The sequence below is a fragment of the Danio aesculapii genome, chromosome 19 (assembly GCF_903798145.1).
Source record: "Danio aesculapii chromosome 19, fDanAes4.1, whole genome shotgun sequence".
Lineage (NCBI taxonomy): Eukaryota > Metazoa > Chordata > Actinopteri > Cypriniformes > Danionidae > Danio > Danio aesculapii.
The window spans coordinates 9,698,049-9,842,227 of record NC_079453.1 but is presented as its reverse complement, the minus strand read 5'-3'; the positions used below and the strand labels follow the sequence as shown (position 1 = coordinate 9,842,227).

The window sequence follows — 144,179 nt, the reverse complement described above, 5'->3', positions numbered from 1 at the left end:
TGGATACTGTCTGCTGGACAGGACACTGCTGTTAATTCAACCATCAAGAGCAATAAAGAAGTGGCACCGCTGATGCAAGCTCTGACTCAGTGTGGACTTCTGGGAAAAAGTGTGAAGGCGAGGATTTTCTCATGGATGTCTGCTCCAGGATGGAGTAACACATATTCTTTCTTATGTCTTTATGATTATTAATAAAGTTGAATGTTTAAGGGCTTAGATTATAGGATGACCTTAGTGTCATCCCTCTTCAGAGTAAAACTGGAATGATACTGTATGTGTGTCGTTGCTTTTTTGTATGGCAAATGCTTTGTTTCCTCACGATCTACCAAGTCAGGTTATAAGGTCATGGAGACCTCTTAAGTGAGAGGTGTCTAAATCTTTTGCAGAGAGGGCTACGTTTGATAAAATAAAGATGCCAGAGGTAAATAGTTCCTTCTGACATTTTTTTAACCACAAAAGTTACATGAAAGTACACTATGTTATAAAGCAATGTTCATTGTTACAATTACCTTTATTTTTCAAATGGCAGTATAACCAAATATAAGCCACTCAGCCAGACGTTGAGCTCTAAAGACACAATTCTGCCTTTCATTCATATCTGGAGAGTCAGATAAACATACGAACATACTGTATAGAATACTTTATTTCCATGAGTTTGATAACTATCTTTGACTCTTGAACATTTTAAACAGGAGTTGTAAGTAATGCAAAGTGGTGTGTTATCATTAAACTTTAAAACAAGTGAATTTTGCCCTTGTCTTTTACAAGACCTTTCAGGAAGCCAAAGCTTGCGTAACAAGAACAGGAAGATTATACTTTACAAATCCCACATTGTAAAAAAAAAAAACTTTTTAAGCTGAAACGAATTAACCTTTTGAGTTCATTGAACGTATATTATGTTAAACTGGTTTAAAACAGCTTATGTAACTTTTAAAATTAAGTTAGAACATGATTAGCTTAGTTTAATAAGTTACAATGAAATAAAAACATATGTTGTCATGACTAATTGATAATTTTTTTACAGTGCAGAACTAAGAAATTCACTTGCCACCACAAGAAATAAACCCCTATGTAAATATACTAAACTATGAACTATATCAACAGTTATAACCAAATTTTATTCAAGAGTTTAATGAAATAAGTTTGCTTTAGTGCATTGCATTAGTGTGCTTTAGGCTTTTTACTGTTAAGGAACACATGACATTAATGAAAAGGGTCATACTAAGATCTAGATTTTAGTAAAGAGACCAAGTCTGGCTTGAGGACAGTGGTTGAGATGCGAAAAAAATGTCACGCAAGTGAGAGTCACTCATCTTTGATCTTAATCAGTTCTTGTTTAAGTTCATGACTAATCAATATAACAGCATTTTTTTATGACGCTGTTTGACAATATTTAATATTTTTACAGTACTGTGACGGTTGGGTTTAGGGTTGGGGTGGCGGTAGGCATTAAAAAATACAATTTATTGGGTAATTTAATAGATAGCATAAATAATACTCAGTATAACTACTGTTTTTACATTACTGTGACAGTTGGGTTTAGGGTTGGGGTATACAATAATAAAATACAATAAATGGGAAATTTTAGAATTAACATAAATAATTATCATTAACTTCCATCCGCAACCATATATGCTTTGCGGCTACAGGTAGATGCATGATGCTCTTTTTTATATTGATTTTTCATTTGTTTAAAAGGCCCAATGTTTTCAGATATTTACTTTAATTTTGATTTATTTCAGGAACTGAGGCCTTTTCTGGTGGTCTTTTTCAACTGGTGGTGGTGCTTCTTTACCGTGTGCTGTGAGACACTGACTGCTTGATAGTGTGATTTGAGTGCACTGTGGTGTGAGCGTGTGCTGGGGTAAAGTCAGTCTACTTGTTGATTTTGGTTATTTTTGTTATCATTTTCCTTATTATTGTTTTATTTAATGATATGAAGTGGGAGTTTTAGATGTGTTTTTAAAAACATTTACATCCTTACATTTTTATTGAAAGAAATATTTTTGTACTTTTGTAATTACCTATGTCTCTGTGCCTTTTTGAGGGAAATGAACAACCCTGGCTCATTCTGAAAACGTACCTCCACGAATGTTTCTGGACACCGCGAAATACGTCCTGGCGGCACGATTTTCTGCAGTTCTTGTTTTCACGAATCCGCCAGAGGTCGCCGTGTATGCTTTTCTATATCTCAAATTTCCCTCGCGAGTGCCATTCGCACCTGATGTTCTCGCGTAAACCCACCACAGGCCGCTGTCGACTCACTTTTGGACAGACTTTCTGACTGACTGAGTGAACAATCGGCTGACCCACCCTCCCCATTCCCTAAACCCAACCAATTTTATCGATTGACCCGCCCACCGACTTCCCTAAACCAAACTAATACGTTTCAAAAGCAATCCAAAAAAATAAAAGCCCTCGTCTGACTTTTTTTTTTTTTACCACATCCTCACCCTGCTATTCACTTGTTTGTTTTATATATTGGATTCTGTTTTTGTCTTACCTGCTTTCTGGAACCACTCTTCACCAGACTCGAACCCCCATCTTTGTGGTCAACTCCTCTCTGCATCTCAAATCTGCCAACGGACGTGGCACACTAACGGGACAAACTGGTTGTAGCCGGAATGCCGTCCATAAGGAGGTTAGCGGTCAGCTGGTAAGCGCGAAAAGGAACGGCATCACACCGCCCCGTAGTGTTCATTTAAAGAAATGAAATGCAGCCATACGTACCTCTGCCTACGTAATTCGCTGTCTCCAGAAACGTCCACAGGGCTACGTTTTCACAATGAGCCTGTGTTGGAAATGAACCTATGTGCCTTTTCTAATTGAGTTATTTCCCTTCCCCTAACCCCTACCTTTCATTTTGCGCATTCACGTGAAGGGGTAGAGGTGTCTTAATTATCTTTAGCTTGAAGGCATTGGGCTAAGGGGAAGGGCTTGATAGCCCTTGAAATGGTGATTTTCCAGGACCACACTCGAAACCAAGGAGTAAGAAATCTCCCAGAATATACCATCTATAACAGCAGCATGGCTGCACACGGAGATTTCTTTTTTTTTTTTTGTCATTATTAAGAATTTTTACAACAAACAAGCATATTATTACATTCATACTGGCGTTCGTGTTTTACCGTCATGGTTAAAAAAAAAAAACGATAATATAAAACCGCTTAATTTCGCTATCTATAATCCCTAATAATAACTCCTGTATAGTAGTCCAACAACATTCTGACACTTGATGACACCTGAATACCCTGTCAGAAAAGTCTACAAAAATAGAATTGGGATTGGGCCTAAATTGACACTGGGTCACACCTCACAATGAATTTTTAACAGATCAGATGCAAACAGATCAGCCACATACTGTATGAAACTAACAATGCTTGACATAATAATAGTTTAATATTTGTTTAATTTCTTGCTGATAAACTGTTATAAAACCCAAAGTTCAGCACAATTAAAAATTAACTTGATAAAATGCATCTTGCACCAAACAAATATAATGAAAAAATAAAACAGACAAATAAATCTGAGTAATTTAATAATACAATTATAATACCAAAAATAAGATATGTGTACAACTAGAGAAAACCGTTAATCATAATGCATAACATGTCAATTTAACAGATTCAGTTTATGATTTGTATTGTTTCTGGACTTCTAATAGTGTGATGACCATCAGTAAGTCAGTAGTTCTGAAAGCATCTCCAGCTCTTTCATTTCTCTAGAGACATCTAGAAAAGACATCAAATTAGATTACCTGATAGAAGTAATTGACATCACAAATGACTTTGCATTTAAACTCTTGCTTCTGTGTTGTAGCAGAATTGTTTCTTACCCTTCCATGTGCTTTTGCTGGTTTGGTTCAGTGACCGTTTTATTTCTATCTTTAATCTTGATTTGAGATAAGCCATTGTGGTCACCTGCGCAAAGAAACATGGAGCTTTTAATTGATTTTCATCTTTGCAAAACTGAAGGCATGTCTAAATGATTTGGGTTCTGTACCTTAAAGTTGTTCAACTTTTTAAGCACCTCCGTTTTTGCTTTATTGCTCATGTCTTCTTTTTTCTGATCAACTGTGGTTAATAACAGTTCTTGCTTTTTCTTCATGGATCCTACTCCTGTTATAGATGCAGCTTCTAAAATAAGCAACACCCTGTTTTACCCTTCTAATGGAGGCATCAGAATTATGAAATAAATAAATTCTTAATGTGCTTGTTTTATGAATGGAATATATGTTCTAATATTTTCCATCTCCTCTGTTATATGTTGGTAAGGACATATAAAAAAATAAAAATAAGGAAACAATCTGTTCTTAAATTCCAGTGTAATTAGAGGACATTACCTCGTTAGAAAAGTAGAGATTATTACATTTTTGTGATATTTGCATTATTTATTAGTTTGTTCATTTGAAAAAAGGCTGCAAATATTGCAAAAAAAAATGCTGTTTATATATATTTTCAATCATCGGATTTACAAATATACAGGGTGGGCCATTTATATAGATACACCTTAATAAAATGGGAATGGTTGGTGATATTAACGTCCTGTTCGTGGCACATTAATATATGTGAGGGGGCAAACTTTTCAAGATGGGTGGAGACCATGGTGGCCATTTTGAAGTCGGCCATCTTGGATCCAACTATTGTTTTTCCGATAGGAAGAGGGTCATTTGACACATCAAACTTATTGAGAATTTCACACAAAAAAAAAACAATGGCGTGCTCGGTTTTCACCTAACTTTATACTTTCGTGAGTTATTTACAGGTTTCTGACCACTTATAAAATGTGTTCAATGTGCTGCCCATTGTGTTGGATTGTCAATGCAACCCTCTTCTCCCACTCTTCACACACTGATAGCAACACTGCAGGAGAAATGCCAGCACAGGCTTCCAGTATTCGTAGTTTCAGGTGCTGCACATCTTGTATCTTCACACCATAGACAACAAAGATAGTGGGACCATTCTTCCTCAAAGGAAACCTCAAGGCCACTGGATATTTGAAATTGTTACATGATGATGTGCTTCCCTCTTTTTGCACTGAAGCTGACATGCTCCCTGAGTTTTTCCAGCAAGATGGTGCACCACCACATTATGGGTGTCAGGTCCGAGCATTCCTAGATGAACAGTTTCTAGAAAAGTGGATTGGTCGTTGTGGGCCAGTTGAATGGACCCCAAGGTCTTCCGATCTGACCCCCTTAGACTTTTATCTTTGGGGTCATTTGAAGGCAATTGTCTATAGTGTGAACATACAAGATGTGCAGCACCTGAAACTATGGATACTGGAAGCCTGTGCTGGCATTTCTCCTGCGGTGTTGCTATCAGTGTGTGAAGAGTGGGAGAAGAGGGTTGCATTGACAATCCAACACAATGGCCAGCACATTGAACACATTTTATAAGTGGTCAGAAACTTGTAAATAACTCATGAAAGAAAAAAGTTACATTAATACTTGTGAAATTCCCAATAAGTTTGATGTGTCAAATGACCCTCTTCCTATTGAAAAAACAAAAGTTGGATCCAAGATGGCCGACTTCAAAATGGCCACCATGGTCACCAAGCATCTTGAAAAGTTTGCCCCCTCTCACATATACTAATTTGCCACAAACAGGACGTTAATATCACCAACCATTCCCATTTTATTAAGGTGTATCCATATAAATGGCCCACCCTGTAGACTTCATATAAAGTAGAGATTATTACAGTATTTTTAATACTATATATGTATTTTATTATTAGTTTTTATTCAGCTAAAATACACCTGTATGCAGATGATAATATAATATATACAGCGGCACACTACTTAAACCAAGCATTTACAGAACGCTTTTCAAGTATTGCAGTGTACGTTGACAATTACATCTTTGAGTGGTGTACAAATAGAAAGAGTTAGCTCTTAGAAATATCTAGGTATTTGGATTGACGAGAGATTAGCCTTTGATATACACATTGACAAGTTATTGAAAAAGCTTAGGCCAAAATTAGGTTTCTTATACCTGTCAAAAAATTGTTTTCCTTATAAGGCCTGTAAGAAATTATTAGAGAGTACATTTTTGCCTATAATTGATTATGGTGATCACCTATATATGCATGCAGCCGCTACTCTACATAGAAAACTAGATTCTGTTTATCATGCAGCAATGCGCTTTGTTACAGGTGCAGACTCGTGGACACATCACTGTATTTTGTACGATTCCTTAGATTGGTTATCTCTTTATCAAAGGAGAAAATTACATTTGTACTTTATTTACTTTAAAGGCTCTCTTTGGTAAACTACCATCCTATCTTTCTAACTTGCTAACATTTCACATAAATAGCCAACGCACAAGATCTGATTCCTGTATTCGTTTAACAGTCTCAAGGAAATAGTCAGAACTTGGCAAACGTGCTTTCTTCCTTTTATGCTCCTAGGGCTTGGAATGACCTGCAAAACCAGCTTAATCCTGATACACTTCTGACTCTGAATACTTTTAAAAATCTTCTGTACTACGTCTTAACGGATATTTGTAACTGTTTTTTATGATCGGACCTTTTATGAATGGTGCTTTTGTAATTTTGTGGTAATGTTTTTTGTGATTTGTATGCAAAACTCTATGTGCTGCCTGCCGTCTTGACAAGGTCTCACTGGAAGAAGAGACAGTACTGTCTCAATGTGATCTCCTGGCTAAATAAAGGAAATAATAATAATAATAATAATAATAATAATAATAATAATAATAATAATAAATATATGTTCAAATATGTTAGCTACAGTTTTCCTTATGTTGTGTTTTGGACTTTTGGCTAACCTTCATAGCATCTTGACATTTCATTCATAATAGTTGTTTGAATTGATGAGTAGATGTCCTTCTTCGTGTCAACAATGTTAAGTGATGCCTTCAGTTTGGTTTCCTTACAAAATATAAAAAGTCAGAAATAAAAATTTTGAGAAAAGTAAGTATCATTATGAAATTAAATGTCTTAATTTAGATGAAAAGTTGTGTGTGTGTGTGTGTGTGTGTGTGTGTGTGTGTGTGTGTGTGTGTGTGTGTGTGTGTGTGTGTGTGTGTGTGTGTGTGTGTGTGTGTGTGTGTGGTAATCATAAGAAATAATGATTTACACTGACTTCAACACATACAGAGGATTAAGGAACAGTGACCCCAACTCACCTGGATTTGGATGTAGTTCTTAATTGGTTGTAATATCAGATGCTTGAGGTAAGCAGAGTCACTCTGAATGATAGTGAATTTATCAATCTGCTCCTGCACTGATCTACCTGTTTTTCCACTAACACTAGAATCAGATTATAACAAATTTATGTTTATTTTTACAAACTCTTGCAAAATTTAAATCCTTGATATATGATCTGATACATGAATTACGCAAGGAAAATAGTGACGAGAATGACCAAGCACAAAAGCAAGTACAAGCAAATTCATACAGTATACTGGACTGTGCACTATAGGCTCGGAAATGAATAAAAGTTTACTGAAATTAACAAAAATGTCTCATAAATTCAAGATAAAGAGGCAAACTGCCCTATAACTGTAAACAATTTGATCTTGTAGTCTAGAAACTATGACAGCTACCTTTTAATGTTTTTTGAGTGTCTGCATCAATATGTCTTAAGGTTGCCAATAAGCGAATGTGATTCAAAACAAAAATGTGAAAAAATTTCTAAACTTGCATTCATCACTTCCTTGAATGAAGTTTTTGTGACAATCTCACACTTCTCATCATATATTCTGACTAGCCTTATTATCTTCAGACTAAATGCACTCTAGCATTTGAAACCTCTCAATACTGTACTTTTCTTTTCCAAAACAGAAACAATTCTATTTAATTAAAATAAATTAAAAACAACTTACGGAAATATCTGTCTGAAATCATCATCAATGCATTCTTGCAAATGTTTGGCTAGTTCCTTGTTCAGATCTAGAATTTTATTCCAATTTTTCGACCAATAGCACCCATGGTTCTTGCACAAAGCACTGAGGATTTTATGGAACCCTCTTCCATCCATTTTCTGGAAAAATAAATAAATAAATAAATAAATAAATACACACACACTGTTTAAAAACAAGAAATGTATAGTTATGCAAAACTAAATTTGAATCACACTCACCGGTGCTATCAGTTCCTTTGTGGAAGCGACACATTTCTGCACTGATTGTTCCACTCCCCTTGAAAGACCCTGCTCCAGAACATTATAAATGCTGTCAAAATATCTGTCCAGTTCATTTAGAGATTTCCTTAGGTTCTTCTTATATTCAATGCGGACTTTGCCTTTCAATTCATCCTTAAAAAATATATACAACAACAAACAACAGCAGTGAAATACAGAGTGATGCCTGTTGGCAGCATTCTGAAGACACAATAATTTAGAAATCATTCAAATTCTGATAGGGATACCGTTTTCTTGGTTGTATTTATCTGGCCACTTTGTATCAAGAGCAAAGTTCCCTTTGCTTTATTTACAAAATCTTGTGCCAGCTCTCTGTTAATGCTCTTGTTAAGACTCCTTAGATCATCCTGAAGCTGTAAGATTTCTAGAGATAAACAAGAATCTGAATTATTTGGTTATTGGTTTATCTTGCTTATAATTAATAACATCAGATTCATTAAAAACAAACTTGCTAGAAGATTGTTTATTAATTTATTTATTTATTGTCATGAATAAAGATTTAAAACAAAAAAGCAACATACAAACAAATAGACAGAGTAGTTTACCTGTTTCGGTAGGTTGCAGATTGAATTTGCAGTCAAAGAATGCATTGGAACGTACAGTAAAAACTTGAAAGTGATGGTCAGTACTGAATATTTTCTGAAATAGAATATATATATATATATATATACATAATTATAATTATTAATTAATATAATATGAAAGATTAAATGTTTGAGTTTAAGAAGTAATGGTAGCAAAGAAAAAATGCAGTAAATTTACCTTGATTTCAGACTTTTCAAATTTTTCTTTCACCTTCGCCTTGGCATGCTCATTTCTGTGTAGTATGCATGCATTTCTTTTATCCTAGAAAATGTATAGGATCAATATATATATATTTGAAGTCAGAATTATTAGCCCCTCCTTTGATATTTTTTTCTTTTTTATATATATATTTCCCAAATGATGATTAACAGAGCAAGGACATTTTCACAGTATGTCTGATAATATTTTTTTTCTTCTGGAGAAAGTCTTATTTCTTTTATTTCGGCTAGAATAAAAGCAGTTTTTATTTTTTTAAAAGCCATTTTAAGGTCAAAATTATTAGCCCCTTTAAGTTAATTTTGTTTTCGACAGTCTACAGAACAAACCATTATTATACAATAACTTGCCTAATTACCCTAACCTGCCTAGTTATCATAATTAAGCCAGTTAAGCCTTAAAATGTCACTTTAAGCTGTATAGAAGTGTCTTGAAAAATATCTAGTCAAATATTATTTACTGTCATCATGGCAAAGATAAAATAAATCAGTTATTAGAAATGAGTTATTAAAACTATTATGTTTAGAAATGTGTTGAAAAAAATCTCTCCTTTTAAAAGAAATTGGGGGGGAAAATAAACATAGGGTCTAATAATTGAGGGGGGGTAATAATTCTGACTTCAACTACATATAAACAGTTAAAGTCAGAATTATTAGCCCCTTTTAAGCTAATTTTTTTTCGATAGTCTACAGAACAAACCATCGTTATACAATAACTTGCCTAATTACCCTAACCTGCCTAGTTAACCTAATTAACCTAGTTAAGCTTTTAAATGTCACTTTAAGCTGTATAGAAGTGTCTTAGTATCTAGTAAAATATCTAGTAAAATATTATTTACTGTCATCATGGCAAAGATCAAATAAATCAGTTATTAGAAATGAGTTTAAGAAATTTATGTTTAGACATGTGTTGAAAAAATCTCTCCGTTAAACAGAAATTGGGGAAAAAAATAATCGGGGAGGGGGGGGGGGGCGGTGGGATTGGGCGAATAATTCAGGGAGGCTAATAATTCTAACATCAACTGTATATACTGTATATATATATATATATATATATATATATATATATATATATATATATATATATATATATATATATATATATATATATATATATATATATATATAGTTGAACAATAATATGGGTCTATTGAAAAATCTGATTCAGTGCATGATAGATTTTATACATTCTCATTTACCATCAATAAGTTATCAAATTACAGCTACTGCAATATGAGCTCTCTGACACAAAATCAGAAAATTTACTCAGAAACAGCAATACAAACTTACAGGGGAAACTGACTGAAGTCGTGCAGATCTAAAAAAAAATAATAATAAATAAAAAAGTGAGTTATTGTTGCTGATTTGAACTTCTTATTTGTTTGACATAGTTACACTACAGTCAGACTTAGAATTAACCCACTTTCCAGCTATTCACATCCCAAACATAATACTCAGAAAATACCTAATATAGGCTGCTGGATTGATGATATCTGTCTTTGTACAGATAAATTTAATATTTTTGCATTTTCCACCTGGTCCCAGTTCTTCAATGCAGTGCTTTAATATCCCCCAGGGATCTCTGTCAGTGATTGCTCGATTGATGTCACTTACAATCCACACAGAAGAGCATTCTCTTAGTTTCTGTAGGATTTTAAATTTAACAGCGAGTTAGAAGACGTTAATAAATGTGTGTTGTTACATATGCTACAGTGGATATCTGGTTAAAGGATTCATGTGAAATTACAGATATCCAAAGGTCATTTCGAGTCTTGTTGCAGTCTCCAGTCCCAGGAAGATCCACAAGCACAATGTGTTCCAGGAGTTCATGGCAGTCTGGAATCTTGATGGTCACACTCTTCACAAGTGGCCAGTACCAGCCACCAGGACTAGACTCACTGTGTTGAATGTAACTTGCAACAGCATTGGTAAATTCACAGAGCTGTTGAGAAAATAAATTGATTTGCTAAGCAACAAATTGAAATGCATTCTACATTTAACATGTTAGACATTAGCATCCCCTTACATCAGTGTTTGAGATTGTTACTGGATTGATGGACAGAAAGTTTTCAATCTTAGCGAATTTGTCATCTTTCTTGAGCTCTTCTAATGTTTTCTTATCTGCATCAGTTCCATACAGTGCAGTGATTTTTTCTTCAGCAGTTTCAATTATTTCCTCATTTTTGTCCTCACCATCAGCAGTTATATCTCTGAATAGATCTTTAAGCTCCTTTTCCCACTCCTAGAGAGGCATTCAAAGCATGTTATAAAGTTATACTGACAAGTTGTTTTAGAGCATTCTTTTTTCATTCCTTCTTGTAATTCTCATTAAAGTCGAAGTAAGATTTAATAAAAAAAATCATGAAACCTCTTTAGAGATTAGCTCAATCTCAGCTTTGTAATCAGAATCCTCCAGATTGGCTTCAACCTGAGTAGTAACTGCTGTACAGGCACCATAACAACCAGATGGCAGTAGGTCCTTCCCCAAGACTGAATTTAGTAAAGAACTCTTTCCTTCTCCTGATTTTCCAAAAACCCCAATGGTTGCCTTCTTTCTCCTGCCTTTATCCATTTGATCTGGGGTTTTAGTGACTCTTCGCAAAATTTGTTTTACACACTCAATGATATAAGAATCTGATCAACAAGAAGAGTTGAAAGTTCTGTGATTAATAACAAGACACGAATTAAAGAATGTACAGTAACTGCACATTTCCATACTGACCAATCCAGTGCATAAAGCAGTGCAAATAGGTTCCAAAATGCAAAACTAATGATTGGTGTGTGTACTAGTCCATCTCTAACTAAGAAGTCTTTATTTTATATCTTTATTTCAATAGAAGTTTTACAGCATAGATTGTAATAAAGCAGTTTTACATACACAATTAAAAAGTCAAGTACTATTCTCTATGAACAATCAATGTGACAAAGCCTAGAGACAAAAAGACCTCAAAATAAAATTCCTCCACAGTTTATCAAAGGTCTCTGTCAGAGGAAGCCAATAGTTGATGGCAACTAGCATCATATGACCTCCAACACTTCATATTGTAGAGAGAATGCAAGATAGAACAAAACATCAAAGCACTGCCACAATGGAACATATATTTGCAGTTAGCAGCAATGTACAAATCTGTGTAATATACATAAATGATAAGGAAAGATGAGTTTTGTATGTTCTGAGATGTGGGTTGCATTCTGGTATCCAGTTTCCTCAACACTGAAAAAGGGCAACTGGTGTGTCTTTCATTCAAAATACATTTTTATATTGGATTAAGTGAAGAATTAAGCTTGGTTTTAACCTGTTTTATTTGATTTGTCTTAAAGCAAAAATCAAACCCCTTGGGAAAATTTTTAAAAGTAGTAATTTTACTTCAAACCAGCCTTTTGCAAGTCATGTGACTACATGGAAAAAAGTACTGCTATTCAATTCTAATGTAATTTCGTTTACCATCTTGCATGACGTTTATAGCCACACTGAAAGCACCATTAAATAGTTTACCTAAGATCTTCAAAATAAACAAACCAGCATTAGTGTAGCCTAAAATTACATGTATTTATTGTAGTTTAGTCCAAGTTACAACTCGACTTCAATTTAATAGTATTTTTTTGTTAGTTTTTTTGTTTACAAACTAGATATTTTAGTTGATCCAAAGTTATTCAATTATTTATTCAGGGTCTATAAAACAATATTATATCTTTGAGTGAATGTATTTTTTTTCCTGGGGCAGAACAAATATTTTGCTTAAGATTAAATTGAGTCAAAATTATAATTTGATGCAAATGTATTATTTTGGTGTAACAAATTATAGTATTTTTATTAGGTTGGTCCAAAGCAGAACTGTACTTTGTTGTTGAAAATGATTAGTGCTCATTATTTTAAACAATATCTTTACATTATGTGAATGTATTTTTTCTTGACCACAATAAATATTTTTGATTTAGGATGAATTGATTTTTAATGTTTGAACCAAAGTTAAATTATACTTTAAGAAAAAACTAAAAATGTATTTGTAACAAATAATCAAATTATTTATCTGTAAAAATTGAGTCATTTTTTTTTTTTAAGTTGGTTCAAGGTAAAGGTGTAACGGATCACAAATCTCATGGTTCGGATCACAAATCTCATGGTTCGGATCACGTTATGCTGATCAACCAAAAACGGAAGGAGACAAATGTAATTTGCTTTCCATTTATTACAAAAACAGCACTGCAAGAAAGTTTCGGTTTTAACAAACAGAACCTGTAATCTTATAGTCAGCTGAATAAAAATAAATTGTAAAATATTCAGTACTGTGAAAACCTCACTGTTACTACTACTGTTGCTGATAATGCTAAATGTAGAAATCTAACATTATAATTTGTGCAGTTCATAATTATTTTTTTGTGTCATTTTCAATAAATTATTCATTCACTCATAAAACTTCATGTTTCATTGCTAGATGGTTCATTTTTGAAGATTTTTTCTGTGGCATATTTTTGATGGCTGGTTGTGACCAATTGGTTAAATAATGTAATTGCTGGCTACAACTTTCAATTTTGAGCGTAAAGTTAAATGCATATGGTATATATGTTATATGCATGTGATTTTAATATTTACCATAAAGTTCAGTGGTTTTATCTAAATCATAAACTGTTATCCCAGTACTTCTCTGCTATTTGACTGTTTGTAAACAAGATTTTTTCATTTTTCATACACAGATTTGAACGCAGTGATTGAAAGGATTAACATATGCAAATCACCTCATTTATAGTTTATTTCACGGGGGTGTTGAGATCCTGTTCTTTAATGATTAATTGTGCAGCTTACACTAAATGCATTAACGCAGGTTAATTAAGTTGTGACTGAAAACACCTTTAACCTAAGAAACCCACCACCACATCCTGAATAACCCACCTCAACTTCTTTTGTCATCATTGTATTTTACAGGAAAGCCTAAATGCTTTCATACATTTGATTTGAATGACACGAGAGGCGATCTCTCTGCAATCATTACACCTTTAGGATTAATCTAAAAAAAAAAAAAGTATTAATCCGCGGGTCACGTACGTGTGTTATGATCCGTGGGTTGTGATCCATACAAATCATGGATCAGCCGTGATCCGTTACACCCCTAGTTCAAGGTATACATTTTTTGTGCATAATCAAAATATATACTCTGTGAATCATTTCATTTTAAATTAAGTAAGAATGCTTTTCTGTGATGGGAATGGACATTAGTCCAGGGTGTTTTTTGGGGGTAGGTATGCTGGGATCAGTTTCAGCACCCCTGCAACACTGCACGTGATTTGAAATCAGGTGTATTGATATGATATTACACTTTTAAACTGATGTGTCTTAGTTCTGCAGAATTTTTATTGCCACCCAAGTAATTAATTACATGTGGAGAGATTTTACTTGCCTGTTTTCATTGATGACTCCATACTCAAATCAGGTAATTCATCATCATGTTTTCTTTTAGTACCTATCAGAGAATTCATTCCAATCATTATTTTTCTTTAACCACAGTACTGTACAATGATCTTTAATTTCATACCTCGACTAGTTATAGTGGGATGGATGTAGAGTCCTGAGGGGAAAGAACATATTCTTATTAAATATGATTTGTTTCTAACTGTTTTTGGTTCTGACTTTAACAAAAACCAATTGTCTCACCATCAGAGGAAGATGTTGATTGTGATGATACAGGAAGCAGTGGAGGTGGATTTTTCATCCTTTGAAATCCTTCCATCTCTTCTTTTGGTTCTTCAGAAATGGCTGATCTATAAATTTAAGCAATAAGAATTGATATAAAGGAAGTCGTCTCTTTAATTTGGGTGTTAAAGATAGTTACACTGAAGACATTTCTCTGCTCAAGCTCACCACTTTTGCCACTCAACAAGACAGAGGAACTATAAGTCACTTTGGAATAACAGCTTTTCCCCTCTATAACTGTATATTTAAAGGGGTCATGATTTGTGAAATCAACTTTTACTTCAGCTTTTGGGAGGTCATCGTACTAAAAGAATATGCCATAGATTACAGAAAACATTCTTGTTACTGAAATAAAAGCTTTTATTGACACCAGGCTCAGAATATGGCAGATCTTGGATTGTATCTATAATGGAATCTGTCGTTTAAACATTCCTCCACCATGACCACCCCAGTTGAGTTAGTAACAAATTGATTGTTCCACAATTACCCACTCTAGTGGTGTGTGTGTATGTGATTGTTGCAACAGTGCAGTAAAGACGTGTTCTTCTTGAAGAGAATGAAATGTTGACATGGTCAATCTCGCTGTGTGTCAATCTTACTGCATGTGAGCTTTCTTCATTTAAAAACAAATTCAAATCCAAAAGATCCTTTTTTTTAGACTGAAGATTGATTGTATGTGTAGATCATTCAAAAGAGACACTTTGGAGGCACATTTGATCTCCAAAGACACAGGTCGGTGATCTTTGAGTTCACTTATCTTTGAATTCATGATTTTACAACTTCCAACCAGACCACATACATTCATCTGGAATGAAGTAATCCAGTCTGGACACCGGACAGTTTTTTATGTAAAATGTAAAATCCTGCTTTACAGGATTCTTTCTTCTCCAGACATCAGCCAGCTGAAGAGATTCCATGAAATTCTCCACAGATAAGAGCAGTTTATTGTGTGTTCTGTTTTTTGTCATCTTGCCTGTATTCCATTTTTTGTCGATAAAAGGATTGAGATATGTGTTGAAATCTCCAACAATTACCAGCAGCCCGGTGGTCATTGACTGCAGGTATCTTGAAAGATTATCAAGCGTTTTTGTGTCTGTCTGATGGATATAAACACTAACCAGAGTGTACAGCTGACCCGCCAGTTTACATTTCAACACAACATAAGCTCCACTGTTATTTTTTTATCACTTATATATTCAAAATCTAGACTCTTCCTCACTAGAATGGCAGTTAGATTTACATTTACATTTACATTTAGTCATTTAGCAGACGCTTTTATCCAAAGCGACTTACAAATGAGGACAAGGAAGCAATTCACACAACTATAAGAGCAGCAGTGAACAAGTGCTATAGACAAGTTTCAGGTGTGTAAAGTCTAAGAAGCAAAGCTTTAGTAAAAAATGTTTTTTTTTTTTTTTTTTTTTTTTATGAGAGAGAGAGAGAGAGAGAGAGAGAGAGGGCACAGTTAGTGGTATAGCCAGAGAGGCAGTTGCAGATTAGGAAGGAAAGTGGAGACTAAACAGTTGCGTTTTTAGTCGTTTCTTGAAGACAGCAAGTGACTCTGCTGTTCTGATTTAGTTAGGGAGTTCATTCCACCAACTGGGCAGATTGAATGTGAGAGTTCGGGAAAGTGATTTCTTTCCTCTTTGGGATGGAACAACGAGGCGACGTTCATTCACAGAACGCAAGTTTCTGGAGGGCACATAAATCTGCAGAAGTGAGAGCAGATATGAAGGAGCCAAGCTAGAGGTCACTTTGTAAGCAAACATCAGAGCTTTGAATTTGATGCGGGCAGCAACTGGCAGCCAGTGCAAATGGGTGAGTAGCGGAGTGACATGTGCTCTTTTGGGTTCATCAAAGACCACTCGTGCTGCTGCGTTCTGAAGCAGCTGAAGAGGTTTGATAGAACTAGCTGGTAGCCCGGCTAGCAGAGAGTTGCAATAGTCCAGTTTGGAGAGAACAAGAGCTTGAACAATGAGTTGAGCTGTATGTTCAGATAGAAAGGGTCGGACCTTTCTGATGTTGTAGAGTGCGAATCTGCAAGATCGAGCAGTTCTAGAAATGTGGTCAGAGAAGTTCAGTTGGTCATCGATTGTTACTCCAAGGCTTTTTACCATTTTGGATGCAGTGATGGTTGCTCCGTCCATCTGGATTGAAAAGTTATGGTGAAGAGTCGGGTTGGCAGAAACTTCAAGCATTTCCGTTTTCGTGAGGTTAAGCTGGAGATGATGATCTTTCATCCAGTGTGAAATGTCTGACAGGCAGGCTGAAATGCGAGCTGGAACCGAGGGATCGTCAGGGTGAAAAGAGAGGTATAGCTGGGTGTCATCAGCATAGCAGTGGTAGGAAAAACCATGTTTCTGGATGACTGTTCCTAAAGATGCCGTGTAGATAGAGAAGAGAAGTGGCCCAAGAACAGAGATATCTGCTTTGTTTAAGTCCAATAACATTCCAAGTGATGAAGTTCAATGTCTGTGAAGCCATGAACACATCAGACAGATCTACTTTCACAGACTAATTGCCTTGTTAGATTAATTTGTTCACTGCCAAAACAGAGTAATGGGGAATTTTAATCTTGACTGTAGCAAAAGTTCTGTCTGACTCTTGTTAACCAGTCATTAATTTGTCTTTCCTACAGCTGCCCCACCCTGCTTAAACAGGGTCATGTAAATATTACCAGCTTATGCATACATTTCAGTAAACAAAGTGTTACATTTTTGACAATCAATGTCATCCAAAAGCATGAAGATAATTACAAATAAATGACAAATGTCAAGATTTTATGATGCATCTCATTATAATTTAAAAACATGCCATTCATTCATTCATTCATTCATTCTCTTTTTGGTTTCGTCTCTTTATTAATCAGGGGTCATCACAGTGGAATGAACTGCCAACTTATCCAGCAAATGTTTTATGCAGCGGATGCCCTTCCAGCTGCAACCCATCACTGGGAAACATCCATACACACTCATTCCCACACATACACTAAGGACAATTTAGCTTACACAATTCACCTTCAGTATAGCGCATGTCTTTAAACTTGTGGGGGGAAACCGGAGCACCAGGAGGAAACCCACGCAAACACGAGGCGAACTTGCAAACTCCACACAGAAATGCTAACTGACTCAGCCAAGGCTCAAACCAGCGACCTTCTACCTAATGCGCCACTGTGACGCCCCCTATGCCAATCAAATAAATGAAAAAATAGTACATTTTAACACTTTCACTGAAAGATATAATAGCTAACAATTAAAAACCTGAAACACTACAACAGAGTAAAATAAAAACCTTTCATTACAGTTAGTATAATCCTTTTTAAAGGATTTAAAAACAATATAACCTTGAATTTTTTTACTTACCTACAATCAAATGACCTGTCAAATGCTTCTTTGAGAAACAGAAATATGTGTGGATTGTTTTGATATACGTTTTAGAATTTTAGCTTTAACTTTAAGCACTGTTGTAATGTTATAGAAAATAACCTTAAATCACTGTCTGAGAAACCGGAGACTGCCTTATATTCAGCTGTTGGGCAGAGTAAAATTTCTCTCTGACTCATTAGGTGTGGCATTTTCTTGTTACAGAAAGGGAAAGAGAAAAAGAATAATTTATTTTGTTAGAATTTGAGTTAAATTTTTGAGAATAAAGTTATAAAAAACTTGGATTTTGCTTAGATTGAAAACTAAAATACAAATGTGACCTTTAATTGATATATTTCTCAAAGACTTTTTTAATCTTCTTTTTATCTCAGTTTTCAAGTCATTATGCCAGTAAATATAGATTTGCGATTAAATTAATTCATTTATTTTTCTTTGGCTTAAGGGTGCTTTCACACTAGCACTTTTGGTCCACACCTGGGTTAGTTTGACGTCATGATACGGTACGTTTAGCTTGTGTTAATGTGTCTTCTGAACTCGGGTGTGCACCCACGAACCGTACCGTAGAGGTGGTCTGGGGTACGATTCATGCGAACTCTGGTACGGTTCACTTCTGGTATGAATGTAATCGTACCAAATAACCATAGGCGGAGGGTGAACAAACTCCAGGGTAAGGCTAAGATATGCGCTGCCCTTTAATGCATTTAAAAAGATTTGCGACGACCAAGAAGAGGTTTCAACAAAACCACCGTCTATCAGCAAACGCCTTATATTCAACATGCACATTAAATTATTTTATTAGATTCATTCAATTATTATAGTCACTTTCGATATGCAGCCAAGTGCCAGAAAATTTTAAATGAGTGGACCTAAATAGGGTAGACCTCAGTGCCTACTCTTAAACTAAGTGTATAATAGCTAGTTTCTTATATTTATGATCTCTGGTAATATAGTAATTTATTTAACAAGTGACATTTTTGAGTATCCAACTCTTTTGCAAAAATAAATAAGTTACAAAAATGTGTCAAGAATCCGAAATCATTCACTTTGCCACGAGGCCAAAACTGAACTTGTAATTCAGCAATGAATATATAAAAATAAGCATTTTTAAACTGTATTTAGGATACTGAATTTATTTTTCTTTATTAAGCTAGAAACAACAAAAAGACAATGAAAATATGACAACATTAACTAGGTGTTTATTTGCGTTATCACGTGCTGTGGTAAACTTATTGGCAATTAAATTAGAGGCAACTATTGCAGAGTAAAGGTGATACAGTAGCTATTAGCTAGCGTGAGTAATTGTTTGTTTTAATTAGATTCATATTATTCAAAATACAAATTAAAACATAATAAAAAATCTTGACTTCCCATCACCCCTGTAGAAAACAAAGCAGAATTAAAATGCAAATCAAGATTGCTACACTAGGCTAGAATACTACGTTACAACGAAACTACCAAAATAAGGCATTTATTACTGAAAGCTAATTAAACCAGAATAATATATTATTATACCTCTCTCCTAATACTCATTTGTCATTTTATTTCTTACGTCCTTGACCAGCAAATCAGAAAAGTCCGCTGGCCAGCACTTTCTGTTTCGTTTTCAGAGCTGCTGCCAAATCCAGTCAAAAACAGAGCTCATCAGTGCTAAGTGAGGAGTTGGACAGTTCTATTTTTGTGCAAAGGGGGACTTTGAATTTGATTGACAAACGTACAATAACTAAAGTGTTCTGTTAATCATCAACATTAAATTACAATTATATTCCGCCTTTCACCCGTTACATGTTTTCAGTTTTTTTGCTGCTATCTCCGTGGTCTCTGGGCAGGGGGAGGCTAAGCCTTCCCCAGCCTTACACACGCAAATAACCTAAGCAAATAACGAAGTGAACCGCCAACTGTACAACAAACTGGCGTTTTCATAACGTTCATTCGTGTGTGTGTGTGTGCGTGCGTGTATGTGTGTGTTACGTATTGTTCCTTTGTGACAAGCGGGACTGAGCCAGGGCAAACACAGTGATGTCTGCATGTCTCCTCCAAAAACAGCTTCTGCAGACACTGTTTGATGTTCATAATGTTTTTGCGGCAGATGGACGCGAGTCGCTTTCTGTATGTCCAAAACTAAAGGATTCAGTAAAAGCAAATCGGCCGCGATGTGCGGAAGTCTTTCCATTTTGGCGCTCTGCTTTCGTAGCCGTCACCTAGCAACAGCCGTAAACAAAACAGCAGCTCGGTGACGCAAGCGCATCGGGGTTCAGAAGGAAAAAAGACTGTGTAAACACAAACCAACCGAGAAGGTGGCAAGGGGGGACAATCGAAATTGGGTACGGTCCAGGCAATTGAACCAAGTGTGAAAGCACCCTTAGTCCCTTTATTCATCAGGGGTCGCCACAGTGGAATGAACTGCCAAATTATTGTGGGAAATGCCCATACATACACACACACACAAACACACACACATAGACTCACACACACTCACAGACTTTGCCCAATTTAGTTCATCCAATTCACCTATAGCTTTTGTGTTTGGACTGTGGGGAAAACTGGAGCACCCTGATGAAACCAACGCGAACACGAGGAGAACATGCAAACTCCATACATGCCAACTGGCCCAGACGGTACTTGAACCAGGGACCTTCTTGCTGTGAGGTGACTGCTAACCACTGAGCCACTTAAATTATCATAAACTTGTGTAAATCATAAAGTCTTATAATCATAAAATCTTATAATTTGGTGAAGCTTTGATGACTGACACATGTTCGTTACTTAAATTTTTCATCTGTTTGAGAAACATTGTTCATAGAACAGGTTTGTTGACTCACATAGTGTACAAGTGTTTCAGACAGGTGTTTCTTCTGTTTCTTTTCTCTTGTGTCTTACCTTTTTAGCTTTATGTTACCACTTAAGGTATGTTTGCATGAATGAAAATCACGCTGAACCTCATTCCAGTTTCAAAAAAGACAATCAACATAGTACATTCCAAAAAGCTGTGATGAATTAAATCGATGTTCACAACAAGTACACAAAGTGAGTGTAACTCATAATGTAAGACAAAGTGAAGACTCTAAATATAAACATCAGTGTCTTTCTAAGCACAATACATGCTGATGACTATTACTTTTTTATTGTCCATAGTTTCAAAGGCAGCAAGCACTTGTTATTTTTTAAAAAGTAGATCACAATTGCCTTATTTGCCTTACATGTCATGTAATTTATCCCCACTCATACACTTACTCATTATCTTAGTGCCTGATTTTTTAGGGGTTGCCACAACAGAATGAACTGACAATTACTCTGGCATATATTTTACGCAGTGGATGTCCTTCTAGCTGCAACCCAGTGCTAAGAAATGCACACTTTTATTCACACCCATACACATATTCACATTTAATACACACATACACTACAGACAATTTAGTTTATTCAATTCACCTATAGCGCATGTGTTTAGACTGGGGTATATCAAGAAATGTATTAATAGTACCATCTCCCCTACATGTGACTGGTGTAAGTCTGCTGAAGGCTCCCTGACCCACCTTTTTTGGATGTTTCCAAAACTTTATGATTTCTGGTGTGACATATTTAAATGCTTTTCCGATATGTATGGGTTTACCTTTACACCCGAAATTGCTATATTTGGGTACTCTAGTTCTCTGCTGGATTATAATGTGTCCATACAAAGCACCATAATTTATGGAATGATTATTGCTAAGAGTGCCATTCTAAAACTGTGGAAATCAGATTCTGTTCCTCAATTTAAGACATGGTTAACTTATCTTACTCAAATAATGCACATGGAAAGAGTCCGTTATGGAATTATTGATAATCTTGCTAAGTTTTACAATATATGGCAACCATTTCTTGATCACCTGGACCAATATAATGCGGATTCTGATGCTTAAAATGCTTACTACCCCTATTGTCTCTTTGTATTTTCATTGAAACCATTTATATGCCCTAATAGTTTTTTTAATAACAACTTTTTCTTTTCTTTAATTATTTTTCCATTATCTATTTTTCTCTATTTTAATTATTATAACCATTATTTTCTTTGTATTATAATGCTTATTCCTTGCATTTTTATTATTGTTGTGTTATTTGGTAATTATTGGAAAATGTAAAACTAATAAAAACACTTGTTAAAAAAATTAAGAAATGTATTAATAGTAGTATTAAAATTCAGTCTTAATGTTAAAGACATTTTTAATAACGGCTTTTTAATATTTTGAATACTCCAAGAAAAAGCCTTTCGTGCTCTATCAAATGCTTGTTGGATAAATCAAACTGCTATGGGCTTGTTTGGATTTTTTTTATTAGGCTAAACAGAGCAAAATGCAATTTGACATACATTATCAATTTCAGAAATGATGTTACTGTAACTACACTGTAGAGTACATTGTGTTTTTATTTGCTTTCATTTTGGCATAATTTCATATTAATAAAGCTTATGAGATTTTATCTTTAGGTTTCAGTTTAGGGAAAGTAAAAGTGAAAGCAAAAGGCTTCGTGGAAATGTAGTTCTAAAGGCTTCATGTATGTTATCATTCAAAGAACTTTGGTTACATTTCTAAAGGAATTTATCATTTAAATGATGACGTATTTCAATTTGCTGTGTATCTGTTTAAATTTTGTGGCATCGTTTTAAGTTTATTGTTTAAAAAATATGTTTAAATGAAGCTTAATTGTGAGGCTGTTTTGTTCTATAAAAATAGTTTGCATGTTGTTTGCATTTCTTTGTTAAAGATTTGCATCAGTTTGTATAAACAACACTTCTGGTTGTCAGAGCCCTTTATTATCTAATCAACTCAAATTGTTCCAAATATAAGCTTTTGATTATTAATATTTGTTTGCTAAATACAGTTTCCAATTATTGTAGTTATTGATCCATTCACTGAAATAAATAACCATACTTTAGCATTGAAAATAAATAAATAAATAAATAAATAAATAAATAAATAAATAAATAAATAAATAAATAAATAAATAAATAAATAAAGTATCGTGCAAATTCTTTGGTTTTTTTTTTTTGTTTGTTGGTTTGTTTGTTTGTTTGTTTGTTTGTTTTATTTATTGCATCGTAATTATGAAAATAATAATATTACTTTTGAAAGTGGTTATGGTTTGTTGTTGTTTTTTTCTTTTCTTTCAGTTCTGATGGTTACAAATTACAGCTTAGGAAAAAAAACAGTCAATAGCAGTAGGCCATTTAATTTCAATAGCAAATTCTTTTCTTTTTTTTTTTTTTTTAAATGTATGTGTATAAATACCAGACACGAGTAGTTAGGACTAGTAGGGCTGTAGTTCAGAACATGCAGCTACAATTAAGGGAAAGACCGTTTTTATCCTTTTACAAGAAGGATAAGCAATCAAAATAATATTTAAAAGCAAACAGTTCAGTCAATATATGGCATCTGGGTATTTTTGTTGATTTGGGTCCTGGGACTCAATATTCTCTTTTTTCATGAGTATTAATTCTGTAAATCAATAAGAAAATATGCACATAAATAAAGTCATGTGATTTTGTCTCAACAAAAAAAGTGATTGGATAGCTAGACTAAACAGTGAACCAAAAACATCTCTCACCATTTCAAATGTGTCCACCAAAAATAAAACTGCTTGTAAACAATGTCGTGTACAGTACTGTCACACATTACAAGTACAAGTTTGCAAGAAAACAAATGGACACATTTTTTTTTTTAAATTGTTTATTTTAAATGAGAATCATAACATTGAATTCAATAAAACACTGGACATGATAAATATATTTAAAAGCCTATTTACAACATGATGTTTGTTTTAATATTTCGCAAGTAATGCCTGAAATCATGACAAGTCATTAAGAAATGAACAGAAGGAAACATGTCACAGAAATAAATGTTTAATGTGTAACTGGATCTACATAACCAATGACTGATTCAAAAACTCAATCAAAAATGTCCCAATTTATTTCTGGGTCTTCGTCAATGGGTGTTGGAGAAATCATATCTGGGATCCCAACCACAGGACCTGCAGGACAAAATAATAATAGTAAAAAAAATTAAATATATATTTGTGCTTATTTATGTATGTATGATCTAAAAATTTAACATTGCATGATATTTTTTAGGGGTCTTAAAATCAAAACAGATAAAAATCCCTGTATGACGGGTCCTCATCTATGAAAAGATCCCATTAGAAAAGAATCCTGTTAGAGCATTTGCAAGATCTGCATCACCCACCTCCTTCTTGTCTTGGTCTCTTCCGAGTGAGTCGATCAGCTGTGTAACTCAGATATTTTTTAATTTCCTTTTCACATTCCAGCCTGATTACGCTTCGTTTGAATGCAGCATCTGAAAGAGGCACCGAAACAGTAGAGATAGTTTGTATATTATTAAGGTCAAATCGGTCTTGATTCTTTAAATATATATTTTATGTATTAATGTTAATGCAGTGGTGAGTTAGTTTACCTCTGATCACATCTGCTAAAAGAAGCTGAGAGAAGGCCTTTTTTTCTCCTCTGCCCTGCCAGTTGAACTCCTTTGCCAGATCATCTGTTAGGACACTTTGCATTATGTTCTTAACAACATCTTTTGGCCCAAAGCCTCCAAGTTCTGATAGATGTTTTGCCTGTGAAGAGAATAATTTTTTTGTAAATTGGATTCAAATAAATCAATCACAGCATTAAAAATGGTCAAATAATTTGTTTAATGACCATTAAATGGTACAGTTACAGTGATATGCAAGTACTATTTTTCTTTAAGCTTTTCCACGCTGAAAAAGCTATCGTGTCTTTCATTCAAAGTACATTTTATGTTGGATAAAGTGAAAAGAAAATGTCTGATTTTAACCTGTTTTATTCATTTTGTCTTAAAGCAAAAAATGAACCCTCTATGAAATATTTAAGGCATTACTTTTTCTCAAAGTAGTAGTTTACTTTATACCAGCAGCTTTCATGACCACATGAAAAAAAAGCCATTCAGTTTTTATGTATTTTTAAAGTGAATTTGATTACCATCTTGCATGACATTGACATCCATACTGAAAGCACCAGCAGATAGTTTACCACATAAAAATGACTAGCAATAGCATAGCTTAACGTTATTTATTTATACAACAGTCCTGTCTGGTTTTCAAATCTGATTGGCTGATAGCCGTGCCATATTCTGCAATAACCGCACTGTACAGCCTCTTCACTCTTGTGTATTACTCCGCCCACATAAAGTGACAAGCAGAGGAATAAGCTCACTATAGTTTGACAAAAAGCAGCTGTTGGGCAACATAATGCACTTTTGAGGCTTTTTGTAGTCGAGAATGTAATTGTTTAGATTACAACTATAGTTCATTTATGAAGATAGTGCCTATGTTTAAATATTTATAATTTCGGAGCACGTCAGTGGCCAACAGCCTGACATAATGAACAGAGCAAAGAAATGGAGTAGAGTCTGTCTGCGAACTACAAGATGGGCATAACATGAAGGAGCATAACTTGTAACAAGTTAACTTGCGTAACTTGAAGCTATGGAGACCCACATGTCAAAACTATGTTGTCGACAAGATGGCGTTTTGTATCAGTTATGAATGTCTACACCTCTTATCCAACCATTATCATTATTAACGTCTACACCTACCCCGAACCTATACCAAACCATCATAGTTATTAATGTCTACACCTACCCCAATCCTAAACCCAACCCTCACAGTTATTACAGCTATACCTACTCCATAACTAAACCCAACCATCATAGTTATTAACGTCTACACCTTCCCCAACTCCAAATGCTTTCATACTTGACACGCTCACCATTGTACTGTTATTTGCAACCACAGGGGTCAATGCCAAGTAAGCTAACTGTTATGACAAAACAGATGAAGAGGTCAGCGAGTTGCATGCTGGATTTGCTTAATGAATGAATATAATAACATATCAAATAATAGGTTGGGGATAAATTTGGAGAAAACTCGTGAAAACATTTGGTGAAAATGTTCTCTGGTAAGTATTTCCGCCATCTTGCCAACAACATCTCGTTTTGCATCACGCATGGTTCAACTGGATCTCAAAAACTGCAAGTCATGCTTGTATAAGTCACTACAAGATACGCCCCTTCATGTTACACCCCCGTCTTTCAATCCACAGACAGACACACTTGAAGTATTTGACGGTTGAAGTTCCGACACAAGATGGTGACAGAGACCACATAATAAGTCTTTAGAGGAGAAACTTTTTCTCAGTGTACATTTCAAAGTATGATCTCTCTCTTTTGTATTTTGTAGTGCTGTATTTATACCATAATTATCTGGTAGTGTTTACTTTGCTTTGGCTTTTTCTGTGTTAATTATTGTGATTTGCCAATTGCAGCAGAGAAATACTTGGAAATCTCTGTAGACTGATGGCATTTCATGCTGTTCAGCCTTATAATCTTAAAATGTGAGCAAAAATCAACTGTTTCGTCATCACTTTAGACTTAACACTAAAGAATCATTCAAATACCGGTTTCAAAGAGACATTTTTAAATTAGCAATATACAAAATGATTTTGAGACTCTCCGTATTTGATTTACTTTTTATATACACGACAATGCCCTTGAACTGTTGTATAAACGCAATATCACACTTGCAGCAGTGCAATTTGGCTCAATCTATGGGCTCAATATACAGCCATATCGCACTGCTACTTGTGTGATATTACTCATGTATTCTAGTTTAGTCCAATGTACAATTTTACTTGGATTTTTATTTTGAGTTCAAAGTAATTCAATTAATTCATGGTCTATAAAACATAATTTTACCTTTAAGTAATTTTTTTTTCCTTGGGCAGAATAAATATTCTAATTAATATTAAATTACATGTTTCAACCTAGACAAAACTATAATTTGAGGGAAATGTATCAATTTAACTGTAGCAAATTACAATATTTTTTCTAGGTTGGCCCAAGCTAAATATACTTTAATCAAAGCATTAAAGGTATGGCGTTGACTCACATATTTTTTGCGTGTTGTTGCATTGCTGAGCTCTCTTTCAATCCTGGCCACATCATCAAAGGTTTTTAGTGGTAATTGTAGGTTTGTAGTTTTGTTCATCTCTTTAGGAGGCACATTGGTGCTGCTGCTGGGGGCTTCAGAAACTCCATTGTTTTTCATTAGTTTCTTTAACATGGTAGAGTTTCGCAGAACCGTGCTCTTAATGTCTCTTAGCATTTTGAGGATTTCATCTTTGTCTGTAGTACAAAATGTATTTTTATTTATAAAAAAGAAACAACTTAATAAGGTGATTATGACAAAAAAAAGTGTCCCACCATCAGTAGATGTAGATGTAGATGTTACTGGAGCAAGTGTTTGAAGCGGATTATTTGACATTCCTTGAAAGTTTTCAAGTCTTTGTCTCTTTATTCCAGGAAATCCAGTGGCTAATAGATATGATCTTTATTTGGATATAAACGATGCATTAAACAAAACAGTACAAATGTACTCAAAGGTTATTTTTTGTCAGCTTTGGCTGATTTCCTGTTACTCACCGTTCCTTCTGTTCCTTTACTTCTTTTTGCCCCTCTTTTGCCTTATCAAATGTGACTGCAATAACATCAATATTGTACTGATAATTTGATATTAAACAAAGACTAAAATAAACAGTTTAAAAATGTAACCGTTACCATATTCTCTGTGAAAGCTAACGTTTAGTTTCTCCCATGGTTTCCCTCCTGTTTCAGGCTTATGTCTGTTCTGAACGGCTTCAATACACTTCTCTGTGGATTTAAATGGAGGCCAGTAACATAGCTTTTTATCCAGGCTCAACCAGTTTGATGACACCACCATCACCTCATCTGAGTCTTGCAGAGTCACAACTGCATACATGGTCTGCCTGATAAAAAAATAATAATAAATAAACATTTATTCTCAATTTCCTCATTGTTCCTAGAACATGCTTTAAAAAACGAAGTGATCGAGCATTTGCAGTTGCTGATCCTAAACTCTGGACAACTCAATCCCTTTATTCATCAGGGGTCGCCACAGCAGAATGAACCGCCAACTTATACAGCATATGTATTACACAGCGAATGCCTTTCCAGCTGCAACCCAGTACTGTGAAACACCCATACACTACAGTACATTCCCACACACACTTATACACTACGTCCAATTTAGTTTATTCAATTCACCTATAGCGCTTGTGTTTGGACTGTGGGGGAAACCGGAGCACCTGGAAGAAACCCACGCCAATACGAGGAGAACATGCAAACTCCACAAAGAAATGCCAACCAGCCCAGCTGGGACTCAAACCAGCGACCTTCTTGCTGTGAGGCGACAGTGCTAACCACTGAGCCACCATGTTGCCTATTGAACAACATTTTACATGGCATTTACTGCCATACTATGGAAAGCAGCAGCAGATAATTCACCTCAGGTTTTGAAAATAATATAACTAGCAGACGGTTTGAATATAAAATTTAGAACCGTGACTCTGTGACTGTGACTTTGCTAGAATGTCATCGTGCCGCGTGTTGTAAGCACACCGTGTAAGTATCTTTGCAAGTAAAATGTGGAACAAGAAATGCAAATTGCATTTGTGCAAACGATGATCTGATTTCTCTTCATGACCCTCACCTTTCATCACCCAACACTAAAATGTCTTCATCCTCATGTATTTCAAAATCATGCTCCTCACACACTCTACTCTCTGCATTGATTTTGATTATTTTTGACCAACTGGGCTCCGATTCTTCCGCTGTGTTGTTCATTTCACTCTCATTTCTTGTAAACTTTAATTGTTCACGTCTAACATTTCCGCTGAATAATTCTGTGACGTGGAATACTTCATTGGCTTTGTTTCTCACAGCAGCCATTACTTTCTCAAGATCCTCAGGTTGGACGCAAAGTATCACGCATTCTTTGAAAACTCGAATTTCATGCTGTCTGAAATCTCCAGCTATTGCAGAGGCAAAGCATTTCAGAGCCAGTGTAATGAGAACCGGGGTCAAGGGGCAGCCCTGATCCAGCAGTTTATCTCTTTCACTTGAAACATTTGTAAATCCAGCATCTCCTTCCGGTGCATCTCTCAACAGGTTTTTCACAATGAGGAAATCCTGATATAAAGCTGGATTTGATCGTTTTTGTTTTTCTATCTCATCCTTTATACAAGACAACTTCATCTCAGTGCAGAAGGTTTTAGGACTGATCATGACAGCAGCTGAGTTTTCTGGTACCTGACCCTTTGATTGAGACTCCAAGAAATCATCCAGACGTTTTGCCAGAATAGTTGCAATGATGAGGTAGTCAATGTTAAAAAAGTGATGACTGTCGTCATGTGGGCTTTTCACAGTTTTGTTAAACTGTTTCTCAGAGCAGTTAAATTCACCCCTGCGGATTCTGTTATAGAGTGTCTTTATGTATGGAATCAGATCCTGAATTTTCTCTCTATAGAAAGAAACTGGGATGTCGTCTGGTCTTGGTGTGTCTGAAACTTGAAGAGATTGAACAGCTGACACAATGTCAACCTCACTGACTACATGTGAGTTTTCTTCCCCCTGTGATGGACCTCTTTCATCAGTCAATATATCACTTTTATGATTTAATAGTTGGAAGAACGATTGTACAAGGCATTGTTTCATTAAAGGAATTGTGGAGATGTTATTGATCTCCAGAGATACAGACTGATGGTCAGGCCTCTCAGAGTTTCTTATTTCACAACTTCTCACTCGCCACATACATTCATCAGGTATGAAGAAGTAATCCAGTCTGGACACCGGACAATCTTTTATGTAGAATGTAAAATCCTGCTTTATGGGGTTCTTTCTTCTCCAGACATCAGCCAGCTGAAGAGATTTCATGAACTTCTCCACAAACAAGAGCAGATTTTTCTGATTCCTTTTATTTGCTATCTTGCTTGTGTTACTCTTTTTGTCGATAAACGGATTGAGAATTGTGTTGAAATCGCCACCAATTACCAGCAGCCCTGTGGTCATTTTCTGCAGGTATCCTGAAAGATTATCAAGGGTTTTTGCATCGGTGTGATGGTTATAAACACTCACCAGAGTGTACAGCTGACCTGCCAGCTTACATTTCAACACAACATAAGCTCCCCTGTTATCTTTGTCATCACTTATATATTCAAAATCTAGACTCTTCCTCACTAGAATGGCAGTTCCTCTGCTGGAGGAGGTGTACTTTGTGTAGAAAACAACCCAATCTTTTTTATAGTCTTCTATTTGTTCATCTTCTACTCCAATGTGAGTCTCTTGCAAGAAAACAATATCAGCACTTTGAAGTTCTTGAAATTTCTGATCTCTGTTTTGTTTAAGTCCATTAACATTCCAGGTGATGAAGTTTATGGTCTGTGAAGCCATTGACGGATCAAAGATCCTCAGCTTTATGAGTTCACTGTCAAAACAAAGAGCGATAGAGAGTAGGACGTTTTTGTCTTGCGTTCTTTTGTGATATCCTGACAGCAATAGAAGCATTTTATCTTTGACATATATCTGTATTAATTGTATTCAAAATTTGCTTTCATCTTAGTTTTTTTAAAGTTTTCTGTAAATATAAGTTGCCACACCCTGCTTAACCAGGTCTTTTACAAAACAGCTTATATAATGCATTCTTATTAATAGTACAGTGTTACCTCCTGAAAATCAAGTGTCTTTAAATTATAGCCATAATATATTAGATAAAACATGAATAGATTCTTATGCACTTGTTTCCATTATTTGATTTAGTAAAGAGTTTCACATTTCTCAGTATCCCAAAAATAACACATCGTTGACTTTTTTACATACATTATAGTGTAGGAAAAATATTATTATCAAAAACTATAAACTGAAATTAACAGAGAAATAAAACATTGTTTGTGGCATGATTAAGTTGAATGCTTGTTGCATTGTAGATTGTTTTAGAAAAACTAAGCAAAAAATAAGACAGAACATATTTTTGACATATATTTTGTAATTGTTGTTCACTTCTAAGCATCATAATAATTTAAAAATAAAGTTACCTTTTATCTCTCTGGATAATGTCTGGAGGACAGAACACTCCTGCCGATACAACTGTCAAGAGCAATAAAGCAGTAAGATTGCTGACGTTAGCTCTCCATTGGGTGTGGACTTCTGGGAAAGAGAGAAACATACTAAGGGGAAAGAGAAAGTGTCTCTCCTGCTTTCTCCTAAATTACTTCTGGAAATATTAAGCAATATCATTATTATGTACGCAGTGTATGATTTACTTGTGTTTTATTTTATTTTAATTATTCAACACCGATATATCTGATAGTGCTTATTTCTCTAATTATGCCTAATACTGGTAAGCATTTTTTTTCTTTAGCAATGGTATGTCATGAGTTTTTCACTTCCAAAGAGAATATGTAACATTAAGAAAGTTCTAAGCTCAAATTTAAATGAAAACAACGCATGAAGTGACTTGTTCTTTGTCGATCTGTTTACCCCGTAGGCCAAATGGAAATAATCCAGCTTGAATTGCTTGAATGTCTGCATTCTAATCTAGACAATCAAAAAGTATTACTCAGGGGACTTGCTAAACATAAAGCTCTACTGGGGTGCAGGACCCCTTTATTCTTATCATTTTTTCCCCTTTAATTTGTGTAAGCCATTGGTACAGTATTTCTAACTGACATATTCTTAATGATCTACAGTTAAAGTCAAAAGCCTTCCTCTCATTTTTTTTTCTATTTTAAATATTTCCCAAATGATGTTTAGCAGAGCAAGGAATTTTTCACAGTATTTTCTATAATTTTTTTTCTTCTGGAGGAAGTCATTTGTTTTATTTCGGCTAGACTAAAAGCAGTTTTGATTGTTTAAAAACTATTTTAAGGTCAATATTATTAGCCCCGTTAAGCAATATTTGATTTTCGATTGTCTACAGAACAAACCACTGGTATACAATGACCTGCCTTATTAATCTAATTAACCTAGTTAAGCCTTTAAATTTCACTTTAAGCTGAATACAAGTATCTTAAAAAATATCTAGTAAAAAATTATGTACTTTCATCATGGCAAAGATAATCAGTTAGCCTATTAGAAATGAGTTATTAAAACTATTATGTTTAGTGTTGAAAAAAAATCTTATTTCTGTTAAACAGATATTGGGAGAAAAATATGCAGGGGGTAATAATTCATGAGGGCTAATAATTCTGACTTTAACTGTACTTCTTTTTAATGAGCATATCTGTAGCATAGGATAGAAATCATGTAACTCAAAGATTTTACTGGGACACAGAATTTTTACTCTGTAAAAAATTTTAGGCAAGTGCTGCCCTGCTGCCAAAGATTTAGATCTGTATTTGTTCAGTCAGCTGCTTTTCAGCTTTTCACTCATCACAGCACATGTGCTGCTGATGATGTGACAATAAAAGTGATTTGATAAAATATATTGCTGAGATAAGTCATAAAGAACACAGCCTTTGATCAAAAAATATATCAACACTAAGAGTACAGGATATATGGGAGTAAGTAATGGTTCCCCTTAAGTGGGAACTCCGACATGTGTCTAGCACAGACTACAGTGGTCCCTCATTATTCACGGGAGATACGTTTTTAAAATAATCCGCGATATTGGTGACTCAAGCCTACAGTCCAGATATGAAAATGCTAATGTCTTTTTAAATGTGAACGTTTCAATTACTAACATAACCCCCATTCCCCAAAGAGGGAACAGAGACGTGTGTCTGTGTGTTTTGAAAGGACGCAAGCCAACCAATCACTCTGAAGAGAAAATGGGCCAATGAATGCCAGTAAGTTGGCAGAGCTTGGCTTCGCAGGTATATAGCCGGTACACGTGGAGTGAGCGCTATCTTTTTTGCTTCAGACCCTCACATGAGACTGAAGAGACTTCCGCTAAGCTGCGACAGTCAAACTGGGTGTCCTTTCCCATCCCTAGGCGTTTCGCTGATGGCCTCTGCAGAGTCCTCTCCCTTCGGGGACTGGCACGCTTTCCCAACGTATTGTCGTATTGAGAAAATTTCTAGACCACAATTAGCTAGGTAAAAGCACATTTACAACCCCCAATCCAAATTATTCCAAATTATTCCCATAAAATTGGAATCAAAGGGTCTAGGGGATGATAGAAGGTTGCACCTTTGGTGATGCTTGTGCGCTCACGCTATGCTTGGCAAACTTCACACCAGGGGCGTTTTCCATACTCTCCCAAAAGTGTCTTTCCAGACATACGTCAGTGTTCCCACTGAAGGGGTATGTCTCGGTTACTAATGTAACCCTTGTTCCTCGAAAAGGGAATGGAGACGTGTGTCTCCGATTCCATAGCAGCTGAGTCTCCAGATGATAGCTGAGTGTTTGGCTCCTCAGCGGCTAAAAGATAACGTTCGCTTCACGTGTGTCGGCTATATACTCTACTAATGATTAATTGCCGGCACCTGCGGAGCCGAGCTCTGCCAACTCACTGGCATTCATTGGCCCGTTTTCTCACTCTTCAGAGTGATTGGTCGGCTAGCGTCCTCCCAAAAGTGTCTTTCCAGACTCATGTCTCTGGGTTATATTAGTAACCAAATTAGCATTTTCATATCTGGACTGTAGGTTTGAAGCACATGAATCACATGCAGAGATTATTTATTTGTTTGGTATATGTGCACCTGTTTGCAGGGTCAGATAAACATAATGGTTAAGTGGGACTAAAGTCCCAGGGTGCACAGAATGAGGAGGTCCTTGATTGGCTGTACAATGGCACCAGGAAATGTCTCCTGGTGTTATGCTTTACATGTTGATAATGTCAAGAGTTTCGTTTGGCTAGCTGGTCATAAAAATAGTGACTGTAGCTGAATCTCATTTTGATTAGCCCCATCTTAGACCCCTAATAACATGACCAGATGCCTCTCTTTTTTTTCAGGACAGTCCTGTATGTTTGTTGTATTTTAAAGATGACAACCATCTTATCAAAAGGTAGGCTAACCAAATAGTTGTTTATCTGCCTAGTGGCAATTGCACGCACTAACACACACACACACACACACACACACACACACACACACACACAAAACACCATGCAAAAAAGTATCAACATAAATTTATTTTCATAAATTGTAATAAAACTAATGTATACTGTATTACAAATAACAAGTGCAAAATCTACTATATAACACATTTATTACATATAGCAGTTGGTCAGATTTATCACTGTAAATTATACATTGGGTCATTCATTTCTGCTTGCAAAAATGGTGACAGAATAATTAACACAATTGTACTTAGAGATTTTATGGTTAAATTAGAATATTTATTCTACTGCAGGATTATTGCATTACCCTTTGCATCAACAATTTTATCACATATTTGTTCTGCTTTCATTACAGACCCATCATTAATTACAGACACATCATAGTTAACAAACATTAAATAAAAAAAATTTTAACAGGTTATTGACATTTAGCAAACTGTAAGATGCTAAAAAAATTGGAGAAATGTGCTATCTTGTGTGTCTCAGAATAAAAACTACGGCAGTCACACTCTGACAGGAGTTCTAATCTCTACAAACCCAGCATTTGGGTGTGGCATTCTGATATCAACTTAAAAAACACTATGTTAATAGAAATAGTTTATATTTGACTAAATATTGAACTAAACGACTAAAATATGTACAGTATTGTATGTACACAGTACAGTACAGATTTCAGTATTAAAAAATAATAACAGTAAATAAAGCACACATGAAGTAAAAGCTAGATGGCATGTGTTCATTGGTCTTTGTGTTTGCTATAAACACATTTAAATTAGCATTCAAACACCATCAAATCTGCCTGTTTTCTCTTGCAAATTATGTAAAGATTGCTTGGTCTGGATAGGTTTCTCTCTTGAGCCAGACAAGACTTTTCCACCAGAGAAAGCAATATTTTTACTAAGTTTTGGAAACAAGCTATACATTTTACAAGAAAACTTGTATTTTAGCTGGAGGCAATATCTTGAAGGATTTCTAATACTCCAAAAAGTTGGAATCTAAAGTTTTGAATCAGTAAAATTTTGTACAATGCCATTCAAAAGCACCATTATTTATTTTATTTTATTTTTTACTTTTATTCATCACAATAAATTGTGCAAGAGTGAAAGTAAATACAGTTTTTTATATTTAAAAAATGGCAATTTAAAGCTATTATTTAAAAATTTCCTACTATCATACAATCTTAAAAGGTATCACAGTTTCCATAATACTATGAAGCAATAACATTTAATTTTTCATCATGGTTTCCCTCCTGTTTCAGGCTTAAGATTTCTATGAACAAATGACCATTTAAATCACCTAAATTTCTCAATAATAATAATAATAATAATAATAATAATAATAATTCTTTAACGAATTTGAGATAATATTAATCTAATCAACTTTTTAAATTTACTTATGTAGTGATTATTTTTCCATTGTCTAGACTATTGCTGTTCAACATTCCTGGAGCTGTACTAATTGCAGATTTTGCACAGCTTTTAAATAAAACAAACATTATTACAGACTCCAGGACCTGAAATGGAAGGACCGGACAAAAACGTAAAACGTGAGGGCTATTACATTAGTAAAATTGGTGTGTCCTTAGGTTCATTTCATCTTTGGTTTAATACTTACTCATATTTAATTTAAAGGTAATTTTGAATTAATATTCCATTTTGGCACATCTTCAAAAAAAAAAAAAACTTCTTAAGATCCTTGGTTTAGTTCCCTCAAGTTAAAGAGTAATGAATAGAACCTTTTGTTTTGCATTCTGAGTTCATACTGAGTAAATACCTATATGAATTATATAATTACTGCCCTTTAAAAATATTTTTACCTCTTGAAAATCTTTTAAACCGTCAAGATTAGCTTTAAAATTGCAGATGTTAGGTTTAAGTAAGCATTATGGGTGTGTATTTGTGGAGGAAGAGGAAGACAAACAAAAGGAAAGAGATTGATCAAATAGAATGGTTTTAAGCAATGTACACACTATAAATGTTTCAGTTTGTGTAGAAACACTGGATGGCTGGCATCATGGTAACTGCACTACAAAAAAAAAACATGTAAAAAAGTTTTTCTTGCGTGGAGGTTTTGTCTTGTTTGTAGTCAAAATATCTAAAAAGTCTTAAATCAAGAAGCATTTTCTGGACACTTTCTTTTCTTGTTTTTAGAGTTTTTGCTTAAAATCACCAAAATAATCAGCAGTCAGTTTATTTTGCTTGTGTTGGCTTATTTTTTCTCCACAAAACATGATAGCTGTGCAAATGGATATTAAAAATTATAATAATAAAAATAACAAATTTATATATATTATTCATTTACGTTTATAATAATGTGGGACACTGCTTATGGGTCAAAGCTCTTGGTTTGGTGATTATGACGTACTATTGAGACCAGTGGTTTTACCGAGTACCGGTGTTGGGCAGTAGCGCTACATTTCTCAGTAGTGTGGCGGTAGCTTCGCTACTTTCTAAATCAAAAAGCTTTTCAGTAGCGAAGCTATTTTATTAGTCAAGTAGCGCAGTAGCATCCACACAAACTACATTTACCGATCGCGGATCAATAAGTGACGGCACCGACATTCCACGGAGCTGTGAGGCCGGTGTCTAGCCGATGAAAGTAAATCCATATGATGGCGAGAAGGACAGCAGCTGGATATTATTGGCTGTTTTACGGTGTTCGACAACAAAGTTTTGATGCCTTACTGCCACATCTGGTTGGCGACTTCACCAGCCGAAACTTGCTTGATGGAAAGATGACTGAGGGAGTGTTTTGTTTTGCATATTATTTACAGTAAATAACTAAACTGAACTATTATGCCTCATATGTTTCATTGACAGTTTTAATGATCAATAAGATATGATTGACTTGGATTTAAGTTGTTTCGATTTTAAAAATGAAAATTGTAAAAATAGCTTAGAGCTAAGCTACTTTTGCCATGTAGCTTTTTGCTTAGCTTGCTACATTTCCCAGGGGGTAGCTTTTAGTGTAGTTTAGCTACATTTTAAGTAGAGTAGCTAGCTTAGCTCACTACATTTTCTTTTTTTTTTTTTTGTTCTTGTTTAAACAATGAAGCATTGTGAATTTATTTTTTCATTAACCCTGAACTCATATTTAGTTAAGGATAGTAAGTTTAATTAAGTTTAAGTATCGATTTACAGTTATCATCAGTTTATTTAGGTAATAATATGAAGAAAAAAAAAAGAAACCGTTTAATCAGGCTACTAAGATAAATAAAAAACTCACCTTCACGTCACCTACAACTTCACTGAGCAATGATCACTGAGTCGCTGCACAGTAAGTAAATAAAGTAAGTAATTTTTTCACTTCATCCCCTTAAAAGATTTCTGTTGTACAGTGGTCCCTCACTATAATGCAGTTCAAATTTCGAGGCCTTGCAGCTTCGCAGTTTTTAGTACAATTTGACATGCTTTTTTAAAATTTTACAGCGCATTTTGTTCTGCGTCCTGATTGGCTGTGGGCCATTGTCAATCAATCTCCTCCGCGTCTCCTGTACAGTACAGAATGTTCAGCTTGCCAAATTAACATAAATCTTTGATCTATAGCATTGTGAGTTTTAACAAGAATACAAAAAGGGTTGTAACTGTAAGGGTTGCAAGACCATCGTAAAGGGGGTCGCACACCGGATGCGCCACACCATGCATTTTGGAATTGTAAACATAGGTTTGTATTAGGATACACACACTGGCACCGCAAGTCGGCGCTGTCTGCAGTGCCCAGCTACAACTCAGGACAATGTTCATATTTCTGCCACACCACAAAGCGCCATCTGAATAATTTCACTTTAAATAACATGCGAATGTGCACCTCCAATGTGTGTTACTTCCAACTGTGAAGTGCGCTGTGCATCAGGTGTGCGACCACCTTAAGGAAGGAGTCTGCTTTAGTTTTGTGACTGCAGGAAAAAGAACATTATGCTGGATGTCAAAAAATCTAAAAAAAAAAAAAGCTTTCCTGTTGTTTGACACCACCATCACCTCATCTGAGTCTTGCAGAGTCACAACTGCATACATGGTCTGCCTGATAAAAAAGATAATAAATACACATTTAGATTTGAACGTTGTGAAAGAATAATTTCTACTTCTACTCTACTCTATACCAGTGGTTGTAAAAGTGGGGGTTGCATAACTGTAAAGAGGGTTCTGTTTTGAGGGATCAATGTTCACTGTCAAAACAAAGAGTGATGGAGAGTTTTTGTCTTGCATTCTGTGAAAATTTCAAGTGATGAAGATAATGGTCTGTGAAGCCATTGACAGATCAGCTTTCACAAATCAAATATCCTCAGCTTAATTCCCTCTGTTGCTATAGACAGGAGTCAGATGGATGTTAGTATCAAACAGATGGGTTTATTACACATGCTGTACAAATGGATAAATGCAGTGATGGTCAATGAAAGTCTTTGGATTGCCAGAGTAATGGAGCAGGGTGATAATAACAGGGGATGCCAGGTACACAGGGAAGAGACAAAGGAAATTGTGATTGCTGGAGCATCAGAGCAAGATAAGAGCAAGTCAGGTAAGTATATGAAAATTGGATGAGAGTCCTGTCTGTAGTGGAGACCAGACAAAGTGTGAGTGAAAACAGAGTGCTTTTAAACACTGAGTGCTGACTAGGTGATTAGGATCAGTGATTAGGAGAGCCTAGAGTACCCATGACAGAACCCCCCTCTCTACAGATCACTCCTGAGGGGCATAAAATCTGCCATCATAGAGGTCTGCCTTGGTTGCATGTTGATGAACACTGGATATGCATGGAGTGTCTCTCCGTGAGGAGATTGGGATTGAGAATGTCAATCCCAAGATCTCTCCTCGGGTCCATATCCCTCCCAGTTGAAAAGGAATACCTAGTCTGCCCCCACAACGTCTGGAATTCAGGATTTCCTTTACAAAGTATGTGGTTCCATCCTTCATGTCAAGGATTCTGGGGTTCTGTCAACAGGACCAGGTTAGGGAAAAACAAAAACAACAGGTGAGTGGAGTGAGTGTGTTAGTGTGAAGGGAGTCTGAGTTCATCCGTTACAGGGTTGACTTGACGGATGATGGGGAAGGGATCAATAAATCTGGGACTTCTTGCATGGTAGTCTGAGACGAATGTCCCTGGTGGAGAGCCTTACTTTCTGTTATGGATGGTAAGTTGGAGTGGGAGCTCTCTGGACATTCGCCTGAATAGTGTGACGCCTTACTGCACACTGAAGGTGTTGGTGAGCTGAGTCCCAGACCCTCTTACTCTTCCGGAACCAATGATGGACAGATGGAACTTTTAAAGGTTCCCCAGAGCAGGGGAACAGAGGTTGGTGGTACTCGAGTATGCACAGGAAAGGAGTTAGTTCTGTGGAAGGTTGATGGAGGAAGTTTGTGCATACTCAATTTTTGCTCTTTGAATGGTAACCAGAAGACCGGCTGATTGTCACACCTAGGAGCGAGAAGAAAGCTCTCCAGACTCAGGAGATGAACTGGGGACCTTGATCGGAGGCAATATCTTCAGAAATGCTGTCATTCTAAAACACATGGTTGAACATGAGATTTCTGCTGTTTCCATGTCTGTGGGTAAACCTTTCAGCGGTACGAGACAACAGGTTTTGAAGATTACAGGAAAAAAATACAGAAGTTTCCATCAGATGGTAAATCTGTGAAAAAAATCAACTCCTAGGTGTGATCAGAGATGCTGAGGAATAGCAAGAGGAAGGAGCTTGCCAGGTGGAAGATGACAAGGAGCTTTGGGCATTGCACATTCCCAACATCTTCTCATGTACCTTCTGATGTCGGTGGCCATTCCAGGCTGCCAGAAGCAATCTTTTAACAGCAAGAGGGTTTGATTGAGTTTTTCTTTGACTATGGTTTTTATCAAGTTATCTTGTTCAGTGTTCCGTAATCATTGCAAGACCTCAAACCTCTGTCCTTCTTTCCTACAAAGAAAAAACTTGAAGCAGCAGGGGATGTAGATGGTCGTATGTAGCCTTGTTGTAGAGCCTGATGTACTTCTCCATGACCTTCTTTTCGAGCATGGAAAAAGGAATACAGTTTTCCTCTGGACACTGGTTGATCAGGAAGGTGGTTGATGGTGCAGTCCCATGGTGTGTGGGGAGAAAATTGTGAGGCTCATTTTGAGCAGAAAACATCACTGAGATGGGAGTATTTGGAAGGAATGTTGATGAAACAATTCTCAAGGGGATTTTCTATGGATGTGGAGTCGTTGTAGCAGGAGATAAAGATTCAGGAAGATATGGGAAACGTTCAGGAAAAAAAATATTCACCCCTCTTCAGAACTTTTCCAGTGGCCCAGTCGATGGAAGGACTATAAGAAATGAGCCATGGGCACCCTAGTACGATCCCAGTGATGGAATCCTCCTGAACTAACAGCTTGATGTTCTCCACATGAAAAAGTCAAATCCATAATTGGACGGGCCCAATGCAGTGGCGAACATGATTGCCACTAATGGACTGGATCTAATAGGGCATAAGTTTGTTGAGATGATGTTGCCAGCTGACCCAGAGTCAAGGAGATTGTAAACTTAAACACAGCAAATAGCAGTATTGAGTTCAACAATAATGGTTAACAAATGTAAATATACAGGAGCAGTAGAAACCACACTCACCACAGGTCGTCGAGGACGGATGGGACATATCTTGATTACGTGTCCATTCTCTCCACAATATATGCATAAATTCTAGGTCAACCGATGGCTACATTCAGCAGAGGATAGTCAAGGGGTATCCACCTGCATGGGTTCATGTTGGTGTTCTGCAGGGCTGTAATACTCTGGTTGTCAGAGAGGGAGAGACGGAGGATGAAACTCTATGCAGCCGTGAACTCCGTTTGCTACCTGGAAGGACAGTTGGATGAAGTTTGAGTTCAATGGTGTCATCGAATGCAAAGCGGTGTAGACGTAACTGGGATTCCAGGTAGGGATGTGCGATAACACGATATTTGATCCAGCCACTTCAACATAACATTGGCTCTGATTGCGTTTTTACAGATATCCTACTGACAGACTTTTTGGCTGAAAGATATAACCTGTTAATTTCAGTGTTGTATTTTGACATTTCGCAAGGGCTTCAGCTGGTACCGGCCTCAGTTTTGCGACTTGACGTTTATGTGGCATCTACGTATCGATGTCTGGATGACAGCAAGAGCGAGATGGATGAGGTGTGACCTCGGCTTCTTGTATAAAACAACGCCATATTAGTGGAGAGTGAAAAAGTGTTCTATCCAGGTTGACTGGAACGCGAAAGTTGCACATATACCCTAATATATAACATGTAAAACACTACTTACTACTCACTACTGTCAATAACAAACCGATGGCGCATATGAACTGGCGATGAGCGGAAGTGTTCTACCCAGGGATCCAGTTTGGTCACGTGACGTTCGACATATACCCTACTAGAGGTCTGCATTCCCGCTGCTGTACTGCGGGAGCCGTGGGGGAATAAATGTCTGAATAAAGAGCAACTCTCGGTAACTCTGGTGTAATTTGAAAGGGAGCAGGCCCGCTGTATCGCTCCCGAGCGAGCGAGCACGCGCGTATCCACGTGGATGCTGTTTGTTTGTTCGTGTGTGTGCGTGCGTGTGTGTGTGTGAGAAGGAGAGAGAGCGTCCTGTGCAGAGGAATACAAACAAGACAAACAGGTGACCGCGAACCTAAGGTCGCATATACGGTATTCAGTTTCTGAATGGTTTAGGCACAAGCCAACAGTTTGGAGACGCTGTCTGAGCCTAACGTCTTATTTTTTTAAATTATGCACAGTAATACGGGATACTAAGTTAAAATAGGGAGGTTTGACGGTATCAAAATTTGGAGACCGCCCAAGCCTAGTGTTTAGACGAGGTAAAAACAAGCTGTAAGTTGAACTAACATAAAACCTTAACCTTTGGTTCAAAAATTCTGTTGTTAAGCTTCATATCAAATGTATTGATTTAATCAGTATGCATTCACTTGTAAGTACTGTTTTTGTCATTTTTCTTTGGAACAATATATACTTTGATTGTGTACACTCTTATAGGACACACACACATTTCTTTTAGTCAGCAAACATGAAAAGAGTAGGCCATATCACACATTTAATAACCGCAAATCAAAAGTTTTTTTATTCATTGATTATTCAGTGCTTACATGAATTCATATCAAGCTGTCTGTGTTTTAACTGCCATTGAAGTATTAACTGCATTGTTTTAATAATTCATTTATTTTTGTGTGTAATTATTTAATGCAACGTCAAAATATTGAACAATTTGAGACAACTTTAAATGGTTTTAATACAAAATAAATGATCACACCTTTCTGCTTCTCAATGTGTATTAGCTAGATTAAAGTGTACACATTATCACAATAAGTCATACAAACTACAAGCATGTCTCAGTACATATGCAGTGACATACAGCACAATTCATTCCAGTACTCTACGTTAGCAGGTTTAAGCTCTATTTCATAAAAAAAAAAAAAATGTATTCCATAAAAAGTATTTTTTCACACCTATATTAAGTCACGTGTGACTAGACAGAAAAGTTTTAATTCAACAGTAACTGGAGATGCTTGAAATGCTCTCTTGCCGTTGCTTTAAAATGTTGACTTTAGTCAGGTTTGTGTGAGGCATTCAGACAGTCTGAATCTCAGACAGGTTTCAATCTCTGTTGAGACATCTAGAAAAGGCAGATACATCAGATGACTTCAAAATCATTTGTAGCTATTTGTATGCAACATTTACTGTACAGGTATATTGGATAGATTCTAAAACATGCAATATGGACATGTGTACACCATTTATGATGAATATATATATATATATATATATATATATATATATATATATATATATATATATATATATATATATATATATATATATATATATATATATATATATATATATAAGCAAAAACAAGATTCAGAATAATCACACTCGAGTACTTGTTCTAAAAATGACTCTAAAATATGTTCTCTTACCCATCAGGGAAGCTTTGCTGCTTTGTGAAAATGAGCGCTTCACTGATCTGCTCAACTCAGATTTAAGGGTGTTGGATATTTTGTGCTTTGAAAGAAACAACAGAAAATACATATACTGTATTTAGTCATGGTATATAGAAAAAATTTGTATTGTTTATAAATATTTTCGGAAAAGAAGCAAATATTCATAGAATATTGAAAATACAATTACCATCACAGACTTGAACTCATTCAGAAATTGCGTTTTTGCAACTTTGAACATGTTGTCTTTTAACAATTCAATGGTTTCTATTATTGTGGTCTCTCTCCTTCCCATGGCCCCTTTTCCTTTCTTCTCTGCAGCTTCTGTGAAGACAACATTCAGTGTTTATTCACATTCTGAACATAAATGCAACACAAACAGAGGATGTCTCAAAGTCTGAATAAAATGGTAATTTATTATAAAAGACTCTGTGATGTTTTAAAGCCAGCAGATGTTGGTCTTTTGTTGTACAACCACATGGTGAACAACAGTTTAATAATCAGACAGTATTATGTGTAGTTCTACATGTTGTCTTACTTTTATAGCCAGCAGTCATTTGATCCCGAATTGTTGTTTGGATCGATGAGTAGACTGTCTTCTTTCTATGAACAACATCTCTTTTGAGGAATGTCTTCACTTTGGTTTCCTTTTCATAAAGTTAAAACAAATGAATTATTATTACTATTACTATTCTTATTATTGTTTTAAAGTATTTTCGTTACTATTATTTAGGGTGACCATACTTCAGTTTACAAAAAAAGAGGAAGGAGAGAGTTGGAATTTACTACTAATGTATTTTACTACGCAAAGTAATAACATTACTTTTAATTTTAAAAGTAACATTAAGACAAGATATTTGCATTTTAGACTTGAGAATGTTTTTTTGTTTGTTTTTTAAGGCAGAGAAAGAGACTGGGTATGAAGGCATTATGTTTCTTTCACTCCAAGTTACTTGTAGATACTATAGATCAGAGGATCTCAAACTTTTTTCACCAAGTACCACCTAAGAAAAAAATTGCATCTCCAAGTACAACTATAATGAGCAGTATTGAAAAAAATACAGTAGTAGGACCGGTAAAGAAGCTACAGCTCTGTACAGTTTAAAAATGTGGCAGATTAATTCCTATTATTAAGAACATTTATTATTATCAGCCACTTTAAACATTATAAACACGTTGAACATTAACACTGTACTGTGCTTATATGTAAAACAAACAAACAAACAAAATAAAACGTCAACGTTTAAATTAAAATGTGCTTTTAAAAGTTAAAAATGGTAGGCTGCTGTTCTTAAAATGTACTTAAATGTAAAGTGTTAACATATAGTAGCCTATTAATCAAAACCTGGAGATGTTGCTTGGACCTCATAAATATAGACTATATGTCATCACATTGATATAGAAATCATGAATAATGACATATATATTTATATGAATAATAAATAAATATATATATATATATATATATATATATATATATATATATATATATATATATATATATATATATATATATATATATTGATTCCTCCGTGTACCGCTAGTGGTACAGGTACCACAGCTTGAGAACCACTTCTGTAGATGATAAATTGATGAATTGAAATAAAAATGAAGCAACTCACCTCTGTTTTCATGAAGTTCTGAATGTGGTACAGCATAGAAGATGGAGGGTAGACAGTGCCATCTTGAATGATACTGAATTTATCAATCTGTTCTTGCACTGACCTTCCTATTCTGTTATTACTATCAACACTGTAATAAATAAAATGAATAATGGGTAAACACTTGTTGTAATACACTGTTCAGAACATATTAATTCTTCTTTAAAATGCTTTTGAGAAACATTGTTTTACCATTAGTTTATTTATTTATATGTTGAATTTTTTTTCTATTGCAGTATGTGATAAATATCACCTACAACAGACACATTAGTAAACACATCTATACCACCAGCTAATGTAGATATGATTATACTTTATTGTTTTTAATGTTTTATCACGGCATATTAGTGCCACTTTAAAAATCCGAACTGTGTTCTGATGCGCCAAAAGACAAAGAATTTCCTTATTGCTAAATCCTAACCTAAAGTAGGATTTAACCAAATCTTCCACACCCCTTTTGCTATGAATTATTTTTATCAAAATATTGAAAAATCAATCTCGTATTACTACAACTTTATTCTTGTAATATTTCAAATTTGGGCAATGCAGTGGCGCAGTAGGTAGTGCGTTCGCGTGGGTTTCCTCCTGGTGCTCCAGTTTCCCCCACACTCCAAAGACGTGTGGTACAGGTGAATTGGGAAGGCTAAATTGTCCGTAGTGTATGAGTGTGAGTGGGCAGGAAGGGAATCCGCTGCGTAAAATGTGTGCTGGATAAGTTGGTGGTTCATTCTGCTGTGGCGACCCCGGATAAATAAAGGGACTAAGCCGAAAAGAAATTGAATGAATGTATTTCAACTTTTTTTTTTAATAATATGACTTTAATCTCCCATCATTATGACTTTATTCTCATCACATTGCAACTTTATTACCGTAATTTTGACTTTTTCGCTAACTATTATGACTTTAATCTCATAATCTTTTTTAACTAATACGCCACCATATTGTTTAATTATCACTGTAAAACAATATTAATTTTAAAAACTCTGAATGTAAATGACAGCAAAACTTACGGAAATATCAAGTTGAACTCCTCATCGATGTTGTCGTAGATGTGTTTGGCCAAGCACTTGTTTAGATCTACAGGTGCATCTTTGTTTTTTGGCCAGTAATATCCTTTGTTCTTGCACAATGCTTGAAGGGTTTTATCAGATGGTTTCACCTGATTTACAAAACAAAACAAAGCATTATATTTAGAAAAGCCTGAAAGAAAAAAAGCATTGTCTTTCATTTGGGGTGTAACCATTCACTCAACTGACAATTCGATTTGTATCTCGATGCTAAACTCACAATACAATATTTATCACAATATTGTTTGCTATAAAATATTAGATTAGTATTTTATTGTTATTTCTCAGACATATGGTAGAAAAAAACAATAATAATATTATAATATTATTATGCTTTTAAAAAAGCTTATAGTGACATTTAAAGGCTTAAGTAGGTTAATTAGGTTAACTAGGCAGGTTAGGGTAATTAGGCAAGTTATTGTATTAAGACGGTTTGTTCTGTAGACTAACGAAAAAAATATATCTTAAAGGGGCTAATAATATTGACCTTAAAATTATGTTTAAAATATTAAAAACTGCTTTTATTCTAGTCGAAATAAAACAAATAAGACTTTCTCCAGAAGAAAAAAATATTATCAGACATACTGTGAAAATCCCCTTGCTCTGTTAAACATCATTTGGGAAATATTTAAAAAAGAAAAATAAAATTCAAATGGGATTTAATAATTCTGTTTGCAACAGTATGTTGGACATACTGTATATGCTTGTGCTGTCATGGACTACATATAAATTGTTATTTTTATATCCCCTCTTCAGTTATATTTAACGTTATATATAGTCTAGAGTGTGCTGGCACTGACACTGTAAATGTTTATTCTCACACAGAACACTCATGCTGTGTCATTATGCATAGTATTTGAAGACGGAATTGACATTCTTGGGTGACTTATACCTTGTATCAGACTCTTGGATAAAGCAAGCTCAATATCGCAAATCATATTGCTTACATCAGCGATTAGCAGAAGCGTATTTTATTTTGCGATTCCCAATATTAAGATGCATCATTACACCCCTATCTTTCATATATTTTCACATTTTTACACACAACAGAATCACACTTACAGATGCAATCACAGGCTTTGTGGTACTGAGACACTGTTCCACTGATTTCTCCACTCCTTTTGAGAAACATTGCTCTATAATCTCATAAAGTGAATCAAATCGACTGTTCAGTTCCTTCAGTGCTTTTTCAAGGCTCTCATAGTAATCTTTACGAACTGTGGCTTTAATCTTTGCCTAAAACATAAAGAAACATAGCAGTGAATTACTGAATGAACGTTAACACTTTATGTCGATGGTCCATTTGATTATTAGTAGACTGTCTGCTTAATATCTGCTGATACTGCTCCTTCAACAGACATTTAACTGACTATAAGAAACTTTGCAAGTACATGTCAACTTACACTAACTCTAACCCTAACCCCAACCTAACAATCTAAAGAGAATTAGTTGGCATGTAACTTAATTCAACAAACAGACCATCAAAATAAAGTGTGACCGAATGAATTTACAAGCTGATTTTAGTAGACATCTATAAATGATCAATCAGCAGTTCTGTACCATTTCTTCATTTGTGTCTAGTTTGATGCTTTGGATGAAGAACAAAACTCCCTTTGCTTGATTGATATAATCTCTGGTCAGTTCCCTCTTAATGATCTTGTTGGTGTTCTTGAGAAGGTCCTGCAGCATTGGGATTTCTACAGATAATTGGAAGAATATTTGCATTTCAATTATTTAAATGAAAAGAGAATAAACATACATATAAATAAAACGTTTGTTGCTGTTTGTCGCTTAATATTTTACCAGTTTCATTTTGATCCATATGAAGATCTGCATCAAAGTATGCCTTAGAGCTGACAGTGAAAACATCAGCAGTGAATCTTCTGATATCTTTTGATTTCTGAGTGCGAACAACAATAAGGGTAAGAATAAGAGTTACAATAACAAAAATAATTTTCAATTTCACATTTATACCATGGTTTCAAACTTTCTTTTCACAGAATCCTTTGCAACGTTGTTCCTATGATGTATGCACACTTTTTTCATATTCTGAAAAATAAAAAATAATATTAATACATTAACAGTGTAATAATGTCACAATCACCAGCTATCTAGTCCATACAGATGGCTGGAGAACTATAAATCAGCCACCAGAAGAACTACAAATCCTGTTATGCACCACACACTCACACCTGCTCCTGTTTCACCTTGATCACACAGAATCTTTATGAACTGATTACTTGGACTTTAAAAGGGGCACAGACACACACACCAGTGGCTGAGTCTTGTTGGTTCTTGAGGGACGCTAATGCATTTAACACACACATTAAGGGTCTTTAATATAAAATAATTGTCACTGTGAAATTAGCCCATAGGTCAATTTGGTCATTTTTACATTTCTAAAGAGCAATCTGTTTCTAGTAAGTCATTTCTATTCAAGTTTCTGTTATGTAGCCCTTAAACCCAGAAATAGAGAACGGACACATCATACAAAATTAACGCTTTCACTGTGAAGACCAATTTCCCTTAGAACAGTATGAAATCCAATAGAATGGCCACTGCAAAGGACATACTGGTATATAGGTGGCTGCAAGAGACTCTTGAAAAACCATACCAAAGCAAAGGAGCAGTTGTGCATTATCAAGGTAACCAAAAAAAAGTAAAATATTTCAACTTTTTCAGTGGTTTATGCAAGTAAACTAAGCTGTTTTTGTTTTGTAAGATTCACATTTTCATTGATTCTGCTAGAGGTTTGCATAATTTCAAGCAGCACTGTAAAAAGTTGAGTTGACCTAAAGCTCTAACTGTCTGAGGTGGCTGAGCACGATGTCCCTGAGCTACACTTGATCACTCGTTATCATGGCTGCTCAAGAAAAAGCCAGTTCTCAAGAGAATCTGAAATTTTAAAAACTGCATTTAAACAATACAGAAAACATACAATTCATATTTGCTTGTAAATGTACCAGACCTTGTCTGAAGAAAATTGGTCTCCAGAGGGCTGTGCAGACCTATAATAAAAATAAAATACATGAATAAATGTGATTTATTAATGCAGAAATGCAGAATATTAACAAAGATTTCTATATTCTTACATTAGATATTCTTTTATATTAATGTCATCAGTCCTGGTACAAATGAATTTTATGGTTTTGCATTGTCCTCCTGGTCCCAGGTCTTGCATGCAGTGCTCCATTATGCTCCACGGCTCTCTGCTACTGATTGCTCGATTGATGCCATTTACAATCCACACAGAAGAGCACTCTCTCACTTTCTGTGGAATTAGAAAAATAAAGACTGAATAAAACACCTGTGGTGTTGCTCTACACTACAACACTTATGTTGAACTGCACCCCAGCCTCAATGAATGTAAGTGCGGCTCAAATGTGACCTCAACAGAACAGTAACAACCTCCAAAATAAGACAGTTATATCAGATTCAGAGTTATAAAATCCACATGAGGTGGTTTTTAATATGGAAACAATACAAATATTTCAAATATGATGCTCCACACAAGGTGACGCTAAGACTCTAGAACAGTGTTTCTCAACTGGTGGGTCATGACCCAAAAGTGGGTCGCGGAGTGTGTGGTCAAAAAAACAACAAAAGTATAATTTTTAACTTATTTTGTTTATACTGGACTTTTATTTTGAAATGCACGCGCGACAGCCATATCGTTTGACATGTGAAATTTCATTTAATTGGAGCAACAAATATGTCAAAGCGCAAGTTCGACCACGAATATCTAAAGTATCTCAAGATCTCAAGTATCTCAAGACTCAAGAGCTGAGGGCATCACAAAAGTGCATATATATATATTCATTTTATTAAATGACAGCAATAAAATAATGTTTATTTGTAAGTCTTGGTGATTTTCTTATCATTTATCTGTCACTACTTGTGTATATTAACAAATAAATACAAATTAATTATAATTCCTAAAATTAATTCCTAAAAATTTTCGTCGAGGCTTGATGACCATGTAAAAATGTGGGTCCCATGGCCAAACCAGTTGAGAACCACTGCTCTAGAATACACAAGACATGTCACTCGTATATTTTTGAATGGGGAAAAGTGTATCTGTCAATATAGTAAATTAAGCCCTGCCTACTAGTATAGAAGCCAATCATCGATCGCTATATGGTGAAAATAGCCCGCCTCCTAGTAAAGGAGCCAATCACTGATCGCTATAGACTGACAATACTCTGGGGAGGGGCTTGGACCAGACGTGAGTTTCTGCAGATTTTGTGTGATTTGAACATTTAGAAATGAAACTAAAGGGACAGTTGCTGTTTAATTTTATTGGTGATTCCTAATATGAAATTCAATCATAAGCTTGGCAAGCAATTTTGGAGAGGTGTATCAAAGATGGCCACCGAGTGAAATGACTTGGCTTAAAGGGACTTTGGCTGAAGCAGTCACAGTGGAATGCTACGTTCACACCAAACATGGAGCATCATGTCACAGATTCTAGTTTAATTGCTGGATGTTTTTCACCTCAAGTAAATTTTCCACTCAAATGAAACAATAGAATTTGAGCGGTAGACACAACTGATGTGAATTCTCTGCATTCACAGCAAATGAAACAGATGAAAAGTTATAATAGTTTGAAATGACATGGTAATTAAATCATGAAATAATCTTCATATTTAAGATATTTGGTAGTGCAGCATTTACTGATTTCCACAGATCATCTCGTATCTTGTTGCAGTCTCCAGTGCCAGGAATATCAAAAACACAATGTGTTCCAGAAGCTCTTGATGATCTGGAATCTTGATGGTCACACTCTTCACAAGGGGCCAGTACCAGCCACCAGGACTATACTCACTTTGCTGAATGTGACATTTAACATCACGGAGAAAGTCAAAGACCTGTTGTAAGAAATTAAAAATGTTTTATTATTTTTCTATTCAGATAAAAGTTCAGAAATTCATCACATACTATTTCAGAATTTATAGTATATTAATAGTATAATCTTATTTTACTACACTTTGTGATATTTTAGCCTATTTTGTAAAGAATGAAAATAAATTGGTTTAAAAAAACTTTATTTTGATGGTCCCCCTATAGTCTGCTGACCATAAGTTGCTTTACAAGTTCATATCTGCTTACTGTTAATCTGGATAATATTTGTAGATTAACATTTGAATGTTCTTGGGCAATCATTAAAACATTCATTCATTCATTAAATCACTCATTCATTCATTTTCTTCCACGGCCAGCAGTCTCAGGACGGAACCCCAGAATTCAGAAGACACCAGAAACTTCCTCCAGCTCCTCCATGATAATCCTAAACCATTCCCAGTTAAGTAGCCTTCCTGGAAAAGTTTATGCCAGGCTACTGGAGAGGAAGATCCGGCCAATGTTTGAACCTTGGATCTAGGAGGAACAATGTGGATCCAGTCCGTGGAACACTGGACCAGCTTTATGCCCTCACTAGGGTGCTAGAAATTTCATGGGGAGTTTGGGGTTGGAGGTAATCTGATAAGGGCTGTTTGGGCCCTGCATAAACAGGAGTTTAGTTCGAATTGCTTTCAGTAAGTCAGATGCATTCCTGCATGATGGACTCTGGCAGGGTTGCCCTTTGTCACTGGTTCTGTTCATAATTTTTATGGAAAGAATTTCAATGCGCAGCCTAGGGCCAGAAGGGGTCTGGTTCGGGGACCACAGGAATTAATAATTACAACATCCAATATGTAAACATCTTTTTAATGTTTGGTCAGTAAAGCCTGGTTTATACTCGACGCGTCTGCTAGTTTGCTTGAGTGCGCGCTGCAAATGTGACGATATCGTGGTGTTCGCGGAGGTTCGCTTTGGGTGTGTGCGACATGATTTCGGCTGGCGGAGCGCACGTTTTTTTTTTTTTAGACTAGAACAGTTCGCCCGGCGCCGCGTTTGATTTGAATTGAATATGAAACACTTTGAAGAGATTTTGTCTGAGACAGGTACGACTGTACACACATCTTTATGATCCGTCCATGCGTGATCGTATGTATAATCAGATGATCAATAATTCTTGGCAAGAAACTGCAACAGAATTGGGAAAGGGAAGAAAATTTTTGTAAAAAGTTTAGAAAAACTTAAAGGATAAGTTTGTTAAAACCAAAAAGAGAGTTCATGGCAACAGTGGAGACCCGGGTGGTTTTAATATACAATTACAGAATGTTTTCCACCATTTATAGGTTTTACACTGATGTATATAATACAACTTTAAATTTAAAACAATTTAAGATTTTCAAAACAAAAATGACGTCACAAATTAATTCTTTGATAACTGGAAAAGAATCTAAAGGTTTACAATATACTGATAGCCTGTTTTTCTGGGCTTTATTGGTGATAACGGTCTGGAATGTTGGACCATTATTGCCTTTTTAGCATATCAGTAAAGGAGAAACTAGCCAGACAGTAATGTGTGAATTGTTGAGTGGGTTAATTTAAAAAAAAAAGTCTTTAGTTTTTAGATTTTTAGTAAGTGTACTTTTTTTTTTTTTTTGCTTTTATTATTGCCGTAATAAAAATACATTTTTGTAGAGCAACCCATGTTCTGTTGTCATTAATATTTTAATAAAATATATGTAAAACTGTCCGAGATATGAACAAAAGCAGCATCAAAGTTTAAAAAAATATTGAATGGTTATAAAAATCTTTATAATCATTAAAATAATTTATAACAATATTGAACAATATTAATGATATGACGTAGTTCAGGAAACTTTCTGCTTCTCTGTTTGTCCGTCTGATTTTAAGGTCAGTTTTTTTTGACCGCCCCCTGTTATTTTAAATAATATCACAACGGCGAACGTGGCAAGTATGAAAGCCTCGTGTATAAGAAGCCAACATCAACAGACAACATTGCTACTAGTCAGTAATTGTTTAGCAGAGAGTAAGTAGTCAGTTCATACTGACTGACAATGGTGCAAGTATTAAATTTAAGACAAAGAAACAACACCTCCACAGTTGTCCTTGTTTTATGTGATGTTGGCTTATACTAGTCATTCAACAGTAATAGTCGTTTCTTAGATTTTCACTTGATAGGTATAATGTGACAACAGATTAGCAGATCAATCTTCTGTAAAATAACTACGTATTGATAATTTATTTAAATGCAACATAGAACATAGTAGTGCATTGTTGAAAATACATGTGCGAAAGGGTTGAAGTAAGTAACTTTATTTACAGATAAAGTTCCTTAGATTTTTTGTTGTGTTGCTACTTGTAGGCATGTGAATGTGTGCTAAAGGTCTGTTGATAAACTGGGTTACACTACATGATTTAAACATCAGCAGATCACTGTGCTGTTCAGACTACATGACTTGATTTTGTGTCTTTAAATCACTGTGGTCTTTAAACTAAGTAATTGATCCACAAGAGGTGGGTCACACATTATATGATCTGACAACTCTTTCACTCTACAACTCTGTCCCTCCAAACTACAGTGAAATATTGAGAGCTAAGCCATCAGAAAGAGCTGAGCAATATTGACTCCTTGTTTGATGATGACATCACTGACACACAGTGTTTGAAATCGTGGTCAATCAGCTGATCTGTCAGCACATTAACCGCTCATATATCTGCACAGGTTATTGGATAGATGGGTTTAATATGCTCTCATTTCCATGTAAACGCAGGGGGAAATGCACAATGGTCATTCAGCTCATGACTTCCTCTCTTATTGGCTGCATCTTGTCACTACATCTGACCTTATATGGGGTCGAGGCAGCCGACTAGTCTGGATTATTTAGCATGCTAGAAATTGGATTTTCATCTACAGGGTGTCAGTGATGAATCGACAAGCCTCTTTGATGGATCATTCAGTAGTTCACACATTAAGACCGCTGAGCGCCAAACACCCGCTGATTTTCCCTTGATCCCTGCCTGATCTGTTGGTGAGCTTGTTAACTTGCAAATCAGATTCAAATCGGTCATAAAATCAAGTAGTGTGAACTAGGCATTAACTACAACATACAGACTAGGTTGCTGTTGGAAGTGGTCTTAGTGAGGCCAGCAGGGGTCACTCAACCTGTGATCTGAGCCCTGATGCCCCAGTATAGTCAAGGGGGCTCAGTTTGTGAGCACCATCATTCAGATGAGATATTAAACCGAGGTCCAGACTCTGTGGTCAATAAAAATCCCATAGCGCTTCTAAAAAACAGTAGGGATGTAACCCCAGTGTCCTAGCCAAATTCCCTTCCCTTGCCTGATGGCCTTTGAACATTCACAAAACAAATCAGATGAGAGTAAGCATATGTAAAGTGTTTAAAGTATATTATGGTTGGCAGGGGGACCCTCAAGAGTAAAAAAGAATTAAAGAACTTCCTCTGAAAGAAAAACGGTAACACTTCATAATAACTACACACTATGAACCATTTATTAAGCATTAGCAAATAGTGAATTCATTATATGTTAAGCATTAACTCTACATTAATAAATGTTAGTAAGCAGTGTAAAACTGCAGCTACAAATGCTGTGTTTTTGACTTAAAACCACATTTATAATGTGCTTAATACTTGTACTTTCCTACTTTGTTAATGATTTTCATTACTAAATTAAGTATTGCATTATTAACAGACCATTTATTTAAGAATAGTTGGTGTTTTTTAAGATCATTTAGAATGAGTAAGTAAATGATTAATAAACTATTAAAATTTATAAATCTTATTATTCAGGCATATACTAATAGTTAATTTGTATGTTAATAAATGCTTTATTAACTCAACTTCATTCAGTTTTGTGACCTAATCTAAAGTGAGGACTATTCATGCTTTATAAATCCCTTATAAATGACAATTAACAGCTCAGTTATATTCCAAACAGGAAAAACGAACATAAACGACATTATTCATTCCTATTCATTTGAAGATACACATATAAACTGTATCAAATAAAAAATAAATCTCTGCAACCTTACGTGAAATAAAATTACTGTACAGTTTAAACATTGCATCTTGTTATATTGGTAAATTATTATATTGTTGTTGTTTTATCCAATTTTATGTCGTATTTTGACACTCCTGTTATTCAGCAATGTTTAAACTTTACAGTAATTTTACTTTTTAGATAAGTTTGCAATGATATTGTTCAGTTGATACTGAGCCTTTAGTTGTCATTTATAAGGGATTTATGAAGCATAAATAGTCCAAACTTTAGATTAGGTCACAAAACTGAATGAAGTTGAGTTAATAAAGCATTTATTAACTTACAAATTAACTATTGGTATATGCCTGAATAATAGGATATATAAACGTTGATTTAATTGGTTTATTAATCATTTACTAACTCATTCTGAATGATCTTAAAAACCCTCGACTACTCTTAAATACAAATGGTTTGTTAATAATGCAATACTTTATTTAGTAATGAAAAGTAAATCATTAACAAAGTATGAAAGTACAATTATTAAGCACATTATGAAGGTGGTTGTAAGTCAAAAATACATCATTTGTAGCTGCAGTTATACACTGCTTACTAATGCTTATTAATGTAGAGTTAATGCTTAACAGATAAGGAATTCACTAGATGCTAATGCTTGATAAACGATTCATATTGTGTAGTTATTATAAAGTGTTACCAGAAAAGCTCCTACAAATACACAGCCACAAAGTAATGTGTCCAGAACAGTCCACACCTTTTCAGTGCAAAAAAAAATTCCATGAACAAAACCAGGAAATAAAAGTTATCGTGACCAACGTCCAACACACAATTTCAGTTTTCCCGGAACATGGTGTCAATAAATGGCGCAAAAAAAAGTGCATCACATTTCTAAACGGTCTTTGACTATTTTGTGCCATATAATCTTATAAGTCAGTCATGGATGATAAAAACATGTAGCTACAAACATAAATCGAATGAAAAATCACTATTGTTCACTTCACTATTATGTGCCAAGTGATCATTTTACTTCTGTCTCCCGCTACACTGATCTATTCGTGCACTTTCATCTTCTCAAGATCTCGTTTGATCAGGCTTTGGATCTTTAAATCTTTATCAGAATTACTTGTGGTTTTAAAAGATCTAATTTTCATGACTGATTCTTTGCCAATTTGAAAATCCAAATATCTAGGTTGGCCACCGTGCCATAATTTATTTTCGCTGCTCCCTGCGTGCGAAACAATCACCACCCAATGAGAGGGATTGTAAACGTAAGAAAGCTGATTGGCTAAAAATGCTGTTGAGGGCCAATAGTTAAATGTGACTTTTGCGTTAGCTTGTGCATGGTGACTACCGTCATGTTCACGCAGCCTTCGATTGCACTCATTCACATTCTCTCTCTCCCTTACACCACACACAAGTTAATGCCGGATCCAATAAAATAAATACCGGAACACAAAACAGGAATATCTCACATATTCCAACACAGAATCCGGCAAGATCCGGCTACAATTAAGCACTGACTTTAATGCCTAATAGGAAAAATATTTGCTAATGTAAATAAATAAATATATCTGTAAATATATATATTAGTCCTTACTTCAGTGTGAAATGGTTTTTTTCCCAGTAGACAAAAAGTTATGAATTTCAGCATGTTTGTCATCGTTCCTAAGCTCCTCCAGTGATTTCTTCTCTGCATCAGCCCCATACACTGCAATAATCCTTTCATTATCTGTTTCAGTCCTTTCATCAGTGGAAGCAATCTCATTCTCCCATTCCTGCAACAAAACAACACAAATAAAATACTTTATTACCTTCCTTTATTTCACAGACAGACAGACAGACAGACAGACAGACAGACAGACAGACAGATAGACAGATAGATAGATAGATAGATAGATAGATAGATAGATAGATAGATAGATAGATAGATAGATAGATAGATAGATAGATAGATAGATAGATAGATGTTAAAGATGAACCTCTGTGGAGATGAGCTCAATCTCAGCTTTGTATTCAGAGTCTTCCAGATTTGCTTCCACTTGAGTAATAACTGCTGTACAGGCACCAAGACTACCAGATGGCAGCAGACCCTCTAATCCCAACACTGCATTTAATAAAGAGCTTTTTCCTTCTCCTGTTTTTCCAAAAACACCTATGGTTTCCTTTCTTCTTTTGTCTTTATCCATCTCATTCATTTTTGCAATGCCATCTCTATATCATGATAGAGATAAAAGTAACTGAACACTACAATTGAACATACAGAAAAATTTACATTATGATTTATACTGAGTACTTACAAAATGGTGTTTTTTAAGTCATTTGTTGTTTGGTCTGTGCTGTTAATGTTTTGAAGTCTAACATTAACTTCATTCATGATCTTTTTTGCCATATTCAATATTTCCATATCTGTTAAATAAAAGTATAAGACATTATTTTGAGATTAATATATTAATACTTAATTCATACATTGATAACAAATGTAAGTATAAAAACATACAAAAATTACTTGCCTGAATATGATTTAGCACTGTTATGTAAATCCCTCGATTCACGTTTTCTTTTAGTGCCTGAATCAGAGAATTAAAACACATCAACTTTGTACTTAATATAACATGATCATTTTATTTGAAGTTATTTTTTGTTTGACCACCCAGTAGATGTTTTTAATCAAACCGTTTAAAGAAAATGAAATGTCCTAATGAATTTGGTTTGTTTGTTTTTTTCAATCGTTTTATTTTCTGATATTTACAGGTACATGAAACCCACGTGTAACTGTTTTTCATTCACTAAAACAATTCTCTTTTGCAAGGCCATCAATCAAGATGTTTTTCATATAATTAGAATTAATTCCTTTCAACAATATATTGTCAATATATATATATATATATATATATATATATAGCAGTACTGTGTGTGTGTGTGTGTGTGTGTGTGTGTGTGTGTGTGTGTGTGTGTGTGTGTGTGTGCGTGCGTGCGTGCGTGCGTGCGTGTGTGTGTGTGGTAAATTGAATAAATTGATTTGGCCTACCACTGGCACCCCGTATAATTCCTGACTGTGATGGCCCAGGAGACTGTGGACATGTTTCTGTTACTTGATTCACTGCTGTGGCTGCTCTGTAAACATAAAATAATAATATTGCTAATAATTGACAACAAATGCTTCCATTGGGTATGAATAGGGAACAACCTTATAGTTGTAACACACTTGGTTTAAAAGTTTCAACATGCAACAGTCAGTTGTTCACTTTTTACCATATCAGATAAAATAAATACCTGACCACAACGGATCATTTATATAACTACAGTACAGCATCATTTGTATTCTCAGCTTTTATCTGCTATTATGTTAATCACAAATGTATCATTTAGCAGTTTAGATAGTTGTTCAATGCTTAGCTAACTTAGAGAAGAACTGATTTTAAATCCCAGTTGAGCAGTTCGGGCACAAAACAAAATGCAAGCATTATATCAACAAAAAGAATATATTACTTACTGTTTTATCTGCTCATTGATTTCTTTTTGTTTATTATAGGCCTCCTCATAAGTGCCTGCAGTAAGAGAAGAAAATATTTTATTATTGAGAACTTATTGAGAGTAAAAGTTGACTGTCTTTTGGGCCTCAATATACATGAAATAGTATACCATATTCTCCATGAAACAGGACAGCTAATTTCTCCCAAGATTTCTGTCCTGTTTGAGGTGCTAATCAGTTCCGAACAGCTTCCATGAATTTCTCTGATGATTTGTATGGAGGCCAGTAACATAGTTTTTTGTCTTTGCTCAACTAGTTTGATGCTGTCACCATCACCTCTTCTGATTCTTCTATGGTTACAACTGCATACTTGGCCATCCTGCATTAATTACGTAATTCATTAATTAGGAGAATTAACAAAAGCTGTAGAACACTTGCCATATGCACACACACACACACACACACATAGGGCCAGATTTACTAACTGCTTGCACCAACACAAACCATCTTTTAGACATTAAAACAGCACTGTTGGTATAAAAGAAGAATAGGAATAGGAATAGTAATAAAAAGGCATAGACACAGCATTTTTTTGCACCCTTATTGAATATAAAGATCTAGTTTTACAAATGATGGGTGTGCGTGTCATTATTCAATGCCTGAAAAGAATGCCTAAAATATAAGTGTTGTGCATGAAATGGCTGCAATTGATAATACTGGTGGAGGCACAACAGACAACAGAGTGCGAGTAGTAAATTTATTTGTAATGCCAGGGGAACATTGGAACATATTGTTTCCCAAGCCATGTTATATTTAATGTCCTTCAGGAATTAAATCAAAACTTGGAAGAGTCAATAGGGTGAGTCACGTAATACCAGGTCTAGACCAACTTTTAATTTTTGTACTACTGTAGTTTTAACAGATCTTAGTAGATCACCTGCATTTTATAAGCATCTGCTCTGCTTATTTGCCTCTATGCTCAATTACAATGAGTTTATTGCATTGGTTGATATGTAAATAAGATTTTTGTTGCTTAGCTTAAATATTTTCAGTAAATAATAAATGCCCATCAGTGCTGTTTTGGAATTGTGCTCTCGTGCAAATTTGCCCTGTTTAGTCAATTTGGCCCATAATGTGAATACATTTTATGTACATTTGATAATCTACAAGTGGTTATTAAAAGTGTAACGCCACTCTGTTTGGTGTAAATTTTCACAGACCATAAGAATTAAGTAGATAAAAAATACATTTGTCCAGTAGGGAAACACACGAACAAACATACATTACAATGTACAGTAGTCACAAGGATCACTGCAACTAAGAATCACTTAAAGTGCCCAACGTTTCATTGTGTGTTTTATGTTTCTTATAATAAAATCTGCAAATTTTATTAATCATCTTCAAGATCCTCACCTTCCATTACTTTCAATTGATTTAGATTTTCCCTCATCTTCGTTTGACCCATTGTCACTGTCTTCACACTCTGTATTGCTATACACAGCACAGTTTTTTTCCATGTCCTCACTCAGTCCATCATAATCCTCACTTGCAGACTCATTACCCTCAATTCTTTGTCCACCGAGTAATGTTATAATATCATATTCTTCACTGGTGCTGTTATCCATAGCATTTATCTTATCTAGATCTTCAGATGGAACGCAAAGGATCACACTTGGTTTGAAAACATGCACTGCATAATTTTTTTAATTCTTGCACAACTTTAAGGCGCAGCTTTTTAGCTTTAAAGCTGTGAGTACTGGCTTCAATGGGCAGCCCTGACACTCCAAATTTTCTGCATCTCTGAGGAGATTTTCCACAATGAGAAAGTCTTCATAAAAAATTTTATGTGAGTCCTCAATTTCATCCTTAAGACAACAGAGCATTGCTTCAGTGCAGATTGTTTTAGGAGTGATCATAACAATTGCTGAGTCTTTAATCGTCCCCTTTGTCTGAGACTTCAAGAAATCATCAAGACGTCTTGCCAGAATAGTTGCAATGATGAGGTAGTCAGCATTATAAAAGTGAGGAATATCATCCTGTGAATCTTGAAAGTATATGTCAAAGCAGTTAAATCCCCTGTGGATTCCGCCATAGAGCATCTTTATGTATGGAATTATATCCTGGATGTTGTCTTTATAGAAGGAAACTGGGATGTCGTCTGGTCTTACAGTGTCTGACATTTGAAGAGACTGAACCGCTGACACAATGTCAACATCACTGACTGCAGGTGAGCTTTCTTCACACTGAGATGAACCAGTTTCATCAGCCAAAAGAAATTTTTTGCGGTTAAATAGTTTGAAGAGTGACTGTGTTTGATCTATCAGAAGAGGCACTGTGGACACACAGTTGATCTCTAAAGACACAGGTTGGTGATCTTTGAGCTCTCCTAACCTTGAATTCATGATTTCACAGCTTCCTACACGCCACATACATTCATCTGGAATGAAGAAGTAATCCAGTCTGGACACTGGACGATTTCTTATGTAGAATGTAAGGTCCTGCTTTATGGGGTTCTTTCTTCTCCAGACATCAGCTAGCTGAAGAGATTCCATGAATTTCCTCACAAATAAGAGCATTTTTTTCTGATTTCTTTTATTTGCCATTTTGCTTATGTTGCATTTTTTGTCGATAAACGAATTGAGAATTGTGTTGAAATCTCCACCAATCACCAGCAGCCCCATGGTCATTGTCTGCAGGTATCTTGAAAGATTATCAAGGGTTTTTGCATCGGTGTGATGGTTATAAACACTCACCAGAGTGTACAGCTGACCTGCCAGCTTACATTTCAACACAACATAAGCTCCCCTGTTATCTTTGTCATCACTTATATATTCAAAATCTAGACTCTTCTTAACTAGAATGGCAGTTCCTCTGCTTGAGGAGGTGTACTTTGTGTAGAAAACAACCCAATCTTTTTTATAGACTTCTATTTGTACATCTTTTACTCCAATGTGAGTCTCTTGCAAGAAAACAATATCAGCACTTTGTAGTTCTTGAAATTTCTGATCTCTGTTTTGTTTAAGTCCATTAACGTTCCAAGTGATGAAGTTTATGGTCTGTGAAGCCATCGACAGATCTGCTTTGATGGATCAAAGATCCTCAGCTTTATACTGTAAGTTCACTGTCAAAACAAAGAGCGATGAAGAGTAGAACGTTTTTGTCTTGCTTTTTATTTTTGTAATATCCTGACAACAATAGAAACATTTTGTGTTTGATGTTTATCTGTTTTAATTGTTTTCAAGATTTCAAGATCTTAGCATTTTGAAGTTCTTTGCAAATGTTAATTGCCACACCTTGCTTAACCAGGACTTCTACAAAACAGCTTATATGATGCATTCATATTAATTGTACAGTGTTACCTCTTGAGAAACAAGTGTCTTTAAATTATATCCATATTATATTAGATAAAACATGAATAGATTCTTATGCACTTGTTTCACATTTCCCCGTGTCCCACGAATAACACATCGTTGACCTTTTTAACATATGTACATTATAGTGTGGGAAATTAACAGAGGAATAAAATGTTAAAAATGTTTAAGTTGAATGCTTGTTGCATTGTAGATTATTTTATAAAAAGCAAAAATAAGGCAGAATATATTTTTGACATATATTTTGTAATTGTAGTTCACTTCTAAGCATCATAATAATTGAAAAGAAAAGTTACCTTTTATTTCTCTGGATAATGTGTGGAGCACAGGACACTCGCTGATACAACTGTCAATAGAGATAAAGCAGTAAGATTGCTGACTTTAGCTCTGAGTCACTATTGGGTGTGGACTTCTGAGAAAGAGAAAGTTTCTCTCCTGCTTTCAACTAAATTACTACTGTAAATATCAAGTAATATCATTAATATGTACTCAAAGTATCGTTTACTTGTGTTTTATTTTATTTTAATTATTTAATATCAGTATAACTGGTGCTTATTTTTCTAATTACGTCTAAATTATGGAAAGCATTTTTTTTTTCTTTAGCAATGGTATGTCCTGAGTTTTACTCTTATAAGAAAGTTCTAAGGTCAGATTTAAATGAAAACAACACATGAATGTAATTGTTGCCAAATGTAAATGATCCAGGTTGAATTGCTTGAATGTCTCAAAACGCATTACTCAGAAGTCTTGCTAGACATAAAGCTCTACTGGGGCACAGGATCCCCTTACTCTTATCACTTCTCTTTCTTTTCCCTTTAATTTGAGCAACCTTGTCCAGGGAGTGGCCTCCACCCCTGCCTTCGTCTTCAGCAGTCCAAGATTCCAATTCAAGATTCGGATGGGGCCTCTGCCAAAGAAGTCCTATGTTTTGTTAAATAATACTTTTGTTCTATAATTCTCGTCGAATAAATGTAATTCAATATCATGTTTATCACTCTGGTCCTTCTGATAGAAATCTTGTAACTCAAAGATGTTACTGGCGCACAGCAGAATTTTTACTCGGGGAAGTGCTTAATGTCTGTTATCATTCAATCAACTGCTGTTGAGTTATATTGCTGATATAAGTGATAAAGAACAATATATCAACACAAAGAGTACATGATATATGTGAGTAATGGTTTACATTGAAAAAGACATTAGCACTTTCTTAACTGAACTGTAGGCTTGAGGCACATGAGTCACATGCAGTGGTTATTTATTTGTTGGGTATATGTGCATCTATATGGACCAGATAAACATAAGGGTTAAGTGGGACTGAAGTCCCAGGGTCCACAGAATGAGGAGGTCCTTGATTGGCTGTACAATGGCACCAGGAAATGTCTCCTTGTGTTATGCTTTCACATGTCGATAATGTCAAGAGTTTTGTTGGTGATAGAAATAGTGACTGTAGCTCAATTTCAAATTTGATTAGCCCATCTTAGACCCCTAATAGCCTGAGTCGCGTGACCATATATCTTTTTTTCAGGACAGTCTTCTATATAGGCTGTATTATAACGATGACAACCACCTTATCAAAAGGTAGGCTAACCAAATATTTGTTTATGTGCCTAAAGGCAATTGCAAACACACACATACACACAAAGCACCATGCAAATAATCAATTAATTAACATAAATCTAACATTAACACATTTATTTCATATAGCATTTGGGTCAGATTTATTTTTGTAAATTATAAATTGGGTCGTTCATTTTGCTCACAAAAATGGAGCCAGAATAAATAACACAATTGGCATTTTATGGTTAAACTAGAATTTTATTTATACTGCAGGATTATTGCATTAGCCTTTGCATCAACAATTTAATAACAAATTTGTTTTGCTTTCATTTAATTACAACCTAATCATAGATAACAACCCAAAATAAACTTAAAAAAATTAAATAAACAGATTTTTTTAAATTTAGCAAATTGTATTAAGCTAAATAATTGAAGAAATGTGTTATCTTGTACATCTTAGAATAAAAACACACTACTGCAGTCACGCTCTGACAAGAGTGTTTATCTGTATAAACCCAGCCTTTGGGTGTGGCATTTTAATATCAACTGAAAAAAACAACACTATGCTAAACAGAAATAGAAGTTTATATTTGACTAAATATTGCACTAAATTATATACATCATTGTGTGATTATCTTGCATTTTAGTCAGTTAAAAATAGATTTCAGTATTTTAAAAACATAATAACAGTAAGTAAAGCGCACATGAAGTAAAAGCAAAATGGCATGTGTTCATTGTTCTTTGTGTTTGCTATGAAAAACTCTTGCAAATGATGTAAAGATTGCTTGGTCTAGGTAGGTTTCTCTCTTGATCCAGACAAGATGACTTTTCCACCAGTGAAAGCAAAATATTATTACAGAAAACTTGTATTTAAGCTGGAGGCAATGTCTTGAAGGATTTCTAATACACAAAAAAGTTGGAATCTAACGTTTTGAATCAGTAAAATTTAGTTCAATGCCATTCAAAAGCACCAATATTATTTTTTTTTTTTGTTCTTACTTTTATTCATCACAATAAATTGTGCAAAAGTAACAGCTTTTTTATTTTTAAAAAATGGCAAATTAAAGCTATTATTTTAAAATTTATTTCTATCCTAAAATCTTAAACGGTATCACAGTTTCCATGATACTATGAACCAATAACATTTATTTTTTCCTCATGGCTTTCTGCCTGAGCAGCTACTGTGATGGTCATGGAAGAGTGGAGAACATGAGACTGATTCCTGTGACGCTCCAGAGACAGATGAGTCTTCGCTGAGGCCAGCTTCCAGCATCCGCCACTGAGACTGCAGCTCTGCACAAGACGTTTGGCCAGCGGAGAAATTAAAATGATTGTGCCCAACTGAGCCTGGTTTCTCTCAAGGTTTTTTTTCTTCACTTCCGCTATTAGTGAAGTTTTTTTTCCCTCTCCGCTGTCGCCACTGGCTTGCATGGTTCAGGATCTATAGATCTGCGCATCGTTGGATTTGCTCTTCAATATTTGGACTCTCAGTAGTGATTATTAAACCACACTGAACTGAGCTAAACTGAACTGAACTTAAACACTACAAACTGAACTACACTGTTCCTATTTACTGTGACCTTTTATGTGAAGCTGCTTTGACACAATCTACATTGTATAAGCGCTATACAAATAAAGGTGAATTAATGAATTAATTAACCTAAATTTACCAAAAATAATAAGAATAAGAATAATTCTTTAATGAATTTGAGATAATCTTAATCTAATCTTTTTAAATGTCCTTATGTAGTGATTATTTCTCCATCGTCTAGACTATTGCTGTCAACATTCCTGGAGCTGTACTAATTGCAGATTGCAGCTTTTAAATAAAACAAACATTATTACAGACTCCAGGACCTGGGTGTATCAAACAAAACTGTAGAAATGTTTTTTAATGGGGGGCTATTATGTTAGCAAAATTTGGTGAGTCTTTAGGTTTGTTTCATGTTTGGTTTAATGCTGTTCATATTCAATTTAGAGGTCATTTTGAATTATTATCCCAATTTGGCATACCTTCAGAAGAAATTGACTTCTAAAATCCCTCTCAAGCTAAAGAGTGATGGATAGAAACGTTTGTTTCGCATTCTGAGTTATTACTGGGTAAATAACTACATGAATTTTAAATTATTACCCTTTAAAAATATTTTTACCACTTGAAAATCTTTTTAAATCGTTAAGATTATCTGTAAAATTGCAGATGTTATAGGTGTAAGCATTGAGGGGTGTTAATGGAAAAGAGGAAGACAAACAAAAAGGAAAGAGATTGACCAAATAGAATGGTTTTAAGACATGTTTTTCGTTAAAACAAACAAAATAATTAGCAGCCAGATTATTTAGCTTGTGTTGGGTTGTTTTTTTTTTCTCTCTCCACAATAACCTGATAGCTGTGCAAATGGATATTGAAAAAAATCATAATGATAAAAAGAACAAATTCATATATAGTTTTTATTTACGTTTGTAATAATGTGGGACGGCGATGCAGTGGCGCAGCAGGTAGTGCTGTTGCCTCACAGCAAGAAGGTTGCTGGTTCAAGCTGGCGTTGTCAGTTGGCGTTTCTGTGTGGAGTTTGCATGTTTGCGTTCGTGTGGGTTTCCTCCGGGTGCTTCGGTTTCCCCCACAGTCCAAAGACGTGGAACAGGTGAATTGGGTAGGCTAAATTGTCCATAGTGTATGTGTGTGAATGAGTGTATATGGATGTTTCCCAGAGATGAGTTGCAGCTGTAAGGGCATCCACTGCATAAAACATGTGCTGGATAAGTTGGTGGCTCATTCCGCTGTGGCGACCCTGAATTAATAAAGGGACTAAGCCGAAAAGAAAGCACCTCATAGACAGGACGGAGCAAAAAAACAAGCGGAGGTAATGTTAAGCGACTCACGCCCATCACCGTTTGATTGACAGAGACAACATGACTAAAGTGCGCAATAGATAGCAGCTGAGTGGCGTAGCTCGTAAAGAGCATGGCAACATGTTTTGACACGATCGATCATGAAGCCAGTTTTGAATCCAGCATGTTTTCCCCCACTACATATCAGATTTTGCCTACTCTTCATCTCGAGGAAGACAAGTAGGAATCAATAAGTGTGTGCATTATGGAGGACTCAGATTCATAGAACTGAAATGGAATGGAACAGATTCATAGAACTGGTGTTATATCCAAATCATATGCATTGGTTATATCCAAATCATATGCAAGCAGTTGTGTAGTCCTTGCTATACGCACGTATACTCAGTATGCCTACTTTTTTCCACGAGCTGTTTGGGTATTACGACTTCTGAGGATCTTACCCTCGATATACTCGCTTGTTTGGGTGATTAGACTTCCCAAATTTTTGTGTATTGAGTATTTGAGTTTTTCAAAGATCACAACAAATCAGCTGAATTATTAAACAGCATGGGCGTCGCTTTAGCCCTCCTATATTTCCATTCAGCCTCCCTAACACTTTTGCGATTACCTGTACACTACTAAATGATCGCCTCAGTCCCCTTTAAATTTGATATAAAAACAGCGGCAGAATCCCGCTCCTGAACTCGTTTTTTAGTTAGTCAGCAAACCAAGCTGTGCAGTGTGTGTGTGTGTGTGTGTGGTATATATATATATATATATATATATATATATATATATATATATATATATATATATATATATATATATATATACTGTATATATATATATATATATATATATATATATATATATATATATATATATATATATATATATATATATATATATATCAAATGAATCAAAGATACATTGACGTTTGCATTTCTTTGCCTACTTTTAAAATTTGGATTGGGTGGGTAATAGTAAACCACCTATTTTTTTAGTACTACACCACTGATTATAAGTTGGTAGAAGTTATACATTAAAAAATACCCTTAAAGATATATTTTAGTAGTGCTTCATTGAACCTGAACAAGTAAATTAAAATCCATTAATTTTCACTAGTTGTATTAGTATTTTTGTGCTTTAAATGCTTTAAAAATAAGTTAAATCTTTGTAGACTACAGATATATGTACTGTATATCATTTATTTTACATTTATTCATAGACATACCAGGTAATATAAGAAGATTTAGTAAAAACTGTGTTCATTCTGGAACATTTACATATAACAATAATATAAATTTATATTCAGAGCAGCATTAAAGTAAAATAATTCCATTATTGAGAAAAAAAAACTTAATAAGTGAAAAGGTTGCAAACGTATGCTTTCGTTAATAATCTTCATTATAACTTATTCTTAATAACTTGAATCATTTTCAAACTCAGAAAGCAGTGCAGTATTGAAAGAGAAACTTTTGGACACAAGCCCAATACCAATAATAGTCTTAAATCAGATCGTGCAATGTTAATATTTTTATTTGTAAATTTTCCAGAGAAGTCTCCAATTCATTCAAAGGTAAACCGAAACTAAAAATACACTGTGTTGCCGATAGGGGGAAGTGAAGGGATGTCATTGTGAAAAGGGTCTATTGGCAGCGTATACTGTAGCTGTTAAGCTTAAATAGTCTAAGCATGTTTTTTATTCATATTAAAACAAATTACAAACTAGCCACCTTTTAATTTTATTTCATTTCTGTATTTTATTATTCAAACAAAAAATGCAATTGCTATTGTGTAATTGTATTGTATTGCAATATGGAACAATTAAGTGTTGATGTTAAATCAAAAGTAGTTCACAAATACTTGATAATGAAATGATTTAATGACAGTAATTTTCTATGGTTTCAACTGAATTAGTTATAAAATAACTGTACAAAAGGATTAAAAATGAAATGATAAAAAACATATAACAATAATTGTACCCAGCTTAAATGTAACAATAAAGTTACCTGAGAGAGAGCGAGAGAGAGACAGGGAGTGGGAGAGAGAGAGCAGGAAAAGTGCAGAGCAAGAAACGAGACAGAGTTTAACATCTGTGTTGTATCTTTCTTGACCATGTGACCAAAGCCCAAATACTGAGACATTCAAACTTACCAATGTACATGTGACCACATCGCAAAACCCCAAAAGTCCACACACCAGGCCCTGATCTAATCAGTATCTGCCTTTAGAGTCAGTATGGACTTTCTTTGGTGAAGAAGACATGTTTTGCCATATAAACAAATGCATATGATAATTTAGACTCTTACATAACCAATGTTGTGGACAGTACTGTCACACATTACAAGTACTTGGTTTGCAAGAAAACAAATTGACTCTGTTACTGTATTTGAGTGTAATTTTGGTTTGTTTTAAATGAAAATCATAACATTGAATTGAATAAAACACTGAACATGACAAATATATTTAAAAGCCTATTTACAACATGTTATTGTTTGTTCTTATATTTCGGAGGTAATGCCAAAATCATAATAATTCATTAAGTAATGTCAAAATAACACATGTCTCATAAATGGATGTTTAATGTGTAACTGGATCTTCATAACCAATAACTGACTCAAAAACTCAATCAAAAATGTCCCAATTAATTTCGTCGTCGTCAATGGGTGTGGGAGAAATCATATCTAGAATCTCAATCACAGGACCTGCAAGACAAAATAATAATAAAAAATTATATATCAAGTATATACAAATAAGTATATATTTGTATTTAGGTATGTTCATTTATTCATTTTCCTTCAGCTTAGTCTCTATTTCAGAGATCGCCACAGCGGAATGAACCACCAACTATTCCAGCATATGTTTCTCACAGCGGAGGCCCTTCCAGCTGCAACACAGTACTGGGAAACACCCATACACACTCATTCACAGACAATTTAGTTTATTCAATTCACCTATAGCGCATGCCTTTGGATTGTGGGGGAAACCGGAGCACCTGGAGGAAACCCACACAGACACGGGGAGAACATGCAAATTCCACACAGAAACACCTACTGGTCCAGCCGGGACTCAAACCAGCGACCTTCTTGCTTTGAGGCGACAGTGCTAACCACTGAGCCTCCCATTTTTTTTTGTGGTTTTGAAATCCACAAATTAAAACCCTGTATGTTAGGTCAATGTCTATATGTGAAAAGATGAGAGCATTTATAAGATCTGCAACACCCACCTTCTTCTTGTCTTGGTCTCTTCCGAGCAGCTAGATGAGCTTTGTAACTAAGATACTTTTTAATTTCCGTTTCACATTCCAGCCTGATTACGCTTCGTTTGAATGCAGCATCTGAAAGAGGAAACAAAACAGTGGAGATTTGAGTTTGTATATTATTAAGGTCAAATCAGCCTCGGAGTACTTTAAATATATATTTTATGTATTAATGTTAATGCAGCGATGAGTTAGTTTACCTCTGATCACATCTGCTAAAAGATGCTGAGAGAAGGCCTTTTTATCTCCTCTGCCCTGCCAGTTGAACTCCTTTGCCAGATCATCTGTTAGGACACTTTGCATTATGTTCTTAACAACATCTTTTGGCCCAAAGCCTCCAAGTTCTGACAGATATTTTACCTGTGAAGAGAATGTTTTATTTTTGTTGTTGTTGTTGTGAATCGCAGCATTGAAAATGCTCAAATGAGTTGCATAATGACTATTAAACTGTATATTTTCTTTAAACTTTTCTAGGCAATACAATAATTTCCAAAATTATTTGGGGAATCGTGTGGACTCACATATTTTTTGCGCGTTGTTGCATTACTGAGCTCTATTTCAATCCTGGCCACATCGTCAAAGGTTTTTAATGGTAATTTTAGGTTTGTAGTTTTGTTCATCTCTTTAGGAGGCACATTGGTGCTGCTGCTGGGGGCTTCAGAAACTGCATTGTCTTTCATTAGTTTATTTAACATGGTAGAGTTTTGCTGAACTGTGCTCTTGATGTCTCTCAGCATTTCGAGGATTTCAGCTTTGTCTGTAGTACAAAATGTTTTTTGCTGTATTTATATATTAAAAAGAAACCACATGTTGAAGAGATAATGACAAAAGACCTTTGGCTCACCATCAGTTGACATTCTAGATATAGGTGTAGATGTCACTGGAGCAAGTGTTTGAAGCTGATTATTTGAAATTCCTTGAAAGTTTTCAAGTCTTTGCCTCTTTATTCCAGAGAATCCGGTGGCTAATAGATATGATCTTTATTTGAATAAAAACAATACATTGAACAAAATAGTACAAATGCATTGTTTATTGATTTATTTTTTTAGTTTTGGGTGATTTGTTGTTACTCACCGTTCCTTCTGTTCTTTTATTTCTTTTTCCCCCTTTTTTGCCATATCAAATGTGACTGCAATAACATGAATATTGTACTGAGCAGTTGACAGAAAAAAATTATTAAAACAAACAGGGCTTTTAAAAATGTAACCATTACCATATTCTCTGTGAAAGTTAACGTTTAGTTTCTCCCATGGTTTCCCTCCTGTTTCAGGCTCATGTTTTTTCTGAACGGCTTCAGTACACTTCTCTGTGGATTTGAATGGAGGCCAGTAACATAGCTTTTTATCGAGGCTCAACCAGTTTGATGACACCACCATCACCTCATCTGAGTCTTGCAGAGTCACAACTGCATACATGGTCTGCCTGATAAAAAAATAATAATAAATAAACATTTAGATTTGAACGTTGTGAAAGAATCATTTCCACTTCTACCCTAGACCAGTGGTTCCAAAAATGTGGGTTGCATGACAGTAAAGGGGATTCAGCTTTGACGGATCAAAGATCAAACTTCACTGTCAAAACAAAGAGCAGTGAAGAGTAGGAAGTTTTTGTCTTGCATTCTGAGGATGACTTTTGTGATATCCTAACCGCAATAGAAGCATTTTATGTTTGACATATGTTTGTATTAACTGTATTCAAGATTTACACTTTATCTTAGCTTTATTAAGTTTTCTGTAAATATAAATTACCACATGCGTGGGTATGGTAAGCTTGAAAGAATCTGGGACCCGGCTTCTTGCAGGGTAGTCTAAGTCCAATGAGCCATACATTCTGTCCTGTTTGGTAAGTTGGAGTAGGGGCTCTCTGGACATTTGCCTGGATGGTATGACTCCTTACTGCACACTCTTACTCTCCCTGAACCAGTGATGGACAGATGGAACGTCCAAAGGTTCCCCAGACCAGGGTAATAGAGGTGGTTGGTAGCTGAGTATGCCCAGAAAAGGAGTGAGCTCTGTGGAAAGTTGATGGAAGAAGTTTGTGTGTACTCAGCCTACGCAAGGAATTGAATCCAGGTGTTCTGGTAGTCATGGCAGAAGGTACAGAGATGTCGGCCTATCTCCTGGATTTTTCTCTGTGTTTGTTCGTTGGGGGATAGTAACCAGTTTGCTCTGGGGATAGTAACCAGAAGATTGGCTGATTGTCACACCTAGGAGCGAGAAGAAAGCTCTCCAGACTTGGGAGATGAACTGGCGACCTCAATCGGAGTCAATATCTTCAGGAATGGCGTGGTTTCAAAACACATGGTTGAACAAGATTTTTGTTGTTTCCATGGCTGTGGGTAATCCTTTCAGTGATATGAGACTAAAGGCTTTGAAGAGCCACAAAGATACAGGAGTTTCCATCAGATGGTGGCAAATCTGTGACAAAATCAACTCCTAGGTGTGACTAGAAATGGCAAGAGGAAAAGAGCTTACCAGGTGGAAGATGACAAGGAGCTTTGGACATTGCACATTCCCGACATCCTCTCACGTACCTTCTGCTGTCAGTGGCCATTCCAGGCTGCCAGAAGCGATCTTTTAGCAGTTAGACTGTTTGATTGGTGAGTTTATCTTTGACTGTGTAAAATGTAGGTAAGGTTGGGTGGACACCTCGGCGGAGCTGGCTTGAAGTTACTGATATTTCTGATCTCTTCCTCCAGGGCCTTCTGGATCGGGCTGATCATTATCTTAGCTGGGAAAATAGGTTCAGCATCTTCAGGAGTATGGATTCTAGAGAGAGTGTCAGCTTTTGTGTTTTTTTTGGAGCCTGGATGATTGGAAATAGTGAAGTCAAACCTGGTGAAGAATGGAACCCACCTAGCCTGCCTCGGGTTGAGACGTTTGGCTTGTTGAGACGATGATTCGTATATTTAAGAAAGGATGTTTTGCATCTTCCAACCAGTGTCTCCATTCTTTCAGTGCTGCTTTGATTGCCAGTAACTCACGATTTCCTATGTCGTAGTCGAGGAGAGTTTCTGGGAGTATAAGGCATATGGAGGAGTCGTGGTGGGGTCCCCAGCTGCTAGAAAAGTAGAGCTCCCACTCCAGAATTGGAGGCATCTACCTTCAGAATAAAAGGGCTCTCAGAGACTTGGGCTTATCTTTTAGGAGATCTGTCAACAAAGAGGTGATGAAACTGTAATAGAGAATGAAATTTCCAAAAGTTGATAAAACCTAGGAATCATTGGAGCAGTAGAAACCACACTCATCACAGGTTGTGGAGGATGGATGGGACATGTATTGAAATAAAGAGAATAACTTTAATCAGAATATTTTCCTTGTCGTAAATGATATAATTTCTCACCCACCGATGTATCTTCTACTTTGTTTGGAAAAAGGACTCAGAGATTGGATGACGTTTCTATTTTGGGTCCAAATAGATTCTGCCCATTGTAACTTTCAACCTGTAAACAGAGTAATAATAAATGCCGTTTTAAATGCCGCTGTCAGAGGGGAATCTGTGCTGCTGCATCTCCAGGGCTAGCAATCATTGTAAAAGGAATCTGTTGCAATCCTCCACCGAACCAGAGTAGGGCACCGAGTTGACCATGGGACTGGCGAAGTGGATGGGGGATGGAGAAGAAGTGACGGATGTGGAATTGGATACTGGTGGTGGTGGTGTTGTTGATGGTGATGTGAGTCCACGCCGGAGGACTGATTAGGAATGGTCATCGGGTGTGTTGATTAGGGGGAAATCCATTACACCCTCTCAAGATAAGAGTGATGGGTAGAAACTTTTTGTTTTGCATTCCGAGTCAACTTTAAAGAAGAAATATTTTTTAAAAAAACACCTTTTATCACTTGAAAATCATTTAAAGCATCAAGGATCGTAGTAACGTTGAAGATGTTAGCTGTACTGTAAGTAAAAATTGGGTGTGTATTTCTGGAAATGAGAAAAATGACAAAAGAAAGATTAATCAAACATGATGTTTTAAGTAACACACACTGTAAAGGTTTTAGTTTGTGTAGAAACACTGGGTGGTTGGCATCATGGTAACTGCACTGCAAAAAAAAAAAAAAAGTTCTAACTTAGATGTTTTATGAGCACAACAGTTAGGGCAGAAACCACAGATGCATCAATACCTGCTATGGGGAGAAGGATGTGGTGAAGAGACAGACAGTGAACAGTTTCCTGTTATTTTGTTTTGTTCTGTTTAGGGCTTAATTTCTTTTCATCTTAAATTGTGACATATTTCAATAAAGTTCCATTAGTTAAGTTAGGTATAAAGCAAATTCAGGAGGTTATCATTGCAGATTAAAGCCTAACAGGCTTATCGACTGGGATAGTGTGAATTTTGTCACCAAATGACCTAACTATTACATTTATGTTATAAAAGTGTTGTATTGTATAAAAGTTTTATTGTATATTATTATATGTGTACAGTGTATTGATGTACACCCAAAGCACTTTTCAATTACTTAAGAGGGTTGTACATGTATTAATTTTGTATTTTTTTATTTTTGCCTCTGAGTATTTAACACAGTTTACTCTATGGCTGCATCGAAAAACATCCATTCAATTTGTTTCTCTTTTTTAAGTATACTGGATATTTCTTGGCTCATCCTTCACAATGCAACTTAAAAATTGTCCAAATGGAAAAAAAAAATTATAATAATAAATTAAAATCAAGACCAGCTCTTATTTCTAACGAGTCACAAGAGAGTCATGTAACAAATGAAATGACTTCTAATAAGGAGTTTCTTCTATATGGATAATTATTTGTCTGTTTTTAATCTTCCCTGACACAAAATCAAAGAATAAACTCAAATATATGGCTTCACTAACAAAACCCATACACTACTATAAACACAAAAGCTATCTCCCATTATGATCAGAGCTCTGTCAAAGAAAATTAGAAATGTCTGACCTGTGACCAGAGATGATCCCTTCTTGTGATTCTTGTTAATATTCTTGTTATTAAAAGAATTTCAGAAAGAGTTTATCAGAAAGAGGTGGTATATTGAATGCCGAAACCCTTGTGATGCACCACAGTAGTAATGAACGACCCCAGGTAGATACTCAAGCAAACACAGACGCAGTGCTCTTCTTTCACACAACATTTAAATTTTGTAGGCAGTTCAAAAAAAATCCACCCAATATTTACCATATATGGCATACAATATGTTCTTTGATGTGGGACAAAGTATGTGTGCAGGAAACTGGTCACACTCAATCCAAATAGTTGAATTTACTCAAATTGCATTGTAAGCAGTTTCCTTTAACCACTCAAAGTGTTTACACTTGGTGAAAATGTAAAGTTGTAAGTTGAACTAACATAGAACCTAACCTTTTGTTCAAAGGTCTGTTGTTAAGATTCATAATAGCCTGTATGCATTGACTTGTAAGGCACTGTTTTTTGCCATTTGTCTTTGGAACACTATATCCTTTGATTGCGCACTCTCTTATCAGAGCCCCTAGTTTTTCAGAATTCCGCGATCGCTGAATCCAATGCAAAATCAACAAAAAGTTGCACATTTTTTGCGTTCCAGCAAAATTCTTAATATAACAAAATAATCACAAAATAATCACAAAAAAAATTAATCATCGCATAAAACATCAAATTCCAAACCTTACAATCAAATTAAATTTATTTAATTTTATTGCAATTAAATGTTTTACATGACATTGCATACGCAGCGCACGTGATTGTGTATCTCTCAAAAAACGATGTCTCACCTGCATCCTCACAAGCATTAAATTACGTGGGGGCGGGGAGGGTGTTTTTCAGCTTGTGCAGTAAGCAGATGCGGATGAAGCACGAGTAATTTACATGTGAAGTCATAGCAAAGATGCGATTAGAGATCCTTTGGTGCAAATTGGCCATTTTGCGCATTTGACGCTCTTCCGACTGCAAAAAAAAAGTGTGAGCAAACATCTGAAAAACGGAGCAATGGAACAGACAGAACAACAACTAGATGCTTTACGCATATTGCTGGTATTATGATGTTCATGTAATCGATAAGTGACTTCGTTTGACTCTTTCCCAGCAGTTAATGGGAGAAAACCAAAATACTTCCCTGCGACAAGTTTTACGGCAATCCGTGTTTTAGGTGTATTACAATAGGGGAAGCCCTAATGCATTTTCTGAGTGAGGTACATGTCAGATGTTTCAGGGAGCGAAATTTAAGAGAGAAAAAGTACGCTAGTGCATAAAAATTATACAGCCTTCCATTGGCTTAATCCCTATCATTTTAAATCTTGTCTTGACAAGAGATCAAAATAAAGAAGCTTTATTTTTATGATTTATGTCCTTGTTGTCATTGTGTCAGATCCTAACATAGTAGGCTACCTAATATGTTAAATAATATATATATATATATATATATATATATATATATATATATATATATATATATATATATATATATATATATATACATATATATATATATATATATATATATATATATATATATATATATATATATATATATATATATATATATATTAGTGATGCGCGGATGCTGTGGATAATCCATGGGTCAGGTAATAAAAAATACATTATGATTAATTGCGGGTGTATGTAGCGGGACATGGCAGTGGACCAGCGAAAAAGCAGAGAGTGGGCTTTGCAAAATGGGAAGATGAGACGCCCAAAATAATGGATGAAGTGCAGGAGTAGCCCACTGTTCAAAGTTTTAGTTAGAGGAGCCATCAGAGGAAAATCTGCTATCCTTCTGGGAGAAACAAGATCGCATATTTCCACAACGCAGCGCCTTGCGGGGAGAATCTTGTTCATTCCTACAGCATGCGGTGCGAGCTGCTCAATTCAGTGCAGCTGGCCGAAGACGGCGAGGCGGAATCGCCCGAATCCAGGCACAGTAGATGCTACGTTATTCTGTTTTTGCAAAGTGCGAAGAAAAGGGTCAAGTAAACATAACATAGCTGCCATTTAGGCTGAAGCAGCACCCATTTTGTTATCTTGTTCCTGTATCTGTAAAAGCTAAAATGTCTTATTTTTACTTTCTGTATCTATTTGAAAATGAAGAAAATGTTGTCTAACGACAAACTTTTGTTTTTATAAATAAATTTTCATTAACAATTGTTTACGATTAACGTATTATTTTACTATCAGAGATGCGCAGATTAAAGCTCACTGAATCTGCTGTTAATATCCACGGTGACCAGAGCCGGCGCGTCCATAGAGGCGACCCGGGCGGCAGAATAAAAAGGGCTGCGTCCACGATAACCCTCGATAACGATAACGAAATCTCTCTTTCGTCTGTGTCAATCCCCCCCACCGCACCGGTCCTCGCTGTCAGATGCACAATCACACCCCGGTCTCTCGTTTACGCTTTCGGTATGAGGGCGGCATGTTCACCTTTTGCCTAGAGCTCCAGTTCAGTTTGGTCCAGCCCTGACGGTAACCAATCATGCCTAAAGCAAAGAATTAAATGATTAAAGTGACGATCAGGTGCGGGTCGGGTGCGGTTACATATATCAGATAAAAAATATGTGCAGGCGGGTGGATGATTAGTATGAAGCCGTGGATTCGGGTGTCATTTCAGCTAATTCGCACATCTCTAATATATATATATATATATATATATATATATATAACTGCAAAATTGTTCGTAAATTTCTGGGAATTATCACCACAAAATGTCATTTTTATAGCAAGAAAAAAAAACACAAAAAAACTATACACACATATTTCTTTTATTCAGCAAACATGAAAAAGTAGGCCACTTCACAAATTTCACACAAGTACTGAATAACTGCAAAAAAAGTTTGTTTTTTATTCAATGATTAGTCAATGTTTACATGAATTCATATCAAGCTGTCTGTGTTTTAACAGCAATTTAAGGATTAACTGCATTGTTTTAATAATTCATTAATTTTGTGTGCAATACATTATGTAATGAAACGTCAAATAAAATATTAAATGATTTGAGAAAACTTTAAATGGTTTAATAGAAAATAAATCATCACGCCTTTCTGCTTCTCAATGTGTATTAGTTAGATTTAACATTTGCACATTATCACAATCAGTCACACAATCTACAAGCATGTTACAGTACATATGAAGTGACATACAGTACAATTCATTTCAGCACTCTAGCAGGTTTAAGCTCTATCCTATTAAAAATAAAACTACACATCAAAAAAAGTATTCTTTCATATGTATATCAAGTCATATGTGACTAGACAGACAAGTTTTAAATCAACAGTAGATATTCACCAAAACATTCAACAATAACTAGAGATGTTGAACTGAGTTCCCTCTTGACGCTGCTTTAAAATGTTGACTTGAGTCAGATTTCTGTGATGTATTCAGACAGTATCTCCAGGGTTTCAATGTATTTTGATACATCTAGAAAAGGTAAATATATCAGCCTGATTTCAAAACCATGTTCTATTTGTATGCAACATTTACTGTACCGGTATATTGGATATATTCTAAAACATGCAAATTGTATTATTTTTATGCTAAAAATATTTTGTATAGTGAATTGTGCTTTATTTAATTTGATTTAAGCGTTTATTTAAGAATAATCTAAAAATGACTCTTAAATAGGTATTTTCTCTTACCCATCAGGGAAGCTTTGCTGCTTTGTGAAAATGAGCGCTCCACTGATTCACTCAGCTCAAGTTTAAGGCTTTCGCATATACAGCGCTTTGAAAGAAACAACAAAAAAAATACATATATATATATAGTCATGGTATATAGAAAAAATCTGATTGTTTTGTATTGGTTATAAACATTTTAAGAAAAGAAGCAAATGCTCAAAGAATATTGGAAATACAATTACCGTCACGGATTTGAACTTATCCAGAAATTCCATTTTTGCATCTTTGAACATGTTGTGTTTTAATGATTCAATTGTTTCTATTATTGTGTTCTCTCTCCTTCCCATGGCTCCTACTCCTTTCTTCTCTGCAGCTTCTGTAAAGGCATCACACAGTGTTTATTCACGTTTTGTAGCATAAATGCAACACAAACAGAGGATGTCTCAAAGTCTGAACAAAATGGTAATTGATTATAAAAGACTCTAGTTTAAAGCCAGCAGATGTTTGGTGCTTTGTTGTACACTCCCATGTGAAAAACTGTTTATTAATCTGACATTATTATGTGTTTTACATGTTCTTACTTTTATAGCCAGCAGCCATTTGATCCTGAATTGTTGTTTGGATTGATGTGTAGATTGTCTTCTTTTTATGAACAACATCTCTTTTGAGGAATGTCTTCACTTTGGTTTCCTTTTCACAAAGTTAAAAGAAAAACAATTATTACTATTCTTATTACCGTTATAAAATATAATAATAAAATTATAAGAGTAATAATGATAATAAAGATGATAATAAGTATTTTTGTTATTGTTTCGGATGACCATATTTCAGTTTGCAAAAAAATTACGTTTTTTTTTTTTTTTTGGGGGGGGGGGGGGGGTAACCTTAATACTAATGTACTTTAATACATAAAGTAAGAACATTCTTTCCATTAAATACCTTCATACATATATCCTTCAAATCTAAAAATGCATTATTCTGTTGACATTTATTCAAAAATACAACCCTGAATCAGAAAAAGTTGGGAGAGTATGAAAACGCAAATCAAAAAAGAAAGTAGTGATTTCTAAATTTACTTTGACTTTTATTTCTTTGCAGACAATATGAACACCAAAGAAAATTATGTTTTGTCTGGTCAACTTCATTTCATTTGTAAATATGCATCCTTTCCTGTCATTCAGACCTGCAACACATACCAAAAAAGTTGGAACAGGAGCACTTTGGGGCTCATAATCAGGTAAATTGGTTAAATAATTTTTAATAATAATATTTGAAACACATGATGTCAGCAGGTGATTGTAATTATGATTTGGTACAAAAGCAGCATCCGAGAAAAGTCTTTAGGAGCAAAGATGGGCCTGATGGGCCATTTTGCCAACAAAGCGAGAAAATTATTGAAATGTTTCAAAATAATGTTCCTCAAAAAATAATGCATAATTATGCATAACATAATTAAAATATTCAAGGAATCTGGAGGATTTTCAGTACGCAAAAGACAATGGCGCAAGCCTAAGCTGAACTACCTTGATCTCCAATCTCTCAGGTGGCACTGCATCAAGAATTGTCATTCATCTATAATCGATATCATCACATGGGCTCGGAACTACTTTTGCTCAGTACCACAAACCTTTGTCAAGTACCACAATACGTAGCTACACCCACAAATGCCAGTTAAAATTGCACTGTGCCAAAAGGAAGCCCTATGTTAACAGTGTCCAGAACCGCTGTCGACTTCGGCTCAAAGACATCTGGCATAGACTATCACACTGTGGAAACATGTACTGTGGTCAGCTGAATCAGAATTTCAGGTATTTTTTTGGCAGAAATGGACGCTGTGTGCTCCGGACCAAGAAAGAAAAGCATCATCCAGACTGTTACCAGCAACAAGTCTGTCATAGTCAATTGCCCCTTGGCAAAGGTAACTTGCACTTTGGTGATGGCACCAGTAATGCTGAAAAGTACATTTTGTAGCACAATATGCTACAATATGCTAGCTTTTCCTGGGACACCTATGCATATTTCAACAAGATGCAAACAATGCAAAACCATATTCTGCACACATTACATTGTCCTGGCTGCAGAGGAAGAGGATACAGGTACTTGACTGGCCTGTTTGCAGTCCCGACCTGTCTCCAATAGAGAATGTGTGGCACATTTTGAAGTGCAAAATGCAACAACGAAGACCCTGTACTGTTGCCCAAGTTTTTTTTTGTGTTGTGAAAAGGAACGGCAACATCACAAAGTGGTAAATGCTTTACTGTTTCAACTTTTCAAAGTTTCAACAAGCCAAAGTAAATTTCGAAATCACTACTTTAATTTTTTTATTTGTGTTTTTAATACTGTCCCAACTTTTTATGATTTAGGGATGTACAACAAAACCATTTGTTTGCATAAAACAAAGAAAACTAATGGGTTGCACTTTCATGTCACTTTGCATTATCTTTATGTAGAAATGTATTACTGAAATAAGAACTGAAATTCAGAACAAAAAAATGCTGATAGATCATTTAGGATAATGATGGGCTGTTGTTGTAAACTTTTTAAGATGTTTATAAATGAACTATGCTGCAGTTGCACACTCTGATGTTACCATGTGAAAATTTAAACAACCCTAAACATGATGAAACAAAGTGTGATTGGTTGGTTAACCTGTCAGTCATATAGCATTGTGGGTGCTACTTGCAATTATCTTGATGCAGCCTTGATTATTCAATCTGAAACTGCAAGTCTCAGACTTTAATGTCAGACACTCAATAGAGCTAGTGATGTCAGGGGTGAGATTAGGTGTGTGCATTAAAAAGCATTGAATGCAGCTCAGATTGCAACTGCACCAGGTCTGCATCCAGACCCCTCCTGATACTTGACCATTCAAAGTGACCAAAGTTCCCAAACCTTCAGCTGTCAGTTTAAAGTCCTGCTCACAATGTGCGATTTCAGGCACAATTTAGTCATCTGAGACCAAAGTGTGACTTCAGTAGCAACGAGTGTCAAAAGCCAATAGGAGACAAGAGCCAATAGGAGCACTGAACATGATGCCGCTATTAGGGTGTACTCACACTATGCTATGCGAACCGTGCCCAGGTCCGTTTTCCGGATCGTTTTAGAAGCGTGAGTGCTTTGAATGGGGCTCAGGCACGCTTCACTGGCCGGCCCTGGCCCAGTTGGAAGAGGTGTGCCTCTTGTAGTGTAAGTGCAAAGCACACCTGAGCCCGAAACTGAAGACGACAAGTGAGTTTTAAGGGGATGTTTCATCTGGATTTATTAATCATTCTTACTGTTCAATGAACGCAAACTGTCGTAGTTTATTAAAGACACAAACCTCTCCCTGCATGACAGCTGTACCATTAGCAAACCTCCGAATTCCTGCAGCACAAGGACTTTATGATTGTTTTTGAGCATCAAAAGTCATATGCGTGTCACTGCATATCAAATGACTAAAACAATATAACTAAAGAGAACTCCAGTGTGTGTGCTGAGCGCTTCTTACTGAACAGCACTTTATCAATGACGTAAGCGTGCTCAGGCGCGAATGCAATGTGATTGCGGGCCATCGGGGAGACAAGCCTGCTTCAGCCCAGTTCAAGGCAACTGTACATAGTGCAGTACGCCCTTAGTGTGACAACTTCAAACCAGTGCTGAAAAATATCAAAACAATTTTTTTTCTGATTCTATTTTTGAGTCATAAATTTATTGGCCAGTAATATCCTTTGTTCTTGCACAATGCTTGAACGGTTTTATAAGATGGTTCTACCTATGAACAAAATTACCTCTAGTTTGTCTATGTTTGTCGTGAGGTATCATGTCAGAATAATAATGGTGAAAGTGTCACAATCACAAATCAATCTCGTATTACTACAACTATATTCTCTTAATAATATGACTTTCTTTGTGTAATATTATGACTTTAATCTCATATGACTTTGACTTTATTTTCATAACATTACAACTTTACTCTTGTAATTTTTACTTTATTCTTAAAGTATTATGACTTTAATCTTATTTAAAAAACTAACGTGGCACTATTACACCGTTGTACTGTTTAATTATCACTGTAAAAATATTAAGAAATAAAAAAATGCATATTGGATAGGGAATGACAGCAAAACATATGAAAATATTAAATAAAATTTCTCATAGATGTGTTTGGCCAAGCACTTGTTTAGATTTACAGGTGCATTTTGGGTTTTTTGTGCAGTGATGTCCTTTGTTCTTACACAGTCCTTGAAGGATTTTGTCAGATTGTTTCACCTGTGCACAAAATTACCGCTTTTTTGTTTGTTTGTTAAGAAGTATCATATCAGAACACAGGATAGGTATAGTGCCACGCATGAATGAAGTCAAACTCTAGGTGAGGTTTCTTCTGTGTCTGTGTTTTAGAAAATATTGTCAACTGAAATTTTACAGCGTGAAATTACATATTCATCCTCCCTACTCTTCAACCTCACATACGCATCTCCCAAGTCTCACTTTTTTTAATGAAAAAATATTTAACAGAAAATAGGTTTCTCCTTGACAAGAACTTTGCATTTTAGCTCTTGAGACTTGACTATGATTTTTTGTTTGTTCTTTGGCGTAGGGAAGGAATTGATTGTAAAAACACTATGTTTCTTCCACTCCAGTGGAACAAGTTAATTGATAGAATGAATAAATGAATTGAAATAAAAATTAAGCAACTTACCTCTGTTTTCATGAAGCTTTGAATGTGGTACAGCATAGAAGATGGTGGGTAAACAGTGCCATTCTGAATGATACTGAACTTATCGATCTGTTCTTGCACTGACCTCCCTGTTCTATTTTTACTAACAACACTGTAGTAAAAAAAATTAAACCAAATAATGGGTAAAATCTTGTTATCATACACTGTTTAGAACATATTAATTTGTCTTTAATATGCTTTTGAGAAACATTGTTTTACCATTAGTTTATTTATTTACATGTTGCAATTTTCTCTATTGCAGTTTGTGATAAATGTCATCACCTACAACAGACAAATTTGTATACACAGCTATACCACCAGCTAATGTAGATATGATTATATTTCAGTGTATTTACTGTTTTTGGACTGCATATTAGTGCCACTTAAAAAAAAGAGCTTCGTTCTGATAAGCCAAATGACCTAAAGTATGATTTAACTACAGTAGGATTTAACCAAATCCTCCACACCCATTTTGCTATGAATTATTTTATCAAAATATTGTAAAATCAATCTTGCATGACTACAACTTTCAAGTATTCACACTTAGATATTGCTTGATACTAATTACAGGTGTGGCATGCTGTCCTGATGCCGTCCATGAAGAGAACCCTGAGCTTGGAAATAATTGAGCCCATGGCTCCCTCCAGGTCAATTAGCTTGTAAGGGGGTCGAAGATCAGGTAGTTCTCAAGAGCTCCCCCTGGTAAAGGAGGAAAAGGGAGATGGGGTGAATGGGGAATGCTTCAAAAATGAAGATAAGGGAAGTAAGGTGAAATTAGCTATTTATTGTAGGTTTGGATTAATCTGATTGGTTTAGATATTGTTTGATACTAATAGCAGGTTTGGAATGCTGTCCCAGCAAAGAACCCTGAGCTCGGAGATAATTGAGCCCAAGGCTCCCACCTGGTCAATTAGCTTGTAAGGGTATCCAAGATCAGGTAGTTCTTGAGAGCTCCCCAAAAACGCTATTAACTCAGGACAGCAGCCACGTATTCAAAGAACCTCCTTAAAAAGCTAGAAGAAAAATGCTTTATGAAGTTGCTGGATATAGTGGTTTTAGGAAAGAAAGAAAGTATATAGAGCTCCTGCGGAAGCAAAGAAAAACTCCTGTGGGAGTCAGGTGAGTGATATGGGGAGAAAGCTGTGTAGTACTCAGAGCTGGAAGGATGCCCTTGCCCTTGGGTGCCGGCAGTGGCTGGGTCATGCCCTCGCCCTTGGATGTTGGAAGGGGCTAAGTCATGCCCTCGCCCTTGGGTGTTAAACATGGCTGGGTCATGCTCTCGCCCTTGGGTGTTTGATGTGGCTGGGTCATTCCCTCACCCTTGGGTGCTGGAAGGTGTGTGTTGACTGGTGATGGTCTTCTAGGTTTCTTTCATTGGCTGAGATGTATGTAGGTCTTGAAGGCATCACATAACCACCTTCCCAGGGTCTGTATTTGCTGTTGGGAGAGATCTTTTTATGCTGCTCTGGTTGCTGCTCCGATTCTAAAGGAGTGACTGGAGTATGAGTCTGGAGGGACGCCTGAAGGCAAAGGACTGCTTTATGGTGTTTCTGCAACCAGAAGCGTTTTACTGGGCGGTTGTTGTCATCCACATATAGGGGGAAAGGGGACTAGGATTTTGGGACTTTCTAAAATATAAAAAGGCTAGAAGTGTTTGAAGTTTAGATTTATCTTAAGGAATAATGCAACAAGGATGAGGCATGTAAACTGCATTGTTTTTTATTTAGAATCGATCGTAACAAAAGAGAACATTGAAGGTGGACTATCATCCTTTCTGCAATGGCAAGCCTCCTTCATGTATCTGTTCATTGTGGATCAGTGGTGTAGTCCTTCCTATACGCACGTATACTCAGTATGCCTACTTTTTTCCACGAGCTGTTTGGGTATTATGACTTCTGAGGATCATACTCTCGGTATACTCATTTGTTTTGGTGATTAGACTTCCCTAATTTTTGTGTATTGAATATTTGAGTTTTTTCGAAGATCACAACAAATCAGCTGAATGAAGTCTCGCTGAAACGTTCAAGTAAAATTATAAAACAGCATGGGTATCGCTTTAGCCCTCCTATATTTCCATTCAGCCCCCCTAACACCTTTGCGAGTACCTGTACACTACTAAATGATTGCCTTAGTCCCCTTTAAATTTGATAATTTGATATAAAAACAGTGGCAGAATCCCGCTCCTGAACTCGTTTTTTTAGTTAGTCAGCAAACCACAGCTGTGCAGTGTGTGTGTGTGTGTATATATATATCTATATATATATATATATATATATATATATATATATATACATATATATATATATATATATATATATATATATATATATATATATATATATATATATATATATATATCAAATGAATCAAAGATACATTGACTTTCGTCGTTTCTTTGCCTACTTTTAAAATTTGGATTGGGTGGGTAATAGTACACCACCTATTTTGGTGACTACACCACTGTTGTGAATGTCCCCGTTTTTTGCTATCACCTTATTCACACTGCATTCACAAGCAAAGTGTGAGCAGCTTGTGTTTTTTTCGGCATCCATGTTAACAGATTGGAGTTTTCATATCTCACGCAGAAGCAGAGCGTCAGTGTGGAGTGTAAGCAGCGCTGAAGCAGCAGTGCCGCAGTCATTTTGGTGCTGGGTCTATTTTTGGCACTGTTCATGCTCAATTAAAGTAACAGTGCATTGATAATGACCAAAACACATTGAATGACGAAAAAAGTAGCAATTTTACGCAATAAAGGCATCGATAAGATTCACTGATTTGTATGCACTGTTTCAGCTCTACATATGCGGTACGCACGTGCTGCTTCACCTCTGCTTGTGCGTGCCATGTGAATGTGTGCCGGTAAAGAAGATGCTGTTGCTGGAGGTAGAGTGTTGATGCACATAACACATTGTGAATTGTGGGCTGGCCCAGTCCGGCCTGAAGAAAGTGGCAGGAAATATCAGTCCGACCCAGCTTGCGGGTTGGGTCAAGTCTGGGCTCGGGCAGAGAATCTCTTTCTAGTTTGAATGTGTTCTATGCTATGAGATATGATTAGAGGGTTCTAGGGGCTACAGCTTGTAGTATGAGGGAGATGGATGTTTTGTAAAAGTTGTGCATGGGGTGGTTCATGGGAATATCAACTCTGAATAAGCAGGGATGTGTGTTGGATGTGGTTCTTGTTCTGATCCAGCTGCCAGAATTTCTGAAAAGAAAACTGAGAGTGTCAACCATTTAGTTAAAAAATGTAACTGGGGAGGTTAGCTTTTGTCTAAGGGTTTGATGTACAGTGGATGTTGAGGCAAGGGTGTTCCTGGATTCTTTCTGGCAGAGTCTAGGGGAGGTTTGGCTGGGGGTGTGGCTTTTCTTTTTTATGACAGTTTGGGTTGTTCTAGTTCTGGCGGAGAGATGGTGGGCTGAGGATATGGAGCATGGAGTGGGCTGGTGGTCCCGGAAGTTTCTCTTGAAGGTGGAGTAGGTTAAGTGATGGTGGAGTAGAGTTTTAACCCCTTAGTGATCCTGTTAATTTGCTTAAAATTCTATTGTATCTATCACCGAGTCAATGAAAGAAACATTACTCCATTCGTCAGGAATGTCCTCCGATTCATCACTGTCAAGCGCCAAGCGGGTAGTTTGTTTGCCAAACCAAATCCAACCAACTTGCAAATGTAAACTCTCTCGTGATGCTCTTTGTGCATGGACGAATAAGTCACTATGGCATATTACAATCAGGTTTCTATGCTCGATATGTTGTATTTTTCCAGTAACTGCATATGAATCTTTTTTTCCATCATTAATAAAATGTTTCGTCATTAACTGTTAAAGAGAGGGACCGTCTCTCATCCTGGGAGCTCCTTGAATGTTGATGGTTTTGTTTGACATTTTTTAGATTCAACTATTGGTTCAAATGAGTTGTCAATCTAGAGTGCAAAGGTCGGCGGCCATTTTGATGTCAAAATACCAGTAATGTTTACGTCTGAAAAAGATGCTACTTTACCGAACACGTTGTAGATTTGATTGCTCCGGCGCCTAGTTTGAAATGATAGCAATGCATTCCGTGGATGTTTATGGACGTATAAATGTGTTGTGGACAGTGAAATATTTAACTTAATTGGATTGCCTGGACCCTTTGCAGTGTAATTACCCCATGTTGTTGGGATGTTATGGATCTGGGAAGAGACAGGAGTTTCTTCGGTTTTTTTAAAGCTTTTTTGATTGTTGCCAGTTTGACAAATGACACTTATTGTGTCCACTGTGTTCATGTGTCTTAAAATGGTTAAAATTATTCTAGTCACGAGAGTCTTAGCTTTCAAAAGATTATTAACATGTTTAGCCTTTTGTTGGGCAGTCATTATATTTTATGAGGTTTCCCTTTAAAGCATGCTATGTACCATGGGTGGTACATCAGAACAGCAAGGGTTAAGAGTTTGGCTTTATTGCAACGGATTGGAGCATTGATACCGGCATCTGAGAGATTCTGGTGGAGTTCGTGGATTCTGATCTTGCTGGGCATTTGGGTTGAAGACATGGCGAATGCGTAGGATGGGGCTGTGGAAGGTAAGAGGTGGCTTGAAGTAGATGAAGAAGGAGATTTTTTTTATGGCGTTGTGGATAAATGGTAGAAGAGCTGGTGGGCCGGTGGTGTCTTGCAAGGGCCTCAGGCTTGATTTGTAGTCCTAGCCGGGCTGGGTGGCACTGAGCTGTGACTGGAGTCTCGGGGAGAGCAGGGTTCTCCCTGAAGTTGCTGTTGTTTTGTTGGTTTTTTACCATATTGATAGGTTTAATGGTGCAATGCTGTAAAAAGCTTCTTGAAGTTGGAGCGCTTTTTCGGAGCCTTTTTTCTAGTGGGAGCGTTCTTCAAAAATGAAGATAAGGTGAAATGGGCTTTTTATTGTAGGTTTGGATTAATCTGACTGATTTATCTTATGACTGATTTATCTTATCTCATCTTGCAGATGAGAGTTCACCCACGATCAATCCTATCACATGCTCCTCTCAAAATTAGTTTATAAAACTTCACTTATTCTTGTAATATTTCAACTTTATTTTTGTAATATTACAGCTTTAATCTCGTTTCACTTTGACTTTATTTTTCGCAACATTGATATTTTATTCTTATAATTTTTACTTTATTGTCGAAGTATTACGACTTCAATCTCGTAATCTTTTTTTAATATGGCACTAATATGCCATTTTATTGTTTAATTATTACTGTAAAAACATTAGAATTTTAAAAAAATATGAATGTAAATTGGATAGGGAATGACTTCAAAACATACGGGAATATCAAGTTGAACTCCTCATCAATGTTGTCGTAGATGTGTTTGGCCAAGCACTTGTTTAGATCTACAGGTGCATCCTTGTTTTTTGGCCAGTAATATCCTTTGTTCCTGCACAATGCCTGAAGAGTTTTATCAGATGGTTTCACCTGGTTTACAATGTAAAACAAAACATTATATTTAGAAAAGCAAAAAAGAGAAAAAAAATATTATTTTTCATTAGGGGTGTAACGATACACTTAACTCACATATCTCAATACTGAACTCACAATACAATAATTATCTCAATGTTCTACTCTATAAAACATGTAATATCAATATTATTATTGTTATTTCTCACTATTATATTATAATATGTAGCCCTACTGTTGGTTAAAAATGCTAAAAATATATTTAGACTTGGGATAGTGGACTTGAATAGACTTTAAATTTGTCCTGGTCTTCAATGCACAGGACAGTAATGACAGTCCTTCTGAAGTTGAATTATTAATTATGTTATGCATGCGCTCTGTCATGGACTACATATAAACTGTACACTATACATTGTATAATTGTATGTTCACTGGTAAAATCAGATATTTGTCATTATCTGATTCCCTCTTCCACTTTATTTCACGTTGTATAGTCTAGAGTGTTCTGGCACCGACACTCATGCTGTGTAATTATGCATAGTACATGAAGATGGAATTTACATTTTGGGGTGACTTATACTTTATATCTGACTAAAACAAGTTCAATATCGCAAATCGTAGCGTTTACATCAACGATATGCGTAGGCACATTTTTTTTGTGATTACCGATATAATGATGTATCATTACACCCCTATTCTTTATGGATTTTCAGATTTTTACACATAATAGAGTCACACTTACATATGCAATCACAGGCTTTGTGGTACTGACACACTGTTCCACTGATTTCTCCACTCCTTTTGAGAGACATTGCTCCATAATCTCGTGAAGTGAATCAAATCGACAATTCAGTTCCCTCAGAGCTTTTTCAAAGCTCTCACAGTAATCTTTACGAACTGCAGCTTTAATCTTAGCCTAAAACATGAAGAAACTTAGCAGTGAATTACTGAATAAACCTATTAGCTGATTTCAGCAGACATCTGCAATTCTGTACCATTTCTTCATTTGTATCTAGTTTGATGCTTTGGATGAAGAACAAAACTCCCTTTGCTTGATTGACATATTCTCTGGTCAGTTCCTTCTTAATGATCTTGTTGGTGTTTTTGAGAAGGTCCTGCAGCTTTGGGATTTCTACAGATAATTGGAAAAATATTCATACTTCAATCTTCAATGATTTAATGAAAAGACAAACATATGTAAACACATACACACGAAACCCCAAATCAGAAAAATTTGGGACAATATGGAAAACACAAATAAAGAATGAAAGTAGTGATTTCTAAAGTAGTCAATTTACTTTGACTTGCATTTCAATGCAGACAATACAACAAACATTTCATGTGTTCATCATGATTTTATTGTTTGTTTTTTAAAATAAACATGTATTCCAATTTCAATTCTTGCAACACTTTTAAAAAAAGTTTGAACAGTACAGAATTGACCACTTTGTAATGTTGCCGTCCCATTTCACAACAATAATTTTGTAATTTTCCTGGCAACAGTACAGGGTCTTTGTTGTGGCATTTTGCGCTACAAAATGTGGCACACATTTTCTATTGGAGACAGGTCAAGACTACAAGCAGGCCTATCAAGTACCTGTAATATCTTCCTCCGCAGCCAGGACTTTGTAAAGTGTGCAGAATGTGGTTTAGCATTGTCTTGTTGAAATATGCATGGGTGTCCCTGGAAAAGAGGGCAGGATATTCTGCTCCAAAATCTCTACTGTATGTACTTTTCAGCATTAATGGTGCCATCACAGAAGTGCAAGTTATCTTTGCCAAAGGCACTTGACCATGACAGACCCTGGCTTTTAGACTTGTTGCTGGTAACGGTTTGGATGATCCTTTTCTTCTTTGGTCCGGAGCACACAGCGTCTATTTTGGCCAAAAAAAAATTACCTGAAATACTGATTCAGCTGACCACAGTACATGTTTCCACCGTGTGATGTTCCATCCCAGATGTCTTTGAGCCCAGAGAAGTCAATGGCGCCTCTGGACACTGTTAACGTAGGGCTTCCTTTTGGCACAGTACAGTTTTAACTAGCATTTGTGGATGTACCTACGTATTGTGGTACTTCACAAACATTTGCCAGAATAATCCTGAACCCATGTGGTGATATTGATTATAGATGAATGACGTTTCTTGATGCAGTGTCACCTGAGGGGTCGAAGATCACAGTTGTCCAGCTTACGCTTGCGTCATTGTCCTTGCAATGAAATTTCTCCAGATTCCTTGAATCTTTTAATTATGTTATGCACTGTTGAAAGTGAAATATCCAAATATATTTCTTTGAGGAACATTGTTTTTAAAACTTTTAATAATTTCCTCGTGTATTTGTTGGCAAACTGGCGATCCTCGGCCTATCTTTGTTCCAAAAGAACTAGACCTTTCTTGGATGCTGCTTTTGTACCAAATACTAATTACAATCACCTTTTGACATCACCTGTTTCAAATCAGTGTTATTTAACCAATTTACCTGATTAATAGCCCTAAATGGCTCCTGCCCCAATGTTTTTTGAAATTTGTTGTAGCAACCAAAATTGGAATATGTGTTTATTTAAAAAAACAAAAAAAACAAAACAACAATAAAAATCATGAGGAACACATTTAATAAAGTTTGTTGTATTGTCCGCTATGGAATACAAGTCAAATGTCCAGGCCGAAATTATTCAAAAATATTTCTCAGCTTTAATTTTGATTTAAACAAAAAGTGGCATGTCGAAAATTATTTATACCCTTTTCAATAATCAATAGAAAGGCCTTTAATGGCTATTACAGCAATCAAACACTTCCTATTATTCCTGGCCAGCTTTTTGCATGTCTCCACTGCTATTTTGTCCCATTTATCTTTAGTGATGTAACATCCAAGGGTTGTAAGTTAAACTTAAGTACTGTCCAGAGTAGATATGTATTACTTCTAAAATGACTTTTTTTATGAATCCTGGCTCCAAAAAGTCTGAGAGTATGCTGGCCAGAGCCATCCTGTCCAAGTCTCCAAATACATTCCAGAGGAAAACCCTTATTTGCTTTGTCAATTTTAATGCAAACTCTCATTATTGAAATCAAAAGTTAAATCCAAAGTACATGTACTGTGTTTGTAACCTATGTATTCACTTCCCTTTTTCTTAATTCGTAAACTTTAATATGCCCTTTTTAAGGCATTAGACAAACTAGGAATGCATGAATCATGTTTTATGCATTTCTAAAACTATCATGTTTGGTATCATTCTGCTTTGTACATAATTCTACAGCTAATAAGCTAGGACATTATGATAACTTGTATGCTTGGTGTAATTTTAAACCACAAGTTAAAGTTTGTCTGACTGTCCTGAGACAGTACACCCCAGCGAGGAGGAACAAAGAAAGTTTTCCGGCCAACTTTTCCTCTCATGCCTTTGGTCATTCAGGAGAGATTGGAAGTGACTTGACCAATAGCTTTAAGTCTACATGCCTGAATCCTGCACAGATTCCAGAAGGTCCCTGACAGAATATCAACAAGGAAGGCCCTGTTCTCTGTACCCGTGACTCACCCTAGTCCATTTTTTTTTCAGGCAAACTTAGTTTAGAAGTTTTGCACCTTGTTGGATCCTCTGATCTGTGCTGCAAACTCCACGCATGACACAAGGACTTCCAAAGAATATCAAGAATCAAAGGACGCCTCACAGCAACAGCAGAGAGACTCAATGCAAGTAGGCGGCCTATTAGTTATGTGTGTCTAAGCTGTGCCCCTTTTGTCAGAAAAGTTCTTACTTTTTGTGGGGGAACTGAGTGAATATTGGCATTCTTTTATCTAAATTCTCTATTTCCTTGCTGGTCTGTGTCTTATGTATTGTATGTTTTATTCGTTATGTGTTAGGCTAGTCATCAAATGATTGTTGCAACCCAGTACTGGGAAACTTCCATACACGCTCATTCACACACATACACTACAGCCATTTTAGTTTATTCAATTCACCTATACCACATGTCTTTGGACTGTGGGGGAAACCAGAGCACCCAGAGGAAACCCATGCCAACACAAGGAGAACATGCAACCTCCGCACAGAAATGCCAACTGACCCAGCCGGAACCAGTGACTTTCTTGCTGTGAGTCGACAGTGCCAACCACTGCGCCACCGTGTCCTGTACTTTACAAGAAGTAATATTTATTAATTCGTTCATTTTCTTTTTGGCTTAGTCCCTTAATTCATCAGGGGTCGCCACAGTGGAATGAACTGCCAACTTATCCGGCATATGTTTTACACAGCGGATGCCCTTCCAGCTGCAACCCAACACTGTGAAACATCCATACACTCTTGCATTCACACACATACATTACGGCCAATTTATCTTATTCAATTCATCTATAGCGCATGTCTTTGAACTGTGAGGGAAACTAGAGCATCCAGAGGAAACCCACGCGAACACAGGGAGAACATGCAAACTCCACACAGAAATGCTATATTGAGTTCTGGTGACTGTGGAGGCCATTTGAGTACAGTGAACTCATTGTCATGTTCAATAAAAAGTCTGAGATGATTCACACTTTATAACATGGCGTGTTATTCTACTGGAAATAGCCATCAGGTACACTGTGATCATAAAAGGATGGACATGGTCAGCAACAATACTCAGGTAGGCTGTGGCGTTGACACAATGTTCATTTGGTACTAATGGGCTCAAAGTGTGCCAAGAAAATATCCCCCACACCATTACACCACCAGCAGCAGCCTGAACTGTTGGTACAAGGCAATATGGATCCATTCTTTCCTGTTGCTGATGCCAAATTCTGACCCTACCATCTGAATGTTACAGCTGAAATCGAGACCCATCAGATCAGGCAACGTTTTTTCAATCTACTATTGTCCAATTTTGGTGAGCCTGTGTGAATTGTAGCCTCAGTTTCCTGTTCTTAACTGACAGGAGTGGCACCCGGTGTGGTCTTCTGCTGCTGTAGCCCATCCGCCTCAAGGTTGGACAGGTTGTGCATTCAGAGATGCTTTTCTGCATACCCCGGTTGTAGCGAGTGGTTATTTGAGTTATTGTTGCATTTCTATCAGCTGGAATCAGTCTGGCCATTCTCCTTTGACCTCTGGCATCAACAGGGCATTTGCGCTCACAGAACTGCCACTCACTGGATATTTCCTCTTTTTCAGACCATTCTCTATAAACCCTAGAGATGGTCGTGCGTGAAAATCCCAGTAGATCAGCAGTTTCCGAAATACTCAGACCAGCGCATCTGGCACCAACAACCATACCACGTTCAAAGTCACTTAAATCACCTTTCTTCCCCATTCTGATGCTCGGTTTGAACTGCAGCAGTTCGTCTTGACCATGTCTAACTGCCTAAATGCATTGAGTTGCTGCCATGTGATTGCCTGATTAGAAATTTGTGTTAATGAGCAGTACCTAATAAAGTGGCCGGTGAGTGTATAGACATGCATACACACACATAGTGATGTGAAAAAGTGGCCTCCTTACAGATTTCTTATTTGATGCATGTTTGTCACACATTAATGTTTCAGATCATCAAACAAGTTAAAATGTTAGTCAAAGATAACAAGTAAACACGCCATGCCGTTTTGAATTAAGGTTTTTATTATTAAGGGAAAACAGAATACCAAACTACATAGCCAACTACATAGCAAAACTACATAACTACATTGGTTTTTATTGGATATTGGCATGATATCTGGCTTTTGAGGGTATTTTAGTCTACTTCTCTTTGTCAGGCAGGTTCTATATAAGTGACTTCTTGATTGCAAACTTAGTTACATTGTGTCAAGGAGAGACACAAATAGGAGTACGCTAGATGACCAATCATTCTGAAGAGTAATGTTGTGGTCACACTGGAGTTTGTGTTTGCGAAATTTTGTCGAACGGTGCTGTGAAAAGGCGCAGGATTAAACAAGATGATTAGACATTTTAAAAAGCGAGCGATTGCTCCATATTTAAAATTTCTGTCCAGAGAGGTCATGTTTTGATCTCTGATTGGTCTCACTCAATCACAGAAAGCAGTTTTGCAGGTCAGAGTTTACAAAGCTTGAACTTTGCAATGCAGCAAACTGCGAAACTTGTCACACAAGCTTGCGTTTCCGGTCTTTCATATTTGAATGCATATGAATGGAAGTCTATGGGGCAAAAAGTGAAGTGTGACCATGGCTTGCCAAAACAGGCCAATGAATGCCTATGATTTGGCAAAGCACAGCTCCACGGGTGCTGGCGATTAGCCATTAGTAGAGTATATAGCCAGCACACATAGGAGCGCACAGGAGGACAAACGCATGGGGGATATGCTTCTGTGTGAGCATTTTGTGCAGATGGCTGTTCAGAATACGAGATCAGGGATTGGTTGTAACCCACCAATTTTTTGGGGTACGATGAAGTATGGATTGTAGAACCTGGCCTTTATCTCGGCTGAAGGGACTGGCTTGATTGTATCCTTCACCAGGAGAACAGCAATCTTCTCTCACAAGACAGGGGCGGTTGACTATCGTGAAATTAAAACCTGTGAACTTGGGAAGACTTTTGGTGAACTGAATCGCATAGCCAAGTCTGATGGTCTGAATGAGCCACTGATATGGGCTGGGCAGAGCTCACACTAATGGCATCATCGGCACAATCACTGACGCAAATCATTTATTAAGCATTAGCAAGTTTATATCTACCGCTAAAATTGCTACGTCTACAAATTATTGACTTATAACATGTGTAATGTGCTTAATGGTTTTGTTTTCATACTTTGTTAATGATTCATTTTTCATTTATATAACGCATAAATCACTTTTAGATTAGGTCACAAAACTGGATGGAGTTGAGTTAATAAAGCATTTATTAACATACAAAGCAACTGTTATTATATGTCAGTATGATAAGATATATAGATGTTAATATGAATAGTTTATTAATCATTTCCTTACGCATTGCCTATGAACTTTAAAAAACACCAACTATTCTTAAATAACTGATTTGTTAATAATTTGATACTTAATTTAGTAATGCAAAATGAATCATTGACAAAGTATGAAAACACAATCATTTGGCACATTTTTAAAGTCAGGAATACAGTTTTTGTAGTTGTTTTTATAAACTTCTTTTTGACATCTATTAATGTACAGTTAATGCTTAACAAATGATGATTTAACTATTTGCTAATGCTTAATAAATTATTCATAATGTGTAATTATAAAGTGTTACCTAAAAACCTTTGTTTAAAACCTTCATGATGTGCTTACTTGTGTCATCTTGGACTAATATTTAAATTAGTTTGATGATCGGAAGCATTACATTGTCACAAACATGGAAAAAATAAATTGATAAGGGGGCAAATACTTTTTCACACCGCTGTGTATATAACATTTAATTTCCAGTTTCACTTAATGTTTTACCTGTTTCATTTTGATCCAGATGTAGATCATTATCAAAGTATGCTCTGGAGCTGACTGTAAAAACATCAGCGATGAATCTGTCTTTTGGTTTCTGAATAACAATAAAAATAAGGATAAGAAAAAGGAAAAGAATAAGGATAAGAATGTGCAATTTCACATTTTTACCATGGTTTCAAACTTCTTTTTCATGGAATCCTTGGCACGGTCGTTCCTATGATGTATGCACGCTGTTTTCAGATTCTGAAAAACAATAATAATAAATAAACACACATATTAAGTGTCTTTTATGTAAACTAGTTGTCACTGTAAAATTAGCCAACGAGCCCGAACTCTTTATGCGTCGTGTTTCTTCCAAAACATCAGTGAGCATTTGAACATTTTTAATAGTTCAGTTTGAGTCCCTCAATTGTCTTTACTGTGCAAACAAGAGGCTTACAAGCAGCCATCACATTGCAAAGAACAACATACATCATACAACTCCTAGATAACCAAATACAATATTAAAAACCAGAGACTCACAAGGTTTACAGGGGGTTATATTAATAAATGTAGCTAATTTTTACTTGTGATATTTACATTCCCCTTCGGATGGGGAACTTCAATGCTATAGTGGAGAATCCACTTATGGGGAATTTTTGAATTTTGAAAGAGTATGTAAACGGGCCAATGAAATGCCAATGAGTTGGCAGCATCAGCTTGCGCAGCTGATGCTCGTTGCAATCAATGACAATATAAGCACAGCGAGAGCAAGGCTGAGGCATAATTTTTCGCTTCAGAGTCTTTTCAGTCTTTCAGCCTCAGACACACGCAGCAGCAGATGGTCGAGCTGGGTTTCTCTCTTGCCTGACGTTCTTTGGGTCCGGTCCTCCAAAGCGGTTTGTGCAAATTTTCTAAAAGAGCAACACGGTCGTGCAGCGCGTCTTTTTCATAACGTCGCTCCGACTGTGTTTCTGGATGCACTGAGTTTCCTGTCCCTGGATGATGGGCATGAGCACTGCGTTTCATGTCTGGGGGTCCAGCATGTTAATGCGGTGCTCGCGGGCAGTGCATGCTATCACTGCGGTGGCATGTCTGTCGCGCAGTAAAGATCGCGGCTCGCTCTTGCAAAAGAGCCACCCACCCCAGTTGTCCCCCACTCCGCGGCTGGGCACTTGGGCAGATCAGAGCGTTACCTCTCGCTCCTCCACGTGTTCCATCCAAGCTTTCAGTGAGAAAAGTGCTCTGTCCTCGGATGGTTCCACCTTCTATCCTCCCATCCCTTTCTTCCCAGAAGACCGCACTCAGAGCTTAGATCATCTGAGCAGCTCTTCTTCTGTTATGGTCGTCGGCAGCAGGGAAGTGCCGTATGTAATCCGAGGTTGGCCCACTGGATAGTGGATGCCATCTCCCTCGCTTATCAAAGCCAGGGTGAGCCATGTCCCCCAGGAGTGCTTGCGCACCTCACTTGGAGCATCACATCCTCTTGGGTGTGTGCACACGGCTCCTCTCTAACAGACATCTGCAGAGTTGCGGGCTGGGCGACACCTAATACATTTGCAAGGTTTTACAATCTGCTAGTGGAGCCAGTTTCCTCAAGGGTATTAGGTAAACCTTAGTGATTGAGGAAACAACTTGGTTAAGGTGTTGAAACACGCTTGCCCATTCTCCCTAACAAGGAGATATGTGCGCTTATTCTATCTGTCAGTAAAGTTCCCCGCTTAGGTGAGCCCTGCAGAGATTCCTCTGAGGCCCACAGCACTGACTCATTGGAGGAGTCACTTGCTGGCCCATTACGTTGTAGGTCTGCCCTCTTGGCAGCCCGTGTTTTGGGTATAGGTGCCCGCTATGCGTGATCCCCACTAGGTGATCCCATATGCTCATTCAGCCACGATGCTGTTCCCCCTCACAGGTGGACCCGTGTCTTCCCTCTCCGCTAACCATCTTATATTTATGCGTACTCCCCCTTCCCAGGTCTAGTCCATATATTTTTTGCCACCATATCTCCCCACTTGGGTAGCAGGTGGCCTCTGCAGCGTCCTCCCTATCGGGACTGCAGGTTTTCCCAACGTACTGTCATATTTAAATTCCTAGAAATTTCTAGATGCTTTTCGGCTCCCGAAAAATATATCTAGATCCGTAAATCTTCTAATGAAACGGGATAAGTAAGGGCCAGGGAACACGTTGGAAGACTACGCCTTTCGATGATGCAGGTGCACTCACGCTTGCCTGGCAAACCTCTCATCTGGGACGAAGGTAAGGTGCAGTCATTATGGCGTTTTCCAGACATTTCCCCATAAGTGGATTCTCCACTATAGCATTGAAGTTCTCTGGTTACTAAAGTAACTCTCGTTCCCCGGGGGCAATATAGCAAATGCTATATTGCATCGCCATAATGATTGCCCCTTAACTGTGGAGGTGAAAGTCTCTTCAGCAAAAAATGATGCCTCATTCTTGCTCTCGCTGTGCTTATATTGCCATTGATTGCAACAAGCATCAGCTGCGCAGCTGACGCTGCCAACTCATTGGCATTTCACTGGCCCGTTTACGTACTCTTTTAGATGATTGGCTTTCTGAGCGAAATTCCCCATAAGTAGATTCTCCACTATAGCATAAATGAATTGTGCATAGGGGGATAAGTGGGAATAGAACACAGCCAGGAACTATGTTTCTAACTACAGCTCCAGAGGTGCAGTTTCAAGTGCTCAAGTTTGCGATGCAGTTTGCGAATGTTCGTTGGAGGGATGGATTTGGAAAACGGCAATTGAATGAACTATGTTTGTAACGACGGAACTTGCGACCTTAGTTGGCTAATGATGGTTTTGGCAAACACAGCCCAGGTTAACCTATATGCATGACGCAGTTAGTGACACATATTACAGTATAGGTGTTGTTGTTTTGAGATTGTAAGCAGAGTTGCCTACGAATTCCGTGTGAGTTTTGAAGCTGGCTTCTGCAGATGAATCGCCAAACTATCTTCAGTAAACTTTATTTTAATTGAATCTCTTGACTCTGGCTCTTCTTTATCTGACAGAGTAGTCATTTTTGGGTTAAAACTCGTTCCCCAACACTTTCAAGCAGCACTGAAAAAAAGAGATGCTCTGAACGGAGAGGAGCTTGTTCTTCTTTGAGTTAACTTAAAGCTCTAACTGTCTAAGGTGGCTGAGCACCATGTCCCTGGGCTACACCTTATTACTTGCTGCTCTAGAATAAGCCAGTCCTCGAGAGAATCTGGGCATCCACTTACAATAACAGGGCAAGTACACCATCCACGATTAGGACTGACATTTTAGAAGACTGCTTTCAAATAATGCAGAAAACACACAGCTAATTTTAGCTTGTAAATGTACCAAACCTTGTCTGGGGAAAATTGGTCTCCAGAGAGCTGTGCAGATCTATAATAAAAATAAAATAGATAAATAAATGTGATTTATTAATGCAGAACAGTGACAAAGATTTCTATATTCTTACGCTTGATATTCTTTTATATCAATGTCATCAGTCCTGGTGCAGATGAAGTTTATGTTTTTGCATTGTCCTGCTGGTCCCAAGTCTTGGATGCAGTGCTCGATTATGCTCCAGGGCTCTTTGCTACTGATTGCACGAATGATACCATTTACAATCCACACAGAAGAGCACTCTCTCACTTTCTGTTGAATTAGAAAAATAAAGGCTGAATAAAACACCAGTGCTATTGCTCTATGTTACACTTATACATATTCCATGTTAAACTGATACATATTCCACTCATAAAGGTGCTGTATGTAAGTTTTTGACTCCTCTGAAGCATAAAAACACCATAATATGTTTGCAGATATTTTAAAAACATGCTAAGTGAACATATTTGTTTATTGCCACCAAAAATGTGTCTTTCGCAGGATAGTACCAGCTTCCAAAATAAGATGCAAATTCAGAGTTATAAAATCCACATAAGGTGAATGTTGCAAACAATACAAATATTACACATAACCATTAGCTGAGCAGTTTAGAGTGTAATGCTGGGTTCACACCAACCACGGAGCACAAGGTCACTCATGGGAAGTTTTTCACCTTGAGCTAATTTTACGCTCAAGTTGCATCATTTTGTTTGAAAGGCACGATTGAGGTGAATTCATATGTTCATGACAAATGTCTACATGCCAAGCAGTAATTTGCCTATGTTTGCACATTAGCATTGAATTTGTGTGAAATCTACTTGTATACTAAATTTCGCTTTTGGCTTTTTCCAGTTGCTGTTGTCAATCTGGCAATCTGAGGAGAAGGGGCCAGGTGAAAAAAAAACAACTAATATTTTGAATTTGGACTGCAAAACCTAGTTCAACCACTAGGTATCAATGACCCAAAAAACGAATCACACATTACTACTTTACAATATGATACTTTATAATAGTTTTACTGTGAATCCACAGTCCTAATTCTTCATTATTATATGAAAGAAATAGCAAGTAATTCTTCATAATCCTTTTTCCAAACAGATGAAACTTATAATAGTTTGAAATGACGTGAGGATAGGTAACTCATGAAAGAAGGTTTATATTTAAGGTTTCTGGTAGTTTAGTACATACTGATTTCCACAGATCATCTCGTATCTTGTTGCAGTCTCCAGTCCCAGGAATATCAAAAAGCACAATGTGTTCCAGAAGGTCTTGACGTTTTGGAATCTTGATGGTCACACTCTTCATAAGAGGCCAGTACAAGCCACCAGGACTATCCTCACTGTTCTGAACAAGATTTTTAACATCACGGCGAAAGTCAAAGAGCTGTTGTAGGAAATAAAAATGATTATTTTTCTTTGAACAGAAGTTCAGAAAGCATAATAATTATATTTTTATTTGTGATTTTATAGAAAGTTGGTGTGTGAAAGTTGGTGGTGATATGTGTGACCTGCCCCTGTGAAACCATTTACATTTACATTTAGTCATTTAGCAGACGCTTTTATCCAAAGCGACTTACAAATGAAACCATGGCTAAAGGATAATCTATTTCTGAGAAAAAGAGCATCAAAATTGTAGGCTACAGTCATTCAAAAATATGCAATTTTTGTTTATTGCAGTAAATTATATATATATATATATATATATATATATATATATATATATATATATATATATATATATTAATCTGTTTATCTATTAAGATTTTCTACTACTATTTTATTTATTTTATTTTTTAAGTTTTGCAGGTGATCAACCAGAAATAGCTATCTTTCCATCTAAATATGCGCAAAACTGAGATATCACATAAAATATTTGTGAATAAAGCACCGTTTTCATTCAATACGTCAAAATGCTTGTGTAACGTCATCATCAACCGCCAAAGTTCAGTTAAAAAGCTTAAGACTGCAAAAACAGAGGACGTGTGATAGCTCCCGGATGCATTCTTGATATCAACAATGCGTTGAGGCAGACTTGAGCACAAAACTCGCTCCAAAAGTCATTGTGGCTGAATAAAGGAGATGGGAAGTGCAGCATCTTATATAAATTTATTATTAAAGTTCAGAGATATAACTTATTTTTCTCAGGGGTTGCCCTAAAAGAGATGGTGAAAGTAAACATCACAATGAAAATCTTATTAAAGGCATAAACACATTAAGGGTGTTTATTTGCTGAAATTCATAGTAAAATCTGTTTTATTTGTATTGTGCAATGTATATTTGTAAGGTCTTATACTAGTATATATATTGAAAGGGGGAAATGCTGTATGAATGCTGTAATGTTTAAATACTTTTCCATTAAAAACGCGTGAAGGTCATGTGACGATCAGGAAGAACCAGGGAAGAACGCAGCATTTCATTTCTCACAGGACGCAATCTCTGCTCTCGCGGTCTCCCGAGTTTATTCTTCCGAGGTAACTCAAGACTGGTCTCCATAAGAACGCGAGTCCATTCTCTGCATTCTTGGAATTGAGAAAGCTGGTCAGGCTGAAAAATGACCAGTTAAATCCAGCTAAAACCAGCTTGACCAGCCTGGTTTAAGGTGAACATAGCTGGTTTTGGCTGGGCTCCCAGCTTGTCTAGGCTGGTCAAGTTGGTTTTAGCTGGTCATTTTCCAGCCTGACCAGCTAAGACCAGGCTGGAAATGGCTGGAAACCAGCCTGGAAATGGCCAAAACCCCTCTAAAACCATACTGGTCGACCAGCTAAAACCAGCCAACCAGCCTAGGCTGGTTTAAGCTGTTTTTTCTGTAGGGCTATAATAATAAAGTTATGTTAGTAAGCATTTACCCATCTAATTAGGATAACCCAGACTTTTTGTTACATTTTTCTCTAAACGTCCAGACCTAAATCTTTATCTGCTAATTATGGGGGGTAACTTTAAGTGCATTCTAAACATTCTAAGTTCTTGATAGATCATCCCCCAAATCAGCTCTTCTGTCTCAGTCCTCTAAAACAATTTATTCTTTTTTAGAATTGTGTGAAGTAACTAATATTTGGCATTTTCTGAATCCCACTATTAAAGTTTTTCCTTTTTTCTTCCTGTCAACCATACATATACACGTATTGTTAATTGTTTTATTGATAGCAAACTAATTCCTGTAGTGAATTCCTCATCATATTACAATATAACTGTTTCAGATCATGCTCCAGCAATCCTTAAACTGGCCCACAGAGGCAGTTATAGATCTTATATTTGGAGAAATAATACTTTACTTTCATCTAATTGCCATCATTAATCGTGTACTCTTTTTGTAAAGTGTTACCAATATTTGCTAACATAAAAAAACAAACATTTTTAGACCTTACATCAGTGTGCGAAATCGTTTTTTTCTTGGTAGACAAAAAGTAATCAATTTCAGCATATTTGGCATCGTTCTTAAGCTCCTCCAGTGATTTCTTATCGGCATCAGCCCCATACACTGCAATGATCCTTTCATTATCTGTTTCAGTCCTTTCATCAGTGGAAGCAATCTCATTCTCCCATTCCTGCAAAACAATACATATACAAGGCTATATTAACTTCCTTTATTTCCTAGGTAGATGGATGGATGGATGGATGGATGGATGGATGGATGGATGGATGGATGGATGGATGGATGGATGGATGGATGGATGGATGGATGGATGGATAGATAGATAGATAGATAGATAGATAGATAGATAGATAGATAGATAGATAGATAGATAGATAGATAGATAGATAGATAGATAGATAGATAGATAGATAGATAGATAGATAGATAGATGTCAAAGATGAACCTCTTTAGAGATGAGCTCAATCTCAGCTTTGTATTCAGAGTCCTCCAGATTGGCTTCCACTTGAATAATAACTCCTGTACAGGCACCAAGACTACCAGATGGCAGCAGACCCTGTAATCCCAACACTGCATTTAATAAAGAGCTTTTTCCTTCTCCTGTTTTTCCAAAAACACCTATGGTTTCCTTTCTTCTTTTGTCTTTATCCATCTCATTCATTTTTGCAATGCCATCTCTACATCATGAAACAGATAAAAGTAACTGAACACTTCTTTACAATTGAGCATACAGAACAATTTACATTATGATTTATACTGAGTACTTACAAAATGGTGTTTTTTAAGTCATTTGTTGTTTGGTCTGTGCTGTTAATGCTTTGAAGTTTAACATTAACTTCAATCATGATCTTTTTTGCCATATTCAATATTTCCTCATCTGTGAAATAAAAGTATAAGACATTATTTAGAGATTGATGAATTAATACTAAATTCACACATTCATAATAAATCTAGGTATAAAAAAACATACAAAAATTACTTGCCTGAATATGATTTAGCACTCATATGTAAATCCATCGAATCACGCTTTCTTTTAGTGCCTGCATCAAAGAATTAAAACACATCAACTTAGTACTTAATACAACATGATCATTTTATTAGATTTCTTTTGTTTTGTTTGACCACTCAGTGGATGTTTTTATCAAAGAGTTTAAAGAAAAAGAAATGTCCTAATAAATTTGGTTTGGGGTTTTTTCCTGATATTTGCAGGTACATGATACTCACCTGTAATTGTCTGTTTTATTCACTATACCAATTTATTTTTGCAAGGCCATCTATAAAGACGTTTTTTATAAGCTTAGAATTAATTGCTTTCTACAATATAGAAACCACATGTAAATACTTATGGCAGTTTGTGTGTGTACCTTGTATTTCTAAAGTTGTCCCCGCAAGTATAGCAATGCTAGTAACTCTTGAGCCTGTGGTGACATTTTTCCCCATGAGAATACCGCTCAATATAAAACTGCAGAATGTTGCATTTGTAGGTTTATAGGTAGGGAGATACAATATACAATTTGTACAGAATAAAAATCATGTCTGTGGGAAGCCCTTTAAAGATAGCAGTACAAGTGTGTGTGTGGTAAATAAAATAAAATGATTTGGCCTACCACTGGCACCCCGTATAATTCCTGACTGTGATGGCCCAGGAGACTGTGGACAGGTTCCTGTTACTTGATTCACTGCTGTGGCTGCTCTGTTTATATAAAATAACAATAATATAAATAATATTACTAATAAATAACAACAAATGCTTCCATTGGGAGGGAATAGGAAACAACCTTACATGGGGATAGTTGTAACAGACTTGGTTAAAAAGTTTCAACACACAATAGTCAATTAGCCATTCACTTCTTACCATTTTAAATGTTTATAGGGGAAAAACCTACAGTATAGCATCATTTGTATTCTCAGCTTTTATCTGCTATTGTCAATTCCAAATGTATCATTTAGCAGTTTAGATAGTTGTTCAATGGTTAGGTAACTTTTAGAGAGGGCACCAGATTTTAAATCCCAGTTGTGCGGTTGGAGAACAAAAATCGCATGTATTATATCAACTTAAAATGAGAATACATTACTTACTGTTCTGTCTGCTCATTCATTTCTTTTAGTTTTTTCTTGGCCTCCTCATAAGTGCCTCCAGTAAGATAAGAAACTATTTTATTATCGAGAACTTATTGAGAGTAAAAGTTGACTTTTTAAAGTAAAAACTGGTACCATATTCTCCATGAAACAGGACAGCTAATTTCTCCCAAGATTTCTCTCCTGTTTGAGGTGCTAAGCCTTTCCGAACAGCTTCCATGAATTTCTCTGTTGATCTGTATGGAGGCCAGTAACATTGTTTTTTGTCTGCGCTCAACCAGTTTGATGCTGTCACCATCACCTCTTCTGATTCTTTTAAGGTTACAACTGCATACATGGTCATCCTGCAATAAATAAGTTATTTGTTAATTAAGAAAACACTTGCCAACTGCACGCACACACACATATATATATGGCCAGATTTAATAACTGCTTTTTTGGCTTTAAAACAGCACTGTTGGTTTTTACAATAGATGCACAGAAAAGAATAGCACTGAAAAGGCATGGACACAGCAATTTTTGCACCTGACCTTATTGAAAATAAAGACCTAGGAGTTAGACGCAAATTTTATGTAAGGAGTATTTAAATGAATCTCGCAATGTAATTTACTAACGTTAACTGCTCAGAGCTGGGATTGAACCGGCAACCTTCCGAATGGGAGTCGGTTGCTCTACCAAGGAGTCTAAAGACCATGGCCTCTAGCATCTGCCGCTACAGCACATTTAGAGGTCAGAGGAATGAGGTTTACCTGCACAGCACTTCACTTGCTGGCCTCCGTTATACTCAACCCCCTACACCTTACTCCCATCCGGGTCACAGCACCAATGTAACCCCCTAAGTCCTACACCACCCAACCCACTCCAAACTGGAATCGAACTGGCGACTTTCCACATAGGAGTCGGTTGCTCTACCAAGGAGGCTAAAGACCATGGCCACTAGCGTCTGTCGCTAGAGCACCTTCAGAGGTCGGAGGAGTGAGGTTTACCTGCATAGCACTTCACTAGCTGGCCTCCACTACACTCACCCCCCAAACCTCACACCCATACGGGTCACAGCACCAATGAACATATTGTTTCCTAAGCCATGTCCTTCAGGAATTATTAAAACATACATGCATTACAGCGTACAGTAGACACAGGAGGATCACTACATCTGAGGATCACTTAAAAGTGGCCAAAGTTCCATTGTATGTTTTATGTTTCTTATAATAAAATTTCCTAAATACTATTAATCATCTTCAAGATGTATAATTCTCACCTTCCATCACTTTCAATCGATTTAGATTTTCCCTCATGTTCATTTGACCCATTGTCGCTGTCTTCACACTGTGAATTGTCTTCTGTGTCCTCCATCAATCCATCATAATCCTCACTTGCAGACTCAATACCCTCAATGCTTTGTCCTCTGAATAATGTTATAATATATTCTTCATTGGTGTCGTTTTCCATAGCATGTATCTCATCTAGGTCTTCAGATGGGATGCAAATGATCACATTTGTCTTGAAAACATGCACTGCATAATTTTCTACATTCTTACACAACTTTAAGGCGTAGCGTTTTAGCTTTAAAGCTGTGAGTACTGGCTTCAATGGGCAGCCCTGACACTTTTTGAATTTTGAATCCCTGAGGATTTTTTCCACAAGCAGAAAGTCTTGATAAAGAACTGAATGTGAGTCCTCAATTTCATCCTTTAGGCAACAGAGCATTGCTTCAGTGCAGATTGTTTTAGGAGTGATCATAACAGTTGCTGAATCCTTAATCATCCCTTTTGACTGAGGCGTCAATAAATCATCAAGACGTCTTGCCAGAATAGTTGCAATGATGAGGTAGTCAGCATTAAAAAAGTGAGGAATATCATCCTGTGGATCTTGAAAATACATTTCAGAGCAGTTAACTTCACCCCTGTGGATTCCGCCATAGAGCATCTTTATGTATGGAATTACATCCTGGATGTTGTCTTTATAGAAGGAAACTGGGATGTCGTCTGGTCTTACAGTGTCTGACACTTGAAGAGACTGAACCGCTGACACAATGTCAACTTCACTGACTGCAGGTGAGCTTTCTTCACTCTGTGATGAACCAGTTTCATCAGTCAAAAGTATTTTTTTGCAGTTAAATAGTTTGAGGAGTGACTGTGTTTGATCTATCAGAAGAGGCACTGTGGACACACAGTTGATCTCTAAAGACACAGGTTGGTGATCTTTGAGCTCTCCTAACCTTGAATTCATGATTTCACAACTTCCTACACGCCACATACATTCATCTGGAATGAAGAAGTAATCCAGTCTGGACACTGGACGATCTCTTATGTAGAATGTAAAATCCTGCTTTACAGGGTTCTTTCTTCTCCAGACATCAGCCAGCTGAAGAGATTCCATGAAATTCTCCACGCATAAGAGCAGTTTATTGTGTGTTCTGTTTTTTGTCATCTTGCCTGTGTTCCATTTTTTGTCGATAAACGGATTGAGAAATGTGTTGAAATCTCCACCAATCACCAGCAGCCCGCTGGTCATTGACTGCAGGTATCTTGAAAGATAATCAAGCGTTTTTGTGTCTGTCTGATGGTTATAAACACTCACCAGAGTGTACAGGCAACCTTCCAGTTCACATTTCAACAAAACATATTCACCACAATTATCTTTCTCGACACTTAAACATTTGAAATCTAGACTCTTTCTGACTAGAATGGCAGTTCCTCTGCTGGAAGAAGTGTACTTTGTATAGAAAACATTCCACTGATCTTTTAAACATTCTATAACATGTTCATCTCCTGCTCCAATGTGTGTCTCTTGTAAGAAAACAACATCAGCGCATTGAAGTTCTTGAAATTTCTGATATTTGTTTTGCTTAAGTCCGTTAGCATTCCAGGTGATGAAGTTAATGGTGTATGAATCCATGACAGATCAGCTTTCACAAGATGGTCAGCTTAGCAAGTTCCCTGTGAAAACAAATGTTGATGGAGGGTGGGATGTTTGATGGTTTTACCCTTTATAATCTGACTGATTACCTGATATTTTCATTAGACATTTTATTTATTCAAAGTGATTTCAATTGCATTTAACATTCATATATTTTTTCCAAGTCATGAATTCCCTTCTGAACCCTTATCACCTTGATTTCAATTAGCATGTCATATTTTTTCTAATTTCTTCTCTAAACATTGTCCTACATATTATATACGCTCAAGTCCTGAGTTAGGCAGCAGTGTTGTCTAACACTTGCTAGGCAGATTATGATGTAGGTGCTTTCCCACAATTGCCACATCCTGCTTTAGCTGCTGATTCTTGCATGCAAAAAGCAAAAGCGATTTAGAAAATTGCCAATGTTGACTTATGATAATATTGTACTGAATTGTAACATAATTCACACTTTCTGAGTGATATTCCTACAGTTTCAAAGGGTACAGTTTTGTACTTTTTACAGACTAATATGTACACTTTAGTTACTAATATATAATTTAAAGACACTGATATGGACAAAAGCACATATTTTAAAAAGGTACCACACTAACAGCTTTTGTACCTCTGTTTCTAAGAGTGTATGATAATAGACATGGCCATTATTCTGACTTGAGGGCATACTCACGCTATGTACAGTTGCCTTGAACTGTGCCGAAGCACGCTTGTCCCCCCCTTCCCTCTCCCTAGACAGCCTGCACTCACTTTAGTCGCGTTTCCACTATCGCGAATAAAGCAAGCGTGCCAGAGCCAGTCGCATTTCCACAGTTACTTCAAGGGCCTGATTGGGCCAAAGTAGGGCTTCCTCTGGGCTAGCGGCCAGCCTTTTTCGGCCCGCCAAATACCTAGGGCCAAAGAGGGTCAGCTGGGGCTTCAGGGCAGCGTGAAAGGAGAGGCTGAGTTTGCCCGAGTCTTGTACAGATGGTGTGCTGCCTTTACACTAGTTTTCCGATCGCACAGTAGTACATGCACCAAAAAAATAAACAAGTAAGGGAAAAAAAACATATAGCTGGTCAGTTTAAGATAGGCTATTCCATAAAACACCTTATAGGCTTGGGGTCTTTTTGCTTATGCTCTCTCTTATGTTTCCCTTTTAAATGTAAGGGTGTTGCATAAAATAATATTGTTAAAATTTTATTTAATATGAATTTATATGACGTGGTAAAATTTAAAAATAAAATTTTAAATGTAGATTTTTATTAGAAGGATATTTAACATTTTAAATCGTAAATGAAAAAGGTTTAGAAGGATATTTATTATTTTAAATCATAATTCTTTTGCTTTGGGGAGAATCAGTGTAGATATGCCGTTCGACAATATTTAACACCACATGTATCAAACGATACATTTTTTTCTTAATACTGATGCTGATTGTGGATAGCTTCTGAGCACAACTATAGCCTATATTTTATTACTTGCTATGTTCTGAAACACTTAACGGTTTCCTTTAATTAAAATTACCGAATAATATGCAAAATCCTTAAATTATTCTCTTAAATAAAGGGGAATTACTTATCAAGTGTCATATAGCTCAGGGAAAAAATTTATATGCTTTATATCTCTCCGGAGCATTTGGGCTGAATGTTTGACGGCATCTACCGCAACAATAATGTTCTAAAATACATTTTATACCAAGTTATTACCGGAAAATTTCTGTGGTTTTAAATTATGGATGGTTCGCTGGGTCATCCCTCTGTTAGTGGCGAGACCACTCGATGTACGATTCCAACAGTTGGTCAGTGAGTAAATGATTATAATAAATGAAAATACATAGGCCTGTGCGTATAGACATATAATGTAATGCTGTACAGTAGCGTGTTATTTGCTTATTTCAGTTGTCTTCATTCTAATCCTTTCGTGATGATGCAATGGTGTGCATTATCTGCCTGATTCCCGCAGAACTGGACGGGTTGTGTGACGTTTGATTACGGGGACATTCTGGGGGTGGGGTTTGCGTGCCGCACTGCGAGCCACTAGCCCGACAATGGAAACGCAACATGATTTCAGCCTCGCTGCTCAAGCTCCCGAGCTATTGGTATGGCCTGGCCCAATAAAAGCCCTGGCTCGCACTGGCCCAACAGTGGAAATGCGGCTATTGATGATGCGACTGTTCAGTTTAACAGGAAGAGAAGCGCTCTGGCTCAGCAAAGTGGACAGTGCTTTAGTTATATTGTTTTGTATTATATTTAATCGTTTGGTATGCAGTGGCATGCAGTCAAATATTTTGCCCAACAGATCCACAACTTTTGACGCTCATAAATTATCATAAAAGTCCTTGTGCTGCAGGTATTAGATGGTTTGCTGGAGGTGCAGCTGACGTGCAGCGAGGGCTTTGTATCTTTAATAAACTGTGACAGTTCACGTTGAAAAGTAAGAATGATTAATAAATCCATATGAAACAGTCCCTTAAAAGTGACGTTGCGTCTTCAGCTTTGGGCTCAGGGGGACTGCACTCACACTACAAGAGTACAGCGACAAAACCCAACTGAACCGCGCTCTGGCACACCTCTTCCAAATGGGCACAGTTCTGATAGCATAGTGTGAGTGCACCCTGAGAGACCCATGATTGTACTGGATTCATGCACACTGGTAAGTTTGAACAATGACAAATATTATGCAGGTAGACAATACAACAAACGTTGAAAAGTTTAGCTTATCGTTTATCAAACTTTTTAGACTTTTGCTCACACGGCTCATTTTTTAATTAGATTATGTCATTACACTGGTGTGTTGCTGCCTTTCGCAATAAACACAAGCACACGCGTCTCTAATAACTACAGATTTGAATCTGGTTAACAGACTAGTTTGAAGCGCTAAATTAGTTAGAGATCAGTTATCAGAAGGGGAAGTGTCATGTTGATTTCACACATATAAGCTGTTTCTCAATACCAAGAATGCAGAAAAAAGACTTGTGTTCTGGCAGAGACCGGTTTTGCCAAGTTACCTTAAAAGCATGAAGACCACAAGAACACAGAACGCATCCTGTGAGATATGAGATACGATCTAGTTGTATGACCTTTGCACGTTTTAATGGAAAATAAATTAAACATTACTGCATTCATACAATGATGTATTGTTTTTTCCCCTTTTCAATGTATATAACATGCACAGAAGCATTTACAGACTATATGTTTCACAATGCAAAAAGAACAGATTTGAATGTGAATAACATCAAGTAAATGCTTTTCCATTAAGAAACGCATATTGAGAAACAGCCTTAAGGCTCATACACACCGGGACGCTTTTCGTTTGCGTTTATCGTCGCTGTTTTACGAGACAGCAGCTCCAGCTCTAGCGATGAAGATATGATTATTGTTCACAGAGCAATAAGCAGCTCCACGTTTATATCGCCTCTGGGCATCTTCTTCAATGTGCATTGACAGTTTTGCACTTGAGCATCCCCAAGTGCTGTTTACTGTAACTGAAAAGTGCCAATCTGATTGGAGTAGAATGTTTTGACGCGGCGTGTCAAACAAAAAAACGTGCATGAGGCGTTTCTTTAAAAATGATGCTTTTACGCCTGCCGTTTTGCGCGTTGTTGTGCACGATCATATTGGTGCCCTTTATTTGGTCATGAGGCGTTAAACGTCGACGGAAAACGCAAGCAAAAAACGTCTCGGTGTGCACGGGCCTTTAGTATGACCAGTCAAGTTGCTGCTGACCAGTCGTATCATGTAATATGCACATAAATCGTGAGCTTTGTCTTTGCACTGTATGCTTTGAAACTGCATGGAAATCGCACAGCCCTGCCTAACATGGGCATAAACAGGGGTGTGGCAAAGGACAACACAGAGATGAACAGAAACAATAAAAAACACACACAGGGTAACCGGGTCTACCGATATCCACCCAGATCCTATAACACTACACAATGTAACAGTAAAAATGAAAACCATATAATAACATAACACATACTCATATTGCCTGACACACAACAAAAAATACCCACACTAAAGTATACATATAATACCAACAAAGCATTGTACAGCAAATGAAACCGTGCCATAGGACCAGCAGAGAATAGAGAGGAAAAATATGACAAATGAATGTCCTTGGAGACATTATTTATTTAAGGCATTCTAATGATTTTCTGTTTCTGTTATGTGCTCAAAATCAGAGCTCTGTCACAGTAAATAAGAAATAACTCACCTGTGGCCAGAGATTAAACCTTCCTGTGTTTCTTGTTTATGTTCTAGATGAGCCCCAGGATTGTGAATAGGATGTGGTATATTGAATGCGGAAACCCTTGATGTACCCCAGTATTAAAGGAGGGTTCCAGGTAGATGCTCAAGCAAACACAGACACAGTGCTCTACTATCACATACTGTTGGTTAATGGAGGAAGTACACAATCCTTTATGGGCAGTACAACAAAATATCTCCACCCAATCTGATTTGCATACTCAGAACACAGCACTAAGCAGAGCATTCAAAGCGTTACCATATGTGGTTTGATGTAAGAGGATGGATGCAGATGCTTTAGCTAACAGGAAATAACATGCAGACAAAAGTGAGGTGTTCACTTCGGCTGTATTTTCATGAAGAGGCTTTGTTTTTCAGACAAAATTGGACGGGTCTAAAATGCATCTAGTTGTTGAAATCACATTTATAAAATTTTCTCTTCCAAAAAAAAAAAAAAACTTGTGAGAGTCAGTGATAGGAATAGCAGTGTTATAAACAAACACATATATACACATACACACACACACACACACACACACACACACATATATATATATATATATATATATATATATATATATATATATATATATATATATATATATATATATATATATATATATATATACATATACATATAAATACATGCATATATATATACATATATATATATATATATATATATATATATATATATATATATATATATATATATATATATACATACAAATACATACACACATATATATAATATATACATATAGATATATATACATAAATACATATCTACACATATATCTACATATATACACACACATACATATACATATATATGTATAAGATTATTATATCTTAATTATACATGGTATTATTTGTTTACAAAAATTAGAAGGGCTAATATTTACTAGAATATGTCTATATAATGCAGGCAGGTAAAACTCAAACACTATCTTTGACTTCCTTTTATAAGAAACGTGTAACTATTGACTTCCATGGTATCTATCTGTTTTTCCTACTATAGAAATTTTTACGGTTACAGGTATTCATCTTTCTCCAAATTATCTTCTTTTGCGATTAACAGAAGAAAGTCAATAAGGTTTGAAACCACTTGAGGGAGAGTAAAAAAAATTCTGTCCTGTCAATGAGGTAAGGCACGTTTTATTCACATATGAGGAATATTCATCTTGTTGAAGAAAAACAAACAACATTTGAAAAATTGAAGTTTGTTCACACATGCTCGACTTATAATGGGTACAATCTATATTTGTGAGATGATATGCAGTTCACTATCCAGGGGTCTGCAAATGTGGCTGTGTATTCTGTATTATGTTATGTTAAAAATGAAATGGTAAATTTTGAAATGTACATGACTGATAAAAGATGATTTAAACTTTTGCTTTATTTATCCACTGACAGTGGAATACTGGAGGTCATCACAGGCTCGATGAGAATGCAGAACTGTCCACTACATTTGCTCTCCTTTCTACATCCTTCCAGTGGGATTACAAGGATGAGGCTGTCAGCATCTTTTTACATAAAATAACAATTTAGCACACATTAAAGACATGATGGTGTGGCGACCACATAAATGTTGACCAACTTACTGAAAAAATAATTTAAATAAGGTTTACTTTTAAATGTGTGAGATGATTTGTTTTTCTTTCCGTATTATATGTTTGTTACCTACTTATACACACACTCACACAGAGAGAGAGAGAAAGAGAGAGAGAGAGAGAAAATGTTAGGTATTAACAGTGCTTATGATTTTGGGCTATATAAATAAAACGAATTTGAGTTGAATTAGAATTTGAACTTGAATTAGGGTTGAAGAGTTCATTTAACCATAATTGCAGATCAGATCTGTTGATCTAATCTTTGTAAATGTTTTATACAGTAACATGACTTGTACTTGGATTTTTTTATGGATTGTTGCCTAAATGGGATCCAATACGGATCATCTTATACCCAATGAAAAAAAAACTGACAAAAGAGACACAACTTATTTAAATTGTTTTAATATTTGATGTTGTTTTTATTTTAATACAAAAGCTCTGAAAACCTTTTGTATAATAAAAAGATTTTCCAGTACCTTGTTTACATGTTTCTGCATTATTCCAGACATTCTGTGTTATTTGTGTTTTGTATTCATTTATCTACAATAAAAAATAGGGTCATGTGGCATAACTCTGTTAAATGCTCATTAGTTTCTGTTACTGGTAAGTATTAATACTTATAGATGATCAATACTAGCTTTGCTATTGCCAGATAAGATTTCATTATCTTACATATCTGTAAGCCAACACTGGTCTCTCACTGAGAACCTGCTCTGTTCTCCTCACAATACAGCTTAATTACACTTTTCTGACTGCTGTTCTGTCTGCTGGTCTGTCCACAGGCTGTGGTTCGTTGTTTGTGTGAATCTCTCGTGTGAGTATCTCGGCATCAGAACGCGCACCTTGATCACTTGTCTTCATACTGTTTTTTGTTTTTTTTGTTTTTTTAATTGACTTCAGTAAAAAACATACAAAATCCAATTTTACACACAAAAAAACCCACCATGATAGTAACAATGACAATAACAGAACAGATCAGATCAGATAACACGAACACATAAAATAAAATAAAAAGAGAGACAAAAGAAAGAAAAAGTAAAAATAAATCAATTTAAACTGAGATACATACTTAACACAGATACAGCAAGAGGAAAGAGTGACTTATGTCTCTGTGATATTTCCAAAATATTTATCATAATAACCCAAGAATCTATCACTTTTCTTGTTATTACCCAGTCTAAGAGATTTAATAAAAACATCAATTTCAATTAAAACATGTGAAAAAGAAGGCTGCGAATTCGAGAATTTTTGTTTGTGAATAAAATATTTTCCATACAAAATAAAAAAGTCAATAATGTAGTTCTCTGATATATCAGTTTTACCTTTATAGTAACAAATAATATCTTGTAGTCGAAATGATCTGGAAGAAGCAATGTAATTGTCTTCATACTGTTTATATGCGCGATCTCCCTCATCCGACGTCACTTCCGGTATGGCAATTTTTTAAATGCAGAAGTAAATTTCCATGACTAAAAACGACTCCAGATGGCTTAATAATAAACTTTAACGTAATTTTTAAAGAAAATCTAGTTCCTACTTTACTCTTAAACACATTGACTCACTGGGGTGTCTAACCTACAATATGCTCTTTGATATGGTCCTGGTAACCTGGGTTACAGTAGGCAGATGCATGTGCGAGATATGTGCAAGTAGTATACGATGGTGAGCAAGGCAAGATGTTTGTGCGAGTAGCATACTATGGTGAGGTAGACAGGTACGAGTAGTATACTATGCCGAGAGAGGCGAGTTGTGTATGTGACTAGTATACATGTATACTTATGGTGAGGGAGTTCACCACACACTAGATATAGGAGGATTGGAGAGATATAGGATATAGGACCAATTCGGTGGATAGGAAAGACTGGGGAGAGGGGTCTGGATGCAGACCTGGTGCAGTGCAATCTGAGCTGCATCAAGTGCTTTTTAATGCGCTCACCTAACCCTACCCACTGAGTGATGCAATCTCAACTTGCATTATAAAGGCTGCATCCAGGTACTTTTGAGATTGGAAGGCCATGATGGGTAAGGGCCGATGGAAAGAATTTGGCCAGGACACTGGGGTTATATACTCCTAGTATTGTCAACCAAGACTCCACCATGGCTGCTCTCATCTTTTCACTCATTTACTCTTCATGTACTTCAAAACAGAGCAAATTATAACACATTTTTCAAGCACTAGACTACTAAAGTGTAATTTTGCTGTTGAATTAATTTTTAAAATATTAAAATCTTATCTTTACAGTACTTGTTGGTAACAAAATTATTGAATCACTTAGTTAATACGTTGTACAAAAAATACAACTTTATATAGCTTTTCTGTTATGAATTTCTTTTTGGTGCAATGTGGTTCAGAGCCAAAACAATCAACCATAGGCGCAATAGGTATTTCTGAAGCCTTAACTTGGCTGCTTTAGGACAAACCTTTCACTTTCTTACAGCTTTTTGTTTTTCTAAAAGAATGCAAAATGTGACATCACAATTGCAGATAAATTTTTCAATTTATTTACTTTTTCTGGATTTTAAGTTGCCTTTTGGCAGGTAACTATATTGCCATAGTTCTAAGAGCTCTTTCTAAGGGAGCAATTGTTGCTGTAATCGTTTAAGCAAGTTAGCAAAATTTTGCATCAGGAACCTCATACCATTTCAGAGGATCAATTTCTGCATTCAGCATTTCAATTCCTCTTTTATTACTTTTTCAGATATAAAGAACCTGATCTTGAAGTACTATCAGTTCCTGAGGTTTTCAAAAAACTACCAAGTGATTTCTTTGCCTTATCAAGATTTGCTAAAGCTAAACGTAACTGTGTTGGACACAATATTTTAACCATTTTAAACTATAAGCACTGTTACACTTTTATTTACCCTACACACACCTGACATGAATAACAAATATATGAAGTGCTTTTATCACTTCATGCCTGGATTATTGCAACTCATTGTATGTAGGGATCTGTCAGTGACAACTTTTACGCCTACAGCTTGTGCAGAATGTTAGGTTAGGTTACTGACAGATTCGAGAGAACACCTCACTCTGGTGCTGTCTTCTCTCCACTGGCTATCAGTCAAGTTCAGGATAGATTTTAAGATTTTATATCTTATTTTTAAAATTCTTCCCTAAAATATATCAGTGAGCTTTTAGGGTCTTAAACAGCAGTTAGGTCACTTAGATCAGATAATCAGTCTTTGTTGACTGTTCCAAGCTCCAAAAAAGAAATCAAAAGGTGACTGCACATTTAATAGTAGGCCCAATTTGTGAAATGGTCTTCCTCTGTATATTCAAGAGGCTTTGTCTTTAAAGGTTTTTAGGTCACAGTTGAAGACACATTTTTTTAGTTTAGCGTTTGATGGACTCTTAAGGAATTCTTCATGTGGAAACTTTTTAATTTAATGTTTGTACTGTGTTGTGCATATCATATGTACATGTTATTTTTACTTGTGTGAAGCACTTTGGGCAATCTAAGTTGTAGTAAAATGTGCTGTACAAATAAAGAAGTTGAAGAAATGAGCTTATTACATTGTAGGTTTGAGAAACCACACCTTTTCACATTTGAAATATGGGTCAATTCATCTTATTGATATCTTATGAGCATCGCCTTAAAGACAACCAGTTGAGCTTATTGTCAGGAAAACAAATAATCTTGTGTAGAGGATAGCAAAATAATTTCAGTTTCTCCCATCACTACTGTAAGTTTGTTTTTGCTTTTGGAGAATACAATTAGTTTAATGTTTAGTAAATGTTAAAGCATCCATGACAATGTTCTTAACAAAAGTATACACATAAATGTGAGAACCTTTTGAATTATTTATGAGTAAATTGAATATAAGTTCAGTTTAAAAAATGTCAGTGAAGGTGGGGGTTAAGAGTCATGGTTTGAGGGATGTTTTATGCAGCAGGTCTCTCTTATAAAGATATACTGCAGAGTAAGTAAAAATGTTAATCTGAAGCTCCTTCAGCAATGTTCATTACTCAATCAGCCAGCAATTTACATAGAGAAAAAAATGCTCATCACACAGCATGATGGTTTAAGCAGTTCATTTAGGCTGAAAACACTGAAATAATTAAATGGCTAGCCAGAGTCCTGATCTGAACTTGATCTAAATCGTGTTTCAATAATTGCTGTTCTCTAGTTTTAACCACTGTGTTTTCCACAAAATAAAGGGGTTTTGTTGAAATATCTTGGTTACTTTGTTAAACACTGACTAGTATAAACTCATAAGAATTGAGTATTATTTTTGCATATTAATTGAGATCAGAGTAAGTATATTAAAATAAAGATAGACACACATTTACACAGCACATGTTAGGTGTGTGAACATACCTGTCAATAATTCAGTTAAATTGGAGATGCATCAATAAACTATCCATCCACAATTTTTTTTACTTAACAACACAAGAATATAATTTTGTCTTTTAATACAAGCAGTCAGATATGTGAACTGTACCTTTAATTTAACCTGCTCAAAGAAAACATGAAATTGAACGTAGAAGACAGCAGGAGCAATTACAGCAAATAAACAAATCTAAATATCACTCAATATGAAAGTTGTTAAGGGAGTTCTTAAAAGCATATGATTGGTCATTGTGTTCATGCGCTCAACAGAAATCACAGTGATTATCTCTAATGATCAGCGCTGTTCAGCGAGCAGTGGAGAAACTCGCTCAGTAGACAAGCTCATGCCTGTATCCAAGTATCGCTGTTACAGCTGAGCGGAAACATTACCTCACAAACACGCCAGCAGGTCAAAGGTCCACAGTGAGAGAGAGTGATAAAAGTTTACAGTTTTCATTTTCCCCCTTGCAGTGAAATAGTGGCTTCTGGATTCTGCTGTTACTTCAGTGTCAGTGAAAAACTGTCCCTTTATCTGCAATTTACAGCATTGATTTATCATTTATCCTTTATTCCTTTTAGTTTGCTATACATTACGCAATGGAACATCAGATAAAACAATAACTAAATTAAGACAACTTGAAAAGGTTGAGTATGTAAATTTTACACATAACAATCAGTGATAAAACTACAAGCAAGTACATGAAATGATATATAATTCATTGCCGTATTCTACATCTCAAAAAGTTAAATGATGACTTCAGTCAGGTTTAAGTGACAATATATTCAGACAGTGTTTCCAGGGATTCAATCTCTCTTGAGACATCTAAAAAAGATACATTAGACATATTAGCCTCTACATAATATTTGCTGTACTGACATGCCAAAACATGTAATATGAACATATAATCAATTCTAATCATGTAAATAATAAGGCCATGATTCAGAATAATCAGCCTGATCTCACAAGAAAACGCAACTATTTTACGTTTTGAAAGTTTAGTGGCTAATTCGTGCGAATTCGTACGAGTTCAGTTGTACGAAATTGTACGATTTTAAAAAGAAGGCGTGGCACCTAACCCTACCCCTAAACCCAACCGTCATTGGCGGATGAGCAAATCGTACTAAATTGTACGAAATAGATCGTACGAATTAGCCACTAAATCAAAAAGTTACGAATTGCCGTGAGATTGTGTTGGAATAATCACACTCAAGTAGTCGTTTCTAGAAATGATTCTTTTTTTTAGAAATGAAATTAAAATGTTCTCTTACCCATCAGGGAAGCTTTGCTGCTTTGTGAAAATGAGCGCTCCACTGATCTGCTCAGTCTAGATTTAAGGCTCTCGCATATATAGCACTTTGAAAGGAACAACAGAAAATACATAAACAGTATATAGTCAAGGTTTTTTAAAAATCTGATTGTTTTGAATTATTTATAAATATTTGTTTACAAATTTTTTTTCGAAATGTGAAATCCAAATACCATCAAGGACTTGAACTCATTCAGAAATTGTATTTTTGCATCTTCGAACATGTTGTCTTTTAATGTTTCAATTGTTTTTATTATTGTGTTCTCTCTCTTTTCCATGGCCCCTTTTCCTTTCTTCTCTGCAGCTTCTGTAGAGGCAACATTCAGTGTTAATTCACATCCCGTAGCATAAATGCAACACATACACAGAATGTCTCAAAGTCTGAATAAAATGGTAAATAATTAATAAAATGAAAGACCCTGTGATTTTAAAGCCAGCAGATGTTGGTGCTTGGTTGAATAACCACATGGTGAACAACAGTTTAGTAATCAGACAGTATTATGTGTAGTTCTAAATGTTGTCTTACTTTTATAGCCAGCAGTCATTTGATCCCGAATTGTTTTTTGGATTGCTGAGTAGACTGTCTTCTTTCTAATAACAACATCTTGTTTGAGGAATGTCTTCACTTTGGTTTCCTTTTCGAAAGGTTAAAAATTATGAATTATTAGAAGTAATAGTAGTATGTTATATGACATGTAGAACGAGAAAGAAACATTCAAAAAGCAGGTCATGTAAACACCTTAATTATATTATTGTCCTATTCAGATTAAGGCAAATAGTTTGATTACTGATGTCCATGTAAACATAGTCAATGTTATTTTTTTAAAGTGCACCTATAGTAAAAAATCTACTTTTCAAGCTGTTTGGACAGACATATGTGCATGTATGGTGTATAGACTGTCATATTGGGGTGATATAAGCACACCCAGTGCTTTTTTTTTCAATTTAACAACATAAAAAACAGTGGACGAATTGGAGCTGTTTTCAAACCGACCGCAGCTTTACGTAGGAGAGCGGTCCCCCCGCCCACCAATATTGATTGACAGGCGCGTCATCATATCCTCAGGTTGTTGATTCACGTCCACCATTTTCAGCGTGAGTCGAAGCGATATCACTAAAGGAACACCCTAGCTCTATTTTTAGATTCAAGGCTCATTGGGCTCAACACAAGATCAATATTCTCCACATTATCACTCTAATCGGAATTATTGGTTGTATCTTTAGGTAGGTTTGCAAACATGTGTACTTCTCATTGAGTCTACCTTATACTTCAGCCGTTTGCATTTCTTGCGATCCCAGAACCTCCCTGTGATCTTAACTAGCATGCGTTTTAGAATTCTAAACATAGGTTTCTATCAGGGTACACTCAAGTCGACGGCTGGGCGCCGTGGGCCGCTGCAGAAACCTATGTTTAGGATTCAAAAATGCGTGGCGCGACGATTCGGGACACTTCATGTCTCTGCCGCGCCACAGAGAGTGTCTGGTGTGCCGTGTCGCGGCTTCGAGCGGCGCATCCGGTGCCTCAGTCAAAGTTAATTCAGTGTGCGTGGTTATTAGTTTCTGTGTACAAGCTCTGCACTTGAAACTAGCACACAGTTGGCTGTAAAACTGTACAAAGACACATATGATTTTGTACTCTCTGCTTGGTCTGTGTCAGAGTCGTACATGTACGACTGAATGCTGTACCTCTCACTCAAGCTCCTTCTCTGTCTGCCTGTCAGACTCTGTTGCAAACGCAGAGCGGGTGAGCTCATGGCCCCGCCCCCCCTTGTTACGTTGGCGGGAAGCTGAAACTAATTTACATGTGAAGCAACACACCCATAAATCAGCGAACTGTGGACACGCCCCCAACATGACACTTTTTAACACATTATAATAAAAAAATCTGAATCGTGTTTTAAACTGAACCTAAACTGGCACACTCAGAAGAACCATAATATTAATATTATATCATAAAAAAGAGGTAAACTATGTGCCCTTTAAAGCAGAGAACGAGATTTGTTTACAAAGACACTTTGTTGCTTCCACACCGCTGGAATAAAGTTACATGTTGAGAGATGATGAATAAATGAATTGAAGTGAAAATTGAGCAACTCACCTCTGTTTTCATGAAGTTCTGAATGTGGTACAGCATAGAAGATGGAGGGTAGACAGTGCCATTCTGAATGATACTGAACTTATCGATCTGTTCTTGCACTGACCTCCCTGTTCTGTTATTACTATCAACACTGTAATAATTAAAAATAAATTAACCAAAACAAAACAGAGAAGTTAAAAATACAAATAATGGGTAATATCTTGTTATACTGCACTGTTCAGGTCATTTTTTTGTATTGTAATTTGTGATAAAGTTCACCACCCACAACAAAGACAAATATGTAAACACATCAATATCACCAGCTGATGTAGATATGATTATACTTCAATGCATTTGCTCTGTTTACTTAACACTGTTAAAAAAACTCATCTGAATGTACAGTGGATAGGGAATGACAGCAAAACTTACGGAAATATCAAGTTGAACTCCTCATCGATGTTGTCGTAGATGTGTTTAGCCAAGCACTTGTTTAGATCTACAGGTGCATCTTTGTTTTTTGGCCAGTAATATCCTTTGTTCTTGCACAATGCTTGGACTGTTTTATCAGCTGGTTTCACCTGATTTACAATTCAAAACAACATTGCTGCTGTTACAAAGCCCAGAAAGAAAAAAAAATATTTGAAATTTTACACACAACAGGTTGACTTACAGATGCAATCACATGTATTGTGGTAATGAGACACTGTTCCACTGATTTCTCCACTGCTTTTGAGAAACATTGCTCTATAATGTCATAAAGTGGATCAAACCGACTGTTCAGTTCCTTCAGTGCTTTTTCAAGGTTCTCATAGTAATCTTTACGAACTGTAGCTTTAATCCTTGCCTATAAAATACAAATTCAAGAGTTCACACTTAGATATTGTTTGACAACTGTTAGCAGGTTTGGCATGCTGTCCCGGGAGAGAACCCTGAGCTCGGAGATAGGTGAGCCCAGGGCTCCCGCCTGGTCCATAGAGCATATGCGGGGAGTACGAGATCAGGTGGTTCTCGAGAGCTCCCCGTGGTAAGAGGAAGAAAAGGAGGAGAAGGGGTGGATGGGGGGTTTCTTCGGAAAACGAAGATAAGAGAGTAGTTCTAGCTAGGCTACTTATAGTGAGTTGGGGTTAATCTGATTGGCTAACTAGTGAATGTAAATGAGTGGCCAGCTGCGGTCAATCATATCACGTGCTCCTCTCGAAATTAGTTTGAAAACTTCACGAAACACATCAGTGAATAACTGACTAAACCTACTATTTGATTTCCCCACATGGAAAGAACCTATATGAGGATATATGCACATATATGAAGCCTATATGCAGTATATATGCACATATATGATAATATATTGAGGTGCATATTTATGCATATACAAGCTATATGTCTCCTGTATTGCTTCTTCATAGCTACATATAAGCCCTATAGACCAATTACCATGTTTGTAAACATTCAGGATGCGCGCGCAGGGAGGTGGCAGAAAAAAACCGGGAGCGCTAGCATTTACAGCGAGGGAATGACATCCGATGCGGTACAGAGTTTGTGGTTGTCTTAGAAATAAAATATATTGATAACACAATATATATATATATTATTTACTTAATGCTTTCAGCATCACCCTGTGATAAGCACAGTGATTCGGCAAAATTAACATTAAAGTGAGCGGCGTTCATCTGACAGGTCCATTTGCGATAGCACCCTCACAATGGGAATTGGATAAGATGAAATGACCAAGCATCCAGCCCCAAATATACAATCTCATTGAAGCTCCAAGTGATTTTACAAGAGAGAAGTTAAAGATCTACAATTTTGGATGCCAACAATGTTGTTCTGTGTGGTCATGTGCAAGAAATAATGCTCCAGGATGACCAGATTCAACACTATGTAGTGCTAAAAACAGAGATTCTGCCTAGCCAAAGACAAGGCAAGAAGACGGAACTGTACAAGGCCTGGGTAATTAAACATCAACAAGCAAAACGACTGCATTCTGACAGAGAACTGCAGCTGTACGGCAGGGTATGTGAACTTTCACATAAAAGTAAAGTTGGTTTTAAATTCGCACATTCAGACTTTCTCCTTATTAATATAATTTCATAAAAGTATTATTTGCAAACTCTAAATAGCGAAATCATATTAGCAGCCAATGACTATCAAAGTACAACATTGTTCACAGTCAAATAAACAGTGTTAATGTTGTTTTCAAGTCACACTTGCAGGTTATTTCAGACCGAATATTCAAAGTGCCGTGGTAAACAATATAGGGAGTGTGTCACAAGTTGTCACTGAATGAATATGTGAATATAAAACCCGGTTTACCTTAATAACTTACACTTTCACGTTTCATTCTTAGCATTCAGTGTCCGCAGTTTAATTAACCACATATAACTGTTTTTGCTAAAATCATTTCTGCAATCAAAAACGAGTAATGTGTATGATTCAGCATTGCGTGAACTTACCTGATATAACATGAGAACATCCTACCGCACAACACGACATGTTTACTATTGCAGCCTGTCTTTTTTTGCAACCGGGGACCCGTGTGACGTCACGTAGGTTGGTAATTGGTCTATATGTACATACAAGTTATGTCTCCTATATAGTTAATATCTCATTTTGGCAACTGACATACATGATGCCTAGCTTATATTTTCTATCATCTAGGCAATAACTAAGAGCTAACTAAAATAAAGATGCAAAAAACTTATGTATGTGCGAACACTTGAAATTGGTCTCGCATGTAATTGGCATGTTATGGAATTTAACTATGGCAAATAAGTGAGAGGAGATGGAAAGCTATGATGTCTACACGTTTTCCTGAAACATTTAGTCAATTTTTTCTTGTATGAAAATTGTGTAAAAAAGGAAATGTATAACAAAATGGTTTGTTGTTTTTTTTATTTAGTTTTTTTTTTTTCTGTTCAGTTTTTTGTCTTATTTTTGTTTTTGTACTATATTTTGTTCTTGTACTATCTGATTGTTCTTAAGTACATAAAACATTTTCATTTCTACATGGGTTTTTATTTATGTTGTCTAGCAGCTATGGATTTTAATAATTTTACTAATATATATATATATAAACATATAGGTGAACATATATATATATATATGTACCTATATAGGTACATGCACACATATACACATATATGTACACATATATGTGCCTATATGTACATATAATATAGGAAAACGGCCAATGTATATATGTAATGTATATTAACAACCTATTTAAAAACCTATATTAAAACATATATGTTTATATAGGTTCTTTCCGTGTGGGTCAGTAGATATCTGTAAATGATCAATCAGCAGTTCTGTACCATTTCTTCATCTGTTGTATCTAGTTTGATGCTTTGGATGAAGAACAAAACTCCCTTTGCTTGATTGATATAATCTCTGGTCAGTTCCCTCTTAATGATCTTGTTGGTGTTCTTGAGAAGGTCCTGCAGCTTTGGGATTTCTACAGATAATTGGAAGAATATTTATAGTTCAATGATTTAAATGAAATGAGAACGAACAGACATTCAGTTGAAGACAGAATTATTAGCCCCCCTTTGATTTATTTATTTTTTTTTTTTTAAATATTTCCTAAATAATGTTTAACAGAACAAGGAAATTTTCACAGTATGCCTGATAATTTTTTTCTTCTGGAGAAAGTCTTATTTGCTTTATTTCGGCTAGAATAAAAGCAGTTTTAAATTTTTTTTAAACATTTTAGGGACAAAGTTATTAGCCCCTTTTAAGCAAATTTTTTTTTCCCGATAGTCTACAGAACAAACCACCGTTATACAATAACTTGCCTAATTACCCTAACCTGCCTAGTTAACCTAATTAACCTAGTTAAGCCTTTAAATGTCACTTGAAGCTGTAAAAAAAAATGTGTTGAAAAAATCTTCTCTCCGGTAATCAGAAATTGGGGGGGGGGGGGGGATAAACAGGTGGTGGCTAATAATTTGTTTTACCAGTTTCATTTTGATCCAGATGTAGATCTTCATCAAAGTATGCCTTAGAGCTCACAGTAAACACATCAGCGATGAATCTTCTGACATCTTTTGATTTCTGAGTAAGAACAAAAATAAGGATAAGAATAAGAATTACAAATAGAAATGAACATTTCCTAAAGAAAATGTCAGTGGGGTTTGCAGTGGCAAATCACTGGTGTAAAAGGCATTTTAATTGGTTCCTAGGTGGTTGCTAGGCGGTTGCTACGGTGTTGCTAGTCAGTTGCTAGGGTGTTCTGAGTGGTTCATAGGTGGTTGCTAAGGTGTTGCTAGGCAGTTGCTAGGGTGTTCTAAGTGATTCCTAGGTGGTTGCTAAAGTGTTGCTTAGTGGTCACTAAGGTCTACTCAGTGGTTGCTAAAGCATTGCTAGCCGGTTGCTAGGGTGTCCTGAGTGGTCGCTAGGCAGATGCTAAGACATTACTAGGTGGTTGCTTGGCAGTTTCTATGGTAGTTTGGGTAGTTGCTAGGCAGTTTCAAGGGTACACTGGGTTGTTACTAGGCATACCTCACATACATATTTGATCAAATCTTCATATAAGCATTTCTAGCATGTTATAACACTTGGCTAATCATTACTAGCATGTAGCTAGTCAGATGAAGAAAAAAACGACGAAAAATTAATTGATCATGTTAAAATGACAGTTAATATTTATGTATTTTTACACATTTATTCACTCATTTGCATTACTGAGAGCCGGAAAGAGACAGGCTGCACTGGTAAACAGTATCTTCATAATAATGTTTAACTAAAATAAAAGATCAACAAATTAATCTGTCATAACAATCTCTACAAGTGAAGAAATATACTACAAATTATAATATTTATGAAAGTACTTAAATAACAGACAAATACAAATGCACAACGCAAGCGGGCTGTGTTCCAGACAGCTCGATGATGTGTAATGTCTCCGACACCACCTGTAGTCCCAATTAGCAACTCGATAGCAACCGTCTTTTTAAAGAAGCGTTGAAAATCAAGAGTGTGATGTAACTGATGTGTTTTATGTCGTAGAATAAAGTGTGAAAGTATCTTGAGTTTGTGGTAGCCACAAACCTTATTTGAGCAATTTAATCGAAATCCCATAAAAAACCCATTGACTTTGGGACGAGGGAACCAGAACTGGAAAAATGCTAACTTGCTTCCAGGTTTTTGCATAGAAATTGACATCGTAGTTCCTCCACTCTATTGAGATGATTAGTTGCCTAAGTCAAATCAGCCCACTCTATGCACTGACACTGCTATGCAAAGATATGCATTTAGGCCTATTATAATGGCAGTCTATGGAATCAGTTACTAAAGGTGTGTAAATGGTTTTGGGGACGTGACTTGAGAGCTTCATTATCATATTGAGATTATTATTGGTTGTCTGAGTTAAATGAGTGGTTTTGATGTGTGACATATATAATGGGAGTCAATTGGCTCAATGTATTTTAATGGGCGTCCCGTCCCCATGATAAGTCAATGAGACCACTTTGGGACATCCTTGTGACTCAGGCGTATCCTTAAGGGGTCCATTTTCTCCCTCTGGCTGCAACCCCCTACAGATGTTGTGAATGCCGTATTTCTACTAAATTCACACTTGGTGCTATGTTGCGTCAAAGTTCGGCGTAATGTTGAGTCAATGGGTTTTGGCGACAAACTCTTTATAAAAGTCATAGCACAGCATTCCCAATAAATACGCATGATTTGACCCCACTTTCAAGGGTCTGGGACGAAAACTGTGGGACTAGTTTCGCACTGAAAAAGAAGCATAAGTATGAAAAGAAGAATAATAATATGTATGGAGAATAACAATAGTGCATTTGCCTAAAGGCAAAACCCACTAATAACAATAATAATTTACAATTACACATTTATACCATGGTTTCAAGCTTCCTTTTCACAGTATCCTTTGCAGAGTTGTTCCTATGATGTATGCATGCAGTTTTCAAATTCTGAAAAACGAAATGTAAAAATAATAATAAATTATCACACACATTAAGTGTCTTTAATATAAACTATTTGCCACTGTAAAATTAGCCCATGAGTCAATTCAGTCATTTTTGCATTTAAATGCAATCCATTGGTCATTTTTAGGATGTCATCAACGCATCTGTTATGTAACCCTTTTGCCCAGAAAGAGAGAACGGGCACATCATACAACATTAGGGGTTCCATAGAGGAGACCAATTTCCTCAGAACAGTACGAAAGGAAACCAATTGAATGGCCACTCCAAAGGACATACAGATGGCAAATGATTCAAGAACAACCATACCAAAGCTAAAGAACAGTTGTGCATGATTGAGGTTATCAAATACAATATTAAAAAATACAAACGTTTGCAGTGGTTCATGTTAATAAACTAAGCAATTTATTGTCCTGTGATATTCACATTTTCATTGATTTTGCAAGGAGTTTGTATAATTTCAAGCAGCACTGTAAAAGCTCGAACTGTCAGAGGTGGCCGAGCACAATCTCCCTAGGCTACACTTGATCACTTGTTGTCACAGCTGCTCTAGTATAAGCCAATCTGAAATTTTAGAAAACTGCATTTAAACAATGCAGAAAACATACAATAATTTTTTTTGCTTGTAAATGTACCAGACCTTGTCTGAAGAAAATTGGTCTCCAGAGGGCCGTGCAGATCTATAATTTAAAAAAATACATAAACAAATGTGATTTATTAATGCAGAAATGCAGAATATTGACAAAATCTCTATATTCTTACTCTAGATATTCTTTTATATTAACATCATCAGTCCTAGTACAGATGAAGTTTATTGTTTTGCACTGTCCTCCTGGTCCCAGGTCTTGCATGCAGTGCTCGATTATGCTCCAGGGCTCTCTGCTACTGATTGCACGCTTGATGTCATTTACAATCCACACAGAAGAGCACTCCCTCACTTTCTGTGGAATTAGAAAAATCTAAATAAAAATCTGAATAATAAAACACCTGTGGAATTGCTCTACTTTACACACTTATGATGAACTGCACCCCGGGTTGCCTTGACGGAACACAATGTATTTCATTTCAGTCTGAAGGCTACCTCAATGTATGTGAGTGTGGCCAAAATGTGACCTCCACAGAATAGTAACAGCCTCCAAAATGAGACAGAGTTACTGTATATCAGATTCGGAGTTATAAAGTCCACATGAGGTGGTTTTTAATTTGGAAAATGTAAACATTACATTTGAGTTCACACCAAACATGGAGCATCATGTCACAGATTCTAGTTTAATTGCTGGATGTTTTTCACCTCAAGTGAATTTACCACTCAAATGAAACATTAGAATTTGAGGGATAGACACAACTGAGGTAAATTCCATGTATTCACAGCAAATGAAACATATGAAACGTTATAATAGTTTGAAATTACATAATGGTGAGTAAATCATGAAATAATCTTCATATTTAAGATATTTGGTAGTGCAGCATTTACTGATTTCCACAGATCATCTCGTATCTTGTTGCAGTCTCCGGTGCCAGGAATATCAAAAAGCACAATGTGTTCCAGAAGCTTTTGATGATCTGGAATCTTGATGGTCACACTCTTCACAAGCGGCCAGTACCAGCCACCAGGACTATACTCACTTTGCTGAATGTGACATTTAACATCACGGACAAAGTCAAAGACCTGTTGTAGGAAATAAAAATATATATTTTTTAAATCATGTAAAAGTTCCGAAATGCATCAGATACTATTTCAGAATTTCTAGCATAATAATAGTATAATCATATTTTACAAAACGTAATATTTGAGCCTTTTTAGTAAATAATGAAAAGAAATTGGTAAAACTTTTATTTGATGGTCTCCCTGTAGTCTGCTGACCATAAGTTGCTTTACAAATTCATATCTGCTTACTCTCATCTGGTTAGTAGAGACAAAGTCCCCCCATCCTGCGAAGGAAACTCATTTTGTTTCCAAGATCTTGGCCTTTTGCTCATCACCCAAAGCTCAAGACCATAGGTGAGTGTAGGAACGTAGATTGGCCAGTAAATCAAAAGCTTTGCCTATAGGCTCAGCTCCTTTACCACAACGGACCAACACATCGGCTGCATTAGTGCTGCCGCTGCACAGATCTGTCTGTCAATCTCATGTTCCATCCTTTCCTCACTCGTGAACAAAACTCCAAGATACTTGGACTCCTCTATCTGGGGTAAGGACTGTCCTCCAACCTAGAGATGGCAAACCACCTTTTTTCTGTGGAGCACCACAGCGTCTAACTTGGAGGTGCTGATTCTCAATCCAGTCGCATCTCAATCAGCAGCAAACCATCCCAGTGATTGCTGAAGGTCCATGTCCAATGAAGCCAACACGCCTCTACAATATCTCATGGTCAGGGACAGTACCTCTGGACTGGGCAACTGGAATAGTAGTTCTCATTTTAAAGAAGGGGGACTGGTGGGTGTGTTCCAACTATAGGGTATCACACTCCTCAGCCTATCTGGAAAAGTCTACGCCAGGGTACTGGAGAGGAGAATCCAGCCATGGTTGAACCTGGGATCCAGGAGGAACAATGCGGATTTTATCCAGGCCTTGGAACACTTGACTAGCTTTATACCATCACTAGGGTGCAAGAGGTTTCATGGGGAGTTTGGGGTTGGAGGCAATCTGTTAAGGGCTGTCTGGTCCCTGTATGTTAGACTTGTTCCCGGTGCATGCTGGACTCTGGCAGGATTGCCCTTTGTCACTGGTTCTGTTCATAATTTTTATGGACAATGTGCTGCCTAGGGTCAGAGAAGGTCTGGTTCTGGGACCACAGCAATTCATAATTACAACATATAATATGTAAACATCTACATTTGGTCAGTAAATTGTTACCAATGTGTTGCCAATTTAGGTTCTAGATGTTCAATAATGTATTAGTAGCCAACATCACAGACAACATGGCTGCTTGTCAGTAATTGTTTAGCAGAGAGTACTGACACTGGTGCAAATATGTAATTTCAGCTCCACATGTGTTCTTGTTTTCTGTGATGTTAGCTCATAATAGTCATTCAACAGTTATAGTAATTTCTAAGATTTCACTTCTTTTTGATTCATTAGAAATTGTTGTGTTGCTATTTATAGGCATTCAGATGCAGATATTCAGATATGTACTGAAAGACTGTTGATGAACTGGTTTAAACTACATTACTTGAAATTTAAGCAGATTGCTGTGATGTTCAGATGATATGACTTGATTTTGTGTCTTTATATTGTTGTAGTCTTCACACTACCTAAATGATCCACAAAAGGGTGGGTCACACACTACATGACCTGACAACACTTTCACTTTACAACTCTGTCCATCCTCCAAACCACAGCCATGGAAATGTTGAGGGCTGAGCCTTCAGAAAGAGCTAATCACGTTTGACAGCTTGTTTGATGATGACATCACTGACACAAGGTGTTTCAAAAGCATTGTCAATCAGCTGATCTGTTAGTGGATTGATCGCTTATATATCTGCACGGTTCATCAGATAGATGGCTTTAATATGTTCTCATTTCTGTGTAAACGCAGGGTGAAACGAGTGCATCAAAGACATTTCTGCTGAGCTCATGCACACAATGACTATTCAGCTCATGACTGGCTATCTCATTGGCTGTTCATCATCATTCAGTAGTTCACACATTAAGACCACGGAGCGCCAAACTCCCACTGATTTTCCCTCGATCACAGTCTGATCTGTCGGTGAGCTTATTACCTTGCAAATCAGACTCAAATCGTGCTTAAAATCATGTAGTGTGAACTAGACATTACAGTGCTACACACTGGTGGTGCTGTGGAGAGACCCCATCCCCCCCCCCCCCCCCCCCCCCCCCCCCCCCCCCCCCAAAGTGATTGTAAAGTGCTTTGGGTGTATGGCCTTGCCATGGTGGATGTACTTACTTGCAAAGCTTAGCTGAATAAGAAGGTACTGAAAACTTGTTGAAGATTTTTTTGGCTTGTCTAAAAATACTTTATTGAACATCTAGAACCTTAGTTGGTAACATTTTACTGACCAAAAGTTTATTAGATGTTTACATGTTGTAGATGACAGTAAGCATAGGTGTTTGAAGTATATTGTGGTCAGCAGAGGGACTATCAAAATAAGGTGTTTCCAAGAATTTAAAATGTGAAAAATTAAAGAATTTCATCTGAAAGAGAAACTCCTACACATACACAGCCGTAAAGTACTGTATGCAGAACTGTCTACACCTTTTCAGTGCAAAAAAAAATTCAGTTTTTATTAAAATCTGATAATAGTTTATCTAATAAATGAAATTTATCACTTAGATCCCTAATATGAAAACTATTTGCTAACATAAAAACCTTACTTCGGTGTGCGAAATAGTTTTTTTCCCAATCGACAAAAAGTTATGAATTTCAGCATGTTTGTCATCGTTCTTAAGCTCCTCCAGTGATTTCTTCTCTGCATCAGCCCCATACACTGCAATGATCCTTTCATTATCTGTTTCAGTCCTTTCATCTGTGGAAGCAATCTCATTCTCCCATTCCTGCAAAACAACACAAAAAACTTTATTAACTTTCTTTATTTCATAGATAGATAGATAGATAGATAGATAGATAGATAGATAGATAGATAGATAGATAGATAGATAGATAGATAGATAGATAGATAGATAGATAGATAGATAGATAGATAGATAGATAGATAGATAGATAGATAGATAGATAGATAGATGAACCTTTTTAGAGATGAGCTCAATCTCAGCTTTGTATTCAGAGTCTTCCAGATTTGCTTCCACTTGAGTAATAACTGCTGTACAGGCACCAAGACTACCACATGGCAGCAGACCCTCTAATCCCAACACTGCATTTAATAAAGAGCTTTTTCCTTCTCCTGTTTTTCCAAAAACACCTATGGTTTCCTTTCTTTTGTCTTTGTCCATCTCATTCATTTTTGCAATGGCATCTCTACATCATGATACAGATACAGACTTTACAATTGAGCATACAGAACAATTTACATTATGATTTATACTGAGTACTTACAAAATGTTGTTTTTTAAGTCATTTGTTGTTTGGTCTGTGCTGTTAATGTTTTGAAGTTTAACATTAACTCCATTCATGATCTTTTTCACCATACTCAATATTTCCATATCTGTTAAATAAAAGTATAAGAATTAATTTTGAGATTAATATATTAATACTTAATTCATAATAAAAAAAAATGGAAGTATAAAAAAGCACAAAAATTGCTTGCCTGAATATGATTTTGCACTGATATGTAAATCCCTCGATTCACGTTTTCTTTTAGTGCCTGCATTAGAGAATTAAAACACATCAATCTTTGTACTTAATAAAACAAATTTTATTTGAAATGATTTTTTTTTTGACCACTCAGTGGATTTGTTTAATCAAACCATTTAAAGTAAATTAAATGTCCTAATGAATTTGGTTAGTTTTTTCCTGATATTTGCAGGTACATGAAACTCACCTGTAACTGTTTGTTTTTTATTCACTATAACAATTCACTTTCGCAAGGCCATCTATAAAGATATTTTTCATATTCTTAGAATTAATTCCCTTCAACAATATAGAACAAATTGCATGTGAATGCATATGTTTTGTGTGTGTGTGTGTGTGTGTGTGTGTGTGTGTGTGTGTGTGTGTGTGTGTGTGTGTGTGTGTGTCTGCAAGTATAGCAATACCAGTATTACTGTGGTGCTATATTCCAGCCCATGAGAAAAACAGCTCATAAATTACACAATCAATTATTCTGAAAATATAAAACTGCAGAATGTTACCTGTGAAATTTGGGTTTAAGGGTAGGGAGATACTATATATTCCTGACTGTGATGGCACAGGAGACAGCGGACAGGTTCCTGTTACTTGATTCACTGCTGTGGCTGCTCTGTTTATATAAGATAATAATATTACTAATAAATAACAACAATTGCTTCCATTGGGAGGGAATAGGAGACAACCTTGCATGGGGATAATTGTAACACACTTGGTTTAAAAATTTCAACACACAATAGTCAATTAGCCGTTCACTTCTTACCATATCAATTGTTTACAGGGAAAAATTCTGCTAAATTGTAAAAAAAAAAATACCTGACCACAACAGATCATTTATATAACTACATTATAGAATCATTTGTACTCTCAGCTTTTATCTTGCTTAACTAACTTTGAGAGGACACCAGATTTTAAATCCCAGTTGTATTATATTAACTTTAGTACAATGAGAATATATTACTTACTGTTCTGTCTGCTCATTCATTTTTTTTCTGCTCATTAGTTTTTTCTTGGCCTCCTCATAAGTGCCTGCAGTAAGATAAGAAAATATTATTGAGATTATTATTGAGAGTTTTTGGGTCTCAATATACATGAAATATTTTTTATTTTTGGCCTTTTTGCCTTTATTAAGTTATAAGGGGGTAGGGACGGGAAATGTCCTCAAGCCAGGACTCGAACTCGGAACGCCCTGGCTAACCACTAGGCTATTGCACCAACATACATGAAATATTTAAACAGTTTAAAGTAAGAACTGGTACCATATTCTCCATGAAACAGGACAGCTAATTTCTCCCAGGATTTCTGTCCTGTTTGAGGTGTTATTCTGTACCGAACAGCTTCCATGAATTTCTCTGATGATTTGTATGGAGGCCAGTAACATTGTTTTTTGTCTGCGCTCAACCAGTTTGATGCTGTCACCATCACCTCTTCCGATTCTTCTAAGGTTACAACTGCATACATGGTCGTCCTGCAATAAATAAGTTACTCATTATTTAAGAAAATGAACAAAAAAGCTGTAGAACACTTGCCAACTGCACACACACACACACATATAAGGCCAAATTTACTAACTGCTTGCACCAGTGCAAACCATCTTTAGGGCTTTAAAACAGCACTGTTGGTATTTACAATACATGCACAGAGAAGAATAGGACTGAAGAGGCACAGACACAGCTATTTTTGCACCTGACCTTATTGAATATAAAGATCTAGGAGGTTCCGAGTCAGATGCATATTTTACGCAAGAAGTATTACTAAGACTTGCACTCCTCAAATTATGGGTATTTGGGTCATTATTTAATGGCTAAAAAAGAATATCTTATGTGTTGACACATGAAATGACTGCAGTTGTTGATGCTGTTGGAGGCACAACAGAGAACGAGTAATACATTTATTAATGCCAGAGGAACGGTGGAACATATAGACCAATTACCATGTTTGTAAACATTCAGGATGCGCGCGCAGGGAGGTGGCAGAAAGAAACCGGGAGTGCTAGCATTTACCACCAATTACCAATTACCACCAATTACCAATTACCTGGAAAGACAGCTTGGAACATACAACTAGGGTGAGTCATGTAATACCAGGTCTACACCAACTCCTCGTTTTTAACTCTTTATTATCCATGGTCCTGAAGTCACTGATGAAAATAGCAGAGATGCACATAACTGTGACCTCAGCAGTGACAGAACAACAATAGGGCTAGTAGGGCTATAGCGAATTTTTAATAGCCCTTGTTTAGCCCCCAAAAGGGTAACTAGATGTCCCGTATTTCCTCGGACAGTACCATATTTCAGCTCTATTTTAAGTGTTCCACAATAACAACCCAATCAAAGATGACTGAGCTCACCATAGTACAAAATTACCATCAATTTGCATTGGTTAAAAAATTGAGCAGTGTCTGTTCTTAGTACAACCCTAAATCAGAAAAAGATGGGACAGTATGGAAAATGCAAAAAAAAAAAAAAAAAAACTAAAGTAGTGATTTCTAAATTTACTTTGAACTGTATTTCATTGCAGACAATATTTTTTATTTTTATTTTTAATAAACACATTTCAATATTGGTTCTTGCAACACCTTTAAAAAAGTTGGAACAGTAAAGCATTTACCATTTTGTACTATTGTTATTCCTTTTCACAACACTTAAAAGATGTTTAGGGGTTGAAGATAGCAAGTGATGAAGTGTTTCAGGTGTAATTTTGTCTCATTCTTTCTGCAAACAATTCTTAAGGTGGGCAACAGTACTTTTGTTGTCTTTGTTGTCACATTTTGTGCTTCAAATTGCACCACACATTCTCTATTGGAGACAGGGACTGCAGGTACCTGTATCCTCTTCTGTACTGTGTGATGATCCATCCCAGATGCCTCCGAGCCCAGAGAAGATGACAACGTTTCAGGGCACTGTTAACATAGGGTTTCCTTTTGGCACAATACAGTTTTAACTGGCATTTCCGGATGTAACTACATATTGTGGTACTTGACAAAGGTTTGCCAAAGTAGTCCTAAGCCCATGTGGTGCTATCCCTTACAGATGAATGCTAATTCTTGATGCAGTGACGCCTGAAGGATCAGAGATCATGATTGTTCAGCTTAGTCTTGCGCCCTTGTCCTTTATGCACTGAAATCCTCCAGATTCCTTGAATCTTTAATTATGCTATGCACTGTTGAAGGTGAAATATCCATATGTCTTTCTATTTTTGTTTTTAAACATTTAAATATTTTTCTCACGTATTTGTTGGCAAACTGCTGATCGTCAGCCCATCTTTGTTCCTAAAGAACTAGAACTTTCTTGGATGCCACTTTTGTATTAAATCATAATTACAATCACCTGTTGAAATCACCTGTTTCAAATCACATCATTATTTAACCAATTTAACTGATTACTAGCCCTAAATTCTCCTGTTCCATTTTTTTTAAATGCATTCAGTCATTTTCTTTTCGGCTTAGTCCCTTTATTAATTCGGGGTCGCCACAGCGGAATGAACCGCCGACTTATCCAGCACATGTTTTACGCAGCTGATGCCCTTCCAGCCGCAACCCATCTCTGGGAAACATCCATACACACTCAACGCACAATTTAGCCTTCCCAATTCACCTGTACCACATGTCTTTGGACTGTGGGGGAAACCGGAGCACCCAGAGGAAACCCACGCGAACACAGAGAACATGCAAACTCCACACAGAAACACCAACTGACGCAGCTGAGGCTTGAATCAGCGACCTTCTTGATGTGAGGCGACAGCACTACCTACTGCGCCACTGCATCGCCCTAAAAATGTGTTGCAAGAAGCAAAATTGAAATGCGTGTTTATTTTGAAAAAAAAACTATAAAAATCATGAGGAACACATTAAATAATGTTTGTTGTATTGTCTGCAATGAAATACAAGTTAAAGTAAATTTAGAAATAACTACTTACTTCTGATTTGGTGTTTTCTGATCTGCATTTTATGAGCATCTGCCACTATGCTCAATTGTACTGCGCTCATTGAATTGGTTGTATATGTAAATAAGATTTTACATCTGTCTTGTTTAACTTGCATATTGTCAGTAAATCATCCATGCCCATCAGCACTGTTTTTGAAATTGCGCTCTTGTGCTAATTTGTCTTGTTTAGTCATATTGTTCCATAATGTGACTACATTTTATGTACATTTGATAATCTACATGTGGTTATTAAAATTGTGACCACACTGTTTGGTGTCAATTTTTACAGACCATAAGAATTGAGTAAATAAAAAATACATTTGTCCTAATAGGGGAACACACTAACCCACACGCATGACAGTGGACAGTATACACAGGAGGATCACTGCAGCTGAGAATCACTCAAAAGAACCCAAAGTTCCATTGTGTGCTTTATGTTTCCTATAATGAAGTCTGCTAAATTGTATTAGTCATCTTTAATATGTGTAATCCTCACCTTCCATCACTTTCAATCAATTTAGATTTTCCCTCATCTTCATTTGACCCAACACTGTCTTCACACTGTGTATTGCTACACCCAGTACAGTTTTCTTCTGTGTCCTCACTCATTCCATCATAATCCTCACTTGCAGAATCATTACCCACAATTTTTTGTCCACCGAATAATGTTATAATATCATATTCTTCATTGGTGTCGTTTTCCATAGCATGTATCTCATCTAGGTCTTCAGATGGGATGCAAATGATCACATTTGTCTTGAAAACATGCACTGCATAATTTTCTAAATCCTTACACAACTTTAAGGCGTAGCTTTTTAGCTTTAAAGCTGTGAGTACTGGCTTCAATGGGCAGCCCTGACACTCCAAATTTTCTGCACCTCTGAGGAGATTTTCCACAATGAGAAATTCCTCCTCAAAAGACTCCTTAATTTCATCCTTTAGACAACAGAGCATTGCATCAGTGCAGATTGTTTTAGGAGTGATCATAACAATTGCTGAATCCTTAATTGTCCCATTTGACTGAGACTTCAAGAAATAATCAAGACGTCTTGCCAGAATAGTTGCAATGATGAGATAGTCAGCATTAAAAAAGTGAGGAATATCATCCTGTGAATCTTGAAAGTATATGTCAAAGCAGTTAAATCCCCTGTGGATTCCGTCATAGAGCATCTTTATGTATGGAATTACATCCTGGATGTTGTCTTTATAGAAGGAAACTGGGATGTCGTCTGGTCTTACAGTGTCTGACACTTGAAGAGACTGAACCGCTGACACAATGTCAACTTCACTGACTGCAAGTGAGCTTTCTTCACTCTGGGATGAACCAGTTTCATCAGTCAAAAGTATTTTTTTGCAGTTAAATAGTTTGAAGAGTGACTGTGTTTGATCTATCAGAAGAGGCACTGTGGACACACAGTTGATCTCTAAAGACACAGGTTGGTGATCTTTGAGCTCACCTATGTTTGAACTCATGATTTCACAGCTTCCTACACGCCACATACATTCATCTGGAATGAAGAAGTAATCCAGTCTGGACACTGGACGATCTCTTATGTAGAATGTAAAATCCTGCTTTACAGGGTTCTTTCTTCTCCAGACATCAGCCAGCTGAAGAGATTCCATGAAATTCTCCACACATAAGAGCAGTTTATTGTGTGTTCTGTTTTTTGTCATCTTGCCTGTATTCCATTTTTTGTCTATAAACGGATTGAGAAATGTGTTGAAATCTCCACCAATCACCAGCAGCCCGGTGGTCATTGACTGAAGGTATCTTGAAAGATAATCAAGCGTTTTTGTGTCTGTCTGATGCATATAAACACTAACCAGAGTATACAGGCAACCTTCCAGTTCACATTTCAACAAAACATATTCACCACAATTATCTTTCTCGACACTTAAACATTTGAAATCTAGACTCTTTCTGACTAGAATGGCAGTTCCTCTGCTGGAAGAAGTGTACTTTGTATTGAAAACATTCCACTGATCTTTTAAACATTCTATAACATGTTCATCTCTTGCTCCAATGTGTGACTCTTGTAAGAAAATAACATCAGCGCATTGAAGTTCTTGAAATTTCTGATATTTGTTTTGCTTAAGTCCATTAGCATTCCAGGTGATGAAGTTAATGGTGTATGAATCCATGACAGATCAGCTTTCATGAGATCCTCAACTTAGCAAGTTCCCTGTGAAAACAAATGTGATGGAAGGTGGGATGTTTGATGGTTTTACCCCTTGTAATCTGAGTGATTACCTGATATTTTCATTAGACATGTTTTATCCAAAGTGATTTGAACTGCATTTAGCATTCATTCATATATATATATATATATATATATATATATATATATATATATATATATATATATATATATATATATATATATATATATATATATATATTCATAATTTTTTTTTCATAATTGCCTGCTAAACCCCTATCACCCCTTGGTTCCATTTAGCATGTCATTTTTTTTCTCAAAAAATCGTCTCATGTGTTATATACTTTGCCTAAGTCTTGATGTATCCAGCATTGTTGTCTGACAGGTTATCATGTATGTGCTTCCCACAATTGCCACATCCTGTTTAAGCAACTAATTCTTGCATGCAAAAAGGTGATTCTGAAAATCTGTACCAATTGCTGATGTTTTCTTGTGAATATGTTGTATGAATTGTGAAAATTAATTATAATTTAAAAATAATTTAAAAAAAATTATATTTTGAATTATTTTATAATTATTTACATAGCTTGTGGTACCTTTGCTATGGTTTTAGAGGGTACAGTTTTGCCCCTTAAGGACTAAAATGTATACTTTAGGTTCTAATATAACTTTAAGACACCAAGATGGACAAAAGCAAATATTTTGAAAAAGTACCACACCAATGACAGCTTTTGTACCTCTGTTTCTAAGAGTGTATGATAATAGACATGGACATTATTCTGACTGAGAGACTTATGGTTGGACTGGATTCATACACAAAGGTAAATTTGAACACTGAAAAATATTATGAGGGTAGACAACAACAAATGTTGAAAAGCTTTAGCTTATCATTAATCAAACTGTTGTATCGACAAGCATGAAGTCCTCTTCACTACAGCTCTGTAAGTTATTGAAGCCAAACTATTAATTTTCTATATCACAGGTTATGAAGTGCTTGCTTAATTTAATTTCTTGTGAAATAATTTCCCAGTAAGTTGATACAGTTCTCCAAACTACACTCTAGTCTACAAAACAGTGTTATCATAATCCAGCATTGAGTCAAATAAGGAAAAACTATTGGGTTAAAATGTGCAATTTAAATGTAGTTGAAAAAAATAACCCAACATTGGATATGACAACCCAGCATTTTTAGAGTGTAACAATGCTTTCAAAACAATTAACACTGCATTACTGAACACTTCCGAGCATTTCTTCAATGATTGTATATTTTTCTTCTGTATAATATGCAATGCATACTACTTTAACTAATAATGAAAAATGTGTAATTATGAAAAATAATCTTTCCATTTAATAATCAAAATTTCCGTTTACTGATACATGCACCACTATCATCACGAGTTCTGGAATGAATCTCAGTTTTGTCTAGAAATTCAAATGACCACAAAACAAACATCTGAAGTAGGAAATATTAAATGTGGAGGAGTGGCTGTTTTAATAATAAACTAAATATTTAATGAATCAACCTGAAAAATTAGCTATTTTGTTGTTCACTTGATTCTACCATGGATTCGATTAACAGAAGTAACTAAAAGTATACACATAATGACAGGCCACATAACATAGTGGGTAATAAATAATGAATAATAACCCTAATAAAAATATCAGAGATGCTTAAGGCAAATTTTCTAAGCTTTAAAGGGGCAGTAGGTGATTGTCTTTAGAAACATTTGTTGTTGTGCTGGTTGAAAGTCTCTTCACATTCCAATAGTAATGATTAAAGTAAATGATCTAAATGTATTTATATGTATTATTATATTCTGGGTGAGGCATAAGACTAAAACATGTTCATCCAATTAAAGTTTGTCAGGCCGACAATTCCCATAATTCTGATAAGTAGCCCAAACTGTTTGTCAACAAATGTAGATTTGTACATCTGTGCACCCATTCATGCAGATCCGCCGTTTGCATGTGCACGTGCACACGAGAAAGCGGCAGCGGTAAAAAACAAATCCTGAGTCAAAACTTTTTTTAAATCCTGAATCAATATTGGAGTTACTTTTGCATGCTGGAGGAAGGATGACACCATGGCTGAAGCATTTCTTTTAGAAAGGTAATGTTATGTTTTAAAACTATTTATTTTTTAGTCACGCAAAGCTGTTGTAGATTGTTTTTTGATGAATGGGTTATATCCATGTTTTGCTCACAAGCTTGAGAATAGTACTCATTTCAGAAGAAAAATTCAAATGCCACTTAAAGGCTTTTGCATGTGAACTATTCATATGTTCTCATAATCAGAGCTCTGTCACAGTAAATAAGAAAAAACTTACCTGTGACAGAAGGCGATCCCTTCCTGTGTTTCTTGTTTATGTTCTAGAAGAGCCCCAGGATTGTTAATATGATGTGGTAAATTGAATGCAGAAACCCTTGATGCACCCCAGTATTAGTGGAGAGTCCCAGGTAGATGCTCAAGCAAACACAGACACACTGCTCTACTATCACATACTGTTGGTAAATATAGAAAGTATGAGCAGTACAACAACGTATTTTCACCCAATCAGATTGCATACTCAGAACATAGCACTAAGCAGAGCATTCAAAGCTTTACCCTACATGGCATACTATATGTGGTTTGATCTAACAGGAAAGGTGTGTGCAAGAAGCAGATGCATTAGCTAACAGGAAATAACGTGCAGACAAAAGTGAGCTCTTCACTTCGGCTATATTTTTATGAGGGGTTCTGGGATGCATTTCAGATGAAATAGGACAGGTCTAAATGCATATAGATGTTGAAATTACTTTTGAAATCACTTCCAAAATGTAAAAAAAAAATTTATAAACTTTTGACAATGTCAGTGATGGGAATAGCAGTGTTATAAACAAACAGCTTTACTAAAGGAAATACTTTTTTCCGGATAGCAAATAAACAGTTTCCCCTGTTACAATGACATTACCATTAATGACAATAAAGTGCTCCCTTTCATAATAGATATAAAAATTGACTGTTAATTAAAATGTTCATTATGATGTAGACCAGGGGTCACCAATCTCGGTCCTGAAGGGCCGGTGTCCCTGCAGGGTTTAGCTCCAACTTGCCTCAACACACCTCCCTGGGTGTTTCAAATATACCTAGTAAGACCTTGATTGGCTTGTTCAGGTGTGTTTGATTAGGGTTTGAGCTGAAATCTGCAGGACACTGGCCCTCCAGGAACAAGTTTGGTGATCCCTGATGTAGACCATACAACAGTTTTCTTTTCATTGTAAACACAACTAATGGACGTGCATGTGTAACAGGATAATTTCATCCATATTGATTTCACTATATTTTCCTCCTGTTTAGTTACTGTTCATTTAAAATCGTGTTGTGTTCACAATATAAATGTAAAAAGAGTCTGTAAAGCGACAGTGGTTTCACCTCTTCTCCCCCTTGGGGTTAACATCAAGATGGTATAGTCCAAGTGGCCATACCTGTTGCACTATTGTTTGAGCGGTCTTTTCCACCTTTTTCCTTTAACTAAAGAGGTATGCTCTATCTGTTCCACATTAAACTTGGTTCTGGTCATAAACAACACACACACAAATACATATTTAAGTTTAATTTTAATCATATGTTTTATTTACTGATGTAAAAACAATTTGTTATATTGTAGAATGTTATTTTTGTTGACAGTGTACATTTAATGGTATGAGCTGAAGCTGCCGATCTGTCACAAACATAATAATGTTTTCTGTGCAGGTATGCATTTATGATTTTTGTTTTGACGATGTAGTGTGTGGATTGTCACGGTTCATATGCTGGTTTTTGTAATGGTGAGAGCTGGTTTTCTCTGTCCCTTTCCTGTCTTCGCGTCCTTCTGCGGCGCCTCTCGCACGTTTCCTCCATCTTTCGCTCTTTTCTTCACGTTCTTTTCCACCTTTTTCCTTTAACTAAAGAGTGTACATTTAATGGTATGAGCTGAAGCTGCCGATCTGTCACAAACATAATAACATTCTCTGTGCAGACTCAAAATGGTGTCATCTCGTCATTTACAACACAACGCAGAGTAAAAGAGAGTACGGTTACACATGATCACTACGTTTAAACACAAGAGTTCTTGTAATTTTAAAAGTAAGTTAATAATAATGTGCCTCTGCTAGTAAAGTCATGACATGATACCTTAACAAGTCATGAGTTCATGTTGGCCAAGTTGTACTTTCAATAAATTTTCTTTCTCATAGAGCTTAAAGGGCACCTATGATGAAAATCATCTTTTGTAAGCTGTTTGGACAGAACTGTGTGTAGGTATAATGTGTCCACAGTCATACTGGAGTGATAGAAACACAATAAGTCTCTTTTTTTAATATTTTCTGATGTTAAAAATAGGATCCAAATCCCTCCTATTTTAAGGCCCACCGCAACTTGACATAGGAGTGCGGTTTCTCCGCCCACCAAATTGATTGACAGCTGCATATTAACATGTCTCCATAGTAATGCGTATAATCATATCCACAAGGCAGGATGTGCGCAAAGCAACTTGGATTAGAAGATCTGTTCAGCTCATTGTGATTAGCTGCACCTCATAAATGAGTTTTACAAGTTTGTTGTTTTTAATGTCTTTAAAACAGTGCATGTTTGTAATAAAGACAGTAAAATGGCTACGTAATTCATCACCACAGCCGCATGTCAGTGCAATTATAAAAGAAGACACTTCAATCCCGGTTCGTGGATCTAAATCAGGTTTATTTTGTACATTAACATAACGGATATCCATATAGCAGTAGATATTAACGTGTATGCTGTCACATTTGTCGTGCAAAAACAGTGCAAAGTTAAATGTGTGTGTGTGTGAGAGAGAGAGAGAGAGAGAGAGAGAGAGTGAACGCATGCACGCACGCAAACTAACGACATTGTGTGTGACTCATCATTGCAGAAAGGCTTGAATTAACTCCACAACAAATACGTCAAATAACTGTTGGGAAAGTTATTACTATAGTAAGGGAGATCTGCTTCATTCGTATCTGTCACTGTGCTGCTTATGCGTGAGATGCTGCAGGAGAAGACTGACACCATGGCTGAAGTATTTCTTTTAAACAGGTAATGTTATTTTTTAAAACTATTTTAGTCACGCAAAGCTGGTGTGGATTGTGTTTTTTGATGAATGGGTTATATCCACAGAAGTGTTGTTCAGCTAATGAAATCTTCTGGCGTAAGAGTGATGTGACTATTTTCAATTTCATAAGGGACCTTTTACAGTATCGATAATGAAGATTTTTATTTAGTTTAACTACAGAACATAAGTGAATAGTGCTATTTCGCCTAGCCTGCTTTACTGAGGTGAAGATTTATATTCACATTGGTTCATTTTTGATTCATACTGTCCCTATACTGTTTACCATGCTACTCTGAATATTCAGTCTGAAATAACATGTAAGTATGGCTTAGTAATAAGTGTAATTTCTGCACCCAGCCGGCCAAACACTAAGTATACAGCGGTCGCTTTAGGACAAAGGGTGTGAGAGTGAGACCAGCGATTCTTGCATGCATGAAATATTGCACACTTTAATAAGTTTTGCTTGCTACACAACTCAAAACGTTAGATATAAAAAATAGTTTTTTGTTCAGAATTGTAGTATTGACAATGACATTCCCCAGCGGGAGGGGAACTTCAATGCTATGTGATAAACTGCCACTATGGGGATTTTGCCAGAAAGCCAATCATCTGAAGAGAAATAAAACAGGCCAATGAAATGCAGCATCAGCGCACGCAGCTGTCAGCAATCACAATCAATTGTGAATAAGAATGCCAGCCACGCATCGCAAAGCAACTTTTTTTAGCTTCAAAAGCCTCACTTGCAGACTGAAAGAGACATTTTGCTGTCATCCTCCAACTTCGTTTGAGAGAGAGTGAGAGAAAGCTGCTGTCTTCTGAGAGGCTGATTTCTCCTGGTTCCAGTGCGAGCAACATCACGAGCAGTGATGGTCGAGCTGGGCTTCTTCCACCCCAGGGCATTTCGCTGGGCCTGTACTTCAAGAGTGGTGAGTATAAGGCAATTATCCTAAAAGAGCAACACGGTCATGCAGCACGTCTTTTTAAAGACGTCGTTCCGAATGTGCGTTTCTTGATGCGGTGGTTCCCTGTCCACAGATGATGGGCACGAGCACTGTCTGGGGGTTCAGCTTGTTAATGCGGTGCTCGGGGCAGCGCATGCCATCCCTGTGATGGCATGTCCTTTGCACAGCTAAGACTGCGACTTACTCTTGCAAAAGAGCGAACCACCCCTGTTGTCCCCCGCAAGTAGCGGTTAGCACTCAGGGAGATCTGAGGGTCACAGTGTGGGTCTACCTCCCATTACTCAGCACGTTCCATCCAAGCTTCAAATGAGAGAAGCGCTCCATCCTCCAGAATGGTCACCCTCTTGATGACACGAGGACCAGATGTCCATCGCTGCATCGGAGGGTGGGCTGTCATTTTCCGATGACAATTCAGAGCCGCTTCCTCCGTCATGGGTGGTAAGCGAGGCTCCAGATATGGAATCTGATATGATGGCCGTGCCAACCCAGGCTGCTTCGACGGTAAGACAGGAGAAGGCAAGTCTCTCATCCTCTTCTTCCCGGAGGT

General features: G+C 36.2%; 5 protein-coding genes and 1 long non-coding RNA gene across 8 annotated transcripts; all 6 read right to left on the bottom strand.

Moving 5' to 3' along the window:
• Positions 1-3,576: 3,576 nt before the first annotated feature.
• LOC130247052 (nuclear GTPase SLIP-GC-like) lies at positions 3,577-11,530 on the bottom strand. The gene is made up of 15 exons (XM_056480232.1): positions 11,327-11,530; positions 10,985-11,200; positions 10,706-10,900; positions 10,424-10,602; positions 10,249-10,276; positions 8,921-9,004; positions 8,704-8,797; positions 8,386-8,522; positions 8,099-8,272; positions 7,842-7,999; positions 7,143-7,266; positions 6,783-6,885; positions 4,003-4,136; positions 3,836-3,920; positions 3,577-3,731 (listed from the first exon to the last, which is right to left on the bottom strand). Exons 1-15 carry the CDS (start codon positions 11,528-11,530, stop codon positions 3,676-3,678), a joined length of 1,971 nt encoding a protein of 656 aa, XP_056336207.1. The 3' UTR covers positions 3,577-3,675.
• Positions 11,531-14,361: 2,831 nt separating this feature from the next.
• LOC130246291 (uncharacterized) lies at positions 14,362-18,117 on the bottom strand. The gene is made up of 4 exons (XR_008839426.1): positions 18,010-18,117; positions 14,609-14,715; positions 14,490-14,522; positions 14,362-14,417 (listed from the first exon to the last, which is right to left on the bottom strand). It is a non-coding gene; the product is annotated as an uncharacterized LOC130246291 (long non-coding RNA).
• A 5,772-nt stretch (positions 18,118-23,889) lies between these two features.
• Positions 23,890-31,145, bottom strand: si:dkey-266f7.5 (uncharacterized protein LOC100006143 homolog). Its single transcript, XM_056479171.1, has 9 exons — positions 30,986-31,145; positions 28,606-30,378; positions 27,654-27,862; positions 27,519-27,573; positions 27,300-27,424; positions 26,986-27,221; positions 24,474-24,633; positions 24,246-24,356; positions 23,890-24,033 (listed from the first exon to the last, which is right to left on the bottom strand). The coding sequence occupies exons 1-9, from the start codon at positions 31,114-31,116 to the stop codon at positions 23,951-23,953; spliced, it is 2,883 nt and encodes a 960-aa protein (XP_056335146.1). The 5' UTR covers positions 31,117-31,145; the 3' UTR covers positions 23,890-23,950.
• Positions 31,146-42,028: 10,883 nt separating this feature from the next.
• Positions 42,029-56,921, bottom strand: LOC130246290 (nuclear GTPase SLIP-GC-like). The gene is given in 17 exon segments (XM_056479173.1): positions 42,029-42,594; positions 42,899-42,983; positions 43,110-43,243; positions 43,458-43,566; positions 44,542-44,671; positions 45,591-45,739; positions 46,710-46,883; positions 47,208-47,344; positions 47,451-47,547; positions 47,622-47,696; positions 48,616-48,655; positions 48,740-48,918; positions 50,322-50,380; positions 50,383-50,521; positions 56,117-56,290; positions 56,495-56,726; positions 56,813-56,921. Coding segments are annotated over 17 exon segments (2,085 nt in total). The 5' UTR covers positions 56,920-56,921; the 3' UTR covers positions 42,029-42,529.
• A 10,700-nt stretch (positions 56,922-67,621) lies between these two features.
• LOC130247286 (nuclear GTPase SLIP-GC-like) lies at positions 67,622-111,100 on the bottom strand. 3 transcript variants are annotated; one of them, XM_056480530.1, is made up of 24 exons: positions 110,936-111,100; positions 105,087-106,767; positions 103,964-104,172; positions 103,829-103,883; positions 103,357-103,442; positions 102,733-102,789; positions 102,518-102,626; positions 102,195-102,426; positions 101,742-101,921; positions 99,566-99,760; positions 98,472-98,650; positions 98,356-98,395; positions 95,190-95,264; positions 95,025-95,115; positions 88,652-88,788; positions 88,399-88,572; positions 87,526-87,674; positions 70,217-70,425; positions 70,078-70,132; positions 69,848-69,981; positions 69,525-69,760; positions 69,204-69,363; positions 68,971-69,081; positions 67,622-68,449 (listed from the first exon to the last, which is right to left on the bottom strand). In XM_056480530.1, exons 2-24 carry the CDS (start codon positions 106,724-106,726, stop codon positions 68,370-68,372), a joined length of 4,593 nt encoding a protein of 1,530 aa, XP_056336505.1. In that variant the 5' UTR covers positions 106,727-106,767; positions 110,936-111,100; the 3' UTR covers positions 67,622-68,369. The 3 variants fall into 3 exon arrangements, with proteins under 3 accessions (XP_056336505.1, XP_056336507.1, XP_056336506.1); XM_056480532.1 differs by lacking the exon at positions 105,087-106,767 and having other exon boundaries at positions 67,627-68,449; XM_056480531.1 differs by lacking the exons at positions 67,622-68,449; positions 68,971-69,081; positions 69,204-69,363; ... (2 more) ...; positions 70,078-70,132; positions 70,217-70,425 and adding exons at positions 76,978-77,356; positions 77,575-77,659; positions 77,796-77,929; positions 78,135-78,243; positions 82,232-82,361.
• Positions 111,101-117,011: 5,911 nt separating this feature from the next.
• LOC130247287 (uncharacterized) lies at positions 117,012-137,590 on the bottom strand. Its single transcript, XM_056480533.1, has 21 exons — positions 135,921-137,590; positions 132,758-132,966; positions 132,464-132,527; positions 132,005-132,111; positions 131,461-131,517; positions 131,250-131,358; positions 130,943-131,171; positions 130,571-130,750; positions 127,709-127,903; positions 126,997-127,175; positions 126,875-126,914; positions 126,148-126,222; positions 124,249-124,345; positions 123,607-123,746; positions 120,966-121,139; positions 120,725-120,873; positions 120,317-120,446; positions 118,745-118,853; positions 118,392-118,525; positions 118,181-118,265; positions 117,012-117,734 (listed from the first exon to the last, which is right to left on the bottom strand). The coding sequence occupies exons 1-21, from the start codon at positions 137,564-137,566 to the stop codon at positions 117,679-117,681; spliced, it is 4,164 nt and encodes a 1,387-aa protein (XP_056336508.1). The 5' UTR covers positions 137,567-137,590; the 3' UTR covers positions 117,012-117,678.
• Between the last annotated feature and the right edge of the window lie 6,589 nt (positions 137,591-144,179).

Bases quoted from the DNA above. Each gene is read 5' to 3' on its own strand.
- LOC130247052 (XM_056480232.1), bottom strand. From the start codon at position 11,530: ATGGATAAAGGCAGGAGAAAGAAGGCAACCATTGGGGTTTTTGGAAAA. The intron at 10,901-10,984 runs GTAAGGGGATGC...TTTTCTCAACAG, and splicing joins TAACAATCTCAAACACTGAT to CTCTGTGAATTTACCAATGC. The intron at 8,000-8,098 runs GTGAGTGTGATT...TTATTTTTCCAG, and splicing joins CAAAGGAACTGATAGCACCG to AAAATGGATGGAAGAGGGTT.
- si:dkey-266f7.5 (XM_056479171.1), bottom strand. From the start codon at position 31,116: ATGTTTCTCTCTTTCCCAGAAGTCCACACCCAATGGAGAGCTAACGTC. The intron at 27,574-27,653 runs GTAACGGTTACA...ATGTTATTGCAG, and splicing joins TAGCTTTCACAGAGAATATG to TCACATTTGATAAGGCAAAA. The intron at 24,357-24,473 runs GTAAACTAACTC...TGCCTCTTTCAG, and splicing joins TTTAGCAGATGTGATCAGAG to ATGCTGCATTCAAACGAAGC.
- LOC130247286 (XM_056480530.1), bottom strand. From the start codon at position 106,726: ATGGATTCATACACCATTAACTTCATCACCTGGAATGCTAACGGACTT. The intron at 104,173-105,086 runs GTGAGAATTATA...TATTTATTGCAG, and splicing joins TCGATTGAAAGTGATGGAAG to GATGACCATGTATGCAGTTG. The intron at 102,627-102,732 runs GCAAGTAATTTT...TTTATTTCACAG, and splicing joins GAGTGCTAAATCATATTCAG to ATGAGGAAATATTGAATATG.
- LOC130247287 (XM_056480533.1), bottom strand. From the start codon at position 137,566: ATGGATTCATACACCATTAACTTCATCACCTGGAATGCTAATGGACTT. The intron at 131,518-132,004 runs GTAACATTCTGC...TCTCTAATGCAG, and splicing joins CTTAAACCCAAATTTCACAG to GCACTAAAAGAAAACGTGAA. The intron at 118,854-120,316 runs GTGAGTTGCTCA...CCTTTCGAAAAG, and splicing joins AGAACTTCATGAAAACAGAG to GAAACCAAAGTGAAGACATT.